This window comes from Colletes gigas, unplaced genomic scaffold, assembly GCF_013123115.1.
Source record: "Colletes gigas isolate AHSC1104 unplaced genomic scaffold, ASM1312311v1 Colletes_gigas_Sc00003, whole genome shotgun sequence".
Lineage (NCBI taxonomy): Eukaryota > Metazoa > Arthropoda > Insecta > Hymenoptera > Colletidae > Colletes > Colletes gigas.
Genome location: NW_025106632.1, coordinates 9,275,318 through 9,419,496, shown reverse-complemented (window position 1 = coordinate 9,419,496; position 144,179 = coordinate 9,275,318). Strand labels below are relative to the sequence as shown.

At 46.9% G+C, this 144,179-nt stretch overlaps 5 protein-coding genes across 5 annotated transcripts; 2 read left to right on the top strand and 3 right to left on the bottom strand.

Annotated features, from left to right (window-relative positions):
• Positions 1-53,486: 53,486 nt before the first annotated feature.
• LOC122404676 (dentin sialophosphoprotein-like) lies at positions 53,487-55,038 on the bottom strand. The gene is made up of 3 exons (XM_043408856.1): positions 54,884-55,038; positions 54,040-54,341; positions 53,487-53,950 (listed from the first exon to the last, which is right to left on the bottom strand). The coding sequence occupies exons 1-3, from the start codon at positions 54,886-54,888 to the stop codon at positions 53,832-53,834; spliced, it is 426 nt and encodes a 141-aa protein (XP_043264791.1). The 5' UTR covers positions 54,889-55,038; the 3' UTR covers positions 53,487-53,831.
• Positions 55,039-62,582: 7,544 nt separating this feature from the next.
• Positions 62,583-63,522, top strand: LOC122404675 (caveolin-3-like). Its single transcript, XM_043408855.1, has 3 exons — positions 62,583-62,738; positions 62,899-63,078; positions 63,325-63,522. Exons 1-3 carry the CDS (start codon positions 62,583-62,585, stop codon positions 63,520-63,522), a joined length of 534 nt encoding a protein of 177 aa, XP_043264790.1.
• Positions 63,523-64,089: 567 nt separating this feature from the next.
• On the top strand, positions 64,090-66,872 carry LOC122404639 (glutaryl-CoA dehydrogenase, mitochondrial). Its single transcript, XM_043408786.1, has 8 exons — positions 64,090-64,322; positions 64,474-64,506; positions 65,041-65,409; positions 65,466-65,595; positions 65,672-65,894; positions 65,971-66,200; positions 66,331-66,491; positions 66,570-66,872. The coding sequence occupies exons 1-8, from the start codon at positions 64,256-64,258 to the stop codon at positions 66,635-66,637; spliced, it is 1,281 nt and encodes a 426-aa protein (XP_043264721.1). The 5' UTR covers positions 64,090-64,255; the 3' UTR covers positions 66,638-66,872.
• A 4,554-nt stretch (positions 66,873-71,426) lies between these two features.
• LOC122404506 (homeobox protein onecut-like) lies at positions 71,427-141,133 on the bottom strand. The gene is made up of 5 exons (XM_043408510.1): positions 140,072-141,133; positions 130,465-130,572; positions 80,904-80,927; positions 80,478-80,593; positions 71,427-76,776 (listed from the first exon to the last, which is right to left on the bottom strand). The coding sequence occupies exons 1-5, from the start codon at positions 141,048-141,050 to the stop codon at positions 76,567-76,569; spliced, it is 1,437 nt and encodes a 478-aa protein (XP_043264445.1). The 5' UTR covers positions 141,051-141,133; the 3' UTR covers positions 71,427-76,566.
• Positions 141,121-142,166, bottom strand: LOC122404787 (AT-rich interactive domain-containing protein 1B-like). The gene is made up of 2 exons (XM_043409013.1): positions 141,227-142,166; positions 141,121-141,143 (listed from the first exon to the last, which is right to left on the bottom strand). The coding sequence occupies exons 1-2, from the start codon at positions 142,164-142,166 to the stop codon at positions 141,121-141,123; spliced, it is 963 nt and encodes a 320-aa protein (XP_043264948.1).
• Between the last annotated feature and the right edge of the window lie 2,013 nt (positions 142,167-144,179).

Genomic DNA, 144,179 nt, shown 5'->3' with positions numbered 1-144,179 from the left:
ATCCTTCGGATGTTTACGCGTTAGCGTGACAGGCAACAATTACACGATTGCATTGTCTTCTCGCCTCTGGCTGTTTAGTCGTTACTTACGTGACAGGACTCGTCGCGCGAGGTAAGCGAGCAACAACAAAGAAAACGCAAGCGGAAACACGGCCGCGTATAATTACATACACGGGTAGACCGTCTTTGGCCGCGAAATTAAGCGCGCGTTACGTGGTTGAACGAGCGCGTTTTATTCGTTTCGAGAGCTCGCTGAAACGAGTTCGTCGGACCTGGAATCGCGCATCCAAAATGTCCGTCGTCTCGAACCGCGATCCGCTCGAATCTCTTTGTTTTTTGCGTCAGACTACATTAATCTTCCTCAAAGATTCTAAACGTGGCCGACCTCTTTGATACAAAGAAACGTAAAAGCCGCATAAATCTTGGAACTATCTCGAAACTGTCTGCTACCGATCGGGACACGCTCGCCGTACTATTTTCTCCCGTGCCGAAAACAATCTGGAAAATGACACTGTTACCGGGCGAAGAGTAATCGGCCCAAGGACCGCCTAAAGACACGCGATACAGGGAATATGTACATATTTCGCTACACCAGTTGACCTCCCTGCATCGAACGAACTTTGTATCCGACCCCGGGGTGTGGTTGCGTTTGCTTGCAGCAGGATATTAATCGTGTAGTCTGGCAACGTCTCTCTTGTACGATACTGGCAGAAACGATACGATCGGTAATCCTTGCGCTCGATCCTTTCGAGCGTAATAATAAAAAAGTGTAGAATCGCCGGCCGACTGGGTGTCGGGAGTCCGGAGTCCGGAGGCCGGAGGCCGCGAAGGGCCAGATCCTCTGGTTCGTCTCGGAACAAATTATTCTCCGATCGGAGGAAACGTCCCGGGGAATTGGGCGGCAGGGGGAATTCCTCGGTCCGCGAAAGATCCGGATTTAGTTCTCGTCGAGGGAGAAAGAGACGGAAGGAAGGACGGACTGCCGCGGAGGGAGGAGGCCTGACCTCCCCTCGCCTCGCCTTGCTTCGCCTCTCTTCACCCCCCCTCGCCTCACCACGCCATGCCTCGGTTCGAGGAACCGCGGAGAGACAGAGCGAAGGAGTGACCAGGGAGGGAAAGAGGGAGAGACGTATCGGGCTGGTGCACCGTGGAAGCAGATGGGAGCGAGCTTTATTGGGAGCGTCTGGCTCGGCTGCAGTTTGGCCGTCCGTGACTACGAGACTCCGAAGGTCCCCGGAACGTTGACCATTCGGCTCTTAAAGGACTCTCTGACCGTCAAGGTCGCCCATTCAGTCCATCCGCGCGCGTTTCCTTCCTCTATTCCGCGTTTCTCCTGCGAGACCGATCCGCGGCGCCGATCGGTCGCGCGTCGCGTCGCGTCCTTCTCCAAACGATCGATTCCTTTTCGTATTCTTGGAAAACGATCGACTGCTCGACGCTAACCCAGACCTACTAACGAGGACCGCTACCAAACTCATCGCTGGCACCGAGCACACTTTTCTACCAACCGTCCAGTACTATACTATTATCGGAACACACCGTACGGAGAATGGAAAAAATTCGTAAAAAACTAATATAAAAGCAGCTCGGTTCTCAACCGTTTAACTTAGCCCCATTGCATTTTTCTCTTTCTGTTTGAAGAGCGTATAGAAAATCGAGAATGGATAAGGATAGATGGCGTAGGTATTGGAAAGGTTTGGTTCGTCCAGGTTTGGACGCGTCGGTGTGCGTGTCCGAACTGCGTCATCGGCAGGCTGCACTCATTGTTAGCATCTCCGGCGATGAGTCCTGCACACAGCCTCGTCCTTGAACATTTTTTCATGAATACTCGTGGCTGCTCGATCGGTATCGAGCCCGGCCGGCTACGCACGCTACGGCACGTCGATTGTCCTCGAAAAGGAGATGTAATAAAGATAATTATATTCCAGCGCGCTGGCTGACGTCAGTATCGTTTCTCGATTACACGGCCGCGTGTAACGCGATTTCAATAATTCCGCCGTACGCTTATTTCTGGCCATCCACCATCCATAAAACGTGTCCTAGCTGGTGCAGGGAGTCCAACCCCCTCGGCTAGCAATATAATCTGCGACACGATGCATGAAATAACGCCCTGTTATAGCATAGATTTAGCCAAGAGCCAACCAATTTTCTCCACGGTTGCCAATCCACTCTTAACGAGTTAATCCAACCGTGACTCACAGATCTTACACGAGCGAACCTAAAACGATCTAGTCGTGACACTAACCTGTTTTAGAATAGATCCAACCTGGGTTCGATGTAAGCGCTTCTGGCACGGGGCTGCCTGTGCGCTGATCCTACGCGTTCCAAGCCTAACCTACACCCAATCTGTAAATCCAACTCGAACTAAAATTTCGGTTTTTCGATAACCGTGGCCCTTTTAAGTATTACCAGTAATCGTTGATCGAACACGATCGTAGGGAAGAGGTCGTTCTCGTGGCTGGATACTTTGTTCGACTCGGTGGCATTGCAGAAAAGCTGCAGTTGGCGAGCGCGCCGTTTGCGTTGCTAATAACCGAAGGCCAAGTAAAACGCGAGTCGATGACTCCTTTCTTTCGCGGTCCCAGCTGCCTTCGGCTGTTCGTGCTATACCGAACAGGCTCCAACTATACCATCCTCGATTTTTTTCTTCGCACGACGCGACGTCGTCGATCGGTAGCGGGTTCACGGTCGAAACAAAATAGCCGACGATCAAGGAAAACCGGACAAACGAAACACTGATACTCGATTAATATTTAACGATCTAGGCAGGTCGTTTCTTGGCTACGTAATAAATTGTTCTTGGTAGAGTTTGATTTTCGATTTACAACGAAGCTGGCGGAATTAGCGCATCCGATGTCGCTCGTATCAACGAGACTACCAAGCGAGTCCAGTCGATCGTTTCGAGCGTTCGTTGTCCGTTGCTTGATCGTGCATCGAATGCGCTCACGATTTGCTGATTCGCGCATGCACGATACTACGAATTGGAGGAAAATTTGCGCGCATTTGATCTTGCCGCGTCAGCGTCGCGCGAATCGCCAGCCGATCGAACGAGGTATTTCGACACCCGTGCCATTGTCACGGTCGTTCCACGCGTCCAATGACTTCCCTCTCGAGCGCGTTTAAAAATAAAACTTCTCAAAACGTCCGCGCGAACGCTTCTTGCGGATGCAGCCTTTTTTCAAAGTTTCAGTTTTACCGGAAATATCTGTCGTGTTAAATCTTGGATCAAACTCTACGGTTGGTCGATAAGCATCGTCGGATTTCGAAGGTCGATAGAAATATGCGCGACCAATGTTCGTAAATCTAGTGTTAAAATCGAGAAGGGTGGGGAGGGTGGGACAAGATCATCGATTCCCCCGTAAGTGTTGTGCCGGAGTGGCGTGGCGTGGCGCAGCGCGGCGGTTTCGTAACGCTGAAAACAAAACTGTACGATGAAAAGCGGCGGGCTAAAGGGTGAAGGATGGAGGCGTTGGTAGTGGTGCGCACGTAGGGTTAGAAGGGGAGATTTAAAAGAAGGTGGACGAAAGCAGGATGGAAAAGAAACGACGAACTAGTTAGCGCTATCGGAAGGCCGAGCGACGAGTTGGAAGGGAGCCGAGCTTGTTCGGAAAGGGAGTCGCGGTTTTTGTAGTGGGGGTTAAAGGGGCGAGACGGCGCGGCGAGGGAGAGGCACAGGGGAAAGGAACGGTGGGGCCTGGAGGGGCAAAGCGGTAGGGGAAAAGTTGTCGAAGAGGGGAGGTGGCCGAGTGCAACAGCAGCAGCGGCAGCAGCAGCAGCAGCAGCAGCAGGAGCGGTGGTGGCGGCGGCAGCAACGATGCAATTAGGCGAGTTATGCAGAATGACGTCACACTTCGAGCCGGGGTAACTGTGCTGAGTCAAGGACAGCCTGCTCAAGGCCCTCCCTCGCCCCTCTCACGCCCTTTCTCGAGCGGCGTCTCTTTCTTCCTCCCGTTTCTGCGTTCTGCGTTTCGAATCGGATCTGGAAATCGGTTTTGAAAATCTTTCGTGCAACGATGCACGAAACACGATCGTTTTCTCTTTACATTTACATTTTGCGTTTGAAATATCGATACCGGAATAAATTTTGTTCGGAAGGTTCGGGAGCCTCCTCGGTTCCTCCCATTCTCTTCTGCTGTTCTTCTCGCGAAGACAAAGTAGATTGTCGTTAAGTCACGCCCAATCGACCGGAAGACGAGCGATTAACGAAGCAAGAAAGGATCAAACTTTTTGCAACGTGATCCGTCGTATATTTCTTCCCAACAAGTTTTACCTGCTTGTTCAATTCCTTTTAGAAAAAGTCGACGTTTTGTTCGGCACTCCTCTACGGAGATTTCTCCGTTTTTAGCCCGTCTGGTCCAGGCAACGATTATTAAATCGATCGCCGCGAACGTTTATCCTTCGGTGCGTCTCTTGCGTTTCCGACGACCTTCCTTCAAACTGCATCGAACCGCGTAGAAACGATCCGTTTGGTCGTCGCGCGTTTAATCGGGACAGCAAGGTCTCCGAGAGTCAATTCCGGTATCGCTTTATACAGACTTTGTACAATTCGTGCAAAAGGAAACGTAATAGTGCGGCGTTTAATCAACGACGTTGCGTGCGACGAGTCGCGTTTCGACGCCGTGTCTTTGTCCCTTTCGGCGACATCGTCGCGACGCGGCGTCCCGTCGCCACGTTCTCCCGCGCATATGAAGATCAACCTCGACGTGGAGAAACGTCGACAAAGCGATCCGCGATTTCCCTTATCTTATCGTTTACGGACCAAACGACGACACGTGTCCACGACATACTGTTGTTATTACTATTAATATAAACGATAGGTTCTATGATATCTGGTGAAACTTTTACGCAACAATTAATAATTGTTCAAACCTTCCCGAATAATATTTAAACGCGTTGTTGCAAAGTTGTTCGAGATAAAGAATTAAACGGGCGAGAATGTTCGCAGCGAGGCTTTTATTTTCGCGCTCGCTATTGCGCCAGACGAACGTCTGGCGGGCGACGAATAACAGATTCAGTGATTCCGAGAAGCATGGAAATCGACGATAAGGAACTTTTGTCTCGGTGGAAAATCGAGCCGACGTATGTCGGTATATACGTCGTTTCTCGATCCTGAACGTTTCCTCGCAGCGACACGTGGCCGATTCCATTCCGAGAACGTGACTTGGCAGAGGTTCATCGAACGGAACAGTCTGCTCGAAAGGACTCGTCGTTTCGCGCGCACTATGTCCGACTTGTGAATGGAAAAGTCGCTCTCGGCGAAATAATGTTTACGCGCCGATCTCAATGAAAGCCTGCTGCCGCCGCCTCTCTCTTCCTACGAATAGTCGACATAGTTCTCTTTTTCCACAATTTAATCGAAACGTGTTTAAAAGTTCTCCTAAAAGAAAGATTTTAGTTGGAATCCTCGTTCAGTCTCGAACGCGGATGACTATGTGGCTCGGAATTACAACGGATCCATTTTTGCGGAACGAGTGTCCGCGATCGTCGCGTCCTGCTGAGAAAACTGATAGCAGACGTTTCTCAGATAGTCGATTCAATGAAACATTCCAATGCTCCGTCGTTATTAGACTCTTATAATCGCTTTGTAATCGCACCTGGCTGTCGTTGCGTCATCTTCTGAGCAATCAGGCTCCGATGCAGCCACGGATCCATCTTCGTTGTTCCGCTAATCCCCGATTGCGTACCGTTGGAAGATCTACGACGACGATTATTCATCTTTCTCGCAAACATCCTCGAACAAAAGCTTCTCGGAAGCCGGCGTAGATTCATTCTCGGACATAGCTATGAAAAAGTTTCTGACGAAGTTAAATCAAAGCCCCTGCCTCCCATTTGGGTCTACTCTGCATGGTAAACAAATAAATAAATAGGAATCTTGGATCCAGCAGGAAGCTCGAGTCGCCCCAAAGTGCCAATATCTCGATTTTTCTTACGATATAGAAAAAATAAAGAGGAAGATCGACCGTATTCGTGATCGACGACCGTCCATTTCGCAACAGTCGTGCCGTTATAATCAGCTAATACGCGACGGCACGTCAGAATACTGAAATTCTATGTCATGGACCCAGCCTTGGATCGAGCCTACGATATGTAGCCAACCCAATTATATATTTATTTACTACGTAATATCGCGCTGGCCCTGATCCGACCGCAACATGCAACTCTTGTATAATCGTCATTATGTAATGCGACGAAGGCGTACAGCACAATCGACATTAGCTAAGCCAGGTTTAACCCTGCGAGCTATTACAAGTTTCTAAAATCGAACGGCCGCGCGGAATCGCCTGGTTTCGCCATCGATACCCTAAGCTAAAAAGGAAATCGCGTCGTCCGACGCAACGGTCGTGTCGGTTTTCTTATTCCGTATCGTAAATCGTTCGAAGTGGAATCTTTTCCGGAATTCTGCCCGAATCTTATCGAACTTGTTGCTCGGTCGAGGCCAAATTTTGGAGATTAAGCAACCGGGCTGGTTCGCTCGGTGTTCAGGTTATTCGGTAACAGTTATTTTCGGACGTTCTTAATTATAGCATTGATACGTTCGTGGCTCGACGAGATAATCCGACTTTCTTACGAAATACATACATAGCTTGGTCGTAAAGCGTTCTGTGTTGGGAACACGGATGGGAATCGAAGACATAATATCTCATTATCGCTAGCAATAATTCCACGTTTGTCTACGTTGTAACTCGATTTCAGCGTTATCGTTAGAATTTCACAGTAACGTCGATACGTTCTCTACGACAGGCCAATGAAAAAGTAATTCGTCCGATCTTCGAATACGCGGGTAATAGCAGAGGGACACTCTGAGCCCGTAGCTTTCTCGCAAGTACTCGATTCGACCATTGAGTCGTCTCGAGTCTACCTACGACGACGTTTCTTCCTGCAACAGCAACCCGTCAGAGTTGTCTGCACGAGCAGTTGCTTCGTTTCAGATAATCTAAAGCAGAAGAGCGTTCGTTAGGCGGTCGAAGTAGCGAACGGCGTTCGATTACGAAGGCAGTGTTGTCGAAGGGGAGCAGATCGAACGCAAATCGCGATAAGATCGCGGGTGACATTTCCGTTGCGACGTATCGCCGTCGCCGATCGGTTTCACCTTGTCGGTTATTATTGCCAGCCGTCGATAACGGTAAACGGACGCGGAGGGTGTGTGTGGGGAAGCGGTGGAAAAAAATGCGCGAGAGAAGGATTCGAAGCGTGCAACGAGAAATTTTGCTGGCGTTGCACGCGTCGAGATCGTGACTCGCGCGAGCTGGCAAAAAGAGTCGCGCAAGGCTGTCGAAGTGCGCGAGGTCAGTGCTGCGTGTGACACAATCGGCCGACATTGCTCGCATTCGCGTAAACGCGCCGCGAACCGATTATCTACGCTCGCCCACTCCCCCTCTCGCGTCAACCGACCGTTTACAATCGTTTCGTATTTATCGCTCGCGTAACCGCGATATTATTTTTCCGAAATTTTTCGAGTTCGCCCTTTCGACTCCTGGTCGTTCTCGAACGATCGATTATCGAGCCTCGGGCTACGACGCTCGATCCCGTGTCAAGCTTCGCGCCTCTCGATGTAAATAACGTTTATGCAACCGATCCACACCTTGAACCCCTATTACTATTACAATTTAACGATCGTCCTATCCTTGGACGCGTCTTTGATTTTCCTCGCTCGTGGCATCGCCTCGTATCGAATCCTCCGTTCAACGCTCGATCGTATTTAACCGATCCACAAAGCCGATACAAGCGGTACAAGAGGAACAAGTTGTTTAAAGACACAAACCAGAGTGCAGATAGTATCACGATATACGGTCGTATAATCAGATTAGAGCGTACGCTGTTAGCAACGGATAGTCCAAAAGAGTCGTACGAAGGGTTACTATTATTATTGTTATTACCGTTATTAATGTAAACGAAGAGAAAATATTAAGTCGCGAAGTATGGAAATTGAAACGAGTGCAAATAAATGTATAATAGCAGTAGTTAATTAATTCAGATAGAACGTGTAGATGTAGTTAGAGAATTTGTTAGTCTTAATCCGTAACCGGTCGATGACGTTCCATTTACTAAATAGCGTTCGACGGTAATTCCACATAAAATAATAGAATGGGTTACGAGTTTCTAATCGGCTTATGGAATTAATTAATTTGTACAAGAGCAGTAAGTCGGCTATGATTTTGCATTAATTCCGCGTTATGCCAGAGATATCAATCGTAACCGCGAGAACGGGGGATTATACTTATAACGTGTTACCGACGTTGGAACACCCAGTTTATGCTAGATAAATCTAAGAAATTTCTCCTGTACACGTTCAATTACAGTGGAGACGTCAGCAAAGCGACGACATCGGATAATTGAACGTTCAAGGTACTTGACAAATTAGACCGTAGAAAATTTTCACGGTGGATCGAGAGGTTCTCGATCGAAAGCAACGTTATTATGTAAACTAAGATCGATAGGTAACAAATAAATAGCAGAAACGGTAAATTAATGAAAACCGTCTTTTACGCGGAGAAAAAGCTGTTCGATGCAATCTCCAGTCGAGTAAACCGGATTTGAATATGTGTTACTAACTGCAATTAACGCACCACCGCGTTGTAAGAAACAGCTAGTTTTCTCGAGATTTATCGCAGCGAACGAGTCGAGAAACAAAGAGGCGATCTTTGCTCGACGGGAGGGACAACGATGGCGCGCAGCGTCTGACCAGTCAGACCGTTTCTACTTGCACACGTCCGCGTTACGGCGTTCTTGAAAATCTGACGCAGCGCGCGAGCCTTTTTCGACCAAGGAACGGGAAACAATTGCTCGAAACGCCGATCGGTTGTTCCTGTCGTGTCGAGCATGGGATTGAAATATCGCGCAGCTGCTATCTATTACGGCGACCGTAAAGAGTGGTGACGTGGATCAAAGAAAATTCTATCGTGCTTCACGGACGTGCACGAAGGTCGACGTTCCTAGTCGACAAATCAGAAAAACCACGTACGAAGATGTGTTTAATCGTCCTGGTCTCGAATGGAAAACGAACGGTTTCAACACGATCGTTGATTCCACAAAGTTGCTCGTACACCGACCGGGTATAATATTTGAATCGTTTGGAAAATTAGAGAGTCACGTTCTACGTATGTTTCTACGAATTAGAATTGTTTATTTAAAGTCTAATGTAAGACGGATTGGAACGATTCCAATTTGTTTAAACGGAGACGCGTACGACGTTTAACGCTAGATTTACGAAACCCGTCGATTTGAATTGTTGTTTGGTAGCAATTTGGGTTGAATTTGATCGACGTAGCGAGATCAATGTATATCGTGGTTAAAAGCAAAATCGTATTTCAATGTTCGTAAATCTAGCGTTAATATTTGAACGACAGGAGACTCAAAAAGTGCTATCGGTGGCCTATCGCGGAACGGATGCCTCGGATATCTGTGTCCCGAAGACGATCGACGGTATCCGAAGAAGTAGAGTATCTTCCAAGAGAGATATCGAACGGACGAATTATCTGAAAGGCATTCTTCTTGCCTGGGATCGATGTGCACACGTTATTATCACAGAGCGCGACGCAAAGTCGTCGCGATAACGTCAGTTACGTATTACTAATCGGTATTGTTATTTCGGGTCCGCGTGGTAAGCATTCGACTTACGGCACTGCATCGCAACAAACGGTAATCGCAATGCTAATCGTCTCGGTGTAAAGGTTGCGTCACCGATACAAAAGTCCACCGTTCTCCCTGGACGCGTTTCCTCGTGGCCCTATCGTTTGCGTTTCCTGTCTAACCAAGAACACGTAAGCCGATTATTCGGTGTCGTTATCGCGCTCCGTGAGTCAACCGGAAGAACGTGCAACGAATCATTCTTACGTCCTCCGCGCGTTCAACCTTCCGCGAAACTCGACCAGGAAAGCCTTTAAATCGCCAACTTGGGAGGCGGTTTGGCCACCGTTACGGCACATTGCGCAACGAGATGACATTTCACTGATTCAGTCGGACCATCCGATACATATTGTTCACGCAAGTCACGATGATTAACGCGATCGTTATTTGCTCAAACGCCGGCCAATTGCATCTATATCGTTTAGATGTTTTTAACGTTTCTTGTACACCAAGAAATAAACCCTGATACTGTGTTTAAATAAACGTACAAAACGTAGTTGGCGATTCCACGGAAGCGTATGCACGTTTGAACGCGTGCAATAAAAAACTTTTGAACCGTCCGAGGAATCGGTGTAGCAAGAAAAGGGTCGACAGCTAGCACTTCCTGTCGTTTCCATTATCTGTTCTTCTTTTGGCCGGATCGAAAGCACGCGGCGTGGCGCAGCGGCACGCTTTCCTCGAAATCCTCGATCGCGCTCGCCGCGTTTATTTCAGGACCGTAACGTCGAGTTCTTGACATCGGTTCGTTCGTTTATTTTCGATTCCCATCGATTCCATGTCCCACTGGTCTACTCACCGGCTAATTCTATTGTTACATAAATACTGCAATGACCGCGGCGACATAAAAGGAAGTCGCACGGTCCGGACGCCGGCTATTTCCGGGCCGCGTTCGGCGTTCTCTTGCTCGATTTTCACGCTCGGTAATTGGGCCGTGCCCGTTCGACGCGTCTTCGATTCCTTCGCGTTGGAATCGCTCCGTCTAGCTGTTCCTTTTCCGTTCCTTTCTCGACGCACCGTCATCGCGTCGACGCGCGACGGTAATCCATTCCTCGATCCAACTAGTCGACTTCTCGCGATCTTCATCAGGGTCTTGAACACTGGCTCCTCCTTTTTCCCTGGCAATTTAAACATTTTTTCATTTACGCGATGTCAGGACTGTTAAAACATCTGAAAAGTGCCAAGTATAAATTACGCTCGAGAATTAATCGCAAAAACAATTACATTTAGTATCTGACAAACGGAAACATCGTCCTGTTAGAGCGGTAACGAGCGTTAAATCATTTTATCATTTTTTCAACCGGTTTCGCGAAGTCGAGCTCGCTTGTTGGAGGTATTTGTCGCCAGTCGAGACGAAAATCACGTGGAAACGTTTAACGATTTTCCTCGGTGCGCGCGTGTTTGCCCGCTGATGGATGATTACAAAGTCGATTTCGACACTACGTACGCGCGGAGAAACTGATAAATAAAATTCGTTGCGCAATTCCCGCGCCAGACGCTGTCTAATGTCACCTCAAACAGGCTTATCGGCGGCGATAATCATCGTCTGATGCGCACACACGCAGCCCTCTTATCGGCCCGCAATTTCGTCGATCAACGCTTTGCTATATTTATGCACCTGCATGTGCAATTTCCCGTCTGCTCGTACGAGCTTTGTTTGCCAGAGCAAATCAGACCGTATGTCGCGTTTCGATTCGTTCGCCGCTGGGACGTCGCGTCACCTCGCGTCGCCTCGCGTCGTCTCGTTCTAGAAGACAGTGTCAGAGACCAGCCAATTTACGACCTGGCTGGCAACGAAACATTTTTTATACGATTTTTTTCGAGAATCGGCCTTGTCACCAGAAGACAAATACATCGGGAAAATAATTATTCGGTAATTGGTAAGTTGATCGAATCGCGAGCTTGGCTTTCCGTTATCGGAAATCGTTAGAAGCTGCTCGATCCTCGATGCGTGAACGTCACCGGTATGCTTGCTGAGCGAGCGATTAGATCGTTTTCGTAGCTCCTTGAACGCTCTAACGTATTATCGGTGACGCAACGCGACGGAGCGTTATGTCTTTCTCCAATCGTTCACCGATGATAAACGATCGTTTTATGGGACACCGATGTATCGCGTTCCACGCTGGCTCCTCTAATCGACGATAAACAATCCCCTAACGAAACCGTAGCGCGCGAGCCTAGCTTATTATCGTTCCCGTTCGCCGCGGTGATTAAACCTCCTTGCAATCTGAATAACAGAAAACATTTCGATGAAACATCGGTGATGAAACGGCCGACAGGCATTCGCGATGCCAAACAAGACGAGGATTACGCGTGTGCCGCGGTTGGTTATCGGTGCCCGTTGATTCACCGACTTTGTAAATCGATCGAACGAGATCCAAGCTGGAGTAAAAGTTACAGGATCGAAAATATACTCGGATGGTGTTCGAAGGTTCGAAAGCGTGGGTATGGCGCGAATGTTACGCAACTTGCGCGATCGGAAGATCCACGACGACATCGTCGTCGTCGTCGTCGTCGTCTCGTTCGTGGATTTCGTTCCAGCGACGGCCTTCGGAATATAGGTCAGTCGATACACGAAGATAACAATTACTAAGCTGATACCAGTTTCTTGAACGGGGGAGCAAGAACGGTCGTAGCGTTGGAAACTGATACGTTTCACCGTGATCCCGTAATTATGTAACGGAACGGAGGTCTACGGGTTATGTATATCGCAAGGTCTACCACGTGTCACAACCTACGATCTCTTAAATCAATCGCGGGGACAATTGTTCCATATGAATGGCACGGTTCGCTCGGCCGCGTCGAAGCGTTTGCAATTACCAATGGACTCGAGACGGTTTAAATCGCTTCGAACTCGTGACAACTGGTTGCGTGGCGCGAGAAAAATCTAATCGTCGAAGGCGACCGACTTGGACCTTTTCGTTCCGATTTCTCGAAAGAAGACATACCCACGTGCTCGATTAAAGAATATTTTTATTTCATTCTAATTATTTCCCATTGCCAGCACAGATTTACTTGTAAGAAGGAAAAGAAAATGGTCCAAGTCGGGCGGAAACGATCGAACCACGTCCAATCGCAGTGATTTAGTTATCTGGGTCAGAATCGGATCCCCGCTGCGTAGATACGACAGAGTTTAGAAACGCAACAATTTATTATACGATGTTCCGTGTAGGATTAGGTGGAACTACGAGTCGTATATGTATACCGACCTGTTGGACGTTCTTCCTCGCGCGGCCATGCTTTTATCGAAAAGTAGCTCGCTCGTTCGTTATAAGAAATACCGTCAAAGTCCAATTCATCTCCTAACGGTCTTGTATCAAAGTGTACTTTTATTCGTCGAGCCTGCTATGCGATCGTTCGAACAATAGTTTGTGCAACCATCGTCGATATTGTCCTTTACGCGATAATTGTAAAGCGTCTAACGTTGTTGAATAAACTGTTGCGCAACGTGGCTATCCTTTCCAAGCGTCGTGTCTATTGTCTTGGTTAGTCAGCCAGTGCTGGAGTCGGTTTTTACGTTAAATCGGGCACCGCGGCGGTACGAAGGAAAAGAGAAAACGCCGTGGAAAGGCTTTCGCCTTGAAAACGAAGCTGCAAGTACCGCGAAAGACGGGAGATCGTGAGCTTGTCGGAGGCTGTCGTAGCCGATCGCGGCGGCGGTCAGCTTTCTAGGCGAGGCGTTGCCGCGATTTTTCCGGCTGTAGCTCCGTTTCGTCGATTCGAAACCGTTAGAGAGGGACGCGCGGCCGCGAGAACCGAACCGATGCGCGCTCCAACTTTCACGTGACACACTAAAACCGCGAAATGCAAACCGCCGCGGGAGGTAATTGAATCCGACGCGAGCGATTTACGAGCAAAATGAGTCCCAACTACGTTCCAGTTACCACGATCACTGTCGCCGATCGATCTACGCCTCGGAGGACCCGTCGACGCCGACGCCAAACTGCATAGACTTTCGAGAAGTGATACAGAATCGCGGAGCACGCCGGAGATACAATATCTCTGGGGAATAACCGGAGCAAGGAACAGGAGACAGGTGGAAGTAGGAAATAGAGAATTTAAAAAAATTAAAAAATAGAAGATAAATGGTGTTATTACGAAGCCGATAGTGCCAGTATCGCACCCATAGAAAATAGAATACAATATCTCTGCTGATAGCTCGATACCTCGTCTCGTTCGACAGAGTATAGACGCGCAAAAACGCGAAATAACGCGAGAGTACAGGGACAAAAAGCGCTTTGAAAAACTTAATGTAAAATAAAGAGAAAGCAGGGTGATAGTGGACGGGTATCGGTGTATTATACGTTTTATTATTTATTTACAGAATAAATCTATTGATAGAGAGAATAACAGGCGTTAGGGAAAGGTTCGAAGCGAAAAGAGGCAGTTGGAGGCCATAGGAAGGATTTTAGGTGTCTGGTAACCGATAGAAACCGAGCATCGTTCGTTGGTCGTTAATAACGTTTCTCTAGCAACGAATTACGGTACGAGGAGGCTGTTGCGTAAAGCTGGACTCGTCGAGACGCATATTTTCTGTAGGTAAAGTGCCTCGTCATAAGGCTCGGCTCGCTGATTCAGGTCGTATGAAGTTCTTGAGGTAGGTCTTGTCTCTCCTCGTGATTTCAGGGTTTCGAGGAGAAGAGCGGCCGACGAGAGAGGAACAGAGAGGTGGTAACAAGCTGGAGGTGGCACGCGAAGGTACTCGATGGTGGAGGTGGTCGTCGCGTTCGAGGCGGGAATCTCCTGCTAGCGATGGAACCGAACGTATACCGAGCGATATGTAAATTTCCTACAATTAGATTTCAACTCTCTACGGCTGTTTTTAGAGACAAAGTTGCTATCGTACGAGAACTAGCAATCGTCCGGTGCTATCGAGTTGGACTTGAAACGGTCAAGTATCTGTTTATCGCAAGCAAGACGTACACGTTACATTTACTGGGTAAATAAACGTCGATTACAAAGAACGTATTTTCACGAGATAGACGTTTGAAACCAAGTTATCCAAGTGCATACTTCCGAGTACATACTCGTTCCCCTCGATAATCCACTCCAAGTCTAGATAGAAAGGAATACGATGTCGACGAGTAGAAAATCAAACAACGCGTCTTAGACTTTGTTTTGTTAGGAATTAATGGACCGAGGGAACTGAACGAAAAAACTGCGTACTAATAACAGTATATATTTTTATTGATCTACATAATGGTCAGGATCGAACTTTGCTGTTCGTCCATGGCTTAGGGGTTTTATACCCTGACTCCTCTTCGTCTTTCCTACGGCGATTCTTACAGTTTAAACTGTTTTATTTCCTTTAATAGAATCACTAACGCGAATACATAAATATGACTGTGTTGCGTTCCGTGGAAGTTCGATTTCTGCGATTAAGTCAAAACCTGTGACTTCCTCGAGTTGGTTTGTTCATGCTTGACCTCGTCTAAAGACAAATTCTCGACGCTGTCTCTTAGGCTGCAATTAGAATTTCTAGCGACGGCTGACTATTTTCCTTAACAGGAGATTGGAATGTTTTTGTTACTAGGCTGCAGACTGTAAAAAGAAACATATAGAACCCTGTGGTTATTGTACGTCATAAAAAGAATAAAAAAAGCATGAAAATAGTTTGAAAGGGGTCGATCGTTCCCATCGCTAGGCGGACGCGGTGGGTGCAAAACGTCATCGTCGTTGCACTTTCTTCTCCGGACGTGTACACTGGTGTAGGCTGCGTGCACTTCACCTTTCTCTTTCTCTTTCGATCGCGGCCGATCGCTTCCGACACGCGTACCGTCACGTCCACCCGAACGAGTCCATCGAGTTTCGAAATCGATGGAGAGGGCAACGACGCGGACAAACACTGACAGACCGATCGCTAATTCGGACGGATCCCTGTGGCAAACTTTTCTGTCACTGTTAGCGACGAAAGTCTGATCGACGCAATGAACCTACACGTATTACGGTTTCCCATGGTTAAAAAACAAAACAGTTTAATATCAGGTATTGCCCGTTCGATCTCGAAGCACTATAAACGGCTGCAATAAGTAGCTAAAGGTTCCCTCGGAAGCAATCTTCTTCTTGCATGCAAACGACTACGTCTGATATTGAAATTATCTGTCGGGCGAAATTCGATCGACGGGGAAGAAATGCGGGAAAAATTACGTCGAGAGAAATGGAAAAAAGACTTTCTCCGAACAGGCCGATACTCCATAGACGGTGTTTCTCTCGCGCAGGTAACTCTCTTTTTACACACGGAGTAACTGTCGAGTAATACCGGCGCGAATTAGTCGCGATGAAAGTGCAGCGGATATATAATCATTTAGGTAATCGCTGTGAGACAATCTCCGGTGAAGAGAAAATGATCGGTGCCGCTGCCACGGCCAAGGAAAATTGCCAGCGCTTTCGACTCGCGCGTCGCGTCGCCCCGCGTCGCGTCGTTACTCTCTTCCGTCGAAGAATCGCCGGCGACTATGGCCGCTCTCGTGACGGGAAGCCGGTTATCGTTCCGTTCCCCTCGAGATTTCTAATCTCTGCCGTCGCGGATCGACCAGCAGCGGAAAACTACCATTATCGCGTAACGTTTTCGAGGTTAGATTCTATTTAGATTTACCCACGATCGTCCGCAAACGAGCGTCTCGGAACAAGAACTTTCGAGGCGAGAACGTTCTTCTCTCGGGCGCGCGAACCGCGGATATTTGCTGGATCCAGCTCGTCAAAAATGCCTCGATGCTCATTTACGATCGAGTCACGCGAATTGATTGGAAAGGCAACGGTGCGATTCGTCGTCGAATCTAGAGAGAACGCTTAGTGTTCGGCCATCCCTGGGAAAAATTTCAATGAGAGATTCTACGGGCCAAAATAAGACGAAAATCAAGAATATCAATTTCTTGATTGAGGCTTCGTTAAAAAATTATTAACAAAATTAAATTAAAAAATTTCAAATCATTCTGAAAAAATTATTGTTGGTTGCGGAGGTCAATTACAATCATTTTTGGTCAATAGACATATCCCCGAAATCCTACTCACTTTCAAGAAAAAAATTCTTTACCGAAAATACAATGTCTGACCATGAATGAGTGATTCTCCTGTATTAAAAGGATTAAATTAAAAAATTTCAAATCGTTCTAAAAAAATTATTTTCAGTCGCGAGGGTCAATTACAATCATTTTTGGTCGATACACACACCCCCGAAATCCTAACCATTTTCGAGAAAAAAATTCTTTATCGAAAATATACTGTGTGGCCAGAAATTTCATGTGTATGTTTAAAAAACCATAACTTCTGGACGGATTGAAGAAGTTTAATGATTCAAAATTCAATCAATGCGTATTAATGGAAAAATGGGTGGAAAAAATAGTTAGAGCGATGCTAATAGCGAGACAGCGAGATGATGGTGGTTTTAAGCGAAGAAGCAAACGATAGTTATTAAGAGTAATATCTAGAATCGTGTAAATACGTTCTAAAGACGAAACGTGGAAGGATTGAAAGCGGTGGCCAAGAGAAATGGGAGGTTCTCGTTAACCGACCCTTCTCCCTGAACTTTGCGGCGACTCTCTCTCTCTTTCTCTCCTCTTTTTACGGGTTTACGTTCCTCTCCTCTCCCCGTCACGGCAACCCCCACCCCCGCATTTCTCCTAGTCGTTCCGGTCACAGTAACTGCGAGTAATTCTCGAGTAATACCGATGAAAGTGCAGCGGACGTATAACCACTTGAGTAATCGCGGCGAGAGATATTCGAGGCGAGAAACTGTCGGATATGTATATGGGAATCGGGACGAAAGGACGATAACAAAAGTCTCGTTGTTCTGTGTAGGTGTTTTGAGATACGATGGGAAGAAAATGGACAGATTGGTTGAAAAGTGGCGAGGAGAGAGGGGCACGAGACGCCCATCGGTCTCGGTCGTTCCCTCTCGGTCCGTTTCACCGAGCTCTCGGCCCCTCGACCCCCTGAAACGCGTAACTACCGGCACGCGATGCACTTTCATGAAACTTTCAGCTTTCCATCGACCGCGATACGAGTGGAATGGAAAAGAAACCGTCTCCCACGTCGGTCGTCCGAATCCCTCGATGTGCCCCCGGCTCGTTCGAAGCTGGAAATTAACGCGTCCCTGTAACAAGGTCGCGCCTAATCGCGCCCCTCGGTGTTCCATTGTTCCGCCACCGGGGAACAAACGAGTGAAAATTCCTGGAAAGTCGCGACCGCCAAGCTACGCCTCTTTTCCCTAGGCTCCTTAATCGCGGCGACCTTGGCGAACTTTCTAATGCGTTTCTCCCGTTCATTGAAATATCAATTACGTTACACCGGGATTTACGATCATTGGGCCATTAACGATGAAAAAAGGGAAAACGGACGGTCGCTTTCCAACGATACCATCGACGACGATTGCGTATTTTAAACCGCGTTCTGCCAACGAACGATGCTCGATAGGCTGAAATGGATCAAATGGAAAAATACGCGCCCGTAAAAAATAAAAATTCAACAACAACCTCGGAAGCGAGCCAAGGTTGTTCGATCGCCTCGTTAATAATACGAATTACCGGAATAACGTCGCATAATTTTCGAAAAAAATCTGAAAACCTTGACGACGTGCCCGCGTAAGTACACGCAAACATACGGAAGGCCACAATATTAAAAACATGTCACATAGTCGGAAGGTTTTCTGCGTCAATAAAGATACGACTTTACTCGAGTCCGTTATATTTGCCGTCTCATCCGCAATATCCAGGAAAAGATCCATAATCGTCGGAAGAATAGCAATAATAAAAATAATAAAACGTTTGTATCCACGCTAGATTTACAATAGACGTCGAGACGATGGGTTCCATATTTAAAGTTCTAAAACGGTGCTATTAAATTCGTCTGAAACTTACCGATAAATAAATGCCTAAAATAAGCCGAGACGAGATCGAAATGAAAAGCTATTTGTAGACGCGCGCTACTCGGTTGCTCGAGCTGTTCAACTTATCGACAGATTTCACTTCCTCGAACCTAACGATCTGTATGTTAATTACGACGATAGTAACGATTGCGATACGACCAATGACGGCATAACAGATAAAAATGGATAGGAAGCGAGTTTCGAACGCGACGCGATAGTAATAACCGATCGACGAACGGAATCTTCTTGCGATCTGGGACTTTCCGCTTTAGGAGGGTATTATGTATCAGGTTATCGAATACTTGTCGATAGAATCTAATTTAGAAGGAACGAAAGTAGTGTATTCGAGTTCCTATACATATATGTAGACAGTAAGATACGAGATACCCGAAAGGAAAGGTACCTAAAGAAATAAAAAGATAATCGTTGAAGATAATAGAGCGTTTCAGGAAAAGCGTCCAAGTGATTTATCGATAAGTTTGTTCTCTGGGTGGAGACCAAGTTTGGTTTAGGAGTAAATCGAAGGTTGGATCGAAGAAGGCGGCCACGTGGCGAGTGTCAGGCTCGATAATCGATCGAGAGGTTTTCACTACGACGACCCAGTTCCCGGCGAAGCGCACTCCCGTCTCTATCGGCGGTGCATGCACCGAACAACGCCGCCCCTGGAGAAAGTTTTGATCTCGAACGTGAAACCGCCGCGAGCACATGATTTTCGCGTCATATCCGATCGCGCCCCGAGGAGCCGGGTTTCGCGAGCCCCGTGCAAAGAATGTGAAAATCCGCGCCGGATTCCGCGGGACGCGGTGCACCGATTGCACGGAGAAAGTGGAGTAAACTCGAAGGTCTCTCCTCTTTTTCCCAGAGAGAGTCGACGTCGCATGCGACTCGCGACGAATCGCGTTACAAGTTCACCGTTGGTACCGCGAGCCAACTAGATCCGAATGCCCGATGCTTCTGGAAACAATCGAGCCGCGCGAGACTTTCGCCAATTATTCTTATTTCGTCACGGTACGCTCGCTCGGAGAAAACTGATGCAACGCGCCGAGATCGATCGTTCGTTGCCTTTCGCGTTTACCGGTGTACGATTTTGAAACGTTTCTTGGACAAATTTCCCCGTGGTTTTTTTTGCGTCGTTGGGGACGTCGGTAAAAGTCAACAAGCACGAAACGTTGGGTGTAGGAATGAATAGGTGGTTGCAAACGCGCGCGGTGGCAATGAACTCCCGCTGGCGAGTTTCGAAATCGCAATCGACGATGCGTAATTCACGCACGTCCCCGTGTGTAACGCCGAGCGACGATGATGTATACAACTGCCGCTTGGCGCCGTGGAATTTCGAGAGAGCCGGTCGTGGGACTCTCTCGAAAAACTTTCCAAGACATTGAACCTCGCCCCGAACCGAACGAGCCTCGTTTCGAGTCCCTGTGCCGAATTCAAGTTCAGGGCCAGTGCCCGGAGTGCCACTGGCCTTCTCCCCTTGCCCTCGATCCTTTCGCTATTTCGCCAACGCGTTTTCCCATTATCGCCTCTCCGGCCACTTTTAGAGACTACTCCACGCGTAAACTTTTATCCACTACCGTATAATTAAACCCCCGTAGTTATCTTGTTTTCCATCGATCATCCTGGTTCCACGCGGTATGCCCGTTCAAGGAAGCTCGAGCTTTCCCAACCGAGGCTAACGAATCGCCAAAGTTTCGCAGCATTGTTTCCCGAATCGGTGCATCTAACGTTCGCGTCGCGTCGAGCGCATAAAAGACGCTCGTGCGATATCGCTGTTCCAGCCGGACAATGTCGACTTCGCCCACGCCTAGTCTTACTTTTCCCTCGACCTTTCTCTCCGCGAAATTTCACCGCGCGTTCACGCCGACTGCACCCGTTGATATTTCCATTATCGAGGCGCATAGAAAAACCCAAAGCTTCCGATATCGCCATTCGGCCTGGCGTGCAATCAACTTCCCCCCCCCCCCAGGAATAAATACGTTGCTCGAAATAATTACACGACGACCTACTTACACGAGGCAATCAATATTATCAGCATCGTTCGTGTTGTGGATACAGGATGTTTCGCGTCGTTCCTAGACAGAGTCTTTTTCGTAAGCGACGAGTATATTAAAAAACTTTAACACGTTCACTGCCAGACCAGAATCGTACAATATTCTGCCAAAGTAAAATTTATTTCAGTACTTATATTTGCAATCTTGTTAAAATTCACAAATTGTATCCAAATTTATTTCCCTCAACGCCTTGACTTGAGAATTAATTTTTCTAGTATCATAGTGGTAAATCCTGTTACCCATATATGGGTGACGTGGCAGTTAAAGTGTTAAAGAAAAATATTGGAGAAACGGAGCTTTAAATCGTGCGCCAATCATGAATTCGGTTGTCTATCGGAAGGGCATAATTTTTACACGAGATTTTTAAAATAGTACGACGCATCGTTACTTTCTGTGCTGTACGTATCGTTTTGTAACGAGTGCCAATAATTTAGTGGATATTGAAAACCGTGACCTTTGATAAAAATGCTTTGATAGAAGAGGGGAAGGATTCGGAGTAAATTGGCCAAGTTCCCCGGTGAAATGGCAGGAGAGTCAGTAGGGGCGTGGAGGGGGCAGGAGGGGCGAGAGTGGGGAGGAAAGGACGAAGGATGCCGGTGAAAGAGAACTGGCACGACAGAGAATCGGGGTCAAGTGGCACGATACTAGGTAGCGAGGAGGCCTACTTCGCTGAAACTAGACTGCCGAGCGAAAGAGCAACGAAGCGGGCCAGAGTGTTGTTTGTCCGTGTGCACCGTGCCGGGCCTTTCTAATCGTGGCCCGCATTTCGCGTGTCGCCGGAATTATCCTCGTCATCTCGTAAGTGTTACGTGGCGGCTGCCCGACCACCGTCACACCTCGCGTTTCTCAAATTTCGTACTAAAAAATACACGGTTTCTCAAGACCGTTTAGAGAGCTCGACTTTCGTTCGCGAAACGCAACTAGCTCCTGTCACGCCCGTGGCGATCGTTCTACCCACACCCGTAAAACGTATTCCTTCCTCGACGGAACTGGCGAACGGACGGGAGCAACTTTCCTCTCGTTTATTTGTTTCCGTGGACTTTTCGAGGTTCAATCTAGTCCGCGATCGTTTGGCCCTGAACTGTTGCGCGACGCCCGTTACGATATTACGAAACGTCGATTATGCAACGCGTTGTAACGTTGACCAGATTAGATAATGGCCGTCGTATCGGGACACGGGTAGTACTCGGATCGAGACACGATAAAACGGTAAAAAAAGGAAACCGAAAGTGCGTACTCGCGGGACGCTCTCGAGTCGTATGTTTCGAAACCGTCCAAGTATAATCACCGCGATCGCGTTCTATTTTCTTCCTCCTAAGCTGGTATTTTGGTACGAAGATAACGCACGGTGTCGAATGTTGTTTCGAGCACGTGCTACTTGAACGATCGATACCAACTACATATCTCACGCACGATTACGTAATTTTTTAACTCGTCTCGAGTGTTTCGACGGCTAAAAAAAAAAACTGTTCGATCCTAAGATTAGTCACGAAGAATGATATTTCGATGTCGGTTTATCGGGGAACAGCAGGTTGGGAACAAACGGTTCTTGAAATTACACGTCTATACGTCTCGCACGAATAATGCAATTAAATTAACCGTAGAACGTACGATGCGATTCCAAATATAGCTAGGTGCGTTGTCTTAGATTTATAGCAGAAGCGTAACATTTAAATAGTTGGAGAATAAGGCTCGCGATAGAACCGTGCCGCGGCTTGTGTACAAACAAGATATCGAACATCGTTCCCCGTTTCTCAAGAGTCGTTAAATTTAAACGAGACAGCATGAACTATGTCGTGTAGTCGGTACACGGCGACTCGCACGAAAAGCGATAAAACGAAGGAATTTGTGTTGTATTTTCTCGATAAAAGAGCCGTGGTTATTAAAACAAGGAGATCGAACTAACGATCGATACTCAAAACGTGAATCCTTGATAAGAAATTTTGTTTTAAGAAACTAATATTGGAAAAGCAAAGGTGTTTACCCGAGGATACGAGTTTAAAGGAATTCGTAATTGCGTCGATCGCGAAATTTCCTTTGTTACGCTCGGTTGAAGAGCACGTCGGAAGATTCATCGCTTGCGATGGCCTCGTTGCGAACTCGAAGACAACGAGTAATCGAACGGATTAAGATCTTGGAGGGGAACAGGTTGGCTCCTCGAGACGAAGGGAAGATCGACTCACCTACGCTCGGTCTACTTTCTTCTCGAGAAACTGTTCCGCTCGAAACGATCAGAATGATTCACGCTCCTAGGAAAACTCTACGATCGAGGAAACACCTTCGTGTATTTATCTTGGTAATATAGTCAACCGTTTGCGTTCGAAGAATTTTCTTTGGTACCGCTAGTCATTGCTTTGGTGCGATTACGTTACTCCCCTGAACGTCTCCGAACGAAGTCTAACGCGCGTACTTTCGTTTCGATTTGAAAGTTATCGAAGAGCCCGACTCTTTGTCGCGAAAGCAACGACGCAATTCGAGCGTCTATTTTCAGGTTCGATTTGGTTGGTGTCGGTCGTGGGATTTACCCGGCGCGAATCATGCTGGCCCGTTTACAAAATATCGAACAATACCGCTTTGGAAAATTTCGATCGTGGATAGGCGATGGAGTTTACAATGTTTCGTTGGAAATAAATATCGAGCAGCGGCTCCGCTATCTCGTTCTGTTGCGTGCGTACAACTCGGCCCGACCTCGATCTCCAAGATGCTTTACGCGCCTCGTTTCGCCGTCCCACGTCGGATTTGACGATGATCGCGATCGACGGAATCGATGATCGCTTCTGCGTCGTCGCGGGCAGCGTCTCCAGCAACGAATAAAAGTAGAAAAATAAGGGGATTTTGTTCGGTGCTTTCACTCGCGACGAGAATTACGAATCGAGAAAATCGCGCGTCGTCGTTGTGGACGCGTTGCGAGCAATTACCCGATTAGAGTGGTCGCGTCGGGTCCGTCGGTTGGATCCGTTCTAACTCATCCACGGGTGACGCGATCGACGTCTTTATCGAACATCCCGATTATCGAATCTGGGTCACGGTAATTTGTTTCGTGTTCCACTTTGGTTTTATCGTCTCGAGCGACGCGCCTAAAGCGTTTGGATCGAAACGGTGACATAATCGAGAACCGCGGCTCAACGGGTCAACGGGTACCGATAACGCGTAGACGATCTATCGTAGATGATAAACGAACCAAGGAATACGTACGTACGTAGAGGGAAACTGCTCCAAGATGATTCACTCGTACTCTCGTCCAATTTGTGGTTTGGCGGACGATAGACGCTCCGGGGATTGAAAACTATCTAGTTTTCCAACATTTTGCTGGGTTCGTTTGAAAAATCCACGCGAACCAGAGATCGATTTTGCGCAGTTTGCGAGGATCGATCGAACCACGGATGGATCCTAGCGTTCCGTTCTTGCGGCAATCGCATAATTGGGGTTTCCATCGAATCGTGGTTCGTTTCTTTTCTCGCGGGACATTGAACCACGACGGTATTCGAGGTCGGGCGGAGAAGAGAGTCGACGTAAAGTTACAAGTTGTTGGCTACTCTCCCTGGTCGCGACGCCATCGAACCGCCACTTTCTCTTGCGACGAACGCAAACGTTTATCCGGTCGATCCGTCGCGCTGTCTTTCTCCTTTCCCTCCATTTTTCTCGACGTTACCGATCGAGTTTCGTTTTTCCCCGGATTCCTCGAATCTCGCAGCATCGGGTCGATAAACAAACGAAACCCGCAAGACTTTCTCATCGATACGAGGGAAATAACATCTCTACCCCTCGTCACGGCCGCCACGGTGCCCGCAAAAGGGTTAAATCGACCAGTTTCACGCCGCCCGCGCCGAGACCTTTTCCCTCGCTCGTGAACGCTCCAAGGGGCGATAAAGGAGTTATTTGCATCTAAAATAAAGGAGAAAAGCACGCGAGATGGACGCTCGGAGGGTCGGTGGAAAAAAGTATGTCGTATCCGGTGCGTCAAGATACGAAAAAAGAAAAGAAACCTGGTCAAGGGCGAACTCAGGACCGTTACATCACCGAGGACGATGCTGACGATAATCGAAAGGTGGTCTGTGTTAGCCTGGGATAAAGAAACCTGGAAACAAAAGATTCCAATTCGAAGCTTCGTCGGTCTAGACTGCTCTAATCGAGTTACCTGGACCCGACGAACGGATCTTTTCCCTCGTGTCTTAAATATTTTCAACTACTCGAGGTCGTCTCCTACGCTTGTTTTTTATCGGCTTTGAAACTGACAGCAGGTGAAACGAGACAAAGCGACTCGACTTTTTAGCTGTGAATTACGAGTATACTCGTCGTAGCGTCGCTCTAGCGGCACAACCTGACTATCTAAACGCTTATAAAAGCAGGCTTCAGAGCTAACAAAGAGAGTGCAAGACCTTCGGGTCACCGATCGATCTGAAACTTTGTACACCGGTAGATTTCGACATCCTCGTTACGAAACTATCCTATCGCGAGATTGGAAACTCAATATTTGTCGAGTTGTTTACGTTGAAAACGAGTTCCCAATTGTTTCCAGTATTATGAGCCTTTCGACGGGCAAGGATACACGGTGTAAGAGAAATTCGCTGGCCAAGCAACCAGCCTAATATAACGAACGGACGTGACTACAAAGGTCGTGTCTATCAGAGTGTTCCGATGGTATCTGTCAGAGACGATTAGAACGAGAGTCGTTGTAAATGGCGTAGAAAGGAGTCGACAGGAGTCGACAGGAGCCAGCGACCGGGATGCCGCGGTCTGTATTTCGATCGTTCGTTCCCTCGTTGTACCGTGGCCGTTCTAATCGACCGTTTAGTCGATACCGTACGGCACGGGTTTCATAACTCGATTAAGTAACGCGCCTACCGCGAAGCGAGAAAATAATGCCAAGGCTGTCGGTATCGCTGCCGCGATAGAGACGCGGGCAACGGTGTGCATAGTTATTAAAATCAATCCCCGAGCGTTTAGCGTCGTTCGATCGGCATTCTCGCAAACATCCGTGTCAACGTAACGAATCGATCCCCTAAATGTACCGAGGGGTCGACGTACGCGATAATTGTGAAAACTTGCGAAACGTTCGAAAGGATCAGGGTCGATGGGGCGGGGGTGGCGGGGGGCTGGAGGGAGGATGGCGGAGGCCGGCGAAGCGGAAGAATCGTTCGGCGTGGCGCGGAGGTTTTGGCGCGGTCGCGTGACATAATTTCGGAATAAAAGAGAGCCGATCGGTGGGGCGATCGCGGGGTGAGGCGGGCGGGGATCGTGAGTTTTGTGGGTCACGGCGATGACGTGTAGACGGCCGGTGTGTAACGGGACAATTTGTGCGCTGGCGGTACGCTCGGGTGGGTGTCAGCAGTCACCGGAGGAGGGGGCAAACGAGGGTAATGTAGGTCAGTAAATGTATAGCCAGCACTTTCTCCGGACCGTTCGAAAACTGGCTCCTCCGCTTCTCCGTTCCTCTCTCTCTCTCCCCTGCTGTGGATCGCCTCCCTCTCCTCTCTCCTTGGTTCATTCTCCGCGAGAGCCTTCTCTCTCTCTCTCTCTTTCTTTCTCTCTCCACTCTCCAGTGGTTGGTTCCTCCTCGCTGGACGTAACGGGACATCCTCGAAACGGGTTCCGTACCGTTTCTCGACGACGGAACAGAAAACGCGGACGTATAGCAAGGACACCGCGCCGGATCCACCACCAACGACTTCCTTCGCGGTTAACCCTTTGCCCTACAACCACCAGTCTGACTCGTAACTTATTTCTGCCAACAGATACTATGCTCTTCGTAAACTCTATTTAAATCGACGCGTTTTAGCATTCGCAAGCTTTTCGAGTCGCTTCTATGTCGTTTCTATTTAGTAGCGATACGAGCAATTGGCGCAAAGTGTTTTAGAAATACACTTGGGATTATTTTTTAACGATCGACCGGAAGTTAGTTTCGATACCCACGACCGATTTTAAATTCCGTAACCCACCGGTGGTTGCTGCTGTCCGTCGAGGAGGTCGCCACGTATCGCATGTTTCTGGATATGACGCACGGAGAGCGTCGATTCTTGCCATCTAGGAGAAAGTCACCAGTTCCGGCACCAACCAACACCCCTCCTCTTTCGAGCGAGCGTCTTGGTTGGTGGCAGAGTCTGGTAACTTTCTCCTAGAAGCTGAGAATTAATCTGGTAAGGTGAACGTACCAACAACCGACCAGAATAAATAACGTCGTTAATTATTCTTATTCGTCATATACGTAAAGTAAGAACGATATTTTCACCAATTTATATCGGTTAATCGTACACCTTTATGCATTAACAATTGCACCGACGAATACTTTGTACGAGACGTTAAAATAATGGCGTATCTTCGTCGATTCCTTACGAGTTAGCTAATTTAATATATAAATCGTGTTTAATTCGCTTGAGCAGTCTGGCGACAAACGAAACACAGATTCCAAGTTGGTTAAAAGTCGAACGCGTCGAGCGTCGCTCGGGAGCCCAATTTCCAAAGTACGTCGAATGTTTACAGTTACGCGGCAAAAAGAGATCGGAGGAACAGTTGGAGAAGAACGATTTGGTTTGCCTCCCACCCCGGTGGTTCGTTATTACGCGAAGCACCTGGTTTCCCGTCGGCGGACGTAACGGGACAGACCCGAAACGTCCCGTTTCGGCAAATTTTCGTCCGCCACGTGCTCCTCCTAACGTATCGCGAATCGTATCTCTATCTAACAGTGGGATTCTGTGTTCTTTAGAGAAAATTTTAACCAAATTCTCTTCCTTCAAATTTTGTGGACCAAATGGTCGAAGAAAGTGGCGTTCTCGAACGATATGAAGATCTTTGTCGCGAGACCGAGTCGTTAACCGATTTCGTAAGCGAAGAGTAGCCTCGATCGAAAACAACGACATCTTGGTCGCGGACTAACGGCGTTCCCCGTCCTAAGGAGGCGTCGAATTAGGCGGTTACGGTACTGTTATGTTTGTCCACGATCGTTAGATGCCGCGGGAAGTCGTTTTCGGCACACACCGACACGCACCGGTCAAAAGGAATTTATGGAAATTAATTTTACCGCGGGAACGTTTCGGGGAACTTTCGTTCGTTCCGCGTGTCGGATGATCGAACGATCGCACGGAGGAATCGAGATCTTCGTAAGAAAAGAAAACGAGCAAAGGGGAACGATTCGTTTATTGTTTGATCCCGAAATATCAGAGTTAATATCGTTTGAAAACGTTTTCTGAACGCTCGTTGCACCGACACTTTCTATCGGAAAAAGCGCGGCGCTCGGGGGATCTTAACCTCGTCACGGTCAAACTTCCGCGAAGAAATTCAGTCGGCGCGGCAGCGTTGCAGTTAGAAAGGTAACAAGTAAGCGACGGCAAGGAAAGTCCGTTGGAAATTATAGAGTGAGGTAAGACTAGGCTGATGCATTACATTTAACGCGATGCTATTACTGTATAAGTACGTGAAAGTTGACTTCCCTCGGCGTTGCTAACGCGCGGAGCGTATTTAGCCGGAGATGCGACGCTTCGCTGGGCAACCGCAGCCGCTTACCGACGCTAACCACCGTTTCTGTCTTTCGAGAAAACTACCAGCCATTTACCGATTCGTCTTTTCGATGCTCCCCGCCGTAATAAGAGTTTAAGAGCGATGGATCGAAGGAAAGCCTTTCAACCTGGAAGACCTGGAAGCCGCGGCGATACGAGTTTCATACCGGCCCTCGGATCGAGCTGTTTTTCATCGGAACAGCACCGCCATTAAAGGCAGCTGGAAACGTAACAAATTGTCGCGGGGATCCATCGATCTACCGGTTGTCGCGCGATGTCGAACACAGCCACGGGACAACGGCCTCTGAACGAGCCGAGACCACCTACATGGCCTGTAACACCCAACCCAGACCTAACCTCCGGGTTTCTTCGATTATTCCGGACGAACGTTTCGTTTTCGAAACACAAACTACGATATTGAAAGTATATCGATATTCGGATGTTTTTTAATTGGCGATCAGAGTCGATGCATCGACAGTACTTACAGCGTTCGAAGTCGCCGAGTATAGGACGCATTAAAAATTAATCGTATTTAGTATTTATTTACTGAGGTAATTCCGGGGTCACGGACAACTTGTTCGCGCGACGCTTGGAATTATTAAGGTTAAGCCTGTTACGTGCGTTTTTCACCGCGCCTGACTCGTTATTTTGTTGTGCAAAACTCTCTAGATTTCTTTGTGCACTCGACGACCGATTATACGCGATCGTAAACATCTTGTAACAGGAAGCGATACGAATGCTCGTTCGCGTGAGTATCGTAACATTCGGCGATGGGAATATCGTTGTAAAAGGATAATGGAAATAAGCTAGAGTAACGAGCACAACTCTCAAGGAGAGTGGCGCAGTTAACAGGCGTAGCGTTAGAAACGTGACAACGATCGTGACATCGGCGGAGAAAATGTAACGGTATAGCCACGGAGAGCTCTCGGCATCAGCTCGCCTACATTGCCGCGATATTACGTCCTCTCGTTTCGTAATCCCGGTGCCACGTTTCGTAACTGAAACGGCTAGCGGTTCGCGACAGGCGAGGCGAACGCCCCGGAAATCGCAACATTTTTAATCTCCGCTTTTCCCTCTTCTCTCGCCGCGCGCGGAACATTTCAAACGATTCACGCCAGTTCGTTTTTGCCGAATTAGACGCAACGATCGTTCTTCGAATCCTAGCGGTGTAGGCCAAACGAACCTCGAGACACCGATTCGTCGACATTCGTGTCGTTGCTTTGGTACGTTTCGACGTGAAATTACTCGAAATTACTCCTGCCGGTCGAACGGTTAAACGATCCAATCTTGACTCCGACTTGCGTGTAAAACGTTTTCTCTTGGGTTCGAGTCTACGTTGTTCCAGGACACTGTTGAATTTTGGAAATCGTAGTACATATATATCGATTTCCGCGGTTCCTTTATTCGGGGTCAGGATTCTCGCGAGCGACGGAGGGCAAGTTCAATGCGAGGAGGAAACGCTCGTAGGAAGGTGGACCGCCATAATTCTCCTCGAACGTACCAGCAACTTTCACGCGACCGTCCCACTCCGTCCTCCTCGGCGTTGTTTGCCGTCTCGTTCGCTCTTGCGCGAAGAAAGTGCACATGTAACGCTTACATGACGACCCGAGGGCCAGGTACGTAACGTACAGCCCGGTCTAAAAGCGTTCGCAGCATGATTTCGTCAATGTCAATGCCATTGGCCCGCCTCGGGCTATTCGGGCTACTCTTTCGACCATTTGCATCGTTCAACCACCAGTTTCCCCCGTTTACAAATATCCTCGACAATTTTCCAAATTATTTACCATTCATTCAGAAATTGAAATGTAACGCGTTGACCGCCATACCAAAGCCCCCAAATTGTCATGCAAGTTATTTCTCGAATCTCGTTAAAATTCAAGATTTATTTTCTCGAACATTCCATCTTGAGAACGAATTGCGTCGAATGAAATGCGTGGAAAGGTGTGATTCGAGGAGTGTATCGGTAGATGGGATCGCGAGGTGGGAATAATTTCCAAAGGCGTGCAGTAGCGTATCCACGCAGGCCCCCCGGCGTTAATCGATTCCAGGAGCGTAGCGGTGTGCTCCACTTTGGTATTTTTAAACGGTCCTCCTCTCACCGCCCTTCCGGTCCGCCATCTAGCCAGGCCGCTTCCACCGCACCGCCTCGACTTCTTTCGGTCTACTTTCCGCGCGGACGCGCGCAATCGTGCCTATTCGCCGCACGGCGGATCGACCAAGTGGAGGGAACCACTCCGGTAAATATTTACAGTTAACATCGTTACATAATAAGCGTGTACACGCTGGTGCGGGTTTACAGGCCAGCGGTTCGGCGCGGCGCGTAGCGGCGTAGTTCTGATAACGGACCGTCACCTGCCAGCCTCGATTCGCCGCCCCCCAAAAATCGTCTCTCACAGTCCCCTCGTTTATATTCCGGGCCCAAAATTTCTTCATCGGGTCCCCGAGACTCGTGTCACCCCTTCGCTACCCCCCCGCGATTGCAACGGAATCTTCTAAACGTCGCCTTCGTTATTGTTCGTTCTCAATGCTGCACGCAACGACAGCTTTACCGCAATGCCTTTTATAGCAGTCAATGGCGCATTACACCAAACCGAAGACAAAATGGAATTTGAAAACGAACAAAGAGCATTCAACGTTCGATTCCAAGCAAATAAATTACGTAACATCGTGGACAAAAAAGATACGATTTGCACGCACGTCTCAAAATTCTATATTCGTTTGAACGAAGGATTTAATTATTTAATTAAAGGAACGCCGGTGTATAGACCGGTTTCCCGGAAGTCGAATAAACGTTCGCAGCGGCTGAATCGCGTATCGCTTCCCGATAGTTTTATGTAACGTCGCGACGCGGCTCAAGGACCTCGAACTAGGAGAAACACGGCGTCGGAGACGCTGTCGATCGATCTCGTTCGAACGCGTTGCAAGCAAGGAACGAGTCGGGCCACGCAACGCGTTACGTGTTCGGTTTGCGGCCTTGCGTACCTGAATTTATCGCGCCAGGTAAATCCTCGCGTCATTTTGCCTTTTTTCTTACCGCCTCTTTGTCCCGTCAGCAGGCCGAGAGAGGCCGGAAGGCTGGCAGTCCTTGCCGGACTGTCAAGGATATATATCACGGCCGGCTGTATCACGATCGATTTCCTTCGTTTCTCGCTCGCAACAAACTCTACGGATCAAACAATACCGTCGATTTTTCCGGTTTCTTTCTAGTTTTTTCTTTAAATCGCCATTTTACCGGTATGAAACGAACGATCGAGGCGCGACAAATCGAAAGAAATTACCTAATCCACGAGTTAAGTAACTCGTTGGACGTTAAATCGAAATTGCTCTTTCCTTTTGCCAACTCATAGTTCCTTGGAACTTGACCCAGAAAAAGAAAACCTCGAGGAACGATCGATCTGCATAGATATCGCGTTCGGTTATTGGCATTTCCCTGAATCGTTGAACCTATAGACAAATCGACGTACTCTTCTTCCGTTGATAGACAGAGTGAGTTTAAATTTCTCGTAATAACGATTCGAACCGTGCGTGTCGCTGCGATCGATCTCGATCCTATGTAGAGCAAAGGACCGTTAGAATTGTTCTCGTTATTATGCAAACGACGTTTCTTCGTTTTCTTCGAGGTCTCCTCGAATCAAGGACGCTTCGACTCGTTCGTAGATCGTCCCTTCGGACAAATTCAACCAAACAACGTCTACGGAGACTCAACATTCTTGTCTTGTTATCAGTCGTGCAATTTACGCAATTTACCGCTAATAATCCCGCAGGGGGTTGGAGCGTAATAAATGAAAAACGGACTGAAAACTTTTCCGCGTTGGGATCGCGAGTTGGACTCGATCCGAGAAACAGGCGAACAGTCCGGGAATCGTAATCTTTTTTTACCCGAGCAAAGAATGAGCGGGTTACGCAATCCAGGAAAACGGTTCGCGATAACCCTGGCTTCTCTATGGAAATTTCGACCATGAAACGCGACGCGCATTGTAACGAGTCTCCTCCTCTGTTCGCGCGATCTAACGACGAAGCGTGCAGTCGGTCAAAGGTGAACAAATATCAGGGACAACGTTCTTCCCTGTCCCCGATCCGTTCCACGGCGAGCTTTTATTTTAATTACCAGCATCCCTTAACGAGTATTTATTCGCGGCTGGCACGATTTTCAGTGGCCGGCCAGCGTTCGTTTCCATCCTACTAATCCCTCTACTCTTTTTAATCGTCGCCGGGAACGAATGGCGCGGGAAATTAAACGACCGTTTCTTTTATCCGCTAATTACGCGACGATGGTCAGAATTTTCACAGTTTGGTCTCCGTATTATACGATTTTATAATATGCTTAACAAACTGGTATTCCAAACACGCTTGAACAAAGTCGTAAACCCCCCACCGACACGCGACGGTTGTTTACATTTTCATTTAACAGAAACGAAAGAAAAAAGGGAATAGAGGGGAGGGTCGAATCGCGTGAAAATGATGGAAATGCTTTCGATAAACGTTGTCGAGCTGTGCGCGCTTAGGTTAGGTGTTACCGCTTTCGCTATCTGGGCCAATGGGTCGCAAAGTTTCCCGCGTGCCCTCGGCGAGCATACGCTCGATCGCCTGTGAACGCACATCCGCATTTCCTTAACGTCCCCGTCCTTTTCTTTTTTCTTTTCGCCGTTCCCGCCAATCGATTCCCTCGGATTTCTTTCCTCCTTTACCGTTCATTCGAACGTTGATATATCAATTTTTGTCGCAATTGCTATTCTCTAAATTCTCAATAAGTTCCGAGCGTCCATCTTGTTCCAGAGGGGTGGAATCGACTTTCGCGGAGGTTTTTCTGCCGCGTCCAGCAGCTGCGTGATTTCGATCAACTCTTGGTACAGATTGCGCGAATAGATTGTAGTATCCTCGAACGAGCAATTTCGCGGGGAATGTTTTCGAGCGGATTCGAAGGGTTGGTCGTGTATCGGGCTCGTTAGCGTCAATTAACGCGTCGAATCGGCTCCGATTTACGCGTTAAGGGATCATCGACTCTCCCTCTTTCTTTTTCTCTTTCCTGGCAATTATTTATCGCGATCCAATTAACATTCTCCGCGCGGTCGGTCCGTCGCGTTCTTCAAAAGTTTCGAATTATTCGAGGAGTGGCGAGTCCTTGCCGCAGGAATGTGCATTCCGGTTTCAGCTCGCATCTTGAAGGCTACCAACCCCCTGTACGCGACTTCCCGCGGATACAACGGAAGGGAAACCGCGCAGCCGGCGAACCGAGCAGTATTCTCCGCCGTTGGACTTTTACACCTCGATCGCGAAAAATCGCACGATTCCAAAGTACAATTTCCCTGACGCGTATCACGGTTAAGCTGTGACGTTTACGGAAACGTTAAGCTTAGCGAGAAACACCGAGATATTTATATCCTCAATGCCGAATGTACCGGGTATTCTTATGTACGAATCGTTTCTGTCGTCGACGTGTCGCTTCCTGTTGCTTGTGTAACAGTTACGCTGGAATATAAAGGACGTGGAAACGAACGCCCGTGAATATAAAAAAGCCGCGAGTAAACTAGCTGACGCGATTATCTCGCCGCTCTCGAATAAACACCGGAGCCAGCATCGACTTGGAACCGCTGATTTTACACGCCAAGGAAATAATATCGAGATACGATAATTTTCAGTTAAACTTAGTTCCGTTCGCTGGGTTACGTAACACGTTTTTTATAGCAGTGTGAAAACGAAAACGTAGAATGCTCCGTTCTCGTTCAACGAAACTTGACGTCGGTCGACGATGCGATAGATGGTCGTTTCTAGCACCGTACTACATACTAGTTTTCTAAGTAGCTTTGCGGACTATCCTCGAACTCGTTGGTCGCGATTGCGAACTATCGATTGCAAGTTGAACCTTTCACGCGCTAAAGTAGGACTTGGTTCGCAGCCTAGCAGAACGCATGTTTTAGTACGAAGCGACAAGACTATTATCTACTAGGATGGCCTTACGGAAGTCCGTTCCTTCCCCAGACGTATCCTCTTGGTCGATATTGAATTTTGTCGATCGTTTCGTAGCCACGGCGGCAACGACTTCGCGGTGAAACGCGTTTACGGCATTGGTAGACGAAAGGAAAACAGAGGACGGAAGAGAGAACGTGTCGTAGTCCTGCGGTTGCTTAACAGTCGTCGGGTTCTTTCAGCCAGTTGCTTCATCGACGTCACTAGCAACCGGTTGCCCTATCAACGTCGATGCGCAGGAAGTCGATTGCTCGTCTCCACGGCTAATTGCTGGACTCCCATCGGTGTTACGTCGTCGTCGTCTGGGTTCTCTCGTTCGTTGCGTAACCGAAAGAGAGCGGTCTTTGACCTACACGTGTTCCAAATACGCGCGAGTCGCGATACGCGGCTCTCTTTGCCGATCGACCGCGCGCCATCGATGTCGCAGCAATCTGGGAAATGGGTCGCGAACCACTCCACGGTACGCGTTTCGATTCCATGAACGTGTATTTATATGTAATTAAGTGTAATTGTCTCGTTATACAACAGGTGATTCTCGATATTCTTCGACGGCCTGAATTCTGCATCGCGAGCCTCTCGTCCATCGTGTCGTTGCAATATTTTTATTTTCAAATGAAATTTTGGTTTAATCGGTTTGTTGAAAAAAGGAGAGTAGTGGAAAGCGGGTCGTGGTATGTTTTTGTCCCGATCGAAGGGATAGATCCCGAATTAGAGAGCGTATAATATTCACCGCGGAAACGCGGAGAGGGTGCCCCGGCTCGGTGTTTTTAATCCTTTATCGTGGTCGCCCTGGCCTGGATACGCTCGCCGGCGACCCACATTTCGCGGCACGATGCGCGGCGCAATGTGGAGCAAAGGTGAGACCCCTTTTAGAGAGCAGTCTCACCGGAGTCACGAGAAGACCGACCGAGACGGACGGTTCCCTTGTACAGGCATTACCGTTAAGATACGCATCGATAAGCTGCCCGGAGCCACCGTCCATTCAGGAGATCGACGGCCCACGAAGCCGGCACTCGGCTATTTTTGGATCGCCGCTCCGTTCGCTTCCTCCGTGTCGCGGAACCGATATTTCCACGGAGGAAGGGATTTCAGAAACGGGACACCTTTCGACTTGCCCCGCTCGCGCCAACATGGATCGAGATCGAAACGCAACGCGCTAGCCACGCTGTGACTCACCGATTCGATCGCGTGCCAGCGTACTTTGGAATTTTCAGATTTCTTGCAACGGCTAACCACTCGTTTCTTTGCGTCTCCCATTCACACCGCTGACACACCCAATTAATCTAATCTCTCGTTGTAAAACACCTCCCCTTAAAGGTACCAGCAATTTGCAAAATGTTACGAACTCTGTTTCCATCATAGTCGGAAGCGAGTCCTCCTAGTATCGTTTATGCCTTCGGCGTAAGGCGTAACTCGGAGGATCGGCCGCGCCGCTCGTATCGCCAAGGTCGAATCTCGATCGCGGTTCTCGCGATAAGTTGTCGGCGATTACGTTATTACGGAGACGTTGCGTAACGGCCCCGCGACCAGGCGACACCGTTAAACGAAAAATCGTCGGGCCCGTTAACGGACTTTCCCGACCGAAATACCGGGAACAGGCTTAGATTCGTGCGGCTGAACCGATGACTTATCGATCGGACAGAGGGATCGGTAATGAATCGGAACCAGTCGTGATCGCTAACGGTAAAATATGCCCCGTTACGTGGGCCAGCAACAATACCGGCAAGATCGATCCGTAATTGCTCCTCTCGTTCGGCCTCTCGGCGATCGATGACGATTCCCGATCCCTCGGATAGGCGTGGGACACGATTCGGCGTCTCCAACTTTTACTCTACTTTAAACGGTCCTAATAATCGCAAACAATATCGTTCTCGATCCTGTTGATCGTAAATAACAGAGCCCCGAAAAGAGGAGATCGAGTGATTCTGTTCTCGCGTGTTGTTCGCGAGAGCGAATTGTGCAACGTACGCGTAATCAGCGTAGCAAGAATAACGAATGTCTTTGAATAAACTGCAGAAGGCTGAGAGGCCTAGACACAGATGGGCAACGTCCGTGTGATGCAAATAGCCAGCGATTTCGTAATACGGTATTAATTGACGTTGCCATGTACCATCGCGTATTATATAAACCGGCGGTTAAGATACCTTCTATTTACCGTTCTAAGTCGCCCGCCTGCCCTTTGCTATATTTTTCACTTCCGACAATCGAATTATCCGCTCGTAAGCTTTCTTTCGTGGATCACTATTTCTATTTTACTCGACCATAGTTTACCTTCTTCTAACTTTCTTTCCATTATTACGACTCTGCGATCTCTCGATCGATTCTACTTTCAAACGTGCCGCTACATCGTACAACTTCGGTCGTACTATTCCTCCCGATCCATTTTCTTGCTTGGCCAGTAATACAATTGTTTCATTTTATTCGAAAAACGAATGCGTCTACGTTTAAAACAGACAGAAGTTTGAGACACGGCTCTCGAAACGCTCGCGTCCTGAAGATTGCAGGCTAATTTAAGAAAATAACAAGTATCTCAACCTCGATAGCGCGGTGTTTCGATCCGGCAAGAAACAACCGGCACGCTCGACGACAGCAAATTAAAATAGATATATAAATAATCGTACGTACGATCTCTATTTTGAATAATTCATTGCTAAAACGTGTTTATAATCGCCTTCGATGGGAGATCGTTGCGTAACTAATAATCGAACGCAGATAATTTAGCATAAACGGAGGCGGTAGTAGTTGTTGGCATACTTGTCTTTGCGTACGCAGAAGGACGCGTTATTACGATAACGGTCTTGAAATCGTTATTAAAGCGACAGCTATGGCAACTATAACAGTTTACGTTGGTCTTCGAACGACACCGTGTAATCGAATGTCCTTCTGTCGATAAAGCTACTCGCGTTCAACGTTTCTTCATCCACAAACGATTTCAAATCTTGATCTTCAAAATGCATACGTTGCAACGTTCGGTTACGCCGAAATATCAAGAAGAAGAAGCGGAATTTATTTTCATCTAGTAATCGTTTTCCTCGTCGCGCGAACATTTCCGGGTGGAGGATCGCGATAAGAGGATTTTTTACGCGAAGGAGGACGAGGAGTTACGGCGTGTAGCCGAGAGAGCGATAATTTTACGCGAAACGGGCCAACTTATCAGCGGGGTCTTTTTCGGACGTGGTCGTTTTGGCCAACGGTGCATTCGCTCGTTGTAGATCATGAAAATCCGGCTCGTTCGTCTCGTCTCGTCTCGTCTGGCCTCGTCTGAGGCTGGCTCCGTCATCCCCGTGGCGCGGTTCAAAGCGTAACTCGTATCTGGCGCGCGAGGGGTTGGCAAAAACCGTGCGCAGAACGGAAGAAAAAGGCCGGCGATGGTAAAAATAATGTTTCGCGGGCGTCATTAACTGGCGACGAAAATAAGGAACGTCTCTCGGCGCGTAGAGGATCGTCTTAGAAACGGACGTACGGATAAATCACGACAGCTTTGCCCGCTAAGTCGCTCGCAGCCAGGGACCAGACAAAAATCGTAAAAGAGTTGGAGGGACAACGCGAGACGCCCACCAGATCCCAAACCCTTACTTTTAACTAAATTATTATCCACGGCTTGTAGCCTCTCGTAAACGTTTCCACTATTTTTTAATTATTCGGAAGCCAAACTAACGGTCCGTTTCGACAGGCTCGGATAATTGCTATCGCGTTTAGAGTTTCCAAGAAACAAAGCTCGATCCGTCTCTGACCGAGTCGCGAAAACTTTCCATGAACCGAAAACCAGCGGACAAACACGCGACTTGCGCAAGGATGTTGCGCGGAACGGCCTCCTCTGGACAAGGTTTCCCTATGACTGTGCTTCTTCATCCTGCTTACGTCACGCTGCATGCCTACATTTTCTACGCCTGCATCGATGCTTTTCAACGCAGCGTCGCGTCGTCTACGTGTCTCGCGGGATCTTCACGCGGCGCTCTTCGCGCAACCCGCGACGAGCACCTCTTCTACGCTTTCCCAATCGCATACCTTTCGCGATCCAACTTCAATTTTTCTGCAATGTTCAAACGACACGTTTGGAAAATAGATACTCGTCGTGTCTTCACAATATTTTAAGCTGCTCGAAGCACAGGGTTTATACGTAATCGGTCGATTGGTCGACAAAACGCTAATATTGGCCATAGACCAATTGGGGGGGCAAAGTTTGTCCTGTGTTTCGGTTGCAACTATTTTCGGGGACCTTTATTTCCGTCGTTGAGCAGCTTTTTCTTCTTTCTCCTCAGTCCAGAGAAGGTATTTAGAAGAGACCGAATCTCGCGGTCTCGGCGCTGCCGCGAGTGAAAGCCAGTCGGCAACCTTGATTTAATAATAAAGGTTGCGGGTGCTCGACGCGGTGTTACGGCCACTCTAACAGCGGTTTATCGTTTATTTGTTCGTACGATCTACGTTGGAATATCGAGGGAGGCTACTTAAAGTTAATCGCGCCTCCGCTTCGAGTAATTTTATTAACCCCGTGCGCTGAAATTACGACGATGGTGACTTTGTTGTACGAAACGTGAATAAATATTTTGTACACGAGAAAATTGTATCGTTTCGAAAATTAAACAATTTTATACACTATACCGGAGCAAAGGAATATTCGAAGAGTGATTTGGTCGCGTCGTTTGGCGAGAAAGACGCGTACGCGCGGGTTGGTATCGCCTCGGGCAAAAAACGTGATCGTTATACAACGTGGAGTATGATACACGGCGTGGTTACGCGGCCGTGCTCACGGGCGGCGATCGTATAAATAGGTCTGGAAATTAATTTCCCCCGTCGATCTCATCCGGCGAGTCTCAGCGGCTATCCGCGTTCTTCTTCTTCGACGGCCAATAAATACAGCTTGTCGCGAAGACGGTGCCGACCTACGACAACGCTCGTCATAGTCAGCGCGTGACTCCTTCCGCTAGGAATCGTTTCTTCGAGGCCGAACTCGTGATCGACGTCGAGAAACGTTTCTGCCCGAGGAACTCGCCAATTACCGCATACCGAAACGCTGCACTTTTCCCGTTTACAGACCTCCCTCGATCACCCTTCGCGTATCATTTATCCCGCGAACGATAACTCAGGACTAATACGCCGTTAGACTTTCGATCGAAAGGGAATATTAAGAGGAAAATCGGCCATCGAGCGTAGAAGCTCTTCGAACATGGTTGGTCGTTAAAATAAAGGAATAGCGCGGTCAGGGCGATCGTAAATGCCTGGGAGACGCAGGGGATGCAAATTATCGGCAGAGTCCGGTGTAAATTATGATCAAGTTCGGTCGAGACGAAAAAAATGGACGGCCCTGGGGATCGGATCGCGACGAAGGACAGCTAGGTTGTGCTCGCGAGCCTTATCCGGCCACCCTGATCGTTCCTGTTCCTCCAGGATCCTTTATCCTCGCGCGAAAACCTTCTTTGTAGATCTTTATCGTCCTACATCCGCGGCGAGTCGGAAATCAGAAATACGAGACTTCGTAAAACGTAAACCTTGCTCGAATTGGCGCGATAGATATCGAGAAACTTTGTTAAGTTCGTTTCGGTTCGATTTTCGTAATTAGAGTCGAACGGGGACTAGCGGAATCGATTGCATGGACGAAGAAGACATGTTTGCCGTTGAGCGGCGCGGCGTAATCGATGTCGGTCGTCCGGTGCGATCGATCGCTCGTCGATGGCTCGCGTCGCGTAATCCTCGTGCGTGACGTTGCGTAACCCTCACGTTTTGCCGAGCTCACGTGCCAACCTACCTGTAATCAGTCATCGGGCGCAATTATCGTGGACGCAACCTCGCTGCAGCCGCGCGCAACGATACGCAACACGGTGCACGCGTGCGCGAACGCGATGCTTTCTTGTTTACGCGCGAGACGGGATAAACAGGGGAGCCCCTTGTACCGTCTTTTGCTATTTAGATAATGTTATTGTTCTTATTGAGGATCTGTCGTTGTGAAAGATTGAACTCAATCGCTTACATGCAGAAGAAAAAAATAGTTTATTGAAAAAGTATAACAAGGTATAGTACAGGACACGGAGACGAAAAATTACGTGAAGGACCTTCTCTGAGGTCAGGGTTGTCGCACAACTAACTATAAAACGGAGAAAAAGCCCGGCTATATAGGCGTCATTAAATGGTCAGCACACCCATGGTTTTTATGACCCGGCCTGGGCCGATGTCGAGCCGAGAAAGATCGCAATTGAGAAATTCAAAATATATCTGTTCTCAACAGTTCTTGTACAAGATTTTATGAAAAGACCGCGCAGCTGGTACAATTTGTTCCCTGGTAAAACGGAATTCCTATGAAAAGGAAATAGGACAGTCGAGTGGGGGAGTACTCGTTCATCAAAAGATCCAGTCACGACCATCGAAAATGGAAATCGTTTACCGTCTAAGCTAGCAAACTAATCTCTACAACAAATAACGACTCCAAGTGTAATTGCATTTAAGGAATATTTTCTCTTGAGTTTTTACTGGTCGAGTTTGAATTTCGCGCCTTGATGGTTCCGAAATAGGCGTTCGCGAAACGATCGCTTTTCATTATTATACGGTTAGAAGCGTGACACGCGACCTTAGGTTGCTCGCTGGATTCTTGACTAGTCAGAGAGAGAAACGCCGATCGAGGGACGGGGATGGCAGAGAGGTTATGTAACACGAAGTAGGCGAACGATGCTACCAAGACAAGTGCCGACGGAGCCGCGTGGTTGCTTTCAACGAGGAGGATGGCAATCAGGTGGCCGTCGTTGGTCATCGCAGAAAATTCTGGTCGTTATGATCCCTGTAATGCGTAGAAAGATCCCGTGGATCGAATTCGGGGTCTGGTGATCGATAAACGCCCGTTGACTCGACGAATTCCATCGACGTTGCAAGTCTCGTGAAACTGGACTCGCATTAGTCGTGCATGTTACGCGTTTACGATACGTTTGCCAGCATGAGTCATTCGAGCATCTTTCCTACATGTGACCAACGGATTATCGATGCCTCTTGCGCGCAAAACCATGTTACGGGTCGTGCGTTGCATAAGCCACGCTGCTGCTCGCATAACCACGATGTCACGTTTCGCCCAGGAAAAGACCGTGATAACGAAGGTCCGTCGTTTGAATTAACCCGCCCGGCACGTGACCCTGTCGGACGATCGTGGTTTTAGTTGGAATTTCAATTTCGAACGTCGATACTGTTCCTCGTGATCGCCATCGCGATTACAATTCTTTCCAACCGTCGAATCAATCCTCCATATAAATATATGCGATCGATGTCCGTAAATCTAGCGTTAATAAACGCGGCAGACACGTTCTATGGCGGGTAAATATGGAAGGTTGTTAGACTGGGTAAACCTGAAAAAGTTCACCCCAAAGAGGCAGAATCCATAGAAAAGTCCATAAACGTCTACCCTTGTAGGCACCTTCTTCGAGCAACGTCGAAACTTGAACGTTTATCGGACTCTATTTCCGTCGTAGAAAAAATCGATCGGAAGGGCGAACGCGCGATATAATTAACCAGTCGCAAGCGCAAAAACCACTCTGGTCAAATGAAGCGACTAATGCGCCCTATTGCACCCTACGTCGCGATAAAAATGAATACCGCGAAGGTGAATATTATTTCACTCTAGGTCCAAGGATGCGTATGCCGAGAAAAATTATAATCCTACAGCTTTATCCTTATAAAATACGTGAGGCGACTCGATGATCGTAGCTCGGCTCTCGATCTAGCAGCAGGACTCTTCTCGATTCTCGCTGCTCTCACGGTCGATAACGGTTAAGTAGCGTTGCGCAATCATTGTTTACGCTTCCCGTTAGCAATAATATGTATATCGACGCGCTCCATCGCGCAATACTGTAGCTATAGAAACTGTCGGATACCGTCCAACAGTCTACGACTTCCTTTCCTTGCGCTCGTTTTGCTACGCCTACAGCTAAGATGATCGCGAGTGAAAACGAGTCGAGAAGATAATTCCATCGTTGTGCCTCACCGAGATTCGAGGACCCGTTGATCGCAGCCACGCTGGTTTCTCCGAATCGGCGTTTTCTTTGGCATTGATCGGGGATGCAACCGAGCGAGCATTCTCCGCGCCAAGGCCTTACGCGCGTAATTAGGATAGCCTGGTTGGAATTACTGTTCGGCCAATTAACTAGTTAGGAATAAATTACCGCTTTTACCTGGCGCGCTGGTTACGTGCGCGCGCTATTACCGCGCAAACTGCGCCTCTCGACGAGATATCATTACGGCCGATAGTTTTCTTTGCTTTGCGTCATCGGCGCGATTACGCGACCCGAATCACCACCGGGCCATTCTTTCTCTCCCCTCGGAACGCACTGGACGAACTTAGGCGTTCCTATCGTTGGAATCCCGATTGCAGCTAATCGTTCGAGACCATTAACTCTTTCAGCCAGAGCAACAAGCTATTTCGTCCTGCCAAATAGAGTAATATTCGGTCGCTGCTAATTAATTCCTCTCAAAGAACTAATACTTTTATCTTCCAACTAAAATCAGGAGCTATTCCGCAAAACCGTTTGCAAATTACAGTGAAAACTCGATAAATGTCACTACTCCGGGTCTGGTCAGGAACACTTATGAAATAGAAGAATCGTTAAAGAAGAAAGAGGGGCTGAGAATCAGATCTATCGCCCTAGTTTAAATATCCGTTGCACATTACATTTCTGAAAATATTTCAATTTGCACGAAATCTGAAATTGTGTTTCAAAACGTGTTCAATTTCGAGTGAAATCTCTCAGTGGAGTTAGGGAAAGGTATTTAATAGCACCTCCGAAACATGTACGTACTGGTATCTTCGCAAGGTCAGTGGATAGTACATTTATCGAAGAAAGGTAGCCAACGAAACCTCCTATCTCATAAGTGTTGCAGTTTCTGATCACTTACGGAACAGCGGAAGCGTTCCGTTTGAAAATAGCTACCTCCTATTCGATATATGTACCCAGCACCTCGATCCGTCGTTCTTTGATGTTTTCAGAGATAGAAAAGGACATCACACGAAGGATAAACAAAGAGAGAAAGACTCTTAAGTATAATATTTAATTCAATATTATGCTAACAAATATTGATCGATTTATATCGTGTTTAGTCTCATTTTAACTAGAAAAATCTCCCCCCACATGATAGTAAAATTTGTATTAAAAAAAAGTGCAAAATAAAAAACTTTCTTCTTGTACAGTAGTGTGGTCACACTGACAGGGGCATTTAAACAAAGATGACGAAGGCAATAAAAATTTTTTCTGGTTACACTTCGCCTCACTGGTTCAAGGGGGATCCCCCTAGTGGTGGGGATAAAAATGTATCATTTACGGAACAGCTCTCGAGGACATTTATCGAGTTTTCACTGTACCGCGGAAAAAAAAAGGACGCGCAATGCTCTCTGCATCGGCGTTGGTCACCGAAGAAGCCGAAACCAAAAACAATACGATCTGCCGCGATAACGATAACGGCTCGCCACCATATTCGAGTAAACAAGGCCCGCGTCGTAAAAATATTGATCTCCGGCAACGATACGGCGCGGCGGCACTCGATCGCTACCAGCGTCTCGAGAACGAAACGCGTGCCATCTTCTGGCAGAGATCCGCGATTTAAAATAATCGAGTCCGATCGCGCCGCGAACCTTCTCTCTCTCCCCTTCCTTCGTCCAAGATCCCCCACGTTTTTTTCCATCTAAGACAAAAGAATCTTTTGACAGGGAACTGGTCTCGGTGGTGGATGGTGTGTCGGATCGGTGGCGAAGGATCGCGATCGATTCGGCCGCATTCCCGCTAGCCGATCCTCTCATTGGCCAACTATATTTAACTCCGGTACTATTATGCATACAGTTACATCACGGCTCGATTAAAATAGCAAATCCTCGAAGTTCATGCTTGCAACGGAGCACGGCCCGATAAGCCCGGTGCACGGCACAGCTGCATCGTAACACCGATAACGTTATCAATCTTCGGTCCGTGTCTGCAAATATGTTTGCGTTCTGAAATGCAAGCCGAGGCTGCATTATTATCCGTCTTATTATTCGACCCCCCTTTTCCTCTATCTCTCTTTCCTGGCCTTGTCGAATCGCCGTTTCGTTTTTGCGTGTTTGCCGTTTAATTCATCGCTACGCGAATTTTTCCACGATTGTACCCAAGTACGATCGATCATTACAGCCTGGGACTCTCCAATCCAACGTTCAGCTCCAACTGGGAGACATCTCTTACACCACGTATATTCGGAAGATGCAAGTCCTCACCAGTCGATTTCCAAGTCGATCATAGACATTAGTCTCGAGTAAATCTTTAAAGAGTCGATTTAAACGAGTCTAGTCGGATTTTCAAATAGCTCGAATCCGGTACGATCGCCGGGGCAGTTAGAGAGGTCTGGTCACTTTAGTCCGTTGGTCGAGATAATCGACGTTTCACCGTACGTCTGTTTGGCGGATTTCGTTCCATTAGTCGAATGACGCTATCGTTCGGTAAATTCTTGCTACTTAAATTTAGCAGAGGCGCAAAAAATCGCTCTCAAGGATATCACACCGAGAGCAAACTATCGGAATTTTCAAGTATGGTTCCACCCACGTATTTACGACCGTGGCTCGCGTTCTTTCTTGAATCGGTCAACACGCGTTTACGATTCGCGCGAAATCGAGGCGCGTCTATCGATTCGATCTGACGTAACCTCGATGACCAACGCGCGATAAAGCGACGCGTAATGCTTGAGTTCTCAGGAAAAATAAATTGCTAAGTGGCTGTTAACGACGCGACTCGAACTGTTGCAGGCTGAATTTACTTTTCCTGCTCTTCAACGCACCACTTTGCTCCGAACAGTTTTATTTTCTGTCTGCTCTCCGATCGACCTACGTACGTACGTACGTCTGGTACGTTTTCTTCGACAACAGATTCTCTAAATTCAAGAAACGTCTCGAAGAAACAAGAAAAGTCAGGGGATTCACCTGATTGAAACTGTGGAGGTTGCGTGAGACGACATTTTCCAAAACACGCGCACGATTATCTCTCGTTCGTGCTAGAATCCCTCTATCGTGACAGTTATCTCCGTTCGCGACTTGCGTAATTAAATTATATTTTCAAAAGACCCGGGTGCAACCATTCCGTTTGTTTCCATTATTCTCGATTTATATTTCGTACGACGGAACGGCGATCGTCTTCTCGATACAACAATATTTTCGGAAGAGAAAGGAAAAGGAAGAGGCTGTTTGCACCGCGCTTTGAAAATTGTTTACGCCGTTAACCACGTGAGTCATTATTCTCGCTCATCTACGCGAATTCGATCGACGTTGATTGCGCAACGCGTTTATTGTTTACAATGAGCAGATGACGCAGCTTTTTTTTTTTATTTCTTTCTGTATTTTCGACGTATTCCGATGTAACTGACCTTGTCTCGCGATACGAATTGCGTAACTCCGCGCCATTTTTTCCCGCCGCCTCTCGACGTACGATAACAACGTTGTTAGATTTTATTCGGCGATTAACCAGATTAGGGAGATTAAAATCGTTTTGGACGACATTGAACGCTCTCTCTCTCTCGCTCTTCCCGATGGATCGTTTCATTTAAAAGTTTGCAACGCGATTATTCTAACATTTTTACCGCGGATAACATCGACCGGGTCGTGGTATGCGCGTAGAGCAATCTGAAAAGTGTTACAGGGTCATCGAGTACTTACGCGCGAGAGAAAATTTCGTACGATCGCGTGTGTAACGACGGGAATCGCAACGAGTCGTGTTTCCGATACTTTTTCGCGATAGTTTCAATTCGTCGGCACGATGCAAACGAGAAACGGAGAATTTTGACTAGCGAAGGGAAAAGCACGGGGCGATAAAACGTATCCTGGCGGCGGTAAACAGCCACCACCGCGCGATGAAAACATAAATTTCAGTTTATCGTTCTTGTATTGCGGCGCTAAATTGCGACGCACTCGACACCGAAAGCGTATCGATAATGGGAACGTTTGTACGCCGTGGCCTTGACGCGGTCGGTTATCGTGTCGGCGACCAAAAAACACCAACTGCTGAAAAACAAAGAAGGCTTCGTTGACGAAACAAGGCGTTTCCGGTCAGCGAATTCCCGCGCCGCGCCGTTAATCGACGATAATTTGCCAACCGCCCAACGATTTCCTTCTTGCAATTTACCTAAACGTGAAATCGTGTTTGATAAGACATGTAAAACACGCGAATAACTTGTTCGTTTCAGAGATGGAACTAGAATCCCAAGCTCGACAATTTTCTTTCCAGTTTGAGGCGATTCGATTTCATCCAAGGTCGATCACGTACTTTGTTCTCGATGATCGGATCACACGGTTCGGTAGCTGGCAAATTTTAAAACGGCGACCTCGGCGAACAAACGACGCCATTAGCTGGAACGTAACAAAATTATAACGCTCCAGATCGGAAAGAAACGATCCCCATTCAGAGGCAAGATCCTCCTAATCGAACACTTACGTTAGCAGCTCGTACGCGAGTCAACGAATTCACAAATTACCGAACCGTTTAATCTCTTTGTTCGAGTAAAATATTTTTCTTGGTTGGCTGACCTTGGACGAAATCGAATGACCGCGAGGCAGACGTCATTGCGCTGGTCTCGAAACCCTCTATCGGAAGATAAACGACAGGAATAACATTTCGTATAAAAATGACAGCTCTCGGGGAGTAAACAAAACGATTTTGTTTGAAAAAGGTCGATCGATACTTGGAAACGCTGAGTAAATATGATCCTAGAGCGCAAACGGAGATCGACGAAGTTTAGTTTTTCGCGTCTACGTCGCAGTTTTCGAAGCCTGTCGCGACGGGAACCGGAAAGACCAACGAAACGCCGATCGTTAACATTCATTGAATCGTGTTTTGCGCATCGTCCCCGAGGTGAGGTCGATTACGTTATCGTACAGTCGTCTGGCGTATTTATTGCGTGTCGCAGGGTGCGTCAATAACATTTTTAAAATCTCGATTCGAAGACGCGGCGGAAATCGCGCTGCGCAAAACGTTCGTAGCGAGTGTTATTCCCCCGGTGCAACAGTATGGCCCGCGCCGGAGTCACACTGCAAACACACGAGTGTGTTTTTATTGTGCCGTTGTTCTTCGAGAATGATGTCAGCGCCGTGTGATTTCGAGCGTCGCGCCGTTGCGTCGACGGTTGTCTCCTTTTCGCGATTCTTCCCTATTCAATTTTACGTCAATGCATACATATTATGCTCTTTTATAATTTGTTATTTTCAAACGGCTCGACTTTGTTTTTGCCGAATTGGGAACCGAACGCATGCTTATCGCGTCGACTGCCACGTCAGCTTTCCGTTTCAAGCAAATTGCTATCGATGCTACCGAACGATCTATTCCCAACTATGGGGTTCCAAGTGTTTTTAATCGCTGGAAAGTATCATGGTATCTACGAAACGACCAAGGTACTTCGTATCTCCGTTTTTCGGGGCAGACTTTCTCGACGATGCGCTCGGTATACTTGTTCGACCTTTCGCCTTTCCGACGCGGCGATCGAGACTCTAACCTGACCTAAGCAAGACGGTCGAAAACACGATGACGCCACTAAAAAAGCCTTATTAACATTGTTCCGTCTTCTGCCCCGGTAAAAACAAGACGAAATTTCTCGCGTTTAACGGGACGACGTACGTAAACAGTTGGCGGAATTGTTTACGAACGACCATGTCTCGAAACCCGCGATTTCTTTGGCGTGATGTCAGCCCGCGTCGATCTTCCGTTCCCCAATCGTTGTCATTCTTGCCCTCGTTTTGCTAATACTCTATAATTATATAGTAATTTTTTATTTTAAAAATCGTTCGAATGGCCCCTCGAGCCACGTCGAAACGATCGATTTTGAAACGCAGTCATGAGTCACGAGTTTCCTCTCCCATAGCGATTTAAATGGGTCATAAAAATGGAGCTACGAAAGCAACAACCTCGACAGTCTCTTTGTGGCTGTAATAGGAGGATTCTTTGTTCCAAACCCGAAATGGTTAGACGAGTGGAGTATGTTTGAAAAACGCCGGCACTCGGGCGATTTCGATCGACTTTCGCGTAGACGGATGAACCCGTTTGCGCCGGGGGACAGGGGGGGATTGATAGGCACGGCCCTGGAGCGCGAAGGTACCACTCGCTCGTTAACTCGCTTACGGTAAAGGTTACGTAACGAGCTTGAAATCTGACATAATACGGCTCCACCACGTGTACGGGGGAACTTTTACCGTTCGACTGTGAGGCAGCCAGCGCTTAGGAAATCCTACAGCCATTCGCAGCCTCCGTTAATTAGATCGTGCAAGGAAAATGTTTAAATAGCCGTAACCCAACCGTTTGACTCTTACCGCCCGACCGTAATCCTCTTGATCGCTCCGATCGATACAAGCCGCGCCGCGAAAGAACGGATACCTTTCTAAATCCATTCGACGTTACCAAAGGACGCCCGAACCCCACGAGATCGCGAATTTTAATCGCGTCAGTCGGTTCTGGAATCCACCGGTATCCTGGAAATTACGCTACTCGTAAATTTAGCAATTTTATAATTATAGAATCTTACGGTTGTATAATAGTGCAACTTTACGATGGTAGTTTCAGAAAGGAAAACAAGTTTAAAGTATTTGTTGTGGTCTTGGTAGGATTTTGAATCGACGCGGCGATTCGTACCAGAGAGAAACACCGAGTGGAACGCGTCCAAACGATTTGCTCGATGTTTTCATCGCAAAATCGAGGCCGGCGGCGATCGAGGTTACTCGATGACGAACGTTATACCGAGGAAGTCGTTGTTAAATGTCGATAGGAAAGACGTTAATAAATAAAGTTGCTTGAAATATCAGCCCGATACCACGCGCACGGGTGCGAAGTTTGTTGGGAAAATAACGATACGCTGGAACAATTGTCCCTATTTTCTCGTAATTTACGTGGGAAACGCGCGGGAGAACGAGTTGCGCAACAAATCCGCGCGCAACTTGGACGTTTATTTAAATCTCGAACAACAAATGACACTAAAATTAGATTTTCAATTGGTAAGGAAATATGATCTTTTCGTTTATCGAACAACGGTTCGGTTACCATCGTATGCAAGATACGAGGTGAAAATCAGTGTATGTAGCTTTTCAGACAGAAACATAAAAGAAATGTTGTTAATACTGTATCAAAAGAACCACCTTACAAGGTGTTCTTGATCTCTGCAAGAACATTAGGATAAATGGAAATATAATTTTATTCGGTAATTAAAATTATTCTTGGAAAGCACGTAAACATAAGTCTTCGAACGTAGATCGTCTCGTGAGGAAGGAATATCCCGTGTCTATCCTTCATCATGATTACGAACCATTACTGACAACGCTCAACCTCGTTGCCAGATTGTACGATTGTGGCAGATCTTGCATCAGGCTTGGGTAATCCGCTTTGGACGTCGGGTCATAAAAGACTTTGAAGAGCGGCGCGAGAAGCGTAATCGGCGCGTCGACTAGGAAAGAAAAATAAAGAAAAAGCGAGACAATTGAAAAGTTGGAAAGCGGCGAGTGACCGGTGGCGTTGAGGGAACGCGGCCCGTGACACGCGAGAGGACAGTGGAGAAAAACGGAGGCTGGCATTGCCACGGTGACTCGAAAAAGTAGGTTTCTGGAGCAGACCGAGAACACGAGCGGCGGGCGTCGCGGCGTGGCGAGGCGAAGGCCCGCGAAACTGCATAGAGAGTGGCGGCGCGAATCTCGGAGTCGAGAATTTCGCAAGGGCAGCGTCGCGGTTCGATCGTTCCGCGAAATCGGCCAAGGGGAAACGGGAAACGATCGACCTCTCGCGCCTCCGTATCGCCGTCGATCTCTGCCGCTACGATCGACTCGCTTCTCCAAAATTTACCCACAATTAGCCACTCACGTCCACCGAACAACGTATCATTGTCCCGAAACGTGGCGATTGGATTTGGATTTGTTGGAAAAACGGCAAAATCGGTTAGTGTTTCAGCGTTGTCAAGGTACAACGGATCCGATACGCCGGTTTCCCAACGCCTCTCGCGCCACCGAGAACCTTATGTAATAGCATAACCACTCGATTGCACCGACTTACCTTGCGTCGCGCACGAGTATATTTCTATTACATATTAAACGGTCGAGCGCGAGAAACACAACCGAGAGCACCGATCGAGAAAAAAACGATCCCGGTGAGCAGCTAAACTCCCAACGTCCAACTGTTGTGAGTCTATCGCTACGATCACGAAACGTTAAAGCGTTAGGTTTTTACTTTTACACGTTTGAATTGTCGTTTAAACAATTTTCTAGGTAAAATAATTGATCGAACAGTGACCGGAGGCGATCGGTGTGCGAGTTGCGTGAAATTTTTAAAGCGTCTTTGCGGCCATTCCCGAAGGCAAGTAGGCCAACTCGCGTGCACCGCAAATCCAGCGCCGCTTTTGTCTCGCCGATGCTCTTTCGAGACTCGCTATTTCTGGACCGACCAGCCTTTTTCTTTATACCGTTTCTTTTGCAACGGTCCTCGACCAACCCTCGCGATCGCGTTCACACCCCAGAAACGCGCAGAAGCGAATTAAGGAGGCCATGTGCCCCGAGAAAATAGGCCAATTTACAGGACAAGGATCAACATCGTTTACGCTTTTAGCTCTTCGTTGCGCGCGACAGAAAAGATTACCAAGTTTCAGGGCGCACGGTGCTCCCACGAATAACAGCTACTCGTCCGAAACAAGTCGCAATGCAATGCTCGACGATAGATTTACGGAATCCGTCGATTTGACTTTCAGATTCCGTGCTTAACGTTACGGAACTCATAAATATTATTTGTTTGCAATTTACATTGAATTTAATTTCAGTAACCGTATGAATATGTATCGTAATTTAAAAAGAGAAACCGTATCTTTGAGTAACCGTTAACGCGACAGGTCTCGATAAAAATACGTGGAATCCATTGGCGTTGGGCAACGCTGCGCGAAAAGTAGATACCGCTACATAGTTTGCCTTACTATGATTACAGCATCGATATTATTCGCGTCACTGGCCGCATTAACGCTTTAACGGCGGCAACGTTTACAACGTTATTGCCTCTCGCTAGTTTCGATCCGGCGGAACCTCCCTGATTCTTTTTCGAGTACATATTTTTACAAATATTCAAATATTAACTCTCTACAGAGTTTCGTAATATTTTTAACAAAATTGTTTTTCGATGCTCGATAACGCGAGCTGCGGTAGAATCGAATCGTTCGATCCTCTGTTACGCAAACGATTTTCGAAAGCAACGTGGTCAGCCTCTTTCGTGTAAGACGTAAGCGATGTAACGACGCGAACGTACCGTTATCTGGACCGACAGTGTCAACTGATTCGTCTCTTTAACGCCGGGGAAATGTGGTACATTAAACGGTACCATTCGAGCCCGATGAAATTGCATTTGCTACCGGTCGGTTCTCGACAAAACTTTTCGAAATTCCCTCGACGAGTTATTTCTATGTAAAAATGCGAAAGAACGATGTTTCGTATTATCCTTCGTTGTCAGGTTTAATGGAAAGACTATGTAGACGATGAGGCAGCCATTTTTCCAACTCCAAGACCAATAATACATCGATTATGGATCAAAATTTAAATTTAATATGGTTTGCAAAGCTTGTAGAAGGAACGCAGTTCGTATAGCGAGACGCGGTGGTGATTTCGACGCCAGAGGTCACGGCGCGCAACGTCCATGTTGCGGACAGCGGACGAGAAAATAGAATCGTCAGCGAAATACTGTTGCCGCAAATTGTTTGCATTGTTCTAGAGAGTTTCGAGCGAAGTGTGTCGAGGAATCCGGACGGTTTGATACATGCCTATTTATAGGAACGAAGATTCATTACGCGAGGTCCCGTTTCGCGCGTATCGGCGGCTCGTTTAAGCGTTGTGCAACTTGACGGCGTAATATTTTCTCTCGCGTTAATGCCCGTGCACGCTACGAGGAGACCAGCTAAGGAGCAAATTCTTTTCGAATGATTTTTGGAACGCTATTCGTTCGTGACTGGTGACGCGTTGGGGTATTTATTATTCGTTCGATCGTCCTTTATTCTCCTATGTTCGCCATTCGACGATGGAAGTTGAAAACGCGGTTGAAAATAGCCGCTGTAACGAACGTTGAAACGCAATGGTCGCGGGGATAAATTTGAAACGAATAAAAATACTAGAAAGGCGAGCGTACGATAAGGCGGTTCGGTTCGAATCTGCTCGGCTCGGCTCGGTTCGGGCTGCGCCGCGCTTACGTAATAAGTCTCGCGTCCCGTACACGTGCTCGACACCACGTGGACTCCGGTCACGTTATGCCGGACGATATCTCTGAAAATGGAATTATTCTTACGTAGTCGCACAGCCTCGTAACGACAGACCCTGCCCACTGCGGAGGCCACGATGACTGACACGTGAAGATCACTTTTGGATCGTTCCATCGATTACTTTCTTCTCTCAACGCGTCTTGTTCCTTTTTTTTTTTTTAAACGTCTCGTTCTTTACAAACTACCTAATTTCGTCCAATTCTCTGGGCAAAACTTTACTTCGCTTCGGTGATCGAAACCACCCTGGAATAAGAAAAATGATTTTTACGCGTAAAAGCGATCGTTTCAAACGAGGTATCATTTTCCGTTTGCCAGGAGAAACGCAGACAATTTGCGGCTCGATCGTACGGAGAAAACAGGACAAGAAACGATATACATATAATATAGTATCGTAACTAAGACGCTAATTGTATGCTAGAAGCATTGCCATTATCTAACCATAACTACTCCCACCTAGATTCCGAACAATGTGACTGGACGGAGACCTTTAACAGAGTTATCTTGCCCAACGCAGCTGCTCGAGCGTGTTGTAACTCCGTGCAACGAGCTAAATTGTCGTTAACGGTAAATTACAAGACGCGAACTATTCATCCGTGTGCTCGAATCTAGAATTAATTCCCTGTCCCTGATATACCCTGACTCGGAGACGGGAGGTCGCGCGTCCTTAGAGAACGTCGACGCGACATCGATGGATCGTTTGCTCTTTTTAAACTTTCATGATCACTCGAACGTTCAACGTGGCTGGGATTCGATTTCAATTTCTATAATAATTCCAGCTATTTATTTATAATATATCTACAGTATATCCAAAATGGCACATTTGGTCCTCGTCGATAAGCCAAAAAAACGGGAACGAAAAGTGTGAAACGAATTCGAGTCTTCCCGTTGCTGAATTCGCGCGAACGCGGTACAGTTGGCGAACCTGCGAGAATCTGTTACGTCAGAAATCCTGATTGCAGAGGTAAGGTAGTGGCAGACCGTGAACCTAAGTGCAACCGGCACGTTGCATGGTCGCACGTGACTAGTTCCGCCAGCTCGGTTTTTTTCCACGCTATTAATTTCCTTTGGCTGCTTTCTCCTCTGCCTATTTCTCCTTTTTTCTTGCACCTTCTTTTTTTTACCGAACAATTGTTATTTCTTCCCGACATTGTACACCGTACGTTTCCATTATTTGGTACTTTACGACCGGTTCGGAACGAAAAACAGTAGCTCTTACTCTTGAAAATTGACAGGGATACTTGAAGGGTCGTGCAAGTATTACAGTATCGTGTGTTTCGCACTAATTGGCGCGTTTATTATCAACGTAATGCATTACAATTTTTTAAAATGAAAACCAGCCTTGTTTGGTCTGGAGCCGCTGCTTAAAACTACTTCTATCGCTACGAATCGCCTTATAAAAATATGAAATACTTTAAACGTACGAGTTATATGGAATAAAAACGTTGCAACCGCTGAAGGCTGGTGAATAATAATAAATTAAGTTATTGCCGTATAAATAATGTAATAAATAAATAAATAAATAAGTGTACTAGTGCCTAATTTAGGAATAATTGGATAGACGAGTGAGGATATTTACGACCAGCGTGAGTCGATTTAATTAGGACTTCGTCTTGCGGCGCAAGGGTTTGCAGCCACCGCATCGGTCGTCGTCGCTGCTGTACGAATCCGACGAGTCGCAGTCGCATGTGGAGCAGTCGCACGACGACGAGTATTCTTCTGAAACATCAATTTTGCAATAAATAATAGTCCCTTTCTCAGAGAAAACTTTCCATCGTTCGACCATAACGTAATGAAGAAAAACTCACTGATACGACGAGACGTCTTCTTTTTAGCGGTCTTTGGGCCACACGACGGTTTGCTCGTCTTTGTTGTCTTCGACTTCAACGGTCGCGAGCATCGTCCTTTCTTCTTGGGGTTGGCTTTCCTTCGTCGAGAAGCGTTTCCACAATCCCAGTAGTCGCTGTCGGAGCAATCCGTGCTATCAGAGTCCGAGAATGAGTCCGAAGTGCACGAGGACGAGCTGTCGCTGCTCTCCGATTGGTAACAGCCACCCTTACGACAAGAGGTCGGTTTCCTGGTCGACTTCTTCGCGGGAGCTTTTCTGCAACTGTTCACCATTTTCCGATCATATTCTCCCTTCCTTTATTATTAACGACACTAGCCACGCAACGTACGCAAGTTCGTCTCTAAAATTGGACGTTAACAACACGCGACTCTTTGTTTCTTTAGAAATTGTGTAACTTTAGACTTTATACAACAGGTACAACTAACAATTATGTTAATTTATAATCATGCTTGGAAAAGACCTTTGGAATTTGCTTTCAGCGATTATTAAACAGTTTATGTAACAGCTCTAACCCCCCTCTTCGTTTTGAACCTAGGAGTTATACGTTTTCGATTAATTTTTAAACAGTTAGAATTTCTGAATTTCAAATCAGGGCCTCCTGTGCGTCATTCTCATTGTAAACGGTTCACTATTTGTTTTTAGGTATCGATGTCTCGTGGTTGGAAGGACGAGACAAAGTTATCCGATATAATGTAAGAAAATTAAATTGCTTATGTGGTTAAATATAGATAACGATAGAAAATTGTTTCATCTTGTTGGAAGACTTTTTAAAACTCTCGTAATAACATTTCGCTGTTTCTTACCTCATTTTTCTGGTTCTGCTCTGCTTATTTCTCGGATTATCAACAATTGTGACTCTCTTCTTTTAAGAACAACACGACTATAGTTGGAACAACCGCTCGAAACGATACGATTACAATGTAGTTTCACAGGGAGCCACAAACGATGCTCTCTTTTCGCGTTCAGATACTCGAATGTATCCCGTGATAAATACGTTAGGTTTCCGTATGGACACGTAATATTCGTGTTCCACGGCTTCACCTTCCGCCAACCGTTTGTCCGTCTTGTTTACAATCGAGAATCGCAACAACAACGACCAGTTCAAATTAAATTATTTCGATTGTAACCGAGCGAACTTTCGAAGAGACCATACATACGCCCAGTCAGTAATATACAGTTTTGAAACAGGATTGTAACACGAAGCTTCTCACGAAATGAATTATACTACGTTTACGCGTCTGTATTATATTGCATAGGCTCGTACAAAGCAAATGAAAATATAAACTCGGTTATTTTAGTGGAAGAATCGTCGAAGAATCGTGGAGGAGTGTGGAGCGACGCGAGTCGGCGATGGCGTTGAAAAACATGGCTCGAAGGGAGACAACCCCTAATCCCGTGTCGTAAAACCCTCCCATCTCGAGATTTGTTTGTATGCCCAACGATTCAGGGATTCGTCGACGTAAATTAACGTCACGATTAAATCAAACGACTTAAGGGGCCATTCTATCTTGTAGGCACGAAAAATACATGTTTCTGATTTTTTTTTGCGGGCTATTAAAGAGCGATTAATTCCGTGTTTTGTAGATACATTTATTATATATTTAGCTATATTTACGAATTTTTGCAACGCATAATATCTATTGATTACGCTGTTTTTGTTGATCAACAAACAACAGTTTTTACGAACGGCGCTCGACTGCGTATGTGATATCTTGCGAACAAGTTATCCGAAATCCAAAAACCAACGATATTCTTAACGTAGATGAGTGTGGTTATAGCATGAACTAGGATTTTTTCAAAAAAACAAAAATGGCAAAATGGCAGCTATTTTACGAAGAAGTACTGAATATTTTCATATATTCGGTTGCTTTTTTGTTAATAAAAGAAGAAGTATTGCATATATCGCGATTATCCTAGTTCGTGCTATAGGGAGACCAGTTCTAAAGATACTGTGTAAATTTCATGTTGATATCTTGAATAGTTTTTCTGTTATCACATACGCAGTGTTGAAAAATGTAATTTTGAGAAAAACAGCTTTAAAGTTTCACGTCCAGTTGTTTTACCTGCGCGCGGTACATTTCAGCAGGCTATAACTTCGTTAGTTTTCCGAATTTCAATTTAATATTTGGTAGACATATTTTCGAGACTACATATTAAAAGACAATGCAAAAAAAACTCGGTTTTTAAAATCCCACAAAGTAGAAAGGCAACTTAAAGTTTTACGTCCAGTTATACATCCCTGCACGTGGTACATTTCAGCAGGCTATAACTTTGTTAGTTTTCAGAATTTCAATTTAATATTTGGTAGATATATTTTCGAGACTACATATTAAAAGACAATGCAAAAAAAAATTCGATTTTTTAAATCCCACAAGGTAGAAAGGACCCTTAAGCGGAAATAGTTTAAACAGAATTCTCTTGCACAACAAATCCAAGAATATCAAAACCTTGTAACATCGTCGTTCTTTGAAACCATGAATATTATCGCCTCCTTTTAAAGGAACATGTTCTGTTTACGTAATTAAACAAAAATGTAAAATATTGTCAGATATTCGGATATAAATTTTGTTATTTTACAGAAATCTGTGTGTCGTGTGCTTGTTCGAAGATAACCATTCATCGTCGTCCGGATTTAAATCCTGACAAATCGATATTTTCCTTCGTTTCTAAAATTAACGTTCGGAGATCAATGTCATGGATTATTGATCCCCCCTCAATAACATCGATAAACTCTGAAAAAAACACCTGCTTCTACATACTCCTCTTATCTGTGTAACTGTTTACGCTTGCTGGCATTTCGAGAACGATTTTTTATCTCGTAAAAATACTCCATCCAGTGTTTCTCGCGATGCAACTCTTTATAAGCAGAGAATTAATCGCATTTGCAAACAGCACTCAGCGAGAAGAAAATGGTTGTTCTTTCGGGACTACTCGACTGGCCGTGTGCCTGCTCTTACATTCGATATAATATCTAATCTTTTCGCTCCGATGTTCGCCGTTATTGCTTCTCTCGCCATTCAGATTAAACACTTATTAATGGTGTAACCTTTAATCGTTGCTTTACACGTGCAACGAACAGTTTCAATGGCGAGAGAAGAGCAGACGATTTTTATCTTCCATTATCGTTATTGAGACCCTATCGGCTACGATACGGATAAATATAGAAGTTGATATTACGGATATTACGTCTTATGTAAGAGCAAATAAAGAACAAATGTACTAGAGAAACAAAGTTCATCGTGAATGCTATTCGTTTGGAAATAATGCGATAATATAATACAACGGTATTATAAAAAGGTTTGTCTCGCCCGTGGTTAGGAATATTGATCGATGAGGATCGAGAGAGGGTAAGAACTGTTCGAGTCCATTAACCCTTTTAGTACCGAACGACGATATATCGTTGCGTATGCGATGGTGCCTTATTCTTCGCATTAGGAGAAAGCTCTGTCTAAAAAAAATTTGTAAAACATTATGAAGGGTCCAATTTTATTGCAAAAGCATTTAAAAAATTATTTTCGGGTTTAACCCTTTGCCCAAGAAGCCTTTTTCGCTAGGGAAAACCAGCAACTCGACACTACTTTGTGGCGGAAACGTATGTATTCTGGAGTCGTCATATTATACAGGATGTTCGGCCAACTATTCTAGAGGCCCAAATAAGACGAAAATGAAGAGTATGACTGAGGCCTCGTTAAAAAATTATTAACAATTAAATTAAAAAATTTCCAATCGTTCTGAAAAAATTATCCTCGATTGCAGGGGTCAATTACAATCATTTTTGGTAAATACACATACCCCCGAATTCCTACCCACTTTCGAGAAAAAAATTCGAGCAGGTACTGAACTTTTTAGATGAAATTAAAATATTTAAAATCACACTAAAAAAATTATATTTAGTTACAGGGGTCAATTACAATCATTTTTTATCATTACACATACCCCCGAGATCCTACGCGTTTTCGAGAAAAAAATTTCTTACCGAAAATCTAAGGTGCCTAAATTCGACGAAAAAAAAAAATTTCAAATCGTTCTGAAAAAATTATTTTCGGTTTCGGGGGTGAATTACAATCATTTTTGGTGAATACACATACCTTCGAAATCCTACCCGCTTTCTAGAAAAAAATTCGAGAAAGTGTGAAATTTTTCAACGGGGAAAAAAAATTTCAAATCGTTCTGGAAAAATTATTTTCGGTTGTGGGAGTCAATCACAATCATTTTTGGTGAACAGACATACCCTTGAATTCTTACCCGCTTTCTAGAAAAAAATTCGAGAAGGTGTGAAATTTTTCAACGGGGAAAAAAAAATTTTAAATCGTTCTGGAAAAATTATTTTCGGGTGTGGGAGTCAATCACAATCATTTTTGGTGAACAGACATACCCTTGAATTCCTACCCGCTTTCTAGAAAAAAATTCAGTACGGGCTTCACTTTAAACGTTGATAACTTTATTTTTTATTTACGTTGATAAAAAATCATTGAAAATCAAATACTTATACTTTATGCTACGTGACCTACATAAAACTGTGATCGAACAATGATTATTCTTATGTGCAAATATTGTTTGTAGAAGAGAAACTTGTTTCTATGTTTTTTATCATATTTTATAATTATGTTATACGATTTGCAATAAATATTGAAATGCAATTGCCATTACTTTATTCTTTCTTTATTTCGTAATATGCTGCATTTTGAATTTTGTAAATATCATTCTTAGTTTGGTTTTTACGAGCCCTTTTCTCTAACCATAACAAACTCGTCAAATTCTCAAATTCTTCGTATAGGCGCCCGTTTTTCGCTCGCCACTAAAAGGGTTAAGAACGAAGAAGGGACATCGAGCGCGACTGTACTTGGAGCAGCGTTGCTCCGGAATGTCCATCATAACGCTACGTACGAGCTTACCATTCACGCGTCTGGATTTGTCCTGTCATCCGCAGACACGGTTGCTTTGTTTAGCGTTTTGACGCCAGCTACGCCGCGCGACAGATTGAAGATCGATGCGACAATAGGCCGTGCATCGGATATTCCCTATTGTCCCGTTAATCTGCCCCGGTAAATCCATTGTACCCGTTTCAGCGCCGCGTTGCTCGCGGTTTCGACTACCCCCCTCCCCCCCCTGCTCCTTCCGTTGCATCCAACCCAACGGGACGATAGGTAAAAATTTCATAAGACCCCTACTTGGCCAGAGCTCCAACGAACGCGATGCAAACACGATCGTGTAAAGGTATGATTCCACCGAGGCAACACTATGCTACCTGTAGCATGCTACTTGTCATTAACGGACGACATTGCTCGACACGTTCAATCTTGTCGATTCGACAAAACGATATCAAACAATCCCGCGTTTCTTTATTTCGGAAAGGAAACAAACGAATGTGTAGCAAACACACACGTCAAGTGTCTACATAACGTCGATTTCATGTTGCATGCCTCGTAATCGCATGCGACGTGTTGCTTAAATGTTTTTTTTTTTTATTTAAGCATTTGAGATCTCAGTCGAGATCTATTTCTGCTACACATTAAATTAAATCAAATTCGCAGGTTACATTTTTTCAAAAATTGCCTAAATGTTGCCTTAAGAAAATTGTGTTTCGTCGCATGCTACATGTTGCCTCAGTGGAATCGCGCCTTAATAGATTGCAAAGGTTCGTCTTGGGTCTGATAGAGAACTCGTCGCAGTAAGGCAACCTCCAACACGTGGAGTCTGAGTTTACCAAGTTGGGTTTCGTTTCGATAAAAGATAACGTGCAAAGTGGTTCGCTCGAGAGAAACGATTTTTTCGACCAGCCCTTTATTCGTACTGTTCCATCGAGTGACGGTAGGATAGTATCGCTGGGTAGACTGTATCGATCCGCGAACGTGTGCCGATGTGAATCGATCCGTGAATTTGTCCCAGCTAAACGAGCCCGGGAACGGGCGCCGATACAATCGAGCCTCGACTTGCGCAACCTTCGCCGAGGGTTATGACACCCCGGTTATGGCACCAATGCGCCGGGCCTGCAGTTATTGTCGAGCGAGTTGCACGTGTCGTTGATCGAAAGGTCCGACGGTCTCTCCGTGTCCCAATGGCGCAATACGCCGGCTGCACCTACACGCTTGTTCCTTTACGATTACACAAGGTTGATCACACACATTCCCTCCTCCGATCCCACAGATACCCGAGTAGCCTATTCTTCCGTTTTTCGCCCCGAAATTCCTTACACTCGTTACTGTTCGTATCCTTCCCTTAAATTTCACCGTTTTTATTTAATATAATAAAGTGTAACGATGAAACCTTTAGCGAGCACAAAGCTGAGATACGCTTTTGGTTTGATTTGGTTCCGAGTCCATGAATCTTCCGTGAGTTCCTTCAAAGGATTTTCATTCCGCCTACGCAGAATTCGATAGTAGGAAGATGACGTTTACGAGCCAACGAAACGCAACAAGAGAGCCCAAAGGCTATCTTTGTCTCGTGCAAGACGGTTGCATCCGGTTAAAATGTTCTCTCCAGAAAGCTCCTTCCCGTTTAGTTCTTTTTTTATTTCTGTTATATTCGACCAGCGTGTTCAAAATTGCTCGATTCCTACCATTGTTCCCTTTGGGGACGTTTGAGTTTTCTTTCGATTTGAAATTTGAAATAGACCGGCCCGCTTTTCGCGATCGGTAACGCATACGTTCTTCGACGCGCAAGAGTTAATTGTTGCGCCGTCTGTCGAGTAGGCCGACAACTTATTAGCCTCGAAGAACACGCGTTGCGATCGAAAACTTTGTAAACGCTGCGTTAGATAATATCACAGACGAGGTATACGAGTAGACTTTTCACCCAATGTATTTTTTCGGCGCATTTTTCTGGGGCTCTAGAGCCTCATTACCATTTTCGTGTCACTCGCAACGTTACCAACAGATTTAAAAATGAGTTTCAATCCCTGCATAGTCAGATCACATATATTTACGCACACACTACAGCTGTCTGGCCATCAATACTGATTCAGTGAATAGTTTGTCAACTGACCGCCATCCATGAGAAGAGGGCGCTATCAATCACCTCGGAATTTTCCGGTCGGTATGGCAGTCAGATTGGGCCACGACAGTCCATAAGATGTAAGCTGTCTACTCGTATACCTCGCTCTGTTAGAACGTCCAAGCTCAAAAGAGTCTTTGTGGCACTGAGACAGAGATCAGAGGCAATGATGCCAGATTGAGCACCGGGTGCACTACTCACACTATGCCAGATCACGCGTACGTGAGCTAGTAGAATTTCAAAGAGCCAACAAAGGCAAACTGACACATGCTCTCTTTCTCGATTCTCTGTTAACAAGTAATTTTCGATTGCAGTTTAAAATCAGATATTCCATATGATTTCCATTACTATTTATGAAAGGCAATTGGTCGACACTGTCCAAACAGAATCCTGAAAAGATATTTACGCCGAGGACCGGACTTATTTACGTTAGAACGTAACTCTCGTCTATTATCGAACGCAATAGGGAGGGGGTTTGAATAGTCCGAGTTCGATACAGCGGGCCATTCACTTTCGTTTCGTCGGGGTGGTTGTACCGAAGCGATCGTGTCCAAGAACGGGGGTTGCGGAGAGGGTTAAAGCGGGTCGCGCAGTCGCTTTGACCGCTGTCCAGCCGGCGGGTTGGAGATTTTATTATTCTACGACTGTACGCATTTGCTCGACCGAACCGAAACAACAACCGTGGACGCGGTCGAGGCCTCGACTTGCTGAACCCTCACCGACACCGTCGCCGAAATCATAGGCAAAAAAAGGGGAGCGCGAGTCGCGAACGGGGAGTCCGGTGAGTATGTTTCGCGACAAAAGAACAATCGAAAGACCGCGGCGCTCGACGAACAGCGAAAAGAATCGATCCCATGTTTATCTTGTTTCGAACAACTTATCGCGCTCGACTTCCATCGGGTACAGATGGGAACGCATGAAATCTGGTAAAACGTCCAAGACGTTCTTGCATTGATACTTGGATCGATAATCTCGATCGAGCCTCGAGTTAACGATTGATCTTCGCTTCGAACGTTTCTCTCGTGGACAGTGAGACGTGGAATGTTCGATCGCCAGCTGGTGGCTAAGGTATAACTTAATCAGAGAATTCCGCTGGTCTTAGCAACAAGTAGTGAAACGTAAAAGTATCAGGGTACCAGAAGAAGAGCAGCTTTGCCCTTCGAATCGTTCGCGTTAACTCGTAGCCGCGATCGATAGAAAGATTATGACGTCGAAGCAGCCCGCGAAACGTTTTTCTCTGGAAAAACACCGGAGAAACCGTTCGGGACAAGTTCATCCAACGACCTGTCGCGCGAGGCCGCGCGGCTGATCCTGGCATTGACATCGGTACCGCTAGAGAAACATTCATTTATTTAAAAGCGACAATCGATGGAAAGTCTTATGGATCGGCTGGAAGTAAAACGTTAGCGTTGGCGCGTTATGGTTAAGCAATGATGGCGAACAGGCACGCGGATCTAGTCGCTCGGCGGCGGCCCGAGCCAAGACGTCTTTGAGCCACAAACGCCGACGATGTTCGCGCGTTTCAGCCGCGCGTTTAACTGTTCGTTGCCGAAATGCGGGACTTTTAATTTCCCAGGGATGGAGAAGCCCGAGTCCTCCACCGGGGACGAGACCAACGCGGATCTCGAAGACAGGGATCCCAATAGCCTCAACCAACATCTCCAGGTACTCGGAAACTCTTATTCCTTTGCTTCGCAAGTCGCGTGGGATAAATAATTTTGGATATCGCGGTGGGAGGGATGTGCAATGATACAAATGACGACCACAGAAGTCAAAAGTGTTTTCTACGATCGGTATAATGGAATAATTTGAAACGACACAACAGGTGATGTGGGACGACGTGATCGGGGAACCGGAAGGAATACGCAGCCCCGAGTGCGCGTGGCGGCTGAGCCGGCACTGTTTCCGGTTATCCAGGGGATGCTGCTACGTGTTGCTCTCGGTTATCGTCGCCCCGGTGTTCGCCGTTTGCCTAGGCTTCTCGTTCGCTTGCCTCGCGTTTCAGGTGAGCAATCGAAAACTTGAAAATTTAGTTGGTTTACTAGTAATTCTCCCCTATTATTTGCCTTCTATACTCGTTGACTGGTCCCAGTGTCTCTACAGGCAATTAAACTATCCGTGAGAATAGGTAAACGCGCGCGAACCTCCTCCACCAGGTCGCGAATTGCTAGCCAAAGCTTCGAATAACATTGTCCGGCGCGCGAGTATTATCCAACCGCAATAAAGATAATTAAGAAATCGATCATTTCAGCATATATGGTGCGTAGCGCCTTGCCTCCGCGTCTGGAAAATAACCTGCGCAGCGACCAGAAACTTTCTCGTCGCTTTGACGCAGGCCATCGTGCGACCCTTTACGGACTCCATCGGCTACTTGTTCCACAATATTCGAGTGTACAATCAGAAACTACCGGACGGTCCTGCTCAGAGAGACGACCTTCTCCTCATTTGAGGCGTTATCGCCGACAAATCGGCCATTCTTATCGTTCGCGAATCATCGTTCGAGCGCGTTCCCAATCGACCAAAAGATTCTAAAAATACCCGACTCATTTTGTACCATTAGGTATGACACACAGTTGGACAAAATCTGATCCGGATGAAAAATTGTTCGAACAAAGAATTATTCCTACATGCATTTATTTGAGACTTATTAATAAATAAATACAGCGTAAATATATTTTGTTTAAAAATAAACAAGAGCGGGTCAAAGGTTGAGAACCTTTGGTCTAATAACGTTAATCGGATCAAATAGTTTTCAATGTTCAGAATACAAAAAAATACATCTACGTATCTATTGTTATAATGTTTTGTAAATAAAATCTGCCTTACAGAAATATTTTCTTCCGGTCTTGTGTGTTTTTTGATAGACTTAAGAAAATGTAGTTTACTCGATCAGGGTAACGAGCAATTCTGCAGTTTTTTTTAAGAATTCTACAACTAATGGAGTTCTGGAATTCGAATGTTCCGCCAGTTTTGTAGATTACGTAATGTGTTTAGTTTCGCAAACGTCCATCGACGTATACAACGTTGTTATCGATCAGACGTTAGAAACATTGGGACAAACGACAAAAACAGAAGGAAAAATGGAGTTTGTTTGATTCTTTGTACGAAGTAGGGGAAAAGTTACTGATAAGACGCTCTCGCGGAAGGTCAACAAGTCAGTTTTCTGTCGAGTCTCCATCAATATGGCGGCCGTCGCTCAGAAGTTTTGTTCCCAATACGGTCGGCTCTGTCAACGAATTTCCACCAGGCGTATCCTTTTGATCGTATCGCGTAAATGTAATTGTTAAAAGAAAATCGAGATACAGTATCTTAATCGTTGTTTCGTTTCTTCGTGACGTTTGGTGCGAGTCACTCGTTGCGTTACAAAATATTATTCTTAATTGATATTTTGAACGATCAGAGATTTCGATTTCATCTATTCTCGGAGGAAAACGTAAGTCTTGAATTCTTTTCCTTTCTTTTCTTCGTGAGAGGACAGACGAGGTACAGAACGAACATCTTACGAGACTCGACGCGACGAGAAACTGAAATACCTACGAATTAGTGGCGGTCGAGCGCCACTTACGCTTAAGAGCGGCGATATTGTGAACTACAGTAGTGCCCGCGGTTATCTCCAGCAATTTTTGAAAATCAAGCGGCTTCGAACATCAAACGTGTCGAGCGTCACTTGACGCCAATCATTATCGAAACATTGTATCTATGCTTTCGAGTGTCAGCTCTTTCTTTATCTCCGTTGAATTTTGAGAAGCAACCATGCCCACTTAAGCGACCGCGACAAGTCTCGAGCGCGGACACTTAAGTGGGCACTACTGTATGTTCGACGAACGCTTACGAAACCGAACAAGTATCGAAATCGTATATTCTATAAACGTTTCAATACTCGAAAAAGGTTTTAACAATATAAAAAAAGTAATATATTCGAAAGTTCGGTCTGAAATTTAGTTTTAATAATCGTTTGCTGAACCAGCCACCTTCAAATGGGAAGATCCGTTCGATATCGAATCGCAGCTGACGCAAGACGAGATCTTGATCAGAGATCAGTTTCGTTCGTACTGCCAGGAGAGACTATTGCCGCGAGTGATCGAGGCGAATCGCAAAGAGATATTTCACAAAGAGATCATGAGGGAACTGGGGCAGCTGGGCATCCTGGGTTGCACTATGAAGGGTTACGGTGCCCCTGGCGTGTCCTCGGTGGCATATGGACTCCTGGCGAAGGAAGTAGAAGCCGTGGACAGCGGGTACAGGTCTGCCTTCTCCGTGCAATCCTCCCTCGTAGCTGGCGCCATTTATGCTCACGGCGACGAGTCGCAAAAGGAGCGATTCTTGCCCAAACTCGGTACGTGTTTCGAAAAAGATACGATCCATCGATCTGACGGTGGAAATAATTTACAGTTTCCGGCGAGCTGATCGGTTGCTTCGGACTGACGGAGCCGAACGCCGGCAGCGATCCCGGATCCATGGAGACTAAAGCCACTTATGACGAACGGAAAAAGATTTACAGGCTGAACGGTAGCAAAACATGGTCGGTCGATCGTCGCGAACCATCGATACGTAATCGCATTTTACACGCGAAATAAAACTGTCGTTCGTCGATCCAGGATCACGAATTCGCCGATCGCCGACGTGCTGATCGTCTGGGCGAAATGCGAGGACGGGGAGATCCGGGGGTTCATCGTCGAAAGAAACGGCAACGAGAATCGCTTGTCCACGCCTAAGATCGAAGGCAAGTTCTCCTTGAGAGCTTCCACGACTGGTATGATTTTGATGGACAACGTGGAAGTGCCGTCGGAGAACCTCTTACCGAATGCTCGAGGTCTCAAAGTAAGTGCTTTCAAGGGACGAATCGGTGAAACCGCGACAAAAACGGCCGTCTTTGATAAAGGAACGTTCGAAACAGGGACCGTTCGTTTGTTTGAACAATGCTCGATACGGCATCGCCTGGGGGGCTTTGGGAGCCGCGGAAAGCTGCTTCAAGATAGCCAGATCGTACACTTTGGAGAGGAAGCAATTTAACAGGCCACTCGCGGCGAACCAATTGATGCAGCTCAAGATGGCCGACATGATGTGCGACATCTCGATCGGGCTACAGGCTTGCCTGAGGGTCGGCAGACTTAAAGATGAGGACAAGTAAGGGAACATTATCATCCAATTTTCAATACCCTGAGTGATCAATCGATTTTTCAGAATTCATTTGTTATAGAGTCTACTTTAATTTGCTATGTCTATCTAGCGTTTCTGAAACTTTTTCATCCTCCAGAGCCACGCCAGAAATGATCTCCATAATAAAGAGGAATTCGTCCACGAAAGCTTTGGAAATCGCGAGAAGCGCCAGGGACATGTTGGGTGGTAACGGAGTAGCGGACGAATACCACGTTATCAGACACGCTATGAACTTGGAGAGCGTCGTTACCTACGAAGGTACGCACACAAGATCCATTAGGAATTTTTCCTGATGAGAAATGGTTACTAAATTGTTTACAACGTTGTTTTCCGCAGGTACGAAGGATATTCATGCCCTGATACTCGGCAGAGCCATTACCGGCATACAAGCTTTTAGTACATAAACGCTAAACGGAGAGCTTGTTTTGTATAGTTATTTATACGCACACGTACATGTATATGTGCCAAACGCAATTTATTTTATACGGATCTTTGTAGGAATTAAATATATTTCTATACCTTATCGTTTGTTATTCTGTGCTCTCCACCAGCGAAGAGCAATAATTTATTTTCTCCTTTCGATTCGTAACTATTCGAATGATTTTCAATCGTCGAAAGTAAAATATAAAAGTTGCTTCAATCCCAACCCGGCAGCAAAGGTGACGCAAATATCGAAGAAATGATAAATGAAACGATTGGGAAAACAAAGGAACGAGAAACGAACGTCCAATAAATAAGGCTACCCAGTCTCTTTCTCGAGTTTATTTACGCTAAACCTACCGGCACTTCATGTATACCCATTCCTCTACCATGACCGATCAAATGACCAGTCTTCCTTTTTCTCTTTTAGGAGGCAACGTTAATTCCAGAGAAAACAATTATTTACGAAAAAAATGGCATAGTAATTATGCAAACACCTTGTATACAAATTTAAATTCATTTTCAATTAAATAAACAATTTATGATCCAGTTTTATAGCACACCAGTGGTATGATCAATAGGAATTGTTAAAACTTTTTTAGGTATATAGCTTCAAAGTAAATGTCAAAATAAACATAGAAGATGGCATAAATTATAATAGCTGATATAGTCATTGGATAGGGGATGAAATGTCCTTTAAAATGAGCGTTTGTACGAGTCGATAGCTTTATTAGTTTCGGAGATATAGCGATTTTAATTTCAAGTCGATGCGGTGGCTGGTTCCGGAGATATAAGAGTCCGAAGTTTGTTTACGTTTCATTGTTTACGTCGCGCGGTCAATGAACTCGCGTGACCGTAGTAAACGGTAAACACTACGTCACTCGGTCAGTGGGTCAACGTGCGACAAGGAGGTCCGACGCGACGCGTTAGACGAAGACAGCGATAGTCGAATTAAGAAAAATCATCATTTACATAAATTGCGATATCTCCAAAACGGAAAGTCCAATCGACGAAAACCAAAAGACATTTCAAAGGGGAATGTTCACCGCTTCCAACAATGGCGCATTTATGCAAAAAGCATGAGTAGTTTCAGAACAGCGCGCGCCTAAAGTTCCAGTATTTTTACTAAGCGTTGTTAGACTGTTTTAAGACAGTGGGAACTGAAGATTCTCTCCTTTCGTCTTTGCTATACATATATTTCCTGTTTACGTTTCGTATCCTATTTCGTATCTTTCTGTTGTGTCTGTCTCTCGGTTAAACGTCCGCTGAAAGGGAGAGCGTGAAACACACAAACTTTCTGGTTACTTTTTAATCCTCGACAAGGGCGTGTCACAACACAAGCGGTACTCCGATGTAATCATAAATAAATTAAGTTTAATTGCTAAGTAATAAAACGTTAATTACATATGTCAATTGATAATTAATTTAAGTACAACACACGTCTCGTGCAAAAGTGTAAAGAAGTTTCTTTTTTTCGTGCTACACTCAATTACCATTGTTTTTTTTTTTTGTTGTTTTTGGTTTTACGACGTAAGATACTCTTCTTGTTCTGTCTTCTTTTTTTTTGTTTTTTTTTGGTTGGTTTGTTTGTATGTCTGTGTGTGTGTTCTTTTTTTTTTTCGTAAATGGTTCTCGACTACAATAAGCTCTTGGTAAAACGTAGTAACATCGTAGTTTACAGTAGTTTACAGTCGCCCCCTCCTTCGCGCGCGTCCCGAATCACGACAGAACTCGCATGCCTATTACATAGCTCCGCGTTCGCATGCTGCAATCGAATTTCCCACCTAATCACCCCTCCTCGTGTTTCGTTTCGACGCCACGGATTACGGATCCACGGTCGTCGCCGGTCGATCGACGAACGGACGCTAACAAAGTGGTCGCTTACAAGAAAAAACTAGCCCCTCGTCGACCTCCCTAACGAACGATCGTTCACGCGCGGAAAATTCGACTCCATCATTTACAAGTGTAATACTCTCTCTCTCTCTCTCACTCTCATTTTATCCGCAAAATCAACGACACGCCGCTCCTTCGACTAAGTTTCACCTTCATCAACCTCTTTCTCGCATTCTCTCTCTCTCTTTCTCTCTGTACGTGTGTGTGTATGTATGTGTGTGTGCGTGAGCGTGTGTTTGTCGATCGTATGGGTTCGTGTACGCGTGTACGTGTCATTCACTAATGAATACGTAAGTGTAAACAATAAATAATGTTTTCTTCTTTTACTCGCGTTTAATCTACAATCCTTTGGTATGTCCTCGCGGAGATCTATCGATCCTCGGTCACCGATCCGCGCGATCGTTCCTCCCTTCGCGAGAGGAGGAACCGACCGGCGCCAAAACGAGAGACCGATCGGTTGTCTCGATTGGTTCCTCGTATTTCCGTTCGTTCGCCATTGTTCGGTCTCGTTTTAAGCCTAAGCCGTGTATCGATCCTCGCGGCGCAGCGGTTCGCGTTTTAAAACTCTAAAAAGGAGCCTCGACGTCGTCTCTCCCGCCATCCGAAAATTCTCTAATCCGTCTCTCGCAACGCTATCCTTACATTTTTCCCGGTTCGAGAGACCGCGCGATCGCTCGTCGAAGATTTTCTGCTCTGTCACTGGATGTCGACACGATGAACCCTCGTATTATAATAAATATAATAATGTATACTTGCTTTTGCACTTGTATTTTACATTATTTCATCTCTGATTAACTAATCGATACCTTATTGTCGTACGAACCGTTCACCTGTTCTCGCTTCGTTCCCTCCACGCCCATATTCGCTCTCAGTGTTTATTCATGTTGTCTCACGATCTTCCACCGACTCGATCAACAGATAATTAGTTAATGAATGGCCGCGAGACGCGGCCACGGGTCCTCGGACTTTCTCCCGATAGTCTCAAGGGGTTTCTGCCCTGCGTTTCGCTCGCTGCATTCGACTGGCTCGCCCGGATCCGAAGCCTCGCGACGATCCACGCAATTCGTCGTCAATTTTCCTATTAGTCCATATTTTCGATATATCGTTACAATCTCTGTCTTTCGTGACAGTTTCCGATCGTATTTACTTTTATATTACAAAGTTACGACTGAATTGCGCGTTCCCGGCGGCGATGCTTTCGGATCCATTGGATATGTGTTGGGAAAACTATTTAACAAGTTGATAGAAAACCGATGAACGTTACTAATGTGAATTCGAAGAAAACTTTAAGAAAATTACGAAGAACGAGTGTATTTTTAACTAACAAACATAGAAATACAGTTGTGAACAAAATGGAGTGGCCAGACACTGGAAATGGATACCTATTTTTGGTCCGAATATACTATTATTACAACTTAAGATATATCTTTATGGTACATAGATTATTTAGCGAACGATTGAAATTAATATTTAACTTTGCCTTGAGACTAGACATAGTTTAATAAGATTAGTTTTGTCCTTCGATAGTTAACACGATTCTAAACATTGATCTCGATTATTCGCTAAATAATCTATGCATCAAGATATATAATATATAAAATTCAAGTACATAATAACAGTACCACTCTGACTAAATTTTTACCTAGTTCCTCTCTCTTTCCACTCAATTTGTCCCTAATCGTACAACTCGAACGCTACAATATCGTCAAATAACGGTGAACATCGACAACATCGAACTCTAAACTGTATCAAACGGAACCGTGCAACACAAAATAGCGTCAAAGGACGTCGGAACATAGTCAAGCGAGAACTAACGAATAATGAAATTGCTAATCAAGGAACACATTGGTAGTCTTTGCTCCAAATAACGGGAAACGAAACAATAGCGAGTGATAGAAAAAAAGGAGCTTCAGTCGAGGAAACGAGTAGGCGAGTCGAGGGCAGGAACCAGTCCTCCTCCGACCTCTCCACGATCTTTGCGCGTTCTATACAATAATATAATATATCCCATATAATATATTACTCAACATTCGTCCAACGTCCATTTCCCGCTGTCTTCCCGAATCCAAAGACCAACTTAACACCGCCCCCCCTATTTTTGTTAACACCATTCTTTCGTATCTATCGATTTAAAATTCACGCGCGCGACTTCGCATCGTTGCAATATAAAAAAACGCGTATACACACACGGACCCGAAATAGATTCTCTTAGCCTCTATGTTTTATTCCCTTCTTATCGTTATTACTATTTTCTGTGTTCTTTAATATATATATATATATATTTATATATTTATATTTATATATGTTCATTCGCGTTCTCGTTCTCGAGGTTCCCTCCGGAACCACCCCCGTGAACGTTCGTCGATCATTGTACGAATCGTCGCTGGAGGGTGGCAAAACTCGACGCCTGTTTCGCGGAACAAATCCGAGCTCGATAATTACGGTTCGCGTTTCCGTTCGCTTCAACAGCCGTAGATCGTCGATTTCGGACGAGGTACCGCGCGCCCCAAATATAAATAGATCATCGAATACTCTCTGTCGCGTTCACGCGCCCTGCCTCGTCTCGCGGTCCTTCTCTAATTATATGTTCGCCGATTGTCGATCGATCGACACCGGGATCGATCGACAACGACACTCCTATGCGATCGCTGGGCTTTTCGCTATATTAAATGTATATCCCCGTCCCACCCTCCCCCGAACCCCCTAACTACCCTCGGATGCCTCAAAATGGCAATTATATTTATATATTTATATATATAATATATCATCATTCATTTATATTTATATTTATATTCATATTTATATTTATATATTTATATTTTATATATATATAGTGTATATATATATATATATATATATAATTATATACTATGTCCTTGCCATTACGTTTAGCGGGTTTTGTTTCGCGTGTACCTAGCGTGTGTGTCTCTCGGTTTCCCAATTTCTCTACGATAGCTCGATCTCCTTTTCGATCGTCGGTACTCGATCACGATATTTTGCTGTTCCGTTTACCCCGTCTGATTCGAAACCCTCTCGAATAATTGTCCTAACGAAATCCACCTTCGACCTTCACCCTCGATTCGGCGCTCTCTCATTCTTCAACAAAGAACATGTTCACGGTGTGTATTTATGCAACAATCAATCGTCCTGTTACGATAATAAAAATCGGATCAATGGCAACGGGAATGGTAATATAAATAATCGTAATAAGAAGAATAGCGACTAAGGTGGCGATGGTAACGACGACGACGACGTTGATCCACAATAAGAAGAAGAATCGTCCGCGATCGCGAGCGTAATTAATAATCGCAATTAATCTATTTACAGGCTTATCGTACAGAGATCCCTTATCGCGTACGTTTCATTCGCGGTTTGCCCCACGACTCGAAATCACGATTCTCGATTCGTCTTCCGGTCTCGTTACGGTCACCTTCAACGATCCCGCGTTCGCTTCCGCCATTTTGAACCGCACGCGCGCACTCGCGAAACCTCTTCCTCTCTAACGATGCGACGACTGCTCTCTATGGTTCCCTACAGACGCTATCGATCTTACGATCCTTTCGCGTTTTAAAAGCTTCCCGCGTGTCTTCGTTATTGCTTTGGTTTTCATTTTCTAAACTTCCGACCTCGCGAATATAATTGTAAAACTTGTTTCTTTCTAAACATTCTGGTTTGGTTCTGCGTGGGCGTATAGGATTTCTGCACCTTTCGAGAACCGACGGTTTGTTTCTCGAACGAATTGCCTGCGAAACGAACATTTAGCCTGATCGTGGACCGAATCGCGAGAACCTCGAGCGCAACGTCGTCGCACAGTCATCATCGCGACAACGAGACGGAAACTTCTCCACGCCGGACGAGTAAAACTTCCATGAAAATCCAACGCACCAAGCCACTATCCGCAACTCATGTTCATTCTGTTGTCACGCGTCAGCCAACCAACGGTCGAAACGTTTCCTCTATCACCTATCCTTGCACCCCCGTTCAAACAGCGACCCTCCTCTTATATTTAATTTAAACTGTTATTACAATAATGTATGTTTACTTTGTACTATATATGTTCTTATAATCAACGGCCGCGACAACGGCCGCTTCCGTTTCCTCTGCATTTTTTTTTTTTTGTTCATTTTTGGTACGATGAGTTTAACGTTTATCTTAACGCGGTGACTTCCGGTTTCGGCGTGCACCGGCCAAGTCGAAATTCGATTCAAACGAGAGAAAAAAAAAAACGATAACGCAGAATTCGAGCCTCCGCGGGCTCGACGAAGCTTAAAGTATCGGTTTAGAGCGAAACATCGACCGGGCGTTTTTCACTTTGCTATTTGGACGCTTTAACGTAGAAATACAGTATCGACTAGTACAGAAGATTCTTATTTAAACGCATCTCGCATCGAATCCTCCCGCGAACGACTCGTCCCCTTCGAGTTCATACGATTCGCGTTGAGAAACAACACCAAGTTCACGGTCAAAAATAGTAAAGACGTTTAAGAAAAGCGCAACACGAATTTGTCCATGTTTCTCGAATCGGTTTCGTCTCTGAGAAAACTAAAAATCAGTTTGAAAGTGAAGGGAGGACGTCGCGCGGGGGAGGGCCCGGTGGATCGGCGTGTTCGCTTAAAAATTAATTTCACCATCGAACGCAAAAAAGAAACGAATAATTTTTCCAAAGGAGGAACGGCTCGCGTGCAAGCGGGAAACGCGAAAAGAAGCCACCTCCCCGTTCGACTGAAAATCGGTCGTTCTTCTCTCGTTCAGTCTGTTCGATCGCCGCACTTCCACGCGATCGAATGTCTCTGTGTGTGTGTGTCTCTCGCGTGTCTCGCCTCTCTCGTTCTTTAATATGTACAATAGCACAGCACAATTGCGGTACGGTATCGAGTGCGGTTCGCAAAGTCTTTCACTCGCTCGATCACTCATTCTCCCTTTCTCTCTCTCCCAAGCACGCAATCTGTTCTCTCCTCGCATGTCGGTGAACACTGAAACCACTAATTCTCGCGGACGATCACCCTCCGCACGTCCCGTGTCCGTCTCTTCTCCGTCGATTCGCACAAAACAGCGTCCACTCTGATATACAATGTTCATTACATACATAGAATATATCACTTGGCACGTGCACCCTCGACACGATGCCACTTTTTTGTTTGTTTGCGTGTCTGTCTGTCTGTCTCTTTATTTTTCATTCGCGTGTGTGTACATGTGTACGCGTGTGACTGTGTGTGTGTGGGTGTGTGTGTGAGAGAGTGTACGCGCGCGCGTACGCGCGTGAGTGTGAGTGTAACTGTGTTTTGTTAAGAAACGAAGCTGTTCTTGTTTGCGTTCTTGTTCAGTTTTAACGGGTTCATTCGGTTGTCCCTTTTTAGCGACCAACGAGGACACGACGAGTCCTGAACGCTGCACCCTCTTTCGCCGACGAGTTTACGGACCAGCATCTCCTCCCCCCTCGATCTCTCGCCCTCTCTGTTTCATCAATTTTCGCGCAGTGCTTTTATTCGTCGATCGAGGCGTCGTCGCTTTAAACTCACAGTCTACTTTTTTACCAGCGATCATTCCAGAATTATCGTCAGGGAAAATTTTTAGCTCGTCGTTGTTTCTTTTCCAAGGTATGCGTGCGTTTCTGAAGGTATGGGAATTGAAATTCGGGACGTATTGTCTATCGATCTTTCAAAGCGACGACGTCGATCGTTGTTGGACAAGCTTCCTCATTTTCTAGGAAAGGTACTCTTTTTTTCCCAAAAAAAAAAGTTACACAAATTTTCGAAATTCGTGCAGCCCCGAAACCCTTTGCGATCGACGAGCCACTTTTCGATATCCCTTCTTCTTTTTTATCTTAAATAAAACATGGCACGAGAGTTGTCCACGCGACGCTGAAACGGTCCATTGTCTAAAATATTTATTACAGTATTAAAAAGTACCCCGACGCTCGACGTCGAGTGTATCTTTTCGTTAAATAAATTCTGGCCGCTCGCTGCGGGAACACGGGCAATCGCAAAGGGTTCAACGCGCGAGAAAACGCGGCAACGGTTTCCCCTCGTACGATTACCGTTTAAAATATTGCTATACGTTTGGGTCGAACCTTTCCTCGTCGATGAAGCTTACGGGGGCGCGTCTTTCGCAATTTTGACTAGATAAAAAATGCCGTCCGTCGGAGAAGCACCTTTGACGCGCATAGACTAGAAAGTGTTTTAAATCAAGGGGATGAATCTAGTATGGCAAATTATGGCACCAAGTTTCCGAAGAGGCTCGATTCGACGTTTCGAACGATTCGCTGATTCGGTGATTCTCGATTCGAGGGCCGTTCGAGCTCGATGGCTAGAGGGGGAGGGGGGGAGGAGGGAATTATAGCGGTGAAAAGTCGCCGGCTGGCACGGTTTCTATCGACGCGGCTAGACGATGCTCGATTTCGATCTCTGGAACGTCATGTTAGTTTATTATTGCACGATCACCAATCTATCGATCGAATTTACCGTCGTTCTAAGTATTTCTACGTTTTCGAATCCAAATTTTTCCACGAAACAACAGTCTCTCGGTGGGGGGAAAAAACCGTCAGCGACGACAGAACCGGAACTTGTTCCTTTTACGGTAGAATCGAATAGTTGGGAAAGGAAATAGTTTGTCAGTAGGTTGAACAAAATGGACGTGGCCGTAGAGGGGTAGGGCTTGACTGTAATATTCACGAACAAGGCTGCCACGCGCGTTACGGACGGTCGTCGTTAAAAAATGATCACAGTGACTGTGCTTTTCAGACGACGTTACGACCGCGGTTATAAGATAATTACGTCGTTGTGTGATAGTTTGAACAACGTCCGGTTCTGCCTTGAAATTCGTTTCGCTTTCGATTGAACCGCTACGAAATTCAGCCGTCGTGAATTCTCCAAGCACCCGAATCGAATCTTGAAAGCATCGGGGATGCTTGGTGCTTCGCGTACGATATTCGAACGGTCGAACGAAGTCTACCGCCTGTTAATTGGACGAAATCAGAGCTACTTGTTCCCGTAGAAAAAGTTAGAGTCGAAACTCATCGAGACAGGCAATGGTGAATATTTTTGTGCTGTCCGTATATTAGTCGAAATAAATAGGATTTTCTTATCACGGCAACGATGGAAAAATATACTCCGCACTTTGAAAAAGATTAGGAAATTACGTTCGTCGAACCACCCTGTATTTTCTATACTACCGTGCTTCGTGTCCCTTTAAGATAATAGTATCGCGTACGACGATAGATATAAAATAACTTTATGCTATTTACTAATTGTCCTAAAACTGGAAATTTAGGTATCATTTGCACACGAACGACGCAGTACTCTGTATAATGCCTTAAAATTTCTCTAGCTGTAAGTGCAACTCGTTGAAACGTTCGCGTGTCATGACTCGAAAGGAAAGAACGTAGTTAACGCGTTTGTCTCCAACGGATCCTTCGTTGACTCGTGTATTCGATTGTAAATGATAACCAACCGTCGGTATCGTCGATATTTTCGCCCCTCTTCGGTTCTTGCGAATTATTCAAATTTTCTGCAAAGAGAGGGGAAAATATCCAACGACAACGACAACGACGTTGTGTTACGAGCGAACGAAGGACTTTGTTCCTGACAACGGCTACACGCTCGACTATACAACTATCTTCCCTCGGCAAATATCTTTCTCGCTAATTTGTAAGGCTTTTCGAGACATTCCCAAAGACGTCCGCGTTCTGATACGAACGCCCCGCGAGAACTTTGCACCGCAAAGTGCGAAATGTCTCGTCGATCCTTGCGTAGAGCACCCGGAGTGTCGAAAAACGCTTCGTTCCGAACCCATGGTCCCCGCAACGTAATCGAAACAAATCCCCCGATCACCGATCACCGACCACCGATCGCGAAGATCATCGTTTAACGGGTGAAAAAACTGACGTTCCAGGCCAGTTGGAGATATCCCCTCGCTCGAAATCGCAGCAACGCGTCGCGTCGCGTGAAACGCACCGCCCTTACGAGAAGGGCAAGTCTTCTTCGGGTGACTCGTCGTGGTACTCCTCGTGGTCGGACGTGTGTCACAAAACGTCGCTTGGCTGCCGTTGCCCGATACCTATTGTGGGTGATAGCTGTCCCTCATCGACCGCGACGGTCTTCGGGTCCTCGTCCTTCCACTTGTCCATGGACCGGCGTCGAGCGTTCATGAAGAAGTTGCCGACCGTCGTCGGTTCCAGGCCCAGCTGCCTGGCGATTGTCACCTGCATCTCTTTCGATGGCCTTTTGGTCTCCTGCAACGCGACAACAAACATCAGTACCATCGATCGACCACCGATTTTCTATTATAATTAGTTTCCACGCGCTTTGCATGACTAAACCGTGTCTTTTAACAGCTGGGGCTCGTCTTTAAGCGCCAGATTACAGTGGATTGGAATAACTCTCGCAGCCACCCGTAACCTACAGACGCCATATTTGCTTAAGGATTTCCCACCCAAAGTTCCACTCCATCGACGCTACTATTTTGAGCAATTTCAAACGATCGACGATACTCGTGGTAATTTTGAAATCTTTATTAGAGAAAAGCGAGTTGCCACGGAATTTTGCATCTGAAAATAGCGTAAAAGTTTTCTGGTATTCGTTGGTTCGGATCGTGAAACAAGAACGATAAAAATCGTCGACCTACCGTCGGAACGGTAAACATTTCTCTCGATGTGGTAAACGGGCTGGCACGCTTTCTTCCCACGCGACGTTTCTTACTCGACGTAGGTCGATCAATAACGGACGAGGTGGAGAGAGAGAGTATCGATTGGTCGAAGCAACAATTATTACAAATCAATGCTCCAGCGCGCGTGACAGAACGCAATAATTAACGCGCGACGCGCAAACCGTGACCGTTTAGCCTCCTGACCGTCACCACGTTACGACAAATCTTTCTACCAAATTATTCTGCAACCTCGAGTCATCCTTAACCTTGACGCTCGAACCAGTCTCGAATCTTCTATCCAAATAGAGTTTAACAAGATCGTAGAGATCCACGAAATCGAATGAAACTCGAACGACGTTAAAAGTTGAGGAAAACTCGTAATTAAACGGAGATTCGAGAATGTTCGAAGGAGTGTAACGATTTGGAAAATAGTTGTACATTTCGAAAGTTGGATCGTTTACGCGAAACACGTGGTTTTTCCTCGTTTTTCAAGTTCTCCATGCACCGTTCGCCCCATGACACATATGCAACCGCCGCTCCTCCGTTCCCTCCTCTTCCTCCGCTCAGACACGGTGCACAGTGGCTGTCAAGGAATAATCACGATCCTCGTGCCGATAGTGTCCTGTATTTCCAGCAATTGATACGCTTCTCTGTATATTGAACTGGTATCCCGTAGACAGAGGCGGCAACCTTCGTTTCGTTGCGTTACACGCGGTGAATTACATTCAGACAGGATATCGATACACGGCTGCGGTTTCTTAAACGTCACCCCGGTGCACGCTCCTTGTGAATTAGATGACACTGAATTCCGAGACTCCACTGAACCCTCTGCACTTAATTTTTCCAATTGAAACCATTTCGTTTCGCGATAAAAATTCTATGCGATTCGAAAGGAAAGCTTGGAAATATCCCACGAATTCGACGGTTGAAAACTTAAACAGCATCGATAGCAAAACACTAATCAACGAGGAAATTAATTACGTCTAGTTTGGCATCGTCGAACGAACGAACTTGAATTCTGTTTTGAATCGAAACGGTTTTCAACTTGTACCGCTTCAGGTATTTACTTGCACTTGGAGCAATTAAATACCTCGTTCCAGCGACTTAATTGAATTTCTTTTTTTTCGCGTAAGTTTTCTAAACGCGTTCACCGATCGGCGTCAAAGATTTTTGTCTATCTTCGCGAGCATACGGGAAGCGAAAAGTGTCGGAGGAAGTTGGAGGTTGGAACAATCGAGCGAAAAATAGAAGCGGAACGCGAGAAAGATCGAGCGACGGCGTTAACTGGGCTAAGGTCAATTCGCGAACTATTTGGCATAGTTCCAAAGAGCCAGCGAATACGCTTCGACTAGATCTTCCCTTCGCCTCGGGAACGTTCACATTATTTCCATATTTATCCTGAAATCGAATCGGAGGAGTCGATCGGCCGGCTCCTGCCAGGACTCCGGTGCATTCAATCTGCTTCGATGAATCTGATTTCCCTCGTGCTTCCGGTGCAATGATCAACGCGACGTTGAAAAACACACGTAGAATAAAATTATTTCTTCGCTTTGTATGCAGTGGCGGACCCCTCCCTCAAGAATTGCCGAATCTTGAAAAAAATTTATTGCGTTCTATGCGCTTGTTCGTGTTTGCCTTTCTTATTTTCGTTGCCTTTTTTATTTGACGTGGCTATGAACCACGCAAATGCATAACGCAAGGAAACGAATGTCGGTTGCAATAATAGGAATGTAAACAATCGTTTGTTGCCAAGCAGGTTTCGACGATTGTAGAATTTTACGCCGGGGAATCGAATGGCCGCGATATCGACGGTTCGCGAGGAGGTATCGAGTGAGCGACCGTGGACGTAAATTCCACGCCGTCATTCCTGAGTTCTTTCGTTGTCTTTTAATGCCTTCTTTAATGACAGGTTCGTCGCAGTTACGGACGCCGATTTGCGAACTATTTGGCATAGTTCCCAACGACATTACCCGACGTATGGTGCCTCGACGTTCAACGGTTACCGAAGAACCTTCCTATTGCAATTTCAATCGTCGTGGAAAGAGAAAGCTAATCGCCCAATAAAGTCAACGGTAGATAAAAACAATCGTTCGACTCTGAAACTACCTTAAGTATAGGCGGTTGAACAAAAAAACTAGGCTTCGATGCGATCTAACGTTATTTTATCCATCGAAAGGAGCTAGAAGTTAGATTCTATTAATAAGGACACTGTCTCTAAGTTAAATTTCGTGAAAATGAAAACGTATCTAGAGCAGGGGCTAAAAACATTTATAATAAGTACGTTTCGTTTGTTATGCGCAGTTTTTGCCTAAAGAAGCTCAAACATCGAACACGGGGCTCTTGGGCTCCAAAAAAAAAAAAATAAGTACTCCTACTCTGTTCTGAAGAAACTCGAACACGGAGTAGCGATCGGGAATTTTCAACTTCCGATTTACTTGGTCGAAGCTCGTCGAAATCATCGAGACGCGCGTGCATCGATACAAAGAAGGGGGGTGGGGTGGGGGGTGGTATGGGGGAAAGCAATCAGACGGGTCGCGTGTCACGTCCGTGATTTTTCGCGTGCACGTGAAGAAAAACGCGCAGATCGAGCGGATGGCAGGCGGCGGGGGGTGGGATTGAGGATTGAGGGTTGAGGGTTGAGGGTTGAGGGTTGAGTTGACCCCCCTCGCGCGTCAACCGGCGACTATCGATCCGTCTTGAATAATTTCGCGGCCGATTCCTTCGCCGCGCGCTCCCCGCGCTTCGATTGCGACTACGATCGCGAGCACTTTCGAGAATGCCCATCGATATTGTCCGTTTCCTCATTAGCGTTCCTGTCGACGTACCAACGGAACAAAAATCCAAACCACCCCTCTATACTCCCACCGCCCTTCCCCAAAAGCTTTTTCCACTTTTAACGATGCCTATTGCCCGTCGATGCCCGCCAGGAATTGGGGAAATTTTATCGGTTGATCCTTTCAATGTTACATTCACCGATGCTGCGGGAATAGGATCCTGTCTTTCATTAACCTTCGAATGGCGGATGGTTTACGGTGGTCATCACGGACTAATACACGCTCGTAAAATTTCCATTTTTCGCGGATTTCAACGCGGAGTTCTGCCACGAAATTTCGTTTATCGTTTACTCGAAAATCTTTTAATCTTTTGGCGGACGCATGTTCGAAGCAAAATACTTCCCATTCGTAAATTTCCAGCGTCCCCCCTTGCACCCCTTTTCCAGGACAATCGAGACGGAACGCGGAGGAGCCGTTATCGATCAAAACGCGAGTTAAGTTATACAAGACTTACTTTAAAAATAGCCTGTAGAGTACGGCGCTGAAGGTCTGTGAAAACCAGGCGCGGTTTCTTGGGGGCGGGCTGTTGGTGTTCTGCCTGGCTCGCCATCTCGTCTTTCCTCTTGCATGCTAAAATTCAAGCCATTCTTTAGTCGATTGCCGGTGAGGACCGACGGAAAGAATACTTAACTACTTTGCCCGTCAAAGAGAGAACGCGAAAAAATGTTATTCGTAAATTCGAAGCCTCCTCGACTACTTTGGCATCGAAGCTAGCGAAAAATCTCGATCCGTTCGATTTTAAACAATTTGAAACGCGAAACGAAAAACGAAAAATGGTTGTTTAGACTGGTCCGCGCGACCCGTGCCCGATAGTTTCGATCAAGACGCCGGCGAAGAAACGAAAGGGAAACGGTTTTCAAGGTAATTTAATCGTACTTACTTCCGCGTTGTGGAATCTGTGCAGCTGAAAGCAGAAAAAAAGACAAATGTGAATCAATGGTGAACCCGTTCGATCGAACGACCGTTTTCAGGGTCGTTTAGCAGAATCTTTTCTTTCTGGTTTCTTACGTATGCTTTTTCGTTTTTTTTTGTTCCGCGAACACATGTACGCAACTCTGTCCGTACGTTCTCGAACAAAAGAAAACAAAAAAGTGATCTCGACTTACAGATACACATTGAGAAATATATATATATGTTCAAGGGCATAAGTAACATGTACACAAGTCACTGGATTAAAAAAAGGGGATTCGGTTGCATACCACGAATATCTCAAAAACTGATATAATACTACTGCTGATAAACATGTCACTAAAGGGTACCAAAAGAGGGCAGGGGCGAGGGGCGGACGTGTGACGATGCAAGAGTGTCAAGAGATGCATTTCCTTGGAGAAGCGAGAGTGGTTTCGGGTGTGTTTTCGTTGGTGTCTCGAGTGAGTGATGTATGCCTTGTTTCGGATCTGAGTGGTATTATGTTTTGTCGAGTATACGTTTTCCCCCTCGTTTTTCTCTTTGTTATTGGAACGCTTCCAACGAACGCGAGAGGTAATTTTTCCACGAAAAACTCTCCACCGACGCGGTCTCCAAACCGAGTCCGCGAGGCTCGGAAAATTACACGCTCCATTACTAATATTTCGGTTTTTCGTCAAAGAATTTCGAATTTCTCGATACTATCGTTCCAAAATCTCCCCAAGCCACCGATTTTCTTACCGAACAATTCTCACACTCTCAATTTTCCAATTGGGAGCATCTCGCGTTTCCGATCTCCCAATCAGAACAATTACCAAATTCTCTACTGTCTGTCGCTCGTGAAAATGAAAAAATATCTATCGATTCCTATTTGCGATTTTCCCCCGGTTGAAATAAAAATTCCCAGACGGGTACTTCGCATCCATTAAAAAAAAAAAGATATAAAATTACAAATGGACCGCGTCCATTTTCCACGAATTTATTTTTTTCCTCCCTACAAAGTGACCGACCGATTCGCGGCTCTTTGAAATAATAACGATCGAGCCGATCGCGACGTTGACTCGAAATTGCAACGTAATCACTGTGGTGGGTACCCTTCCGACGCTGGCGACATAAATGGCGCATAATTGCGGACGAGAGGATTCCAAAAAGGAGGGAAAAAGATAACATTTGCGGCGCGTCCATCGTTTCGCCAGGCTTCAACTCCGATCGAACGATATTAAATTAAATAACTCGTCGATTGTCCCTTTGTGCAGCGTCGATCTCTCCCTCGAACTTGGAAATCGTTTAAACTTTTCGACGATTACTCGCGGAATGGTACGTACAGGTATTCTGGTGTTTCTTTCAAAAATATAATCACTACACTTTTCAAAATACTGTCGTTTTTCCTTTTTCTCGGTTCGATGAAATCTGCTACGTTTCCCGCGACTCTTGGAACTCATTCTCGTATCTGGCACAACGCGAAATTCGATGACCGATAAAGACACGACCTTGAAGCAACATCGACCCCCCGATAGTAGCGATCAAAAGCACGAGGTTCGAGCCGCGTAAACACTCTAAAATATGTATAACGTTGTGTCAAGAACACGCAAGTTTCGAGACGATGTCATTATAGTTCATCGAATTCCTATCGGCAACGATTGCGAATAAAGAAACTCGCGATATGGACGTTGACTGCAGACCGTGAGGAAAGATAGAAACAGACTATAGCGGGAACCGATTTAGGTACACCGACCGCTCGATCCTTTAGATCAGACCTGACAAGTATAACTGAGGCAAGGATGAGAAAGGGGTTCGCTATACCGCTACCTAAGACTTTCTGGTGATCGAGCAGAGCAAACGATCCTAAATAATAAGAGTTTACACGTTAGACAGACAAGGATTGCAGTGCCCTATAGTATGACCAATGTGTGAAAGCTCGATGAAACCCTGGTCAACGATATTATGGCCTACTAGCTATCGTCGTTTGAAACCACTGAAAGGATAAACTGAAAGGATTAATATTTCTAAATATAATATATTCTCAACGACAGGTGGGCAATATTTATTATTTTGGGGGCAGAAAATTCATTCGTTACTCTTTATACTTTTGGAAATAATATTAATTCGGCTAGAGACCAGCCCGACGATCACCAGTGTTAATTTCTGTAATTTCCACGTCTGTCGATAACAAGTTTCCCTGCGAGGATCGATCGCGGAACGTCCCGAGGTTTTAAATCCAGTCGATCCCGATTCTCCCATCGCGAGTCACGATTTTCCATTAACGTCCGCGCGGCGGATGATCGCCCTCCGGGCGATCTTAAAATTCAGCCCACCGACGAGAAATCCTTGGTGAAATAGTTCTCAATTAAAATTTTCTATTCGAGGGTTTTCCGTTGGCCGCCATGAAAATGGAATGCCAAAGCGTGCAAGGGACGAAGACACCCGGAGACCAGGGGGGGGGGGGGCTGAGAGGCGAGGGGGTGGTAAAGGCAATCGCGCGCCATTAGCAAGCGACCGATAACGAATGAAAGGAGGCTCGCGAAAAAAATGGCACCGGCGAACAAGGACATCGAGAGCCAGCCACGGATGCCATTGCAAAAGGGGTTGCAAAGGGACGCTGTGGGTGGTGGACAGCCGGCAGAGACGGAAAATTGACGCGTTCATTATTACCCGTGGAGCTTTCGAACGGGAAAGGTCTGATCGCCGCGACAATCGACTTATGGACACGGACCGTCCTCGTCGTTTCACTTTTTCTCCCTGCCATTCGGTTTTTGATGTTACTTCTTCTCGCTTTACCGACCAAACTGGCCACGAAACGCTCGGTTGTTTCGTACATACCGATTCTAGATATTTCTCGCTGATGGCCGAACCATTAGCTCATCCCACGGTGATCTTTCTTGGATGGACGAGGAACATAGATTGTTGGTTTACGAATCGATCGAAAATTCCTATATATATTTATTATTATTTATAAAATTTGGCCAAACTCTGAGAACCGCTGTAAGAGCAGGTTAACCGAGCTAATCGGTTAACTCGGTTACGCGGGTTACTCTAGGAAACTGAGAACCGAACGAGGTCCGGGGGGTTTAGGGTTAGAGTCCCTGTTTCGTTTCGACGAGCAGCGCGTAAAATGTCACTCGAGCCTGGTGGAATTAATTTCGTGAAGCTATCGAATTTTCGTGGTCGAGAAACGGTAGAGTTTGGTCCGATTCTCCGTGTCTCTGGTTAATAAAAATCTATTCTTGGTCGAGTTAGGAGAATAACAGACTGTCGACAGTGACGATATTCCCGGACAAGTCACGGACAGGGAGGCCGGTGGAGGTATTAAAATTGTCAACCGGAAGAACGGTCGTGTTGTCAGAGATCGGTGTGTATCCGTTGGTGAGCAGAACTCGAAATGGATGCGAAGCAGGAGCCGGATGTCACGGATCGATCGAAGGATTCCAGAAACGGGCAAAGTGGGCCAAATCCAGTCGGGCGCAACCGCGCGATAAAGCATTAACGAGCTCCTAACGTGCGGAATATCTCTGACGCGCGGTGTCGGTGGCCGCGAGCTTTTTCGGAAAATAATCCGGGTGACACTTTGTGCGCCGCGGCCTGAAAAGCCGGCCAGGCCACTCTTTGACGCGAGAGGATCTGCTCGGCCGGAAAAATTTCATCGGCTCCGTCTAATCGAACCGTGTATCGCCGAGGAGACCGGCTATATCGACGACCTCTGCTACAACCAGAGACCTAACACCCACTACGAACCCGTCATTTTAATGCACCACGTACACCTTTCGTTCCTCCTTCATTTTTTACAAGATTCCGACATCTTAACGCGTTCCATGCCGTAAAAACGATCTGGACCATCGAGACCAACCCAGGAAACCGACGTCTAAGAATTATCTATGTCCGTTTCAAACTCTGGCAGCTCGATCGCCCGATATATACGTATCACGAAGTGCCAAAAACGTTCGGAAAATTGAGAAGTCTAAAAATGTGAAAAGTCGATGCGGAAGAATTATTTCCGTGCGTGTTATGACTTAAGGGGTTTATAGCCTGGACACGGGAAAACGAGGACGTATTTGGAAACGTTGCTTTGGCACCTTGCACCATTATTTATATAGATCTTGAAATGCATATGATTCGAATCGAAATGTCGCTATTATTTTCAGACAAAGAGTACAGAGATGGTTACATCTATGAATTAGGATAGAACTAACCTGGAGAAACGTAATAAATTGAACGGAGCTGGCGTGAAAACGGTAAATAACGAAAATCTGGAGGCGAAAAAAGAAGAATCGCGAGAGAGGTTTGGAAATGGAAACCAGAATATGCAGATTTCCAAGGTAGAGAAATCTCGGGGCTATAAAAGTGGAAACTCCATCGAACGGAGACGCGTTGGCATCGGATTCGCGTACGATCCGGCTGTAACACCGGTGGCTAGGTTCGATCAAAAGGAAGTTTGTCAGGGATGCAAGTGCGGCACGTAAACGTCTTGTTCGTATAGGTGGGTCCGGAAATTCCGTCGCAGCCGTCAGCCTTTTCGAATAACTCAAGAATGATTGCGTTTCGGCCGAGGCAACCCGCTGGCGTCACGTGGTTCCAATAGCTTCTGGTATATAATAAAATAATATACGCAGAGAAGGCGGCCGTGCATTTACATGGGCCACGCGATCTCGATACTCTGTTCCTGGCCCTTTCAACCCCCCCACACCGACATCCCTTCCGATACACCGGGTGTGTCCTCGAAGCAGCTTCCTCGTTGGGAATTGGCTAGCCCTTCGCGCCCGTTCGCTTTCCTTCCGTTTTATTTCACTCCTTTCGATGTCGTTTCCTCGCTATTTAATGCGAACCCAATTCTATTCTATTAAATTAATTTTCCCTAATTTCAATCTATATTTATATACAGAGTGTTCCACCCCTGGAAAAAACTTTAGTGGGAGATTCCAAAGGCCAAAATAAGACGAAAATCAGGAATATCAATTTCTTGATTGAGGTTTCGTTAAAAAAATTATTTTCGACTGCGGGGGCCAATTACAATCCTCTTTGGTGAATAGACACACCCTCGAAATCCTACGCACTTTCGAGAAAAAAATTCATTACCGAATATATGATGTCTGACCATAACTGTCTGTTACCCTGAAAATTAAAAAGTTTCAAATAATTCTGAAAAAATTATTTTTGGTTGCGGGCGTCAATTGCAATCATTTTTGGTCAATAAACATACCCTCGAAATCCTACGCATTTTCGAGAAAAAAATTCGTCTAGGTGGACAAATTTTATTAATAATTTTGTTAATAACTTTTTAACGAAACCTTAATCGACGAATTAGTATTCTTGATATTCCATTAAAATTTTTCCCAGGGGTGACCGAACACCCTGTATAGTCCTATCAAATTTTTAGTATCGAAACAATCACCGTTAACATCTATACGTTTCTAAGGATTTTTAGGCAGCTGCCTAATCTCTAAAAAAAGATGACCACTGGAACAATTAATAGTTCGAAGGGACAAACACTGATTCGATTAATTCCATTTTCTTTCAACCCCGTGGGTAGTTGGCGAACGTTTACTTCCGGTATCCCGTTGAATTTCCGCTTGGAATTCTCCGACTTCTTTCTTTGACTCGATTCCTCCGTCGTTATCACGGATTAAACGATATTTTCGCTTATCCTGTTTGCGAAAAGAACTTCTATTTCCAGCAGACTATTTTCCACGATAATCGCTTTTCGTCCAAGTTTGCCCGAATTCGAGGCAACGAAGATTTGTTAATTTACGGGTTGAATGTTTTGTTTTTTTCGCCGATTGTTTATATACATTATCGATACCGATGCTCGATATCGCCGTTTTAAGGAAAATTTCCAGCTGCCAGGAAATTGAATTCCGTTTCATTTCCGTTAATCCATCCGCGGCAATTTCGCGTATTATCTCGATTTTGGAGTTTGTCTAACGCGATTCAACGTTGGACGCTACGTCCCCTCTATTTATAATGCGATTGTCTCTGTCACTGTTGAATGAAAATTTGAAAAATCTGTCGAAATTCGTGCGATCGAACGGACCGAAAATAGGAAATCTTGGTGAGTTAAACTCTGGAAAATGTTTACGTGGACCATTTTACGAACCGTAGCGATAAAACAGAGAACGTCAAGTTTCGAACGACGATAAAGAATTTTGAAAAATAGACTTGAAACGATTTCGAGCACACATTATAGGAGGGCTGGGGGGGGGGGGGTGGTTCGTGCAAGGGTGAACCTCGTCACCGATAGGTTTCCCCCTTTATGCCTGATAGGCTGGCATTCCGATGGAGTCGGTACGCCTCGTTCTCCTTGGATTTTCTCGCTTCGCACAGATTTATGACGACGATTCGATTTTATTGCTTTCTGGCCGAACTCGACGATATTCGCGGTACTCTGCCGCTCGCACCGCGAACTAAACGCCGTTCTTCTTCCGGTTCCTCTCCCTCCGTACGCGTCCCTGCTCCCGCGACGTATTTGCATCTTGTCTCATTCGCTCGCATGCTATTTATTTCGTTTTTTGGTCATCCGGGCTCGTTATCGCGTCCAACGACTCCGAATTTAAATTTATCAAACGTAGTCGAATTTCATTTTGGAAATTAAACATTTCCGATAAATCGTTAACGGTATTTAGGTCAAATTTCCGGCGAGACGTTGCCCCTCGACGAACGACAAAGTACTCGTATAAAAATTTATTTATACTCCGTCTTAGCATTAACACTTCGTTTGGCCGATTCTGCGGAATCGTACGTCCTGTAAATTAATTCGACAAAATCAAAGTCGCGAAAATAAAATAATCGACGCATCGAATGTTCCATTCTCGGAGACCGGAAGCACGTTTGTCAAAATCCAACGAGATATTCGAGAGCCCTGTTCTCGATCGACGCCGAAATTCGTCGCGATTTCTGATCGGTCTTTTTCCCCCCATTGCATAATTAGCGATCGGTGAGTTAATAATTTAATTATCGTCGATGGCTCGTAGCGGTGAGCGCGGACGCTGCAAAAACAAACGCGAGACCGATGGCAACAATAACGAGTAGAGTCTGTCGGGCTCATTATCGATTCATCGAGCCCGGAATTCTACGCGTTTTGACGGACGTTCGCCGGAGGAAATCGGGAGCGGCGGCCGTGTGATTCAATTTTCGAGAAAGTTAATTAGAGCGTCACGCCGTTATCGAGCATTTTTAACGAGCGGTTACATGCGCGATCGCGTTCCTAAAATCTGCTCAAGTGCTCTTTTTCCCCCCAAAAAGAAAAGCACTAGCTCGACGAACAGCGATAGTGAAATTCGGTGACTAACGGAGGAGCTAAAAAATTAACTGCTTTTCGAGTGAGAGTCGAGCCAAAAATCAAACGGAAGATTTCAAACTGGATTACCAAAGGTGGTAGATAACGTTTGCAGTGACTAACTAAAATGATTTGGATGAAACGAACGGAATACGGTAATTAATTGATTTAATAAGGGAGTGGGAGCAGAGACCGTCGCGAAAGAAAACTGACAAGAAATTCGGGCAAAGAAATAAGAAACTCGATGGCTGGCCAACAAACAAGAAATAGAAAATTCGTGACTGTGAAACACGACGTTGGAAATTCGGTAAATTCCAAGGAAACTGTAGGTAATTTGATAACGTCCGTACGAAAAACGGCGGGACGATAACGCGAGACGCGAAACAAAATTTCCCTCGGTTGAAAAGTTCCCGGGGTGCTCTCTCGGTGGCTCGAGTTCGAGATTGCAGTCGGCTTAAAACCCTCCTTTGAACCGATAATCGAGAAATCCGAAATCAAATATTCGTCGAATCGTCGAGCAAGAAATTCATTCGGCCAGCAAATCCACGGACGTTGTTCCATCGATTTGCAGGGACCATCGACCGTTAATGAACTTCTGCCTCGAAAGAATGTTGCATTGCGAATTACGTTAGAGACGACCCCGAGGGGAGCAAATAAACGTTTCGAGATGTAGATTGGCCGCGTCGTGACGCTACGAGACGATCATTTCGATACGTTGTTGCGTGTACCCTCGATGTTTCTGATCTGTTGACCCTCAACCTGTTTCTCACGGATGTAGCAGTGCTCGTTCTGTGAACACGAGAACGTCGGATCAACCTTTTTTCTGGTAATCGTTATTGAGTTTCTATACGAATACATAAATACGAGTTTTTTCATGCTTATTGCAGAGCTGAAATTCGCAGGACCCTGTAAATACGAGGGTGACCCAAATATCAAGTAGACTTTTACCAACGGAAGATTATAACTTCTGCACACCTTTGCAACGAAATTGGCTGGACATTAAACAAACTCGTAGAGTGGATGCTAATCACGTTTCTCCATTAATGACGATTACTCGATCCAAATGAATGGATCCAAGACTTCTGGAACGGAGTACGACTTGGTGCAAGTAGAAGTAGCGAGTAATGGTCAGACGCGGCGGGCAAATTTAAATTTAATTATCTTGGAAACGAAGCAAACGTCTCGCTACACTTTCGAGGTTGTTTTCACGTACAATCACCACCTTCCCGGTTGTAGGATGATCACTTGGACACCCTGTACAGGCCCCACGCGTTACTTAACTCTGACTTGCAGGATATTTAAAGGAAAAGATTCAGGTTAAATCACGTGCGTACAGTAATCGCTACATTACAGTAACAAATTTCTATTCACGTCTTTCTTTGTGAAATTATACGTAAAACACCCACTACGAGTGCCCAGTTATCGAATCGCCTTGTACACGACTGTTGTACAAACAGAAAATGTAATTTAAATATGTTAGTTTGGAGAATTTCATGAATCGTTTCCTTCGACGAATAGGTTGATAACGGCGACGAAGTTTACCCGATAATGTCCGACGTTCGCCAGGAACCGTCGATCAATGTTAAAACGCACCAACGATACACGTTTTTAAATAATTCGAGAAACAGGTCGAGCGTCAGCGACATAATGTAGGTTACGCCTGTAATGTGCGACTTCTTTCCAACGGGCTGAACATTCATGCTTTGTTTTACAAGGTATCGACTAACAATACTGGTATCTGGTTGATTAAGGGCGTGGGCAGGGGTTAAATGGGGTAGGGGGCAAATACTACCTGCAAATGGGGCCTAAAAATTAATATCTAAGTAAACGGGCACTCTCTGTATTACGGTGGATTCTAAAAGTGGGATTTATCTGGCGGGGGATGGTCGGCTCGCAGCAAAATGCTCACGTTCAATAAGACAGCATTCGAGCCCGAACGCTGGCGAAACTTTTACCCGTTCCGATCCAAATCGCGACGATATATCCTCCTCGCTTCGAGCAAGACGAACTCGATGGCGGGGATCTTCTTAAACGATCCCCCGGAATCTTAAACCGTTTCACCGATAGCTGTTCGAGCAGTACGCGAATTTGACAGGTGCCTGCGAAAATAGAACTACCGAACGGCTAAATCTCTTCGTTTCGATCGATCGAGTGGAAATATTTCGCCAGCTTTCGGGGTGACAAGTCGTCTAAACATCACTCATTTTTTCCCCGTGTACGTCTTCGTGTCGTTTTTCTAAGGACAAAGACGCGAGAGACAGAGAGGAGCGCCGGAAACGGGGGCGTGTACGTTGTCCCTCGTCCCCGTTTCCACGCCGAGGAATTTAGCAAGCAAGCAGGCAAGCAAACTTTCGTCTGTCGTCGTCGAATTTGTACGAAAGGATCGCCGTGTAACTAGGGTGTCCTGTACTTTCTTTTATCCGTTATCTCCGTTTTCCCTCTATCTCGTCGAATTTTCGTACTCAGAAACGTACGGCGTCGTTCGTCGCGTATTCACGCGTCCATCGATCAATTTTGCATCACGCCAGATCGAATCGACTCTTCGCTAGATCTTTTTCACTTTCTGGTTAGTTTTTTTTCCAATCACGGTCAGCGGACTCGGAGGGCGAGAAACGCGAAAGAATTCGGGGACACCCTATTGTGTGACCCACGCGGCGAGACTAGTCTTTCTTAGCTACGATGCTGGGATCTGGATCGTTCGATCGACACCAGAGGTTCTTCGTTTATATCCAATATGGCAACACGTTCCGGAAATTCTTCAGCCAACGTGTTGATAATAGCAACGTCTTCCGCGAAGCAATTGCAATTACTCACGTTTGAAAGCAAATTAACGTCATAGTTTTCAAATTTCGATCGAAAAAAAAAAATGGAACGCGATGGCAGCAACGTTGTACGCTTCCAGCCAGCACCGTTCTGAAATAGTCTCGCCCCATTCTACCCTGTTCCTCGAAGTTTTGCGCTCCGATCGGACCACCCTCGACGTTCCTCGACCGCGCCGGAGAACAGACTCGAAGACGCAGAACGGAGGGGAAATTCTTCGTTCATGTCGCTCGAATTACATAGTAATAATAATTATAATAATAATATGTATATATATATATATATATATATATATTTATAGAATATATATATACGTTGGCCATGCAATATGCTACTGTACATATATATAGAGACTTGAGATAGCCCGGTGGCGTTTTATTGAGAAATTTGTCTCTTCCTCAACGATTTACTGGCGCACCGTGTATCATCCCCCCTCTTTTTGCTTTAATCTCTCTCTCCCTACTCGTTCCTCTCGCATTATCTTTCCTATTTATTTCTATTCTCTCGATTCTCATCGATCTTGTACGTCTTTGTCTCGTTTTCGCTATCATTCGTTCATTTGTGGTCTCAATTTCGTATTTTTCCAAACTCCACGAGCTTTCGCGCGACCCTAATTTATCATTGCGCGCTCGAGGTGTGGACAAGGGGTGTTTCGGTGGTTCTCCCTCTCTTTTGCCGATGTACTTCGAGCTACCGGCGAAAGTACTCGCAATTCTCTTCAACGTAGTGTTCACAGTTTTCATCAGTATAGAATTACACGGATAAAAAAAAAAAGAAGAGTCCGTACATTTAAGAGCGTATACAAAATTAATTATATTTTTTATACTCTGGTATACACCATTAATGTTACAAACCCAGTTTTTTTACCATTGTTCTGTACGGACGTCGCGCTAATGAACGCTTCTTCCTATCATGTAAAATCGAAAATACGATGGTAGTCTACGTGTAACACGGCGTATATTAAAATTTGCGCCGGTAAGTTTCTATCGGAATAGTCGAATTTATTTTGGTCGTTAAAATACGCGGCTAATAAGGGGAACAGAGGAAGGTATGGGAGAATGAAAACCGAGAACAAGTGCACCGCGTCAAAGAGGAGAAAAAACTCGACGAGACCGTCGCCGCGAATTCTCGACGAGTTGTTCGAAATACATCGGCAATTCGAGCGCAATACTCGTATCTTCCACTCTGCGAGGGTCGCTGAAAGGCAACTTTCAACCCTACATCGCGGGGCTCCTTCGTTAGCTACGAAACGATCCGGGAAGAGAACAATCGACGAGAAACCGGTCCCGATGCTTAATCAACTCTTCAACTGGAAATCGGATTTATAGTTTTATTTCAGACGCGGCCAAGTTTAATCAAACGGAACCATTCCCCGGGGTTTGAAAATTTCTCTAAAGTGCAATTTTCGAACGAGCCGGTGCGACATAAAATACTTGCTGGGAGCACAGTTTCGTGGCCGAGAAAAATAAAAAACATTTTAATCCTTTGCCCTCCGCAAGTTTCATTTATGGTAACGCAAAATGAATTCACGTAAAAGAAATCGCTTTGATCTTGTTAATTTATCGTGAAAGTAATTCAAAAATTGAAAATTTCATAATCAACGTGATAATTGAATTCTGTTTGCAAAGGCCTGGTAAAAAAGAAAGAAAAATGTCGCGGGACAAGGGTGTCGGGGGTGAAAATCGAACAACGATATTTTGCTCGAAATGGAAGGAGCGTGAGCTCAGAACGCGAACACGGAGTCGAAAACACGCGGTGGTTTTCTTGCAGAATGGAAGACAGCGGCGTTAAAAAAAGCCCCCTTGCCTACGTGGCTTCCAAAAGGGTGGCTCGTAGACTGGAGTGCCGGTCGAGAGGGTGACTCGTATCATCAGCGAGGCCGGCGCGCACAATACGTTGGCTTAAATTCAGCGAGAGTAGGGAATCGCGAAAGGGACAGTTTTCCCACCGTCGAAAGGAAACTCGCGCCTTTCCGTAACAGTCGCAATTAGGCAATTTGGAAATGATTTCGCGCGCCACCCTTTTGTCGAACTCGCCTCGGTTCAGGACGTCCCACGTTTTCCACTTTTTAATCGTTGAAGTTTCCCTGCTATCTATTTCTCGACTAACGCGTTAAACTGAAAGCAGAAATTATACAGGGACGTGAATCATTTACAGTACTTGGAAACGATAAAATATTTTTTTTAAAAATTGATTGTTATTTGTTGACGTTTGTCGCAATCCTGGAAAGATCCAAGGTCGATCGATGGGAAATAATTTCGTGATCCCTTGAATGTGTTTCGGGCGACGCATGGGAAAGTCCTGGCACCGAGAATCGAGCATTCCACCTACCCTCTCGCGCCTAAATCCGGTTAATCTGCCTGTCCAATTTGTCCAGTGTAATTTTATTATCCGATTGGCAGCTGGTTTCGAATTTAGAGTGCGGCTACTTGGTAGTGATTTCGGTACCCCAAAGTAAGTAGAACGAACGATAGTTCGGCACGCGGATGTCGTTAGTCCATTCTTTGCCCCTCTTTCACTTCCCCGACCTTTACGCGCGAAAAAGTACATCGATCCTCCTAACTTCTTCGCCGTTCCGATACCAAACAGAACATTTTTAACTTCCCGTCAAAGTATGCAAAGGGTTTAAACTGAAATGATAATCCAATAATTCTTGCACATCGTCTCTAATTTACTTTGATATAGATTGTTACTATGTGTTACAAGTACGAGACAAAGGGATATTTCGTATAATGAAAATCGCGTAAGATTCGGGAACGGAAGGTCGTCGAAAGCTTCTTGGTAACGTAGTTAGCAAAACATTTACAGATCCGCGTGTATCAACGATAACGTTGTTGCCAGTTTCTGGGTCATTGGCGTGGTATGTACTTTTTCGCGTGTAAGAGTCGCGTTAGCTGCTCACGGTGGTCGATCGTTCGTCCCTCGACTTGGAGGTAATATTCGAAGCCAATTAGAATAGAGACGAGGCCTCGTCGATCAGGTCGCTTCTGCGATTCACCGTGCACCCGACGTTCGAGCATCCTCCTCCCCTCTACGAGGAACTAATCGAGGACTCACGCGTACTCCATCGCGTTACTCAACTTCGGTATCGATCGGGATTCTACGCACGGGCGAGCTCTCGATCTTCCTTGCCCCGACTGGAAACCTTGGCGATCGAACTTCGTCACGAGAACGCACCGAACGGGTAAAACAAACCGAAAATCGAATTAACCCTTTGAGTTTTCTTGCAAAAAATCCCCCAAAAAACTTAAAAAATTGACGCAACATCGATGGCTACATCGAGCTCCTTGGAATTTAATTATGTTTTTGATTAAAAAGACGAAGTCGTTATTTTCCAGTCGTCGGAAGATCTCGAGCGATCGAATAGACAGTTTCGTGTGTAAAAAATATGGAGCAGCTTTTCTATAAAATTTCACCGGTCTCTTGGTCGTGTACGCGAACAGAGACGGATGAAAACGTCGAGAGATCGCGTCACCCGCGACAATCTGATCATCGCCGATCGATACTTGGAGTAGCTTCGACGTTTCCCCGACAGACGTTGCGTTTGGAAGAACGTTCGAGCGTAGCGCAGCAAGAGAATCGCGTAAAACAGGAAACGGCTCGAGGAGAAAATCGTAGAGGCTCGTGGGACCGAGGCCGTCCGCCATTATGGTCGCAACGGGGTCAAGGTCGTGTCATTTTAACGCCACTAGATCGATTCATCGCCCCTGCATTGGCCTCCCGCTATTCGGTTACCGGACAGAGAACCAAATTTTCCTCTTTATCCTCGTTTCGCGCGCCGACTCGACGTCAGTCATCTATCATTTAGACCTACTAACGTTTCATTCGTATCGAATCATTTACGTTTTAATCCTCAAATTCTTTGATTCGGGTTAAGATGTTCCTGATATACAAATATATAGATTCTCAGCCTCGATGCTGTTATTAATAATTAGATCGATTCCCTTCGTGTGCGTTTAAAAAAGAAGAAAATTTCAAGATGGATAAATACAAACTTAACTCGTTTTAAAATGGTGGCGTATGGCGAGAATGAAAAACGTACTTAAATGGATTACTGTGCGATTTACGCAATTACAACAAGGTTTGAACACACAAAATGTTTGATATCAAGGGATTCTGTCCCGCGTTCCTCGAGCACCGTCTCCTGTTCCATTTTTCTGTCGATTTTGACCATTATCGTGCCACGGGATCGCAGAACCGTCGTATCGCGTTTTTCCCGCCTCGATTCTCGTTCGTCTCCCGCTTTTCGCTTTTTCCTAACCTTCCCCCTCTCCCGCCCATTCCCCGCCCTCCCTCCCCGCCCCCCCCCTCCCCTCCGTCCGTGCGTACTTTTTTCCGTCTTTTCATATCACTTTTTCTCGCTGTTTGTTTTTATTTCTCTCCCTCTATCGCTCTCTTTTGATTTTCTCTCGATTTCTCTTCACTGTTCGTATTATCACCTCGACAACCGCGACTCGAGCGGCTTCTCAATAAAATGCCTCCGTACGTGTCACTTGTCAGGCTTTGTACCTTCTTGTTTTCTCTTTTTCGCTTTCGAGAAATATACATACACGAGAATGGTGATTGGTCGGATGTGGTTTTCCTTCTTCTTTTTCCTTACATGTTCGTTAGCATGTCTGTGCCGTGTGTGTACGTGCGTGCGTGTATGTTTGTCACGTGTGTATCTCTGTGTGCGTGTACGTGTATGTGGCGAGACTGTCTTTTGTTCGTGTTGTTTGGTCGCTGTTCTCTTTCCAATCTAAAGCTTACGTTCAAAGAAGCGGCAGCAAAAATACGGTGTACAGACACGTGTATTTGCGTGTGTGTGTGTGTCTGTGTGTTGCGAACGAGTATACAGAGGCCATGGTCGTGTGTATACGTGTACGGAGATTATAAATAATATTACGGTTCATACAGGTACAGCGAACGTGCATGGAATTGTACTGTACTTGTTTCTGTTCTGTACGATTCTCTCTCCTTTTTTTGTTCGATTGTTCCGTGCCGCGGGTGTACGCGTGTACGTGTGTGGGTGCGTTTCAACGAAACCGTTGTTTTCGAACCGTACTGTTTTCGGCGGCGAAACAAGGGAAAACGAAACTTGTTGCTAAAAGGAACACCGCTGTCGGACTCCCGCCTCGCAACTAATTTCTTCTCTCTCGGTACGCAGATTTCCTCTTACGAATTCACGTGCCACGGCAGCGCGGTTTTTGCTGGATCCTTCCTCTCTCTTTCGAGAAACATACCCGGGAAGATCCAGCACTGTCGTCAAAAAGAAAACTTTCCCGCGAAAAAGGAGACACGATTCAACGTGGAATGAAAATTTCCAAAATTCACGATCGTTCTCCCAAGGTGAAAGATTCGATCGTGATTAAAAATGTAATTAGAAACGATACGCGAAGGTCGAAGCGTCGATTTCGCGCGGATCCGATCGAGCAAAGCCCGAGAGTCTCACGCGATCGACGACAAGGGTACGAGCGTCGCGACGCACCTGAACGAAGATGTCCTGCGACCGAGGCCTGCAATCGCAGGACATCCATTGCTTCGGGCGCGAGCGACTGCCGCGATCCTTGACGATCTCGATCGATCCCCGCGAGATCTCGAGCAGGGAACGAGGCTCCGTCCAACGACCGACGCAGCGTACGTCTGCGTCGTCCGCGACTCTTTCCCTCGTTCCTCATCGAAATCGACGCCTGCGACGTCCAAATGAAAACCGCGCGCTAAATGGCGACATCAGCGTGAAGAAAACGCGCGCAAAAAGGTACGAAAGACGAGGAACCGCGCTGACCGTAGGCTGAACAAGCGAAGACCGCTCGAGCGGGGAACAGCGATCCTCGAGGATTTCATTGAGATTTAGTTGGTTCGTGCAGATCTCGCGACCGACAGAAGGGACGCAGCGACGTCCACGGCGTCGAATCGTCGAAAACGGCGTACTTGGATCGATCCACGGACGTGGTGTTTCGTTCAGTGTGTCGGGGTTTATCGACCGGTCGAGTTCTTCGGGTTGGCCGACGAACTCGACGCGTTCGGAGAAATTGAGTCACTGGAACCGACGGTTGCTTCGACGGTTTAATGGCGTTTTGATACCCCGCGCGTTGCCCGACTCGGTGTATCGCGAGCCGATACTCGACGGCAAGTGGAAAAGCGATCGGTTGATTCCTCCCGGTGCTTGCTTACCAAACTTTCACAGATATCGGGGACGCGAAGCTTTTTCGAACTACCCCAATGATCCAAGTTGTTGCAGTTTTCTCGGAGGCCCTTGCTGTGAAAGTCCTGTCCATTTTGGAAAATTATTCGGATAGTTGTAACAAGATTATTCTATAAATGCTCCGATTTCGAAAAAATGCCACAAGTTTATCGCGACGAAACTTTGTTCGAACCGGATAATAGAAATCGACCTTTGCAAGTTCCAACCTCGGCTCTCTTTTCGCATATCCCGTTGCGTTTGTACGAAAAGCGCGTGGGACTGATTATAACAAAATAATATTTCTGGCTTAAGTTATTACTCTCGCGTGCCGTGCGCAAACTCGATTGACGTTTATCGCGGGAACCGTCGAACTTTTCAACTTAATTATAGTAACACGCGGCGATTTTAAAGTCGATATACTTCAACCCGCGTTTTCGCTTCAAAGAGCGCCAACGAAACCGAACAATGTTCCCAAAAGGACAGATCTTGCATCAAGTCCTTCGACAACGTTTGCAAGAATTTGGTTGCAGAAAGGAAACTTGGTTTGTCTTTTCATACAAATCGTCCGATCGTCTTGTAAATAGGATTGTTTTTAATTTAGAAAGGATGTAGGATTTAGGAAGTCGGTCCAAGACGAACCTTCGGAGCAACTTTTCCAAGGACCCTTTTTAGTTCCGAAATTTGATATTTTTCGAGGATTTCGAATCGACGAGGACTCTCTTCGGGCACCTTCTTCGTAGAATTCTCGGCGAGAACTGCACGAAAACTGCTTTAAAAGTCGAGGGAGATACGAAATCGATCGCGACTCGCTCCACCAACGACTGCATGGATATCCGGTGGGACGAAACGAAAGAGAAAAAAAAACGAAAAGTAGCCCGCACGAGCTGTCGGCGACGCTCGTAACGAAAATAACTAATAAAGCGCAACCGCGAGGAGTCGATCGATCGATCCATTCGCCGTTCGTGTAATTGGAAAATCAATATCGAGGCTGACCGGGGCCGAACGGAAAGAAGAAGTGGCGGGAAGTGTTGTGCCGCTTCCGGTCGACGCGAATTTCCTCGGGAACCTCTCTGGTTGGTACGAAACGTTGGAAAAGGGCTCTCCTTTCCTTCGCGAGAGACACCGTCGGACGAGACCTTTCGTGGTTTCTATTAATTAGATATTGCCGACTAGTTTCAACTTCCAAGGGCCAACGTTGCTCTTCTTCTCGACTTGAACTCGGTCAAAAATGGTTGTAGCTCGTTCTTCAAAGTCCAATAAGAAGATGTCGAAGCTCCTTCGGAATTGAAACAGTTATGAGAACCGAATAAATCCAGAACAATTTTGTCGGTTTTCGTAACTGTTTCGAGAACCGAAACCAATGGTAGAAATTGGTGCACCGATCGGGATCCAGGGAGAAGTCGAACGGGAAAATCTGGCAACGAAAACGATGAATCGTCGTCGGAGCTTTGGCAGTCGAGATTCTCGAGTCGTTGCATAAAATCCCTCGTCGAATGTTCTCCGTGGATAGCGAGCCCCGTCGACGCACCTAATTCGCGAGCCGTGTTCTCTTGGAATTCTTCCGTGACTCGAACAATCGTCGAACTCGAGAAGACTCGCGATCCTCCTCGACGAAAGGACACCGTTCTCCAAAGCGTCTCGTTTCTCGAGCCAGCGAGTTCCCCATTGGCTCTCGCGTCGATCGATCGGCCGCGGCAAGGTATACGCGAACCGCGAGATAATATATGTATGTACGTGTGTCCTGTGGTACGCAGAATGTCCGTGTACAAGGTGTGTGTGTAACGCGTACAGAGAATGTATATGTACGTGTGTATATGTGTGTATGTGTATATATATATATATACGGATATATATATAAAGGCAAGGTCAAAGGTCAACGTACGTCTCGATCCATTACAACAATGTCATAATATGTGTAGTATATAATATATATATATATATCTGGTTGAGAACAGTGTAGTTATCATAGGTGGAATTAGTTACGAAACACCGAAACTGAGAGACTCACAAGCAGGAAGAGGAGGGTGTTTTCCTTCGTTTAGAGTTGACCGATCTCACGTTAACATTGCGCATCTGGTAGTCTGCAATGCAAAACACACTTTGGTAGGGTCAGGGACGGACGACGGCCTTTCGAGGTGACGAGAAACGAAAAGCAACTTTTATTTCTCTCATTTATATATCATTTTAACTTTATACACACACGAGCACTATCTTTTGTATTCCAAACACGTTCGCCAAATAATAGCTGGCTCTCTAAACGCTTCCTGTAACTCTCTTTTTCTCTGCGTCGACCGATCAATTTCTTTGTCTCTATCTCTCACGCTATCATCTCTGTCTCTTAGGTCAGGGGCGGTGCGTGCTACAACCCCCCTCTTTGATTTATTTATTTGTAATTCTTTTTTTTTATTTTTTTTTTCTGTAAAACCATTCGCACCCCTGTCGCAAGCCGTCGTCTGTGTTTTCCGTGTTCGTTGCCTAGGCAGGGCCGGAGTCGGCAGTCGCGTCCAGACTTCGGGAGCGACTCGCGATTCGACATACTCGACGGCGGCGGGCGGTCCGTGTCGCGGCGTTTTAAATTCATCGAAGCGGCCGCGACCTTCACCGACTCCAACCCCTCGAATTTCGGACGGGAACGCCGACCAATTCGGACGCCGAGAGTAACTTTCAGCCCGATATTCCTCGACGATGGAAATTCGTGCTGCCACGCCAGCCCGTGACTCGGAAATACCGGCTAAAAATCCTCGTCCCGAGTTTTCGATCGTTCCGGAACATCTCCAGGGGGAGGGGCTCCTCCACTTACCAATCACGAGACACTTTCAAAATAAGAACTGTCGATAATCGTTCGAGAAACTTACAAAGCGAACTGCACTCGCGTATAAAGGGTGATTCAACGAGATTCGATTCGGTGTACTCGAGAACGTATTAAGCCACACGAAAACTAAAACTTTCCGTGGAAATTGATTCGCATTACATTTTCATGCGAGGCGTCACGAGAGCGAAATAGTTTTTATTCGCACGGGCGTAGGTTTGCGGAGCGCGTTGAGCTCAGAGTGACGCAGTATGCTTTGCATCGGAATGCAGTTTCGTATAGACTTTATTAATTATCGTTGTGCAAAAATTTATCACAATTTCTCGAACTTTGGCGTTACCCTGGGCACAAAGTACACACTACATCCGTGTCAGCAATCCCGGGATATATTCTATTTATTTTGAACGACCCTCTATACTTTCTACCAACGTAGGAACGTTCGCGACGCGTGTTTGGAGGATTCTGGCCCCCTCCCCGTTTCACGAGACTGCCCGACTCGAAAGCTGACCGTTAAAAAAAAAAATATGTAAACCGGAATAAGGGAGTCGCGCGAGAGGGTGCGACGATCCGTTCGCCGAAAAACGAGACGCTCCCCTTGTTTTTTTCCCCGATCGAGTCGCTCTCTTACGAAAGGGTGCCGACTACGAATAGAAGAGTCCACTCTAAATTCGAAACGAAACGAACGGGGCTGAATTTGCGCGGGCAAAGGGACGGACGAGGGACACGCGTTGGATCCCTCGGTACCCGCCGACCGGCTCTCGTGATTCTCTTGTACTCTTTGCTCGTCCGTTTATTTCGATTTTGCTCCATTTCTTCGCTCTCAGTCTCTCCGTATCTTTGTCTGTTCTCTGTTTCTCCCGTCGAGGAATTTCCCTCCTCTCGACTAGTCGGGGCGTCGAAAACGGAAGATTGCGAACGCGGCTTCGGCGGGGATTCGCGAACGAAAGCAACGATTATCGTTTAGTAACATTTTTCGACCGCGTTCCGCTTTTCTCTCTTCGGTCCGGTTTCGTTCGTCTTTCGCCGGTCGATCCAGCCGCTCGATTCTCGATGAAACACTTCGCAGAACCTCGGCGCCATACCAAATCCTCCAATTTTACTACTTACGATACCCTACGTATCCCCAAGGTTTAAACATTTCTTTAATTTCTAGATTGAGGAAATATATAATTTCTGCTAATTATCTTCAACGGAAACAAGTAAAACGAGACACAGTGTACAGAGGTTTGTCAGAGTGTAGCGTACTGCCGCCGAGGTTCTCGAAACCTGAAAAGAAGATTAGTGCATTCCTGTAAGGGGACAAAGAGGCATATCGTTATCGTGTCGCTCAGATCATCGTGAAAACATTAAAAAAGAAAAACTCTACCGAACGAAACGATCGATTTTGGTGTACCGCGAATAGTTTCCAATGGCATGAAAACTTGAGCTCCACGCCAGTCGTTAACTTTCCACGCGACGACCATAAACCCACGCATAATAATTAGAGTGTACTGGAAGCACCGTTCGCGGTAGGGTAAAAAGGCGCGCGAAAACTCTGGCCCGCACCGTTAAGGTCGAGCTCGCGAGCGGAAAATTGTTCGCAAACTTCGCGATGCGTTTCGAAGCAAACTTGGACATCGATCTGCGCCACATTTCCATCGGAAAGTTCCTCGAGAACGCCGGTCCCGCTCCTCGAACGGTTGATTATCGCGATAGAATTACGACGAACAATAAACAATGGCGGATAAGCATCAAATTATCCAACAGTCTCTCCGAAAGATCTCCGAAATCGTGATCATCTATACGCATAACTTGAACGAAAAGAGTCCTGATCCGGATGGATCCTTCCTTATGGATTCTTTCGATAAATGTTTAACCAATCCTCATCTGTCTGATTAATAACTCCTCTTTAACGATTGACCTACATCTAGCGTTAAATTTCATATAAATAAAGGTGGCAGTGGACGTGGCAAAGTTCTTCGGACAGGCTTCGCGATCGATCCTAGCCTGAGACGTGGAAACTCGACCATCCACGGTTCCGTTACCAGAAAATATCTCCTTAAAAAGGAATCGTCGAGGTTTCGAAGCGAACGTCGAACAAGCCCCTGGACGAGGAACGTTATCCGCAAGAGCGAGGGGTCGACTCCTGTCGCCTCGATCCCGACAGGAACTACGGCTGGCTCTTCTAGTCGGTAGCAGAGTTCGATCCACCGCAGAGAGAGTCGATTACCTTTGACGGAACCACCTGTTCGACCTTTTCTCTTTTTTCCTCAAGCGACGCCCGAATTCGCTCGTATCCGCCCGCGCGCGGCCCCGTAAAAGAGCGGCAAAGTGGACGTCGGAGCCAGGTTACCAACGACCGGGGGGGGGGGGGGGGGAGAGGGATCGGGGGGAGGGGGGGGGGAGGTAGTAGGAGAAAGGGGTTGATCCATGCAAAGGGGAGGTGGGAGCAGGGCCCGACGAATTTAAAAGTAATTTTGACGTCGGCAAGAGCGCCGCGAAAGGGTTTCCGACGGATCGTTACGGGCCTTTGATCGCGAATTAAAAGCTTGAAAGTCGACAGTTTAGCGATGCCACCTCTACAGGCTCTCCCCCTCCCGCCACCCACGCCACCCATCTCCGAGCCCCCTCTCGCTCGATCTACATATCCGCCAGCTCTTTCCCGGCCATTTCCTCCTCTTCTCTCTCTCGCTCTCTCACCCTCTATCTTTCTCTCTCTCTCTCTCTCTCCGACTATATACCTGTCGTCCAGCTGTCTGTCTTTTCCTCTTGCTAGCCCGGACCTAGTCTCTCCGGTAGTACCTTCCTGTATCTCACTCTGTCTATCTGGCTCCACTCGTTCCTTCTACGCGACGACGGACGGTTCGTTAACCTGTCTGCAGCGTTTATTGGCGCTGCCGATGTAAAAGAAGAGCTTACCAATAACATATTACTATTTCAATCCTAGTCGAGAGGCCGCGGATAAATCCTTTGCCGCGCGCAACGGCCGAACCATCGGACCGACGTTCCTTTCTCTCTCTCTGTTGCGTCCGTCCGTCCGTCCGTCCGTCTGTCCGTTCCGTCCGTCTTTCCAGTTACCAACCGTTTCGACTCGGAAATACGCTATTTTTTCCACCCCCGGATCTCCCACCCCCCGGCCAGACTGCCTTCCCATCCCCTCCGAATATCTTTGGACTTCGGCGACAGTGTCGCGAACCGGACGACCGCTTTTTCGGGGTCGATAACGATTGTCGATTGATTTTCGCGCGCCATCAACCCTCTGAGCACCGCTACCACCACCCCCTTCTATTCTCGACCACCTCGACGGCGATTTTTCCGGGTCTTCCGACGGAAAGTCGAGATTTGTTTCCATGAGGAAGGAAAAGATGGACAAGAAGAGGCAAGTTCGAGGTCGAGAAGTACAGCTTTGGATCCTTCGATGATACGGGCATTAAAATTCTAACGAAACGTGAAAGAAATCCTAGCGAATGATAATGGAATCTAATATGCGTCCGGTGACACGTGTCCCCCAATCCTGTGTCTTCCTACCGGGACGCTAAAGGGTTGATCGAAAAGCAAACGATCGGTGAAAGAAGATCCCTCGTTTCCTCGAAAACAAGATGGACCGAGGCTTCGCGGAATTTTCACCGGAACGGGGGGAAAAAAGAAACCGTTCTCGCGATCCGAGCGTACCGGTTACGAAAAGAAGAATTCGTTGAAAAACGTATGGAGGAGGAGGAGGAGGAGGAGTAGAGGGCGAAGGCGGGGGTGGAAACGAGGGAAACGTTTAGATAGGATACGTTCGATTTTGTCCAAATATGACGGTTCGATGTACACTGGCCAGAAGGGGGGTGGCTCGAGGGGGAAGAGACGGTCGAAAGGGTTGGGCGGACCACGGATTCGAAGGCCGGGCTTTTCGGTCGAGAGTTTCGGCTGGAATATTGGAAAACGCCGAGTTCGAGTACAAGGGAGACTCGGAGGCTTTCCCCGATATGCATATAAACACAATACCTACCCCCTGGTCGCTGGTTTTCGAGGCTGGTACGCGACTGAGCGCGCTCGCGCACACACATATGCGCCGGAAAACGCTCTTAATATGCCGATGCACACATATCTCAACGAGTCAGGATATCTAGCGACGTGTATATTTTATATCCGTCCACTAGAGTGAGGGGGGGGACGGCTGGAAGGACAACTGTGCCAGCGTCTAGCGGGGGGGATATCTCCATCGACGTCGACTAATCCAAAAACCTGGTACCCGCTGGCTCGACTTTTATTAAAGCGATATTAAGCCATTACTTCGCCATGCTATTTCTATCCTGGAATTTCTCGAAACGTTACCAGATAACGAATATTCTTATTCCTCTGTGAAAATTCTGTTTTTTTCACGGTCGAAGACGTCTCAAACGTTGACTAAACACCGACTACCAAACAGGACAAAAATTAGGAGAACCTTAAAACCGGAATAGGAACGTAATTGTTAATTTCCTAACGAATTGGAACGACTCGAAAAAATCGACATCCCCCAAACTACCGGTGCCTCTAGCGGTGGAGAGCTTCCCTTTCTTCTCGCATTTTTCAGCCCCCTCTGTCTCAAATATATTATAAATGCACGGGTGGCAGCTGGGGAGGCAAACTGTCATCGGCAGGATTGATGGGTATCTAATTATGCGAATAAAAATACACCCTCCGCGGTAAATCTGACCGATAAGCGTGCCTGTGTCAGCGCGAACGTCTGTGCGCGTGTGTCAGCCGTATAATTAAGCGTGCACACTCGCGCGCGATAATCTACAGGGAAATTTCGGAATTTTCCTGGCTGACTGCCTAGATCCATAAGCGCCTATGGTATTATTGATACGAAGCCGTCGTTAATTAAACGGTGCCTCTTGGTTGATAATCCGATCAAATTAATTCTTTTTAAACACGACGGGTCAGTGATTCGCTCTCCGATAGCTGGATGTTTTTTCTTTTCGAAAAATCGGAGAAAAATGAGTCGCGTCGACTGCTCTTACGCAACGTATTTTCTGTGACGTAACTCGTCTAAGATGAGTCAAAATTGATGCTCGTTATGGCTCTTCGAATTGGAACTGAAAACTCTAGCGAAACGAGCAACTTTATCCACTCGACGAACAACCCTTGTACGCTAATACTAGAGCAGAACTCTTAAAACTGATTGTTTATTTGCGCAGATTCGATCCCATCGGTAACGATGATCCGAGGAAAAGAAGCTGGAACGGAGAACGAGCGGAGTTTTGTCGCGGAAACGCGTTTTGACCGCGACGCGTCGAGCAACGGTCGAGGAGAACCGGGGTTTTCAGTTTGCCACGTAGCAGATTTTGGAATCGCAACGGTTTGATGAATGGCCCCGCGATCGCGGAGCCAGCTCGCGGCCCGTGATTAATATGCATTGAAAACGAGCGCCGGCTGACATCGGCCAGGCTTCGGGATCGACGACTTCGAGCGTCTCGATCGAACGCCGCGTCGCGATCCAGGGAAATCAGCGACGCGTCGATTTCTGCTCTCCGACCAGTTCTCGTTCGCTCTCGAATTTTTTCTCCCCACCCCTTCCCAACCCCGCGAGCCCAATGAATTCCTCCAACGTGGAATTTTTGCGCGAAACCGGCGTCGAGGATTTTTCAAATTTAACGAAATCAGAAATAGTGAAATTAAAGGCCTCCCATGAGCGACTATGGTCATAGTTAGCGTCTACAGACTTTGAAATTTCAATTTTATAAAAAGTATAATACTAATAATAGTATTTCAAATGCAAAGAAAAGGCACTAGGTGATAGTTACCAAGAAACATAAAAGATTATAGTACTTTCTTCTTCTATCGATAGGCAATTTCCCAAGTGCCAAAATCGTTTTAAAATTGATGGATATTTAATGACCCATTGCTCGCGGGCCAAAGTTAATATTTATTTCCGTTTTATTGAAATTGTGGGCCGTGGGTAGCAGTAAATAATTCGGTGAGCCGGGAGTTATGGTCTCGTGCGTCCCCGGCGCAGATGTTTCACGAGAAAAAGGAACTCCGCGAACGATTAATCAGAGTTAAAACGACGCTTCCGCCGATCGAGTCTCCAGAGGAAGTTCTTATCGGGAGGTGTGGATCGTGCACGTCACCGGCACAGGTACGCGGAATATCCGGGTCATCGTAAGGAAAGTGAAACGTCGATAAATTCCAACTTCGAAAGGACCTTGGACTAGTGTCCCGTTTAACCTTCCAGACAGGGGAGTTGCTTCACCAAGATAATTTTTAAAAGGCGATCCTTTCGAAAACGAGCATCGACTTGGAACGTGCGTGATCTTCTAGATCGAATCGATTGGAAGGCAGGTAAATCTCGAACGAAAGGTGAAGTTTGAGCGATCAGCCGTAGGCTACGAATTTTTTAGGGAGAGTAACGCAGGTCGCGAGATGGTCGCGTGGCGTCGAACCTCGAGGACTTCTGGTTCGGCTACGGGGTTTCCTCATTTGCGTGCACTTCCGGTTTCGGTTACCGGAGAGGGGGGGCCCTTTCGATCGTTATTGAGTTACCGGTAACGTTATACAGCCACTTCCAGCCGGGCGTCCGGTTCGCGGAAGGGGACAAAAGAGGAGAATAATTGGCAAAGCGGACGCGTGCTGGCTGCGACAAAGGACGAAAGCGGACTCGAATTAATTCGATAGCGACCACGACGACGGTACACGTTTCCGAATTCGCCGCGTCTACGAGACCCCGTGTGAAATTTCTTAACCGAATTCGCGGCTGTTAGGAATCCGGACTTTGAGGGGACGATCTGTTTTTCCAACGATGCCGGTCACCGGTAATTGGACGCGTACGTGACGGTCCTGACGACGGCTCTAGATCCCAACCGCGCCCAGCGCGAGTCTTCCGTCTCGATCGGCGACTCGCGAACATTTTCAACACGTTCAAACTGATTTTTTATCTGATTGAGAAACAATTTCGAACCCTGAAACTGTTTATTTCGGAGCGAGTTCGCCGAAGATCCACCCTTCTCTCGAACTTCCACCTTCCATACTAGATTCCTGGCCGTCGATTCGGTCCAATTTCAGCCTTCACGCTCGCCAACTCGACGAAACTACGCGGCCATAATTCCGAGACAGCCTTCGTCTTCCATCGAACACAGCCAGCCGATCATCCGTCGGGAGTAAAAAAAGTTTCCGGGAGAAAGAAACTTCGGCGACGTTAATTTAAGAGGAAAACCGAGGGGGTTGACGGTTTCGCTCGGAGGCGCGAAACAGCTGACTCGTTTTACCAGGGGCGATTTTATCAGTGGGCATCGAAACGGAACACGGGACTGATCCTCGAGGAAAATGGAGTCCACGGAGGCCATTACCGACTGTATCGAGTACGGAGTGCACGTACGGGCGCACGTGTCGTTCGAACCCGCACACACTCCGATCGGCCGGGACTCGCCGGTGAAAATTAATAAAGGTACAATTAATAAAAATTACACATTTTTCATCCATCGGTAGAAGGGTTGGTTCCCTGGCTCGGCGAACGATCGCGCCCGCAGGAACTACCTCCCCCCCCCCCCAGACTATCTGTTTCCGCTCGTTTCGTTTCGTTCTTCTTTTTGCAGGCTCGCGGCTGAAATTTTCTTTCCGCTTCGATCGATTATACGAGAACGGTATCGGCGAGACTGTGCGCTCCGCTGCTTTGAACCATTTTGAATTTCGTCTTTTAGAATGCTCATTTTTCTATAGTTTACCCGTCAGCCACTAGTATCGGTTTAGATTACGACAATTATTATTTTATTCTTCCCTGTTTGATACCACGTTACTCGTCAATGGCATCAAAGGATTTAAAAGTCTTTAATGTCGTAAGAATGTTAAGTTAACGTCAGCTGAATAGCTCTATTATTTTAGAATGCCTGCCAGGAAAATATCAAGCTAGTCTGGTTTTCCACGACACGACGATGAATCTAAGGGTTGGAGAAAAAACCGACCACTAAGGTAGAGTTAATTTTCGTTTCTGGTGAGATTATTTACGCGGCGCGCCGCGTCGCAGAGACGTTTCTTGAGCTGTCGGGGGACTGTTGGTTGGAGAGAACCGAGCCTGGAGGTGGCCGGACATAAAATTCTGACAACGTAATTACTCGGAGTGTAATTTGCTCGGTCCGTGGCCGGTCGGGGAACTCGCTGTTTCCGCGGAGGCACGCGCACGTGCTCGAATCGCGTAAATTTCACGGCTCCTGAGAATTTTTGCCTCCCGTTCGGCACCGGGAGGGGGAACGGGGTTCCTTTATTAATTTTGTCCGACCGTGCCTGAATTTCCTGCGATCAAAGTACCCCGGAAAGAAATAGAGAAGCTAGAAACGAGCTCGATCGAACCTACCGTTTGGGATCATTGCGATTCCCAATTTCGTTTCCTCGTTAAACGTTCGACAACAATCTCTTTCCCTCCTCGAGTTCTTAATGAAAGTTGCAACTATTTAAAAGCGGAGATTCGAGCGGCCTATCGCTAGTAGGATCCAGCGAACGCGCAACGATGGGTGACCGTAGTAGAAAGAGTTGAAAGCCGACCTCGTGGCAGCCACACGCAGTCTCCCAAAACTGTTATTATTTTTTTTGTCCCATTCGAAGGCCGGGCCTAGCCCCTGTAACCTATTAACAAAGCCGGGATGTAGCCGACCGGATGGATCGACGAGCGAGGAAAAAAAAGAGGAAAAGGAACGTCGTAGGGCGTCCCGACGGAAAACCTGTACAACGTGCACACTGGCGCGAGCCACCACCGCCGCCCCACCCCCAACCGGCGGCCCAGTCTTTTCTATCGCGGTGAAAAATTTAATTACAAAAAAGTTTTGGCATTCCGTCAGTTTGGTTTAGTCGCAATATATCGCTCGAACTCCAGAACTCTCCGCCTCCGTTCTCGTGCCCTCCCCCGCTCGCGCGTCCCCCTTCTCATCCCCTGGCTGTCTCTCCTCTCCGAGCCTCTCTTTCAGGCCACGTTGCCCTCTCTATAGTCGGGTATCTGTGGTTTATTCGAGCCTCTGCCGCGAACCGCACCCCTGACCCACCTCTCTATGTTTCCCGCTTCTCTCCGCCGACCGGCCACCGTTTTTTATAAAGCGTTCTATAATATTTTATTAATAATACGTTGGAATACCGGCGGAGTTTCGAAGGCACCGGTGCTCCGGTTGCGCTGCTTGTAACGGGAGAATGAACGACGGGGGAGGGGGGGTGAGGTAATTGTAAGCCGCGATCGACGAATCGATGAACCGCTGCCTCCTGCGGCCCGGGGCTCCGCTCCTGCCGAGGAACGCGCACTTTTTACCCGGGAATTTTTTATCCTGAACTTGCTTCGAGTCCAACATGAATTTAGAATATTATACGCGACGGATTACAAACCCCTAATCCGCTACCGTCCTCGTTCATTTATTAACCCTCGCCGTTTGCCCGGTTCACGCTTAACCGACCGCTCGGATCACCCTCCAACCATTCCGAATAATTTCTCTCCGGGCAGAGGATTCGCTATATGTTTTTTTATTTTCACATACTGGAAGAGATAAATTAAATTAAACGTTTTCGCGAATTAGCGGGCACTCGACATTTTGCAAAAATAAGTTTCTTTGCTCGTTAAACGCTCGAAGTCTTTCGCTAGTCGATGATCCGCCGATCGACGACTGGAATTTTCTACCCCATCGACGGGTGCTCGAATCCCATTATGTAAAAATGAATTTTGCAACCATAGGCATACGTTTTAAAGTCTCTTCGCGTATCATTGATTTAAATAATGTTGTCGATTATTTAAAAAAAAGTTAACGCTAAGCGATCGACTAGTGGGTCAAGAAAAAGGAGGATCGTGACTGATAGAAAGAGAGTGGTTTCTATTTCGTAGATCGCGAGTTTGAACAACCGTTAGGGGGTGGAGGAGGAGGAGGAGGTGGAGGTTGGAAATTTCTGGCCGGGTCCGGTGCGGCTCGCATCGGTACGGGCTTATCTGGAAAATTATTTGCGGCGGGGCGTCGTTCGATGGCCCTCGAAGAAGAGCTAACGAACGAACGAACGAAAGCCCGGGCCGAAAAGTCAAATAAGCAAAAAATGAATGCCGGACCCGATCGATAGCGCGGCTATATACATTGATAGCCAGGGGATATGAGCGGGAATATCGGGCCACCGAGCGAGCAGGTTGGCTCGAGGGGACGCTGGGACGCCGGGACGTCGGGACGGAGACCAAGTCCGGCGTCACTGAATTCTTTTTCGCGGGGGATGAAATAACCGGCCAATTAGCGATCTTATTGAAAATTTGTCAAGTTCCGCCCGGAGAAGACTCTCCCCAGGCGCGTCCATTCGAGCCCCGTCCAAGTTGCGACCAAGGAAGAGATTATTTCAGCCAACCCTCACCCGCCCCCGCCCCCGTTCGACTTCCTTTCAGTCCGACGGAATTATATTCGTGTGATATTTTCCATTTTTTTTTTGTTTTTCGCCCCCTTCCGTTCCTCGTTCGCTCCCCAACCACCCTCTCGCGGACTTCCACCGACGGGTCTAGATAACGGATGGTCCTCGAACCATTTTCTACGGGGTCGTTTTGAATTCATAACCCCCGCCCAGGGATCGACGAATTCTTCGACCGTTTTCGACTACGCGAACGATCGTCCTTCGTTCGATTTTTCTCGTTTCCAGGCGAATTAGACGCGAGGAATAAAGGATTAGCTAACGAGGGATTGAAAAGGGAGGCGCGGGACTATTTCGACCGGGGGACGACAGTAAATTATAGGACCACCGGCAGTCTAAACCTGATTTTCCATACGCGCAATTTCCGGGTACGCGCGATAATTGCGTTAGCCGGCGCCGCGACAGAAATTAGAATGCAAACCGCAAGGTTGGTCGAATTGTGTTTATGGAGGACGGTGGCTCGCGCTAAAGCGGTTCCGCCGTCGCAAATCGATTTTAGTCCGCCGCAAGATGCGCCCGCGATCCGAAACGCCGATCGTCGAGACGCCACGATCGCGGAAAATCGAATCACGCCGATCGGGATGGTTCCACGGAGTCCCTCGAACAATTTCAACTTTGCTGTTCAACGTACAAATCGCATACGGGTTCTAATTAAAATTACAGATTAAAGAAACATTGTGTCGATTGAAAGTACTAATAAAATATACTTTTTTATTCGAAACGAGGCGGACGTTTCGAAAGGAAAACGCGCGTCTGAATAGATTCCAGTTTCGAGGGAGAAAACAAAAAACGACGAGCTCTTTGAACGAGAGGGGAAAGAGGGAGGTTGAAGTGCAGCGAGGAAGACACCTTTCCCTTTCTCTAATAAGCATATCGAATGCTCGAAGAAGGGTAAAAGGTTGCAACGCGCGAGGTGCTCCCCAATCCCCTCGAAGCATCCTTCCAGGGGGTTTGATCGCTCAGCAATAGGGGAGACAATGGAATCGCGACCGCAGAGAACTAACGATGCTCCTCGCTCGTTTATTATTTATCTAGAATACCATCGACATCAAAAATACACGCTTTAACAAAACGCCAACGGTAAATAAAACTGTTATCGGGAACAAATGTATCCATTAACGTAACGGGGTTCGATAAGAATATGTGCAATCGATGCCTGTGAATCTAGTATTAAAAGAAAAAATAAAAAACAAGAACGCTATTCTAAGGGACGAACGAAGACTTCCACGAAGTTCGAGTCGGCGATAGTTTGCGACAGTTTCTGAAACAGAATTCTCGCGCAAAACCGTCCCGATACTCGGAAAAAAGTTACGCGCGTAAACCACCCCTTCGGCGAACTCGCGGGCTCTTAACAATTCCTCGGTGGAAATTTACGGTCCCGTCTGGTTGCTCTGGATCTTAATCGTTCGGCGTCCACGAAATCGTCGTGCATCGAACGTAGCTAATCGAGCCTTTCGTTCGGCCAACCCCCCCACCAGGCTCGTCGAACGTTCTCAACTTCATTTGGCGTATCCCGAAGCCGGAATAACCGCGAACCCGGTGTTCCCTAGGAGCCAGATACCTGGAAAATTTGCATCGTTATCAGGCTGCTCTCTCTGTTTCTCTTTTTATCAATCCTTCCGAACCCCGTCCCCGCCCACGCCGGTTCCAATATCTCCCCTTTCGTCCCCTGCCAGGTATCCGGGGTCTCTCATTCTCCCTCGGTTCGGTGCAGTTACAAGCATCGACGTATTGCCGGCCGTCGTGGAATGTATATTTTTTGACGAGTTTTCAGCCAGCGGGGGTGGCAGTCCTCCGCCGGCTGACAGACCGCGTCGGATGGAACGAGGACAAGGATGGAGTCCGGGAGCAGTGAATGCGGCGGGAAAGAAAAAGAGGGCTTGGAATAGCGGGCACAGGATGGGAGGGGGTGGTTGGCGATGGTGTGCCGGCGGGGGGTGACGTCGGGGGTTGGAGAGCGGCGCGTAGGATGAGAAGCCGCTACGAGGAGGCGGAGGAGGAGGAGGAAGAGGCCAGGGAGGAAGCCGGAGAGCCGCGGAGGGTGGCACGGAGAGGACGCGTGCGAGGGACGAAGAAAGAGACGCGGCGTAGGGGTGAGACACGAGCCGGTAAGAGAGAGACAAGAACATCGACGGGACAGAGGAAGGACGAGGGAAGAGAAAGAGGCCAGAGACAGAGACTCGAAGAGAGCGAGGGACCGTCCGCGGGCCGAGGAGGGTGGAAAGGGAACGAGGAAGAGCGAGGCGAGAAGATTCGCTGTCTTTCTCGCGTGCAGACCACCTCCGTCGCTCTCATCCACCACCTCCACCTCCACCACCACCTCCTCCTCCTCCTCCTGAGTGAGCTCGCCTCACCGTCAGCCTCGACCAGCCACCCTCACCCTCGTATCCACCCGCGAACTGAGGACAAAAATCAATATGAACGTGTAGCCATTTCTCTTTAATCTACCGCTTACTGGCTAGGAACCGAACCGAACTGCGTCGAACCAGAACCGGACTGGTCGCTCCGCGGCTTTCTCTTTCCCTCTTACACGCTGCTACTCCCCCCCTTCCCGCCCCTCTATCCTCTGGGCCTTTCTCCTTTCTCCGCTACTACCTTTCTCTGCGTTTCTGCGTTACCACGTTTTTCGCGATCGGCGTCTCTCTTTTTTCCTTCTATTCCCACGTTCCACCGCCCCTCTTGCTTCCGATCGCTTGCCCCCTCTTCCCCGTTCCCCGTTCCCCGTCCCCTGGCCACCGGCGTCTTTTTTCCTCAGGCGCGTCGCAGGGCACCGCGACGTCCCTCTGTACCTGGCAGTTTTCGAAATTAGTAGCCACCGGTGCTCGGCTACGAAATGCAAGGAATTTTCGATACCGAGCATCGCGATCCATCGCCACCACCCCCCCGAACCCTCCACTCCCAACGAAGCTAACGCGACCCTCTTTTCCTTTCGTCCGTTTCTGTCCTCCTCGTTATCTCTCCGCGATGCTCCCCCTCTAGCCACCCCCTCCCCCTCCGCCGTTCCCTCTCGATCTTTCTCCGGCTCTATTTTGCTCTCGTTTCTTCCGCGCTCAACCCTTCGATCACCCCGGTGGCTGGCGGCTCGACGCACACGTGAGAAATCGAAGGATGACGATAACGCGTCGATCCGGGGTCACTGAACCCTCGGACGCACCAATTTTTTTTCACGACTGGACAAAATTATCAAACACCCCACTCCAAATATTCTGCACCAAAATTATACCGAGTTTCGTTAGTTTCTACAAATAACGATGGAAATATCGAGGGACCAGAACCAAAGATAGGCGCTTAATTTTTTAACCTGACCATTTGTTTCGAGAAATTAAAATTGCCGGTCCCCCAAATATTTTCCCTGTCAGCGCAGAATATCGCCTTCGATGCGACGCAACAACCCCCTCGAATCGCGGGGTGATAAACGTCGTCGCTTTAATATCAACGATTTCTCAATTAACCAGAGCAAATTAATTCCCGTAATCGTGAACTTACTGAGAGTTCCTGTTAGGGGTTCCAACCACCCTTGTGCAACGCGTTTCTCGCTAATTCTTGTCGAAACATTAAACAAGCGACCGATCGACGAACGGAATAGACGCGGATCGATTCATACGACCAATAAACATTTCGCGATAACAATTTTCACTGCTCGACAATTTCATCGAGAAAATACCTTTTCAGTCTCTCGGGCAACATCGATAATTCTATCGACGAGTAACGGACGATTCTGCAAATTACGATCCACTTTTAATTTTCATTCTTCTTCCTTATCAATTGTTTATACCGACGTATGTTGATTCCTCGGACAAGTCGTTCTACGTTTCTTTAATTCCATTAGCTGCTATCAGAACCGATTTCTACCGTTAACAGAGGGTTTCTTTGTCGCATTAATAAACGAGTAATTATAACGATAATAAACACTATTAATATTTATCCTCCATTACTGTATTTTAATTCGCACACGACTGTGCCGCGATAGGGTAACCTATAGATTGAATTAAAATTTATTGTTCATCGGATCTCGTCCAGACGTTATCTTCGAGCGAGATCAAAAACAGAATACGAAATTTTGTTATTTAATCATGTGTCAGACTAACGACGGATCTGTCGATTAAATTCACCAATATCGACCGTCCGAAAATCGATATCCACGTTATGACGGACCGACTGTTGTTAAATATTCAGGCCTCGCGCTTTGTCCGCGACTCCGTCGCGTAAATCCAATGATAAGTTTAACGGCGTACCGAGTAATTAGCTGCTAATCAGATTAACCGCGACGTTTCGGGGTCACTCTACGTTCGTTCGAGTGCTTCGATCGCGGCCCAGTTTTCCGGGATTCGTCATTTTCTTGCCGGTCGTTCCCTCCATTTTTCCAACGACCCAACTTTTCATCTTCGATTTTTCGATACATCCCAAAGGTAAATCGATCGACCTACGCCGCGATCGTTCCTCCTAATTATTGTCGTGATCGCGGGACTCGGAATGCAGGATTTTGTTGAACGGTGATGCGAATTGACGCGTACAAGTGACGTTGAACGCCGAATTGACGCGTGGTTTCGTGAAACGGTTCCTCGTGAAATCGACGTCGACCGATATGGGACCGGACCAGCGATTCTCAAACTTTTTCAAATCACGTCACCTGCAGGTATACCAAGTCCAAACCCATAATAGTATTAGAAAAATATCGATTTACTTGGCGATTGTTAGTTTTCTATCCACTGGTCTAGAGAGCTGGTAAATTTGCGACGCACAGAAGCGCGAGGCTCGATCTGTTATGATCTAAACGTATTTTCGTCGTGTCGCCGAGACCATACACGCAGAGACAGCTGTTCGATGGTGGGGATAGGTAGAGCAAATGGAAACCTTTCTACCGCCTCTCTCGTCTCGCTTGAAAACATACCAGCTACCTACGATAATTAATTTTTTTTTAATATCCCTTTTGCAACTACTACGTCCGAGACAGCCTGGCCTGGCTATGCGTATTGTAATACTCCTTAATTACGGATGATCTAAATTTGTTTGCAAATCTATATTACAAACATCTCCAGTTACTTTCTAGGATGGGTCAAGTTTTGCAAGTTGAAGTAAACGAGTGCAATTCTGCGGCTAAATGCTAAACCGATCTACTATCATCCCTCGTTGCGAAAGTCATTTTAAGCGAACTTCGTCGATAGATTTCATTTAGATTGCGAGTTGCTGACTACGGATCAGTTAACTTGCCCGGAAAACAATAGTGTTAAGAAGCCATTGCGAATTATAAACAAACTAAAAGGGATTAATGACACTCCGGTGAGAGGTGAAGTTTATAACAATGTAGTCAAGATTATCGGCGTCGCTGATTAAATTTCAATATTTTAAAGCTCATTTATTTATTTCGTTATTATTAGATCGTTCGATAGTAACTCGTTTAATTTTTTTCGCATCTATCTTTTATTCGAGACAAACTCGAGGAGCATCTTGTCTCATTGATATTCAAAATGGTGTCCATCGTCCGCACAGACGATAAATAAATGAATGGTTAGTTCTTTCCACGACGGTTGCGCCTATAGTTGGACATATAGGATTCCCTGTCGCGTATCGTCCCTAGTCATCGGGACTCTTTCGCAAACTTTTTCCCTTCCGATGTATCCCATAAAAAGAAAACTAACGTTGCAAGATCGGGTAAACGAGCCGTCCAATTTACCGTACCACTTCGACCGATCCAACGTCCAGGATATTTTCTATCGGGCACTTGACGTGCTACGATAGCATAATGTCCCGGGCAACCGTGATATTGGTACCACATCCGATTACGATACTCTGCCCGGCACTTCATCGAGCATGAATTACAATTCATTTTCTAGGAATGCCGTGTATTTCTGTTCGTTTCAGGCACCGATAAAATAACCGTTGGACCGATTCGGACTTTTCACGGACCACCGTTATGCAAACGATCGTTGCTTCACTACTGAATTTTGAAAATCATTCGGTGTAATATAGTATCATTTCGTGGAATTGTTTTGAAAACAATTCGATCGGATTCGTTGCTTGACTGTGAGATTCCATGAATGTCAGATTGTCCGACTCGATTAATGGCACACTACTGGATTTTGAAAATCATTCGATGTAATATAGTATCATTTCGTGCAATTGTTTTAAAAACAATTCGATCGGATTCGTTGCTTGACTGTGAGATTCCATGAATGTCAGATTGTCCGACTCGATTAATGGCACACTACTGGATTTTGAAAATCATTCGATGTAATATAGTATCATTTCGTGGAATTGTTTTGAAAACAATTCGATCGGATTCGTTGCTTGACTGTGAGATTCCATGAATGTCAGATTGTCCGACTAGATTAATGAAACACTACTGGATTTTGAAAATCATTCGATGTAATATAGTATCATTTCGTGCAATTGTTTTAAAAACAATTCGATCGGATTCGTTGCTTGACTGTGAGATTCCATGAATGTCAGATTGTCCGACTCGATTAATGGCACACTACTGGATTTTGAAAATCATTCGATGTAATATAGTATCATTTCGTGGAATTGTTTTGAAAACAATTCGATCGGATTCGTTGCTTGACTGTGAGATTCCATGAATGTCAGATTGTCCGACTAGATTAATGAAACACTACTGGATTTTGAAAATCATTCGATGTAATATAGTATCATTTTGTGCAATTGTTTTGAAAACAATTCGATCGGATTCGTTGCTTGACTGTGAGATTCCATGAATGTCAGATTGTCCGACTCGATTAATGGCACACTACTGGATTTTGAAAATCATTCGATGTAATATAGTATCATTTCGTGGAATTGTTTTAAAAACAATTCGATCGGATTCGTTGCTTGACTGTGAGATTCCATGAATGTCAGATTGTCCGACTCGATTAATGAAACACTACTGGATTTTGAAAATCATTCGATGTAATATAATATAATTTCGTGCAATTGTTTTAAAAACAATCCAATTAACTCTGAATCTAGAAATAAATGTTAAAACTGACCAACGTTTCCTAAGATCGAGCAACGAAAAGTACAATCTATCATCAGGGAACACGGACTGAGAATAATAAAGTGAGATAAATAACGGGTAAACACTGTCTAGTAAACGTAAGCATTAACTAACTTTCCACTTATAAAGCATCGTGCGTTCCTCTGTATTTTACGCAGAGTTATCTATATTTGGTATTTAGTTGTAATTTAATCTCAAAGTTAACGGGCAAGTTCGACGCAGAAATATGGCCAGACGTCGCAAAGTTCGCGTATCGATTTTCGTTTCGATTTTCCGTGCTCGCGTTAACAACATTCCAGAAATTAATTCTACAACGATGATAATTCGTACGCGAAATGCTGCGAGGCTGTATATCGTTTTGAGTTAGGCGTCCCGAATATCGAAACTATTCGGGTAAATGGAAGTAGAACGGGTCGATATGGGTCAGACCATAATCCGTGTCACACTATCGTGATTTCGACCACTGGTACGCGTCAAGATAAATACACGGTCGACTCCCCGTATAACGCGATTAGTGCGTTTCGCGTTGTAGAAAAATTTATTTAACTAACAAATTCAATCAAAGTGGATAAGAAATAATATTTCTGAGATCTGTCACCTAAAACATAGAATTTGAGGGCCGCGATGGATCGCGAAAACCTTAACGGTTATCGTTAATTATGCGATGGACGTCTGACCAGGTCGAACGGATGCAACGGGGAGTAAGTCGACAAATCGGGAACGAGGCACCGATAGCCGGTCGAAAAAAATTTGACGATCCGCGGATCCATTCGTTGACCAGCGCCGGGCAGGAGGCATTTTTTCCGTTCCATTGTTATCCCTCTGGAGAAACAAAACGACGGGGCAAATAATGTATACATAGACGGGCACGGCCGCGCACCCCCTAATACCTCTTAATGCTTATTCCAGTCGCGGACCAGAAGTTAGCCCAGTTCTGTTTTCTGTTTTAGATATATATATATATATCTATATATATATATATTTTTGGTTCTTTCATTTGTTCGTTTTGCACGAAGGAGCGGAAGATTTATCGGTGTAGAGCGATACCCAGCTGCAATATTCAGCGTTGGAAGCTTAGAGCTCCGGCAGCACACGGGGGTTGGGTTTACGTGGACAGCAAGCTCGCCCTACGGTGTACGGTACTGTTGCTGCCACATATAGATTATTGATCAGGCAATAACTCAAGGACTAGTCGGGGCGCATATTACCACCATACCAGCGGCCCGGCTAGCCAGCTACGTTCCGGCTAACGTTGGTACGCAGTAGTTATGCTAATTAAAGGCAACCTTTCGGCCGGTAGCCGACATAAACCTGGCCATACCGGAGATCATTATACGCACATGTGCCTGTCGCCCGAAACGAATCTCCGCGGCTCCGTTAACGAGTTTCTTTTTCATACTTTCCGTTCTCTTCCTGTTTTATTCCGCGCCTCCTCCGGTCCGGGCTGCCCGGCCACCCCCTCCCCCCACCGCTCGCTTTCTCCTTCTATTTTTCCCAACCCGGGGGCCAGAAAAATTCACCGATAAGCGTACCTCTATCGGTTTTGTTCGAATATGAATACCTGAGAACCGAGCCGGGTAATAATGCATTTTCCAACGCCACCCCCTCCGCCGCCCCTCGCGTTCCCCGGTTCACCGTCGCCCGTGCACCGCGGGAGCATTAATTAATGGCCGAATTAAATTTTAGGCGACCGCCAGCGGCATCTAAATGTTTAATTAACTGGAGCTCGGATGCTTCCGTTACGTAGGAAGCGGCTGCCCTCTTGCCTCTACAATACCTGCGATCCTACAAGGACTCGAGACTTCATTTTTTTTCTTTCTTTCGATAGACGCGTTTCAACGGAGCCTTAACGAACCGTTTAGAGACAATTTCCGGAAGGGTTGAGGCCACAAGGTTGAGAAGACCGATCCACCCGTGCGGCTGGAAAAATCTTTCGCCGTAGAAAGGATCTTCGGGCTCGCAAAGCTTCCGCGAATCGATGAGACGCCGAGCAGCGGAAGAGGAGTTGTGTAGGCGCGCGATTCTTCTAAACCCAAAGCATATTCCTGCAGCCGAGGACAGCCCAGCCACTAGAGGACTAAGAGGATTCTCTCCGAAAAAAGCAGAATAGAGAATGGAGCCGGGGGGGTTGAAGGAGGCGCATACCCTACGACGAGAGGGGGTGTTCGGAAAGGGGGCTGATGTCCGAGTAGCAGCGACGAGAGCCTTTCTTCTTCTGCCGCGGCATTTTCCATAAGTGGATCGTTACGTCGATCCGCGACGTTGTATCTGTGGGGTGGAAAAGGGATCCCGAAGCGGGGGTCGAAGCGGATCGTCAGACGAGAGATGGGAGGGAGCAAAGAGAGTGAGTGAGAGAGAGAGAGAGAGTAGCGTATCAATGCGAAGTGGCCGTGGAAGGAGGAAAAAAAATGTATAATGAAAATACTCGAGCTTATAATAGCCGTGAAAGTCGGCCAAGAAATCCCGTACGGCGAGCCGCTCGGGGACTCGTTAACTGGATGCATGAATTACATTTCGTGCTCGATGCCGGTGGTTATTGTTGTTGTTGTTATTGTTATTGTTTCGGCCGCCTTTATGCGGATAAGCATCCCAGTCGATTATCTGCTACTCGTTCGCGAATTGTTCCGCCCGGCCGTCGACGACGCTCGCCGGCCTCTATCCAAGGAGTAACTCTCTTTTTTTCGTTTCTTCATGCGCGATTTGGAAATCCTTCGATCGTAATTGCTCGTAATTACGGCCCGACGACGTATTATTCGTTGCAGATGAAGCAGCCACTTCCACGCGGAGGAGGAAAACGATTTCTACTTAGCAAACGACCGGGGGTGGACGATTCTTCGGCTTGTATTCTTTCCCGTGTACACGTTTCCTTCGCGCGGTATTGGTAATTCCGACGATACGCCGCTGCACCGCCAAGTTCATCGTTCGACCAGACCGATTACGATATAATTGATGCTGGAATCTACGAGCCGAGGAGAGGGGAGAGTCTCGAAAGAAATTCAAGTGTCTCGGTTACCGAAATTGTTCAATATTCAAAATTTATCTATTTATTCACGGAATAAATCCTTTGATAGAGAGAGAGGGAGAGAGTAACAGGTGTTGGTGAATAGAAATACAGAGTTTAGTAACAAACTGTATACGTAGAAGACAGCTGACAAAGTCTAAACAATCTTCGACGGCTCGACGTCAAAATCAAACTCCGTTCCATGCTCAGGTTTGGAAATCAGTAAGTTTATCGAAACGAGGGGTAGAGTCTGTTTTGCGCAATTCCACGCAAAAATCGAACAACTTTTGCTGTCTTCGGTCCAGTTCGCGAAAGTTCCTAAAACGTAGCGTGTATCTTGCACTCGGGTCACGGAATCGATCGAGGAGCGTTTAGACGGCCGTAACTTCCTCGTCCCGGCGTCTCGCGTCGCCTAAACTGCCGGGGATAACGTCTTCGTCTCTTATAACGAGTGGAAGAAGCGGGGGTGGCAGCCGGGAATCGCGGAAAAGAAAACGACGACGCGGAAGAATCAAAGGATCAAAGCGTCCGGTGAATGGCTCCTGCTCGAAACGCGAAAAAGGTGGTAATTAAGCCGCGAAACGAAACAATCGATCCGACGAACTCACGGAACGTATCGAAATCGGGAACAAGAGAGAACGCTTTCAAAAGGAAACTCGCGAAAGAGGTTAGAAGGAACGGGGACAGAGTCGAAGGATCCAGGGACAAAAATGGTGGACTCGATCGAACCGTGGTATTCGAAGGATGAAGAGGACCGGAATTGCTGGTCAAAGAGAACGGAAGATCTATTGACGACCAAGTTATATCGATGGCCCGACGAGGAGTGGGATGATCGAGAAAAAGAATCGACGCGACGGTTTGATCCAACGGCTGAGGAAGAATCGTTGGTTAAAGAAAAGTCTGTCGACTAATAAGCCAGGTGAAAGAGCCGAGGGTGGCCGAAGGTTGAAAAGAACCGAGCATAAAAAAAGACTGTGGAAGGTCGGAATCTTGGAACCTACGGAGAAGGTACTCCGAAATTACTAGAAACGATTTTTAATATTAAATAAGATCCTTCCTTCGCGTTTTGTAGAATATCTGCAAATATTTGGACGTGTTTGTTTCTATACGTAGTAAATAAAGCACAAATTATTAAAAAAAAAATGACTACTTTGTAGACAATTTTTGTAAAAATTTTGTTTCGGTCTTAACCATACGAATTAAGCCGAGAAACGACATTCTTTATGCAAATTCTTATCTTTCAGAATACCATGTACTGGCTCAAATTCATGCGTGTCGGAATGAGTCACGGAACAAGTGGTGGAAAAGGGGAGAAAATGAGGAAGGGTCGCAGGAGAACGACAAAGGTATATTTACTAGAATATAGGTACATACGTGTTTTACGATTATTATGCTCTGCTTCCCAATCTAACCCCTAACCGTCGAACGTATAAATCAGTGTCTCTATAATATCGCGTAACTACCAACCACTTTGACGATTCTAGCAACGATTGGAGTTCGAACTCTGTCTTAAACATTTGATTAAGTCTAATCCAAATTGAATATCCTGCGCGATGAGATCCCGCGAAAAGAAATTCCATGCTAACAAGGCCGACGAATGCTTATTCTGCACAAAAGGCAGGGAAAAAACTGAATAACTTAACACTGCGGCGCATGTAACGAGGCAAGGGCACACGGCGGCCTTTAACAACTCATTACGATGTCAATTATAAACTACCCATCCTATAAAAAACCTTAGTTCGTAGAATAAGCTTCGGGAGATACGGTCATACGGACATATTTGCAAAACAATGTTTATTATTTCCACATTACGATACGAACATGGAAGAAGGGCAACCGAACACTGTTTTCGGTTAAAAAATTCTCAGTTAACACCGAAGTAACTAAAATGCATACGCAGAGTATTAGGAATGATTAATAGCAAGCATGAACATCCTGTTTATAGGGTTATACAGGGTGTTCGATCATCCCTGGGAAAAATTGTAATGGGAGATTCTACAGGCTAAAATAGGACGAAAATCAAGAATACCAATTTGTTGATTAAGGCTTTATTAAAAGTTATTGACGAAATTATAGTTAACAATTATTAATAAAATTTGTCCACCTACACGAATTTTTTTCTCGACAGTGCGTAAGATTTTGGGGCTATGTCTATTCACCAAAAATTATTGTAATTGACCCCCGCAACCGAAAATAATTTTTCCAGAACGATTTGAAATTTTTTTTTTCCGGCGCAAAATTTAGTCACGTACCCCCTGTCGATTTTTCTTAAAAATTCGTTTCTGATTTTTAATCAATTAATAAATACTTCTTTGAAGGTAGCCATGAGCTCTACTTCAGAAAAAAGTTTCATTGAAATATATTCACTATTGTAGGAGTTATGGTCGCTTGAAAATTGGACCATCTTTATGGGGTTTTTGTCACTTTACGGGGTCAAGGAACAACTTTTTCAATGTTGTTAGAATTTCTTCATATTCTTCACTAAAATATGCGTTGTTTGCCGTTTGAAATATTAAAATCCTCCAATCCGTTCAGAAGTTACGACATTTTAAAGATACGCAAGAAATTTTAGTGACATTTCTCGCCCGAAATTATATTTTCAGTAAGGAATTTTTTTTCTCGAAAATGGTTAAGATTTCCAGGGTATGTCTATTGATAAAAAATGATTGTAATTGACCCTCGCAGACAAAAACATTTTTTCCAGAACGATTTGAAACTTTTCATTTTCGCCGAAAAATTTAAGCACCTACCCACTGTCGATTTTTCTTAAAAATTCGTTTCTGATTTTTAATCAATTAATAAATACTTCTTTGAAGGTAGCCATGAGCTCTACTTCAGAAAAAAGTTTCATTGAAATATATTCACTATTGTAGGAGTTATGGTCGCTTGAAAATTGGACCATCTTTATGGGGTTTTTGTCACTTTACGGGGTCAAGGAACAACTTTTTCAATGTTGTTAGAATTTCTTCATATTCTTCACTAAAATACGCGTTGTTTGCCGTTTGAAATATTAAAATCCTCCAATCCGTTCAGAAGTTACGACATTTTAAAGATTCGCAAAACATTTTAGAGTTACATTTCAGACCTGAAATTATAGTTGTAGTATGGTTAGGATTTCGAGGGTATGTCTATTAATAAAAAATGATTGTAATTGACCCCTGCAGCCAAAAACATTTTTTCTAGAACGATTTGAAATTTTTTTTTTCGCCGAAAAATTTTCCAGTCGGTATAGAACTTTGAACGTTAGTAACTTTTTAACTAAGCCTCGATCAACAAATTAGTATTCTTGATTTTCGTCTTATTTTGGCCTCTAGAATCTGCCACTAAAATTTCCCCAAGTCGAATGCTCTGTATGCTATCATATGAGTGTTGTACAAGTTGGACTAAACTGTCGCACGAAGGGAAGTCGCTGGTCTGGCAGAGCCCTTAATCGGGACGAGGAAGAATAGCGAAACTCTGACCCATCAAATCCGATAATCGTCGGTCGATGGAACCCACCGAAGCTGTATAAACGACCAGGAAACGCGATACAATTAGCGGAATCTAAACATCGATGGAAAAACCGGGGGAAAAGCGATCGAAAACACTTGGAGATCGCCGAAATCGCAAAAGATCGGAAATGCCGGTGTCGGAAGAAGCGGAAAGGTTTCTTGGTTCGACTTCTGTGGGAGCAACGAAACTAGCAACCAATGGCGTAATGCAGCTGAGCCATTATTGGAAACTCGTTACATGCACGGTGCCCCACGCCGTTACAAAGGCACACCACCCCCGTCGATCCACCGCAGTTCGCCACCCCTGTAGCCTCCGTTACACAACCACTCGACAGAAACTACGTCGTCTCCGTTAGATCGCACCCCACCTTGCGCCATCATCCACCACTGGTCACCCCAACCCACACCACGCTCTGGAACTTTGTCTTCTTTGGTTCCACCCACTTACGCAGAATTTTCTACCCTACGATCGCGAACAGGGGACCTACCACCGCACTCCTTTGACTTTCCCGTTCGCTATTTCGTTTGTTTTCCTGTTTACGCGATCCTGGACAACTTTCAACATCGATTCTCCTCCTATTCGCATTCAATATTCCTCTATTTGGAATTTTCCTAGCTTTCGTTATCGAAAAAGTTTCTTAAAATTACTAACTTGTATGCGATCTTCAAACTCGAGCTAATACCTTCGCCCGTTTTTCGACCTCTGTCGAAGAAGCTAGACGAAGAACCAAATTTATGATCCATCGAACGCGTCAATCAAAATCGACGCCCGCGATTAAGACACGCAAAAAGCGAACGGTGAATGATTTAACGGGATATCGATTCGCTGATAACGAGGTAATGAACCAGGGCGAAGCGATCCCGATTCAACGATCGGATAATCCGATCAATGAATCGAATTTGTCGTTTGCTTTTAGACGCGACCGCGATCAGCGGAACGACCGGACCGGATGGATTTTCGATCGATCGCGACGTACAGGAAACAAAGAAGCTCCTGCATAATACGCGACCGTGTAAAAAAACACTCCGAAATTGGCCGTTGTTAATTTTTCACGGCGCTAACTTTTCGAGCAACGGAGCATAGCTAACGATCGAAACGTCGATAACAAACCCGTCTAATGAGCGAACGTTTCTAAACGAACGTTAACGCGGTCGTTCCGTAATCAATGGAATTGAATAATTCCGACGACCCAACGGATCCTAGTATCCACATCCGTCTATTCATTAGCGATTGTCAATTCTCGGCATTCTGGCAAAAAGATACGTTATTTCTAAGCCAATCAACCGTCTGATTCGTAGATGAGAAAGAACCACGTGAAACTACACGAAAATACTTGGATCGTAATAATGATAAGGATAAACATAAGAGTATCTATCGCGTTGGTGGGCAAACCAAAACTGTACAATTTTTTAATCCTATTCGAATTTATTTCCAGGAACGTTACCACGCGTGAATCAGTCGTTTTGTTTCCATAGTGAAAAGTCCTGTCAGCCATGTGTGGACGACGTGGCAGTCAAAGTGATATACAGCGAAATAAGAATCTCTAATTTTGATGTATGCCCGATCGTGTTCCAGATTCGCCGGCGCGGTAGGAGCAATCGGGCAAAAAGTTAATCAAACAGGGCGGGAAAATTGGTGAAATTCCAGGACACCGGCCGGGAAATTGTACGGCCCCGGAATCTCGGCTCGGTTCGGAAAATGTCTTCGCGTCGGCGAGATAAATGTCGCAATAATATTTCACACACCGGCGTGCGTCGTTACAGGGATCGGGCTAGGGGGTGGGGGCGGGAGGGTGGTGACGGCGTCGTTCAAACTCACTTAAATCCTCGAACATCGACGAAGAAGTCTGCGAGCACGGTTTAAGATTGATTCGACGAGCTTCCAGCGCATTTATTTAGTGGGCTGCGAGGAAACTCGGGCTCCCTTCGCGTGAAAAATCACTGATATCTCGCCGAAACGTTGCCCTTACCCTCGTACGCGCCCACCTACCGAGGGACAGGATATTTTCCCCGACGAATGGATTTATAGAAAGTTTTATGTACCCTCGTGAACCGAAGTGTACGGGAATATTGCAAAATAGAAGAATCGTCGAGATAGGGAAATTGTATTTTTGGTTAATTTCCAAATTTCCGAGAACTATCGAATCCAGAGTCCCTAATTCCGTTGAGAAACGGCCGGTCATCGGATATCCAGGAAACACGAAGACGCTTTAAAGGCATTAGCAACTTCCGAGACACGTTTTAAAAGACGGGGGAGGCCGACAAGCTGCCCCCCCCCCCCCACACCAGCCCTGCGTTTCCCGTTGTTCCGTCCCCCGCGGTGAAAGCGTCCGCAGCCCTCGTACAAAAGGGAACAGCGGCTCGTTATCGAAAAATTGATCTGATTAGACGGCCCTTTCGTGGAAACTTTTCGCCGGACATCCCTCCCGGTTCCCACGTCTCGCGAGAATCGGGCTTGCGAATTAAGGGCCGCTTAAACTCTTTACTTTCGGCGGTCGAGGCACTCGTTGATGGGCCAAGTTTCATTCGAGACATGCCACGTTAATTGCCGCGTTTCCCAGCAGGTCGAAACAGTCGGGACACCCCGGATGAAATTCCACGCCGGGAACTTTCCACAACTTGGCGAATTTCTTATTACGACGTCCCCCGGGGATCGACCTCCCCGGATTCTGTGCCGGTTTTTGGCAATTTCTAATACGACGCCCGCTGGATCAAGGTCTCCGGATGTTGGCGAAGATGCCTGCACGCGGTTCGAATTTTCGCGGTCGCGCATCAAAACTCCCGCGGAACAACGCGGCATTGCGATATTGTTGCTCGTGGCGTGCGCTTGACAAGAGTCGACGAGCCGCGGTTAGAATTTCCACGATATCTTGAAGCGGGCTCGCATCAAAGAGCACGCCTACGATAGCAATTAATTTCATTAGTAACCAAGTAATTAGTTGGAGCGTCGGTGTATCGCTATGCTCGATACGCACACCCCTCGACTAGTCGAAAGAGTTGCCTCTAGAATTTCATACGAGCTCTGCTATCTTACGGGCACACCTGCCGAAACGAATCCGACCCAATTTCCAATTAAACAAACAATTTTACCGTGCCTACGTTACACGATGGAAATAACTGAAATTTTCCTCGCGTTCTCGTCCACGAAGACCGTTCGACGATCAGAGCGTTGGCTGTCCAGGCATTTAGAAGGCAGACAAACCCTTCAACTTTTCCGTCCAATTACGAGTTTCCCACCATCGTCTAATCATCCCCGTTCTACTAAACATCCTTAACTTTGAAATAAACTCCGACGGAAGTCCGAAGGCGAGCACCGTAGCCGCAATTACTGACGGCTATCTTCCTGAAATTTGTCCCCGCGAAGAAAAACCGAACGAAAAGTCCGACGGACGCGAGCCTCGGATCCTGACGATGGCTCCACCCCGATCCGCTGCTTCTCCGAATAAAACGAAAAGAAAGACAAAGGACAAGAGCAGACCGGAGGGGAAAAAAAAGAAAATAGAAAACCGTGATGATAGGAGGTTCGGGGGAGGGTGAAGGGTGCGGGGGGGTAAAGGATCGATCGGCATCGAAGCTTGGCTAGGATAACTAAGTCCGACGAAAAACGTCGGAGGCACGTCGAAGTAACGGGCAAAGCGCGACGAAGGGAGGTAATCTCGCTACTCTTCGGCCGCTCATTCGAATCCCACGCTAAATTTCAATCTGACGTGTACAAAAGTCGAGCCCTTCCTCGTTCCCCGCCGCCCCGCCACAACCCGCCCCCGATTCGGTTTCTCGTGACAGAGGATCGACTCGTGCTCGAGGCAACGGTCCATTTCTGCGATCCTCCGCTCGTTCTCATCCCCCGACCACCCTATCGGCTACGTACAGCCTCGCTGCACACGTGTGCACCAGTCCATTTGAATCTAGCCACTCGAACGCGCGCCAGTACATTGCCCGGCAAAAGTTTCCTCGCGATCGGGGACGAGAACGTCCAAGGGGTGGTTACGAACCTCCGTTGAGGGAGTCTTTTACTATAAAACCTTCAAAAAATTGACATTCACCAAACAAGATTGAGTTATTTTATAATTTAACCCTTTGCAACCCTCCCCACCGAGGACACATCTTGAATCGTACGCGAAGTAAAGAGTTTTATTTCGGTATAACAAGGGCAAAATGGGCTTTTGGTAGACTCGAGATGAGTGTTCCCGTTATGCTTTGGTGATCGAAGAGTGCCGGGGGATGATGTAATTTCGTGGGAGGTGTAAGTGGTACGGGATGGGCGTACGTCGCTTAAAACGTGGCTACCATTTTGCCTGAGATTTCCCGGAAAATTTTTAAGGGACGCGGATAGGTCGATCGATCCAACTATTAATTCTATAGGAGTTTGAAAATTCGTTACTCGGTTCCGACGATTCAAAGAAACTTGTTCCGTAGGTTAACCCCTCGACGCTGATGGTCTAGTCCGCCAAAAATTATATCATCTACCTTTTCATAGCAAAGCAGACCGCTTATTTTGCTTAGTGTTCGATTCGATGTTGGTTGCGGGTCGTCCGTGACCCGAAGATACTATCCGAGGGTTTCTCGACTGGTTTCCCGCCCAGCCAGCGGGACAAAATTGCTCGTCGTTGGGATCGCGATTCCGTGAGAGGCGAAATACGGACCTGGTCGTGGCTGTAAGTCCAGGTAAGCCTTGACAATCCCGTGGAAAAAGAGAAAAGAAGGAACGGCGGAGAGGAAGCGATCGAGCGGAGGTCAAGACGAGTTTCGGCGATAACTTTTTGGCCGATAGTGTACGTGTGCCTGTGCGTAGGTGTGCCGGTCGAGTCCTTTTTACCGAAGCCACCCCCTTCCGACGGCGTATCCGTATCCCAGCCGGTGAGCCAGCCCCGTTGCCAGCGTCCATTTCCCTCGATACAGCGCCGGCAATCCGTGGCGTATCGGCTCGCGTATACACGACTCGGGCACAGCGTCGCGGCGCACCTAATTAAACTTCGCCAGCGTGGGAGAGCACGTTAGACTTTCATTCGGTCTGGGCTTTCTTGCGTCCCTCCGCGAATCGAACGAGCTTCCGGGCTCCTTCCGCGAATTGCGCCGGGGAGGGTAGAATTTTTTGAGCCTGTATCCGACCGGCTGATTTTATTCCACCCTCCCGCTGCGACGCCATTCTGTGTCGTTTTCTATTAGAACCGACGGGAACGCCGGGGAAAAATGAAAGTTCGAATCACGTCGGGGGCCGCGTTTTCAACGAGGAAGCTCCTTTTTGTCCCGGTACTTTTCCGGAAAATCATTCCGAGACATCTGCCAATCTTTTTTGCCCGACGAGTTACGCTTTCGAGGAACGTTTCGGGGCAGTTGTTACCGATATGATATTTTGACCGATCGACTAACGCTGTTTTGATCGGTTACAAATCTGAGCGACCAAATCAAAATATATTCTTCAAGGATGATGAAGCAGATGCGACTATAGCTAGGGGCAGCTATCTAAGTAATTTTGATAACTTTAAAACATGAAACACGTGTTGGGAAAATGCTGAAAAATAGTATTTTGTTCCAAGGAAATTTCCCTTCCCATTTTAAATACTAATTTAAAAAGTATTACCGAGAACTACGCTAAATGAAAGGATCCAGAATGCCCTACGTAGGCGCGCAGATACACGTTATCTTATTTCTATTCGGGATCGCGATAATCGAGGAAAACGATTCAATTTAATAAGAATAAAACCCTGTCGTTTCTAACGAGACAGACCGTTTAATTTCTGCCTCGACGAAAGGACGAAAATTCGCGACCTAATTCGCTCTCATCGAATTATCGAACCGTTCCAGGACGTGCTTATTATTACAAGATTTTTTTGTCCCCCGTGTGCAAGGTGCCCCAGAATTCAATTATGTCGAAGAACGTCTAAACGCAGCGTCCATCAAGAATCGAGCACTTGACGAAGCGAACGATAGCTACCAGAAACGTTGCAAACGAAAAACGAAAGAAACTGTGTGAGAACGATATGCCTTGGTTCCCCGACTTTCAACCCTAACCGCGCTTTGGTCGCACGCGACACGATTGGAGCGACTACCCCCGCAGATCAGGCGGACGTTTTGTACAAGAATTTGCTTTCGTAACGATTGCATGACCGTCTAGAAGGGTTCCAGATGACCGGATTAATTTGTGGAGGAGCTAAGGAGAACATAACCGACGTAATATCTAAAACGACTAGGATAGGCGATCGGTTTATTTATTATAACTCTATTATTCTACCGGAGAGACGTTAAATAATCGCTAAGGGGATGTCTCGCGAACGTCTAAAGGGCAAATTTATTAAAAGGATCCCGATATCTTCCTTCTCGCTAGAGAAAGACGATAGTTTGTCTCGATATCGAAAGGCACTCGATTATCTTTTTTTTCTTGCGTGCTTTCGCCGTCTCTATTTAACGCACCGAGTCGTTAAAGTTATTATATACATTTTGGTCTTTACTCTTCTCGACTCGGAGGGACGTCCTGATGCAATTTAAATATCTTGTTCTCGACGACGAAGGGAAACGCTGGGGGTAATTTGCATACTTATTTCGCTTATTTTTTTTTTGTTAGTTTGTCTCCAGCGCGGAGGAAGACGGTCGTGTAATTTAAGTAAAATATTAAAGTGATGTATTTTGATATTACCATATGAGTTGTGAAACTGTTGATGATGAGTCTCGAGACCGGTTCCTGGGTGGTGGATATCCAGCATGGCTTCCGGCTCGCCTCCGCTCTCAGAGCAGTTGCTCAGGGCTAAAACCAAACCGATAGACACACACCTTGCGTTTAAACTTCAAATCAGTTTTCAATGGCGGCGATCCGTCATAGCGCGGAATACCCTCGCTTATAATTTCTTTCGCGACTCTTCGGCTCGTCTTCTGATTTTCGTCGGCCTCCTTTCCCTTATTTTCGTCTTAATCCGCCTTTTCCAAGCTCTCGCCTTTTAAACGTTACTTTCGCTCCCCGAGACTGTTCCTCTTTTACAGCGCGGAAATTTGGTCGGAGATAAACAAACGTTCGAACGTCTGTCGAGCATAGAAATATTCCGATGCAAAGTATCGAATTGTACTCTGACAGCCAAGAGCTTCAGATTGCCCGATTTCTCCGTAAAAGTTCCGAGTAAACAATAAATTGGAACAAACGTGCGACCAAATCTCCGCCAGAAACGAGGAACAGCGGGTAGAAAAAGTCACGTTTCCGGGACTAATGAGACGCGACCGGATCGATTCGAAATTATTCCGCGTCCGGGGAAGGAAGGTCGACGACGAAAATCATCGGAAGCAACGCGATCGTTTCAATTCGTTTTTCCTTTTTTCTTTTCACCGGTTCAGAATTGAACGGTGGCGCGTGTTACGTGACTTCGTTCTCCGTTTCCTCGTTCAGGTACGAACAAACTGAAGAAAATCGGTAAAAAGTGGAATAAACGTGCCCCGAGAAAGAAATCATAAAACACAAAGCAGGGGTATGTCACACGTGTTCACTTAAAAGGTACTCACAACTTATCAATATAAACTAAACTGACCGATCGACAACGACCGACAGCGTCTTCGGGCCTCTAGGAAAATATCGATTTAAAATTTATTTCTGTAAAATCAAGCCGTTATCTACTCTCGATCGATGCAAAAATCTCTTAAAAAATTACTAGGAATCTCGACGGTAGCCAAGTTCCGATATATGTTTTGAGTAATTAAAAAGCGATTCTATGCTCGCTGCGAAACGTAGCGGCACAAAATAAGAAAAAATTGTATCGTCAACGTTGCGGTTGACGTCGTTCCCGCAGCCACCTCTTCGCACACGATCGATCGCGATCACCGCGTAAATATTCACACTTCGGCGCAAACTCGCCCGTCGAAGACGCTGCGTCGCTAGGACCGTCAACAAAATCTACGCTAAACAACTCAAAAATGAAAAAAACAGAAGCGAAAGTAGAAGTAAGGATCAGAAACGAAAGTAAAGGTAGAAATCAAAGAAAGCACCGGGTGTGCAGGATCGGAAAGAAGCGACGGGGGAGAGACCAGGAGCGGGGGAACGTTACCGCGGCGAACTGAAAGAAACGCGGAACGAAACCATTCCCGAACGCGAATCGCGAACATTTTGGTACTTTTTTCGAATCGAATTCAAGCCGTCCGCGGAGGTGCGTGTCTTCGTCTATCCGTTTGGCTGGTCTTTGACTCGAACAGCGCGGTTTCCAGGCCGTTTCCGACTCTCAACATTCCATTTTTAATATAATTCGAACCTTGGAATTCTTGGAATACGTTTCTACCAATAGTAGAGTAGAAAGAACGTTTTCTGTGTTTGACACGGTTATAGAAACTCTTAACACTCGCGAGACCAAGTTCCAAGGTTCGAATCGTATTGGAATAGAATTTGTTGTATAAATTCGAACCGATTCGAGGTGATGAAAATCCCATCACTAATCGCGAGACTATCGATTTCCCGGTGGAGGCCTCGAAAGGAGGCGCGTGGACGTGGTCTCCTCGAGGTCCGCTCCTCTGCGATCTTCCGTGTAGACTTCCGGTCGACGATCGTCTTCGGCCGATGAAAGGGGCGAGCGACGATTTACCATTTCGGGACGAGGGACCGATAGAGCGGTCAGGGATTCGATCATGGATATTTTCGAACAACCCGACACATTTCTTTCATTCAACGAACGACGCTTTCGGAACGATGACACAGACGTTGGACAACGCTTTGTTACATCCTTCCCGAGAAACGATCTTTCCATCTTAAAATCCGTTTCCGGTGGCTCGTTATCTGACCAACGTTCTTCTTTGGCCGGGAAATATTCCTCGCACATTTTGCGTTTCTCTTCCGTGCTCGTTGACGGGGTCGAGGAGTTTACTTGCTTGGTCTATCGGGAGAATCCAACGATTTTTAAACGGGAAGTTACCGGAAATAGTTTCGAAACGTCTATTCTAAGAATTACCGGTTTATATAATACATTACTCATGCTCGACCTCATGATATCGACTGAATCGAAACGTACCCTGTCATCCCCTTCTGCGTCTTCAACGAACGTTCCGAATAATTTCCCGAACCGGCTTTGAATAATCGTTCGAACGTTCGGTTAAAACGATTATGTAAAGCTGTAAATTATTCCGAAGCCTGACCACCGCGGGAGAGGGGCAAACAAACCCGCGAAGAAGAGGAAGCTTAAAAGGAACCCTAGATTGGAAAATCCGGTTACATTTCTATATCTCTGTACAGTCCGACGGCCGACTTTTCGAAAACGTAATATTCTAAACCGTCGAGAGGCTCGCGATACCACCTACCCTACGTACAATTATATAAATCGCAGGATAATTCGTGCAAATAAATTCTCCCGAACAATTGGGTTTCTTTTCGCCGTATATCACCTTCTTGAAACAAGTTAATTCTGTATTAATCCATCTTTAAACGTGCACAAAGGGGAGGGGAAGGGGAGGGAGGGAGGAGGTATCGATCCGTTGAACGAGAAAAAGAAACGTCTTGCAGGACAAACAGAATTCGGATTACGAAGGACTGAACTGCGATTCAAGCTTTTCCGGTCGGACGTAAATTCCGATTGTTCTCGAAGCGTTCGCGAGCGATCGATAAATTCGTCGTGATTTTCGAATCGAGTTTTCGGTGGTCGAGCGACAACTTCCAAAATGATCGAAACGATGTAAAGCGAGGCGAAAAAAAGACCGTTGAGCGCAAAGGGGTCGAAGGACGGGCCGTGGTTCTTTTTTTTTCGCCCGCGAAGAATCATCCCCTTTCCAGCCGGTACCAGCCCGTACATACGCGAGTCACGTACGTAACAGTAGCAGACTGACATGTATGCCTCGTAACAGTAAGCCGGTTCCCACTGAGCACCCTGTTACCGCGTCTACGCGATGGAAAAGAGGGTAGAAAGCGAGAGAGGGAGCGAAATAGAGACTTTGTGTTGTAATACGTGTTCCGTGCGGTGTACATAGACGTATACCGCATGCATGACGTGGAGGATGAGTCAGCCCTCGTGGAAAGCAGTTTCACGGAGAGAACTCATCGCGAAACTTTCCGGAAATATTTCTCCTTTTTCTACTCTCTTCTCCACCCCCTCCCCCCCCCCTTCCTCCTCCTCCCTTCAACCCCATTGCCAACAACTCGATGAACTTCGAACTTACCGCGAAACGATCTTCGTTATTTGTTTCTCCTTTAGCCGACGGGGACCACACGATTTTTAAACGTCGTCTACGACTTCTTTTTTTTTGCTCTTAATAACGACGATCGACCATGGTTTTTTGGGGAGTGCAAAGGGTTAAAGAAAAAGAAATTGCAGTCAACGGGAGGGAACAATGGATGGATTCGGAACAGAAGCAACGTACGATATTGTTGAAAGCGAAGAAAACGACAAAGGACAAAAATGCCTTTCCAGTCGCCTCGAATACGTTCCAGCGAACGTTTACCGAGTGAAACGAAGCTTCGTTCGAGGAGAGAGCAGGCTTATCGTAAAACATACCAGTGTCACCTTTCGTTTATCAACGACCTGACCGAAGTTTAATTCGAGACGCGAGCTACGCTCGCCGGCTATTTCAACGACCGCTACAATGCGCTCGAAGACACAGAATCGATTCAGTCCGTTTTCTTTACTTTTTTAAAACAGTGTCGTCATTCCCCGGACGAGTTTGCAGTCGAGAAGCTAGTGGAATTGGCAAAACGAACGCGATTACCGGTCCAAAACAGTTTCTGCGTAAAGATTTGCCCAGTTGGCGGCCAAGCTTCCATGGAAAGTGCTGTAAATCGCTAAACTGAAAACACCGGAGTGACCTTTAACGGTTCCAATCCATTAGGCGGATAATTTTACTGAAAAAGGAAAAGTAAACGGTTGGCGGAGCCAACGGAAGGTCGAGATACGATTTGCGTCCTAATTCCCATCGTTTCGAAACATTGTCGAACCTCCCGAACGTTGCAGGATCGTTTGGCAAAGCCGAGAATATCAGAAAGTCTACTCGGTGCTCGAAAGGATTTCCGAGAGGACGGTTCGACTTTTATTTCCACGAGGAGGCGGCGGCGGCGGCGGCATCCCGTTGGATTTTATAATCCGTGGAAAGGCGAGCAGAGGAGCCCGAAGGTCACGATTTTCCTAGGTCGACGGTGTGGCGCAACAGCTGTTCTACGAAAGGTGTTCATTGATGTGACATCTGCACCTTGATTCCCCCCTCAAGCTATTCGGGTACTATTTACCGAATAGCCTTTCCTCGTCGGCGGAAAGGCACCGAAAACAAACTTCCCTATGAACGACTCTGGCACGTGCGCCTCTATCCGTGGAAAGAATCGATTTTCCCACGGGGGGAATCGATCCTCGATCGTTCGTAACGGTTACGTCCGGATCCGACGATTTCAAACGCGATCGACCTCTGAAACTATCGGGTTTCGACATTTATAATGGGTTTCTTGGCATCTGTGTTGAAACACGGAATAATATTAGAAGATGATTTTAGCAAGGAATCGACGGTGAAGGGAAATGCTCGTTAGCAAAATGGATAGTATCGATACTGGGTAAGCGGAAGTGGTTCGAAAGGGAATCGGTGAAGCCGACAGGACGTCCCGTGGAAAGGGCCGCCGATTGGCAATCCAAGACGCGCGGAATTCGCAGGCCGTGCGTCAGCGTGCACGCATAATTCACGCACGCGCACGCATGTAAGGCCTCCTGACGCGGTGTCGCGTTTCGGCGCGTGCTGTGACAACGACCTGGAAACCAACACCAGATCGACGCGTTCTCACGTCCATCGTGTCCGCGACCCGTGCAACGCATTTCCGAGGAAAACCAAAATTATCGAAAAGCCGGCGAAAATTCGCGACTTCCGTTCAAAACGGAAGGGGACCGAGGAGGGTCAATTTCCCGTGGAAGTTCAGTCGGTCGAAGCCGTCAGGTTTCGACGTCTTCGATTGTTATTAATAACAAACGAGACCGAGCGTCATGCGCATAGGGGGCATTCTATACTTGGAAAAAAGGAATGTTGCCTCGAACAGGGGAGCCAACACGTTGAAAATAATTGTCCTGTGACTACGGCCCGGAAACCGCGGCGGTCACCACGGTACACGTCCTCGTGGTCGTTCTCTCGCATAAAAGCCCGCATCGATTGTTCTTTATCGTTCACGGCGAGAGGATCCGAGGAAACGCGCCTCGAGGAGCGACGCACGGGCTCGAAGGAAACTTTTCAACGTCAAAGGGGAACTTCAACAGTTGCGAGCGTTGCTCGCGACCGGTGCTCAACGGGGATCGTTCGACGTTTACGAACACGCTCCGAATCGATGTGGATCGTTAATCTTTTCGGGGCTAATTGATCGGCTGGACGGTCGACCATTTATCCCGCTCGTTGCAAGAAACAATAACTTATATTGCTATTTATCTAACGCAAACGTTAAAGAATGGATTGCATATTATCTTCGTGTCATCGTCCAAGTTCATTTCAACAAGATCTTGTTAGAAAATTCAAAGACAAAGATCATGCGAAATATAGTGGAGCAGAACCAAAGAATTATACTTTTAAATGTCGTTGGGGATTATCTGATCCGATTCTTCATCGGTTGCCAGCGTAACGGGCCCGTTATCAGTTTGCAATAATTATTCGGTGAAAGATAAGGGAAGAACGGAACAGCTGCGATCGTTTAACTTGGTAGGACCTAACCCATAGCCAAAACCAACGAAATTGAGGTCACGAAAGAGTGGAAACGACCCCAGGGATCCTTCTCCTATTTTACGATGCAGATCACGCGGAGCGGAGGAGGGGGTAGCAGGAAAGTGATCCCCAGGAAGTGCGGGGACTTGGTAGGCACGAGGACGCGTCCTCGAAACGAGCCACCGATCGCGAGCGAAAGAAACCTCTTTGGATTTTTTGTTGTTTCTCTTTTCGAAGCACCTCTATAACGCGGACAGATGATGTGGGTACCACGAGGGGCCGTGACGTCGTTCGAGGCACCGTCTACTCGCTTACGCGCTTTATTCTCCTCTCTTCCCTTCTTATTCTTCGCGTTTAGGGGCTGCGGACGACACCTTTCCCAGCCAGCTGTCACTCGCATCTGTAATTCCTTTGATGCGATCCGAACGCGAAACGCGCGACCCGCCACGATCAACGGAAGAAGAAATATGTATTTTTAACGAATAAGAAGTTCAGCCTACGATTGCTTTAAATAAAACAAATTCCCAAATGCCAGCCGTATTTTTCTTCCTCCCTCTGGCGCTCGAGATTCGTGACCTTGAAACATCGACTCGTTAAAGCCCATAATCGCACGCAAAATTTCAAACGAACCGCCTCCGCTAGCAACCCGGCTGTACGAGTCGAAACAATCGCCGAAATCGAAATCAGAGATGGAATTTCGAGCGTGTACGGCGTCGTATCTTGGCGAGGAAAAGTAAATGAGCAAACACCAGAGAGGCGCTGCCTCTGTAACTAATGTACCTGACCTGTTTTAACGATCGATAACAGACCGGTGGGCACGATTAAGCGCAAATGACAGTCAGAAACGGAGCAGACAGTCGTTACCGGACAAATTTTATCAGATAACCGCGTGGCCGTTCATTCACTCGCATAATTAAAAGCTTCAAACCCCACCAGAGGGTATTTGGAAGGAACCATACCCAAAGAACTTGTACGAATTAATTTTCCAAACATAAAACTAGGAACTCGGTTTTTCCAACGGAAAAGAGTCGCTTCGAGGTTACCCGTTGAACAGTAACGAGGTCATCGATGACGTTTCTGCGATTCGTGAGTAAACCGGTGGAGGAACGACGAAAATGCCAGAAAAATTGAACTCGTCCTTAGAATCCTGAGACGATGTTCGAAGAAACTTGGAGAGTCTTCTCCCTCCGTTACGAACTCATCGATTCGGTAGCAATCTCATCGTCCAATTCGAAATTAATTTTATTTAGACAAATATACAAGAAATTCGGTCAACGAGAAGACTGTAATACAAGTTTCGATTGTTCGACGTTCGATAAATATCCTTTCGTTCGTAAGAAGCTTGATCGTTTGGATCTCTTTTGGAAAATGTTCCCCGTCTTGTGTTTTCCCGTTGGTAGAAAGCCGTGCAACGCCAGGCGCGTTTTCTTTGGTCAGAGTTGCTGGTCGATCGATGCGACTATTACTATACGCCGTGTGTCCATTATCGTGAACGTACAAACTCGAGATACAGCGCGACTGGAATTAGCACCGCTTTCCCATCGATCCTGGCTCTGAATCATTTACGAGTTACCGTATGCAACGGCCGTTCCAGTCGAATGCATTCTTAGACCTCGCGTCGCGTTCATTCTGTCGAACTGTGACCAGGAAAGTTTGCTTTTTCGAAAGACACCGTACGATTTTCGCGCGACTGCTAATAGAAAATTAGCAGAGTTCGATTCGAGGACCGTTTCGTCCCGAAAATACGTCGGCCTCCTGAATTACGATCAACGATTTACCGGGTACAATTTCGAGGGCAAACGAGGGTAGTTCAAAGTTAAGGTGACTTTGCCAGAGCCGTGCTGTGCATATATAATTAGTTTTTTGGGTGGCGGTTAATTAGTTGGATTCGGCGCGTCCAAACTTGGGTCTGGAAAGCCGGAATCCATCAAAGTTTAACGCCAGGAAACACTTTCGACTCGTCTCGGTGATTCGACGCACGATCGAGACTAGACTTTTTTACGAAAATAATTTCGTAATTAGCGTGAAATAAAAGATAAAGAAACCTGGATCAGCGGGGATTTTTCAAGAAAAGGAGTCGCTGAAAGTTAAGCGATTCTCGCAGGCCCACCTGTGCTCGCCGCGACGCTTTCGAACGTGTTTTAATGAGACGACACTTCGGAACGAGCGAGAAAGAAACGTGGGAAACAATAGCGGGACTCGAATCTGAAGGGCACTGGATCGAACCCTTCTTTTCGCAGCATTGTCTCCCTCGACGAACCCTTTTACCACTACCGTCACCTTTTCTTCGACATCCCCCAGCCTTTCCGCGACCCTCGCGAGCCTCCGAGGAGACCGACGGAGAAGAAGACAGCTCCGACTGGCTACAGAATAGTTACTGCCCCTCCTCGACATTATCTTTACTCCTTTGCTAGCGTACAAAAGGAACGTCGCCAGCGACCACCGGACGGGGGGGAATACCGGTGCTTGATAGAAATGTTTCTCCTCCCTAAACGCGAGTTTGCTTTTTCTCAGTCCCGACCCACCTATAGCAAGATCTCTCCCCGACCTTCTTGTCCGCGTAAATTCGAACGTTCGTCTCGTACGATTTTATTTCGGTGGTTTCGATCGAGAAAACAACGAACCTAGAGAGTGGACGACTCGAAGAAACGGATAGGTTTTGGAGACGAAAGATTACGCTTATAACGGGAGAAGAATCGTGGATGGACAAGATCCGTATCGATGCACGCATCGTGGATCCTTGCGGGAGTGTTAGGCGCGAATTCGCACAGGCCGGATAACATGTTTCTGGATGGACAGGGTAAAACCCTACAGCGGGAGGGGATGACGACAGCGTGGCGGCGGCATGGCGAACATGGCGTCGTCGAGGTCGCGTCGGCGCGTTGCAGCGAACACCGCGTGACCACGATCAATAAACTGTACGCGGTGTTGTGCCGGGGCAAAGGATGTTGAATTCGAAAAGTGTTATTCCGCGCGTCTATCTCTGAATGATATGGAAGGGAACGCCTCTCCACGTGGGTGCCACGTGTGCGCTTCCGCCCGCGTCTGTTACGCGCGTGCACGCGCTCGTCCGATTTCGTCCTCGCTGATCCAAAACAGAGACCCTGGCTCCCAATTTTCGCGCCCTCTTACTCCGCCAATCGTCCTCTCGAGGAACTCTGCTTTGGAACCGAATCGAGTCCGTCGCGCCCCGACAACACACAACCTGCACTCGGACCGAACCTTTCTTCTTTGATCGCGCGTACAGGGACCAGAGTTCTCGCGACGATTCAAAGTATCAAGAAGAATCCAACGAAGCGGCGGATAATAAGATAATAAGAGCGAGCTAGGTGGCGCGAAAATGTCCGAGCAAAGAGCGACTTGGACGTGGAGCGATAGAATTGGTGCGATGCATTTTCGAGAATCGAAGGAATCGGGGCAAGAATCGTGTTTTCGTATAGCCGTATCGAGCGACACGCTGGATCGGATCGAACGACAACGATATACCGAAATCGAGGATAGATTAGACGCGTTACGCGTTACACGTTACGCGTTAGACGTTAGGCGGTACGCGACGGTACGTTAGCGAAGATAAAAAGGTGACAAGAGGAATATACGCATTATCGTGGGAGACACGATGGAGGACTAACCTGCTAGCCGCAAGGCCGACATTCTTTGAAACTCGGGCTCTTGTAGCCACTTCCACATCCGTCGGAAGGTCTCGCGTCCGCTCTTGAGCTTGGACCAGGGCTTCGGGTTGCGCAGCAAGTCGCTGAGGGTGCCCTGGCTACGACAGAGGACCCTCTGCGCGAATATCGCCTGCGGTATGCTGTACCTCTTGAGCTCGGCGCTGATCCTCTGCGCCAGCTCCTTGGTGTTGATCTCCTCTACCTCGCCAGCCCCGTTGCCGGCCGAGGACACTGTCTTCATCACGACCGAGGTGTGCTGCACGTGCTGCGTGTGCGATATCGTCTGCTGCGGCATCGACTGTTGCTGCTGCTGCTGCTGTTGTTGCTGCTGTTGTTGCTGCTGCTGTTGCTGCTGTTGCTGCAGCTGCGTTTGCATAGGAGGCGGCGAGGCAGCCGGCACAGAGTGCGTGGGCGGGGAATGGTGAGAAGGCGCGAAACTGGCCGTCGCCGAGACCGCCGGCGGCGAGGAAGGGCTCAGGGCCGCCGGACTCTGCTGCAACCTCGGCAAAAAGGCCGGATCGTAGTGAGGACTGGCAGACTTGTGCGGCGAGTTAAGTCCGCTCTGGCTGTAGGCGCTCTGCGGCGATAGAGGACTCGGCTGAAGGCCCGCGCCCGGCGAGGGATAATTGTGCGGCGGCGACATGCCCATCGAAGGCAGTTTGTCGTACGCGTACGGCGAGCTGCCCATCCCGAGGCCGATGTTACCGAGGCCGTTGTTCTGCATCACCGCGAAACTACCGGTGACGCCGCCAGCCGCGTGTGCACTGTATACAAACTTGTCGCTCATCGTCGAGATCGGCGGCAACGGCTGTAACGGCGTCAGGGTCGCGTAAGAGGAGCCCGGACTGAAGCCGGGCGGCGACATCCTTTCCGCGACCGAGGTCAACGTCTGATAGGTCGGCTCCGGCTGCATCGCCCTGAAGTCCGTCGCGTCGATCATGCTCGCGACCGAGACGCTTATCCCCGAGGTCGGCGTTAGCTTGCCCGGACTGAGGAGCTCCGAGTCGGCGTCACGCGAGTCCACGTCCACGTCCTGAGGTGGCACGATCACCGACAGGGACTCCCTCGCGTTCTGTCTACCACCACCACCACCTCCACCACCGCCGCCGCCGCCACCACCGCCGCCACCGCCACCGCCGTTTCCGTTGCCACCACCGGCGCCACCGACGGCACCTCCGCCGCTGCCGCCACTGCTGCTGCTGCTGCTGCTGCTGCTGCTCGTGCTGCTGCTACCACCACCACCACCGCCGCCACCGCCACCGCCGACGCCGCCGACGCCGCCGCCACCACCACCGCTGCCGCCGCCGCCACCGCCGCCGCCGCTACCACCGCTACCACCACCGACGACGATACTGTTACTCGGTGGCTCCTGGGACGACGACAGATCCTCCGCGGCGGTGAGCTCTCGCTCCTCCTTGACGCCGAGCGCGCCGGCCGCCAGTAGTTCCAGCGGCAAGCTCGCGCACGCGATGTCCGGACTTTGCGACGCCGAAGACGACATACCCTCCGTGTTACCACCACCACCGTTTCCACTTCCACCGAGGTTTCTACCTCCCGCTCCGTCGCCGCTGCCACCACCGCCGAGTTCGTGTTGCTGTTGGTGATGTTGATGTTGTTGATGCTGTTGATGTTGTTGATGCTGCTGCTGATGTTGTTGATGCTGATGCTGATGCTGATGTTGATTCTGCTGATGATGATGATGGTGTTGGGGGTGGTGGTGATGATGATGAGGATGATGTTGCTGTTGTTGTTGCGTTTGTTGGTGGTGGTGTTGGTGCTGTTGCTGTTGTTGTTGCTGTTGGTGATGGTGCGGTTGGTGGTGATGGTGGTGGTGATGATGATGGTGATGCCTACCCCCACCGACCACCGTTCCTCTACCACCGTTGTTGCTACCACCTCCTCCTCCTCCGTTTCCTCCTCCACCTGCACAGTTCCCATTCGAACCACCCCCACCGGTTCCCCGGCCATGCGTAGAAACCGCCGCCGGGGAATCGACCGAGTCCAGTAATTGCTCGCTATGCGATTGATGATCGGCTACGTCCCCTATACCTTCCATTTACGCACATCTAGTTCGGGTGGCCGCGCACTCGCTCTCCCGTGCTCGGACACACCGCGTGCACACACCGCGTCGACGCGTTTCTTCGCTGCTGAAACCGCGCGCACTCTGTCCGCTCTCGTCGTTTTCGTTTTATTTATAATCTACGATCGCGTTGTTCTTTGTATCACCGGCACCACCAGTCGTCGATCGTTCTCTACACCCGATACCACACTATTTACGCACCGTCGTAACACGATTCGCGTTTATCTCGCCGACACTTAATTCTTTTATCCCCGTGCCCCTCTCGTTCTTCTTTTTTTTTCTCTCTGTCACTCGTACCAGGTGTCGCGTCACTGGGCCGACCAGTCGCGTCGCAACGAGGGAAACAACGACCAAGCCGAAGACGAGAACGCGGAGAACCACCACCACCGCCAGCACCGCCTCCTCGTGTCCGGCAGCTTCGAACGAATCAGAACAACCGCGACACCGCGTACGTGTCCGTGTCCGTGTACGTGTCCGTGTCCGTGTACGCGACCGATCGCGTCTCTCGTGGTGGACGAGGACACCGTCGGTTTCGACGTTGTTGTCGACGATTCAGACGACGACGACGACGACTTTGCTCTCGCTATTGCTCCGCCACATCCAGCACGTCGGATCGGCATAGAGATCCGGTACCACAGCGGCGACGACCACCGTGCGCCCATGACATACGCGGAGCGAGTGAGAACGCACACACTGCGCTCGAGTGAATACGTTGGTCGTGTCGTCGAGATGGAGAGAGAGCGTAAGAGAGCACGAGCGAAAAGGAGCAAGAACGAGCGCCGCGCCGCGCCGGTAATCGGAAAGAGGGGGACGTTCCTCTCGCTCTCTCTGGCTGGCCGCCGGTACCCCCGAACCGTCCAGAGGACCCTTCCGTTCCGTTTCACTCCGCCCCTTTGCCCCTCGGTCTACACACCGCACGGCCCACTACCACCAACAACAACCACCACCACCACCACCACCACCAGCAGCACCAATACCACCGGTAGCACCGTCACCACCTGGTCCACCCTACTACTAACGTGCTCGTTCTTCTCTTGGCGTTCGTACGCGACACCCTCTGACGCGTGCTACGCTCTAACTACGATTCCTCCGGGTCCAGGTGCGACTCGTACTATCCTCCTCTGGTTTCCTCGCGCGTGTTTCCCCCTCGCGAGCACGGTCTCTCTCTCTCTCTCTCTCTCTCTTTCTTTCGCACAGTCTCTTTCGTTTACGAGCGATCACCCCCGTCTACGACCACCACCACCACCACCACCATCAGACAGCACCGTCTCCAACACGCGGTCTCGCCACCGGCAGCCGTACCTGCGCGATCCTTCGCCCTTTCCGTCGAGTCGTTTTAACATCCATGTGAAAAGCTAACCCCCTTTGACACCAACGGGATTCGACGCCGCGTACATATTCGATGGGAACTGAACGCGGCCGCGTATCGCCCGAAAACGTTGCGTCGCGTTGTCGCGTCTCTTCCGATCGTCGTTCGTTTGTTCCTCTCGTCGCGTTGCCGCGCGCGAATCTTCCTGCCGCCGATTATCGCAAGCGGAGCCACCCCTCGGCGAGGAGCCTAAGTCACCGGCGAGGGCATTCTCGTTGTCATCGTGCGCTACGAGGGACCGCTAGGTGCGCGCTGCGCCGCGACGTCGACACCGTCACACTTCCACCACCACTCTGTCGTCAGTCAGCCTTCTATCGATTTTCCGATACCTCGTGACCAACGTTGCTCGATGCGCCGATACTTCGAGCATAAACATCGACTCCTATCCCGTCCTAGCGGCGACCTACCCTCCGATGCCCACCATCCTCGACCTCGATCCGATTATCGAGTATCCGTCTTTCGATCTTTTTTCTTTCTCTCTTTCTCTCTCTCTAAAGATATTTTCTACTCTGATAGTAGGTTCTTCTTGATATTTCTTGGGGTAAACTACTCTGAGGAGCGTCGTAAACCTCGTCTCGCGTAAAGCCCGTCGTCTGCCGGAAGGATTCCCGGGCCGCGCG

What these genes read in the sequence shown, in the direction of transcription:
- LOC122404676 (XM_043408856.1), bottom strand. An exon ending in GAAGACGTCTCGTCGTATCA is followed by an intron (nt 53,951 to 54,039) that starts GTGAGTTTTTCT and finishes TTGATGTTTCAG; the next exon opens with AAGAATACTCGTCGTCGTGC.
- LOC122404675 (XM_043408855.1), top strand. Translation starts at nt 62,583, where the DNA reads ATGTTCGCGCGTTTCAGCCGCGCGTTTAACTGTTCGTTGCCGAAATGC. An exon ending in GCCTCAACCAACATCTCCAG is followed by an intron (nt 62,739 to 62,898) that starts GTACTCGGAAAC and finishes ACGACACAACAG; the next exon opens with GTGATGTGGGACGACGTGAT. An exon ending in TCGCTTGCCTCGCGTTTCAG is followed by an intron (nt 63,079 to 63,324) that starts GTGAGCAATCGA and finishes CGATCATTTCAG; the next exon opens with CATATATGGTGCGTAGCGCC.
- LOC122404639 (XM_043408786.1), top strand. Translation starts at nt 64,256, where the DNA reads ATGGCGGCCGTCGCTCAGAAGTTTTGTTCCCAATACGGTCGGCTCTGT. An exon ending in GCGATTCTTGCCCAAACTCG is followed by an intron (nt 65,410 to 65,465) that starts GTACGTGTTTCG and finishes AATAATTTACAG; the next exon opens with TTTCCGGCGAGCTGATCGGT. An exon ending in AGACTTAAAGATGAGGACAA is followed by an intron (nt 66,201 to 66,330) that starts GTAAGGGAACAT and finishes TTCATCCTCCAG; the next exon opens with AGCCACGCCAGAAATGATCT.
- LOC122404506 (XM_043408510.1), bottom strand. Translation starts at nt 141,050, where the DNA reads ATGATCGACGCGACGGACTTCAGGGCGATGCAGCCGGAGCCGACCTAT. An exon ending in GTCGGCCTTGCGGCTAGCAG is followed by an intron (nt 130,573 to 140,071) that starts GTTAGTCCTCCA and finishes GTTTGGTTTTAG; the next exon opens with CCCTGAGCAACTGCTCTGAG. An exon ending in ACAGATTCCACAACGCGGAA is followed by an intron (nt 80,594 to 80,903) that starts GTAAGTACGATT and finishes CTTGAATTTTAG; the next exon opens with CATGCAAGAGGAAAGACGAG.
- LOC122404787 (XM_043409013.1), bottom strand. Translation starts at nt 142,166, where the DNA reads ATGGAAGGTATAGGGGACGTAGCCGATCATCAATCGCATAGCGAGCAA. An exon ending in CGGTGGCGGTGGCGGCGGTG is followed by an intron (nt 141,144 to 141,226) that starts GTGGCGGCGGCG and finishes GTGCCACCTCAG; the next exon opens with GACGTGGACGTGGACTCGCG.